The sequence below is a fragment of the Ipomoea nil genome, unplaced genomic scaffold (genome assembly GCF_001879475.1).
Source record: "Ipomoea nil cultivar Tokyo-kokei standard unplaced genomic scaffold, Asagao_1.1 scaffold3415, whole genome shotgun sequence".
Taxonomy (NCBI): domain Eukaryota; kingdom Viridiplantae; phylum Streptophyta; class Magnoliopsida; order Solanales; family Convolvulaceae; genus Ipomoea; species Ipomoea nil.
Window position 1 is genome coordinate 281,010 of NW_017619843.1, and position 144,179 is coordinate 425,188.

Consider the following 144,179-nt stretch of genomic DNA (forward strand, 5'->3'; position numbering starts at 1 on the left):
ATAAAACCAGCCGAGGGGCAGTTGTTTGCAACATTAGAGGACGATATTAACTTTTACAAAAAGTACGCTTCTATCGCTGGCTTTGATGTGCGTTGAAGTTCAGATAAAAAGAACAAGTACAGAGTTATCTTGAAAAAGAAATTGGTTTGTTCTCGTGAATGTTTTAAGGAAACAAAAAATACAGAAACCTATGTTCCGGAACCAGCCACAAAGACCAAGTGTCGGCGCACCTCCAACAGAGTTGGGTACATGGCTAAGATTGTATTCAAAAGAGACAGTGCGTGGAGGTATGAAGTGAAGACATTTGAAGAGGCGCACATACACTGTTTGTGCGAGGAGAGCTACAAACCTTTCTTGAAAGTGAATAGGAAATTAGATATTGGTCATCAACAATTCATAACAAATTGCGCAAAAGCTAATATTGGGGCAAGTAAGAGTTTTGACCTATACGCAGAGATGGTGGGGGGAGTTGAGAACGTGGGAGCTACGCAATTAGATTTCAAGAATTATAGAAGGAAGATTTTGGCATACATGAAAAGAGGAGATGCACAAATGGTAATATCCAACTACCTTGATAAGAAAGCTGACTACAGTGATATGTACTTTGAATACGAGGCAAATGAGAACGACCAATTGGCTCGTGTTTTCTAGGCGGATGGTGTGGCACGAAAGCAATACAGTGCATTCGGAGATGTTGTGTCGTTCGATGCTACGTACCAAACTAACAGGTATGATAGTTGAGTTACTAAAGTTTCAGAATGCAATTATAGTATATGTGTAAACATAGAGTGGGTGAATGGTTGTGTCTGCGTATTAGTTGTATGCCGGTGCATGGTAGGGGATAATTACGTTCTGCTGTGCCTACGTGTGTTATAGCGTGTGCATTGTACAGATATATAATTATAGCTTACGTAAAGTGAAAATATGGCTCGTGTTTTCTGGGTGGATGGTGTGGCACGAAAGCAATATAGTGCATTCGGAGATGTTTTGTCGTTCGATGCCACGTACCAAACTAACATGTATGATAGTTGAGTTACTAAAGTTTCAGAATGCAATTGTAGTATATGTGTAAACATAGAGTGGGTGAATGGTTGTGTGTGCGTATTAGTTGTATGCTGGTGCATGGTAGGGGATAATTACATTCTGCTGTGCGTACGTGTGATGTAGCGTGTGCATTGTACATCCATATAATTATAGCTTACGTAAAGTGAAAATATAGGTGATCTAAATAGGTGATGTATGCATAAATGTGATATGGCGTGTGCAAATGTGAAATCTTTTTCTATCAATGTTGGTGCGCAGCAGTGTGATGTCGTGCACATGGTATGAGTGTAAAATAGTCCCGGTAGGTGCATTACTGTGCAATCGCGTGTGCAAAAATGGCATGGTCCTTGTTATTATAAAATATGTGTCATGCATTACGTAATGTGTAGGGATGCTTCAAATATTTGGTGTATAGAGAATGTGCGTTTTAAACGTACGAATTAACTAGTTCCCTGGTGTCGTAGGTACAGCCTCGTGTTTGTCCCATTCACCGGCGTAGACAACCATAAGAAATGCGTGACATTCGCAGCAGCTGTAACACCCCGTGTTACGACCCCTAAACCAAACTAATTATTTAATTACTTACTAAAAAGAGAACTAAAATCCATTAATTAACTAAAATGGGGTCCACCATAGTCCATGGACCCTTATCCCTAAAACCAACCCCTTAGTCCTGTAAGGAATAGAATTAGCAAGCCCATACCATTTAGACCCTAATTAGGACTCTTAGATATATAAATAGGGGCATAGGAGGCACCTAGAACCCACACCACAATAACTTTCACCACACAAGAATTCCCAAGAATTCCCATAGGAGAAATCAAGAAAGAAGAGATCTTAAAGAAAGACCCTTCATAGCCAATGAACTTAATTAAGGCTAAGAGGTAACCCATGTCTCAACAAAACCTATTTCCTTTGCTATAATCTTCTTCTTGGATCCCTCTATATGCTTGTGTCTTGATGAAATCTTCTATGAAAATTATGATGTGATCTTGATGAATGATGTGATGATTTTATGTGTGATCTTGATGATCTTGATGGTGATAAGAGGATCTTGATGATATTCTTGATAAATCTTAATGTTTCTTGATATTAAAGATGAACTATGATTTGATGATTTAAATATGATTAGAGCCCTAGGATGAATCGTGAAATTCGTATTGTGATATTCTGGGTATATTTGGGTGGGAATTCACATGTTCGGGTGTTGATTATGTTTAGAAGCCATGATAAGATGTGTTCTATGTGATTCTTGCTTTTGATCTGTTAATTGTCTACGTGGTGTCATCAGTTGCGTTTAAAAGTGTCTAAGCATGGTTTCGGGTTCCACGAAGGATCCCGAGACGTATATTTTGAGAAGGAGTCAGTGGGGGGTAGGGGGACCCGCCACCTACCCGCGGCCAATTTTAATGCCGCCGGCAGCGGGCAGCCGGCGGGCAGACGTCTGCCCGCCGGGCACCCGCTGCCCGGAGGTCTATCGCCGGCGGGCAGCTGGCGGGTGGCCCTCCACCTGCCGGCCACCCGCTGGAATTTGCCCACTTTGGGACTTCGGCTTCCCCGTTTGATGTTCCCCAGCCCCCGTGGTGTCCCAACGGACTCCGTTTGTCGTGCATGAGTCTAGTTGATGTTTCGGGTACCGTTTGTAGGATAAAAGAGTCTTGTATATTGCATGCAAGTTGAATCGGTAACCCGTTGACCTAGGAGGAAGATGTATGAACCCCTTAGGTCTAATCTTAGTATGTGGATAAACACGCATAAGTTTATTTATACGCTTTCCCCCCTTCCCTATGTGCTAATATGTGTTGCTATGTGTTATGTGAGCATGATACCCCAATTTGGTTGCGATCAAATTGGTTATACACGAGCTGCGGTTCGTTATCTTGGCTGCGGTCAAACTGGTTACTCATGAGCTGCGGTTCATTCTCCTGGCTGCGGTCAGTGACTCACTTCTTGGGTTGCGGTCCACATGGGCCTCGTGTGCTATGACCGACTGGACGCGCCAGGCGGTGTGTAGGGCCACTAGCCCGAGGAAGGCCATAGTCCACCGAATGAGTGATCAGGTGGTGTGTAGGGCTATGGTCGGCTGTGATCCACCGAGTGTATGTGCCAGCGGTGTGTAGGGTCGTAGTCCCCAAAGATCATTGCCCACCGAATGAGTCTCTCAGGCGGTGTGTAGGGCTTTGATCAGCTACGACCCACCGACTGAGCTCGTCAAGCGATGTGTAGGGTCGTAGTCCCCAAAAGAGGATCACAGTCCACCGACTGAGCGCGTCAGCAGTGTGTAGGGCTGTGATCCGCCGTTGAAACTATCGACAGTCTATACAATTGGTTGCGATCAATTCCTTTATGCTGCGGTATGAGGTAGGGTGTTGCGGGGCCGTGTTAGTGCTATATGCACTAACCCTCATGTTTGGGGCATGTGATTGGTCTCGTGGCGCCACCAAAGCGTGCTTGTGTGACAAGGATGATTGATTGAATGATGATGTGAATGGTTTGAAAGAGAGCTGTAACCTTAAATACATGATCTTATGATGTTGTCTCTATATAATTGATTATCATTGTTTAATGTGTTCATACCTACCTCTCTAGTCTATTCCTGGTTTTAAAGCTAGAGTCTCCTAAGTATATATCTTCCTGCTTCAAAATGGTTTTCGTATATATATATATATATATATATATATATATATATATATATATATATATATATATATATATATATATATATATTTACCTATATTGTACTTCAACGCATTGGAGTGGGTTACCAGCATCATTCGCTGAACAGATATATTTGGCTTTCAGGCACAGATGATTAGCTTCCGGAGCGTGCAAGAAGAACTTGGATTAGATAGATAGTTTTTCCTTTCGGCATGCGTGCCATGACGTTGTATTGAGGATATTTAGTTAGTTTAGCCTGTGCATCTGAGTTCCCCAGCTCAGATGTGGCATAGCACCCCGCATGTTTTGTAATGATCTGTTTGGGATTTAATGAGAAATTACCTTTATTACATAAGTTTTAAAAGTTTCGAAATTTTGGGGGTGTTACAGATGGTATCAGAGCCTAAGTTTAATCCTAGGACAAGACTCTTAAGACCAGACTCTAGGACATTAGGCTTAAACTCTAGGTTTTCAAGAACATAGGATTTAGGAATCTTAGGACGCGCGGTGAGATTGTGAGCCCCCTAACCTTCCCCTCACCCTAATTCACACTTAATTTAAAGAACTCCCCCTTCGCTTATCACATCAAGGTAAGTGTGCAACACTCTAACTCGATATCACTATAAATATTGGCTCAGTAGATCAGCAGCATGACACCAAATAGAAGACAATCAAGGACTCCAGAACCCGCCACACACGATCCCCTGGCTCAAACTCTACAGCAACTAACCCAAGTCGCCCAAGCACTGAGCGACATAGCTCTCCACAACAACAGACCACCACCACCTCCACCAAACATAAACTCAGAAATCGCCCGACAAGTTTCAAATCATCGACCAGCCACTTTCTCGGGAGAAAAAGATCCTGCAATCCTTGAGGAATGGATTCGGACCTTCGACAAGATTCTGGGATTGGTAGAATGTCCAGAAGAACGTCGTGTAGAGATAGCCTCATTCTACTTCGGGCACGAGGCGGACCTTTGGTGGATCCACGAGGGACCCACTTACAGACAGGAACCAGGGTTCAACTGGGAAAACCTAAAAACATGACTGCGAGAACGATTCTACCCGGCACACATAAGAGCATCCATTCACGAAGAGTTCCTCCACCTGAAACAAGGAACGACTACCGTCATGGAATACCACAAACGGTTCCTCGAGTTGGCACGCTTCGCACCTGAACTAGTCCCCACAGAGGCAACCAAAATAGAAAGGTTTATATCAGGCCTCAACTTCGAAGCCTGGAAAGCACTAGTAGTAAGCGGACCCTTGACCCTCAATGAGGCTTACTCCAGTGCCGCCAATCTCTATCGAATCCAACTACTACAACGTGGGGCTCAGGAACAGATTCGAAAAAGGAACACAGGGGGTGGGGCACCACCTATGAAAAGGATGAGAAACGACGCTAACACAACACCAAGCAATCCAGCTGGCCAAAGGTCACCCCTAAGAAACAACGAAGCCAGTACAAGGAGCTTCCCTTGCCAAAGATGCAACAAAGACCATAGAGGCAAAGATTGCATGGGAAATCCCTGGCGATGCTTCAACTGTGGAGGAGAAGGACACAAGTCCTTCCAGTGCACTCAACCCTCGAACTCATGCCCTACAGTCATGGGCCAACGTGGAGGCACAAACAATCAAGGGAATTATGGTGCCCCCGGAAAGGTGTTCGTCATGAGCCGCACACAAACCGAACTCGAGAACGAGGGCAACCTCGACGAAGAAAACATGGCCCCAGGAGACGAAGATCCCGCAAACTAACCAGAAGAAAACCAAGGAGACGAGTTCTGCTTAGGGTAACTAGCAAATCCCCTGTAACCACCCTCGTAGTAGAATTACTTGTTTAGATTAGCTACTTCGGAATTATTATAAATAAAGAAGCAAAATCAAGATAATTAAGCATAAAGAAAAAGGACTAGACTACCCCAAAAACCCGCATCAACAACAAAGAAGGACCAACCAAATCTTCTACCACTAGAAGACAAAAGAAAGAACTAGCCAAGGAATACACAACAAAGAATATTAATGTCACCAAAGGGGATTGAACCCTAAACCTCCCACTTGTAAACCCAAATCCCTAACCACTAAGCCATGAGTGATTCTTGAATCTTTAAGGGAACACTCCCTTCTTAAACCCCTACAAACCCCTAAAACCCACAAAATCCCCAGATTAAAAACCCTTCTTCTTCCTCCACACTCCCTCATCCTCTCTCTCTCTCCTTCTCTCTCCCCACTTCACGCCGCCGTCAGTCACCCGAAACACCTCACCCCGCCAGCAACCGCTGTCAACAGCCGCCGCCTGCCACCCAGTCAGCACCACCACCCCGTGCGCCTGCCGTCGACGCCTCGCACGGCCACAACCCGTTGCCACGTAGCACCCATAGCTCGACCGGCCACGCCCCACTGCCACACACACCGCTGCTGCCCCGGCTCCGCCCAGGTCCACCGCCACCTCACCGTCAACCCGAGCCGTCGCCAAGGCCAAGCCACGCTGCCGCCCCTTTTTCCGTCGGAAAAGCCTCGTCGCCGGAATCCCACCGGAAGTTCGCCGGAGTCTCACCGGAAAAATATCACCACCTCGAGGGATTTCAAAATGCCGAAAAAGCCCGTTGGAATCCAGACCCCGGAATGGAACAACGCCGATTACACGGTAATCGGAGGTAAAGCTCTCGAACCCGACCAATTCTCTCCGGAGTTAGTTGATATGCTTAAATTTCAAGGACTCCTAGATACTTGTCTCGCAATCAAGGGGGACACATACCCGAATTGGTGAAAGAATTCTACCACCACTTAGTATCCGTCAAGCGGGGTGACAAATTGGAAATCACCGCTAAAGTCCGGGGCAAGGAGATAGTACTCTCCGAAGGCCGCTTGGCCGAACTCCTAAAAACTGACCACCACGGGTGTGTCTGACTACGACCGGAAGGGGTGGGTCGGTACCCAAGGCACGGGGTATATGGACTACCTCGGGTACCTACTAGGAAAGGAAGAAGGCTTCACCTTGGCCACCCGACCTAACAGGAAATGGCTAACCGCTGAACAAAAGATACTAGTCATGATTGTAACTGATAGCTTGTTGCCTACGAACAACAAGAGCAAGGATGTGGGAAGCCTGGAGTGTACCTTTGCCTACTTCCTACAGCACAAAATCAAGTTCAATCTACCGGCCCTTATGTTGAAACACATGGAGTTTTGCAAGACTAACAACCGGCTTAGTCTACCTTACGGGATGATCCTAAGTTGGATCATGGAGAAAAAGAGAGTGGACCTGAGCCACACAGAGATCAAGCCCGTAAGCGGTATGGTTTTCAATGCCCAGAACCTCCGCCGCAATGACATCTACTACACCGAAGGGGGACAATACATCACCCTCGAGGAGGTTTGCCTTAAACCCGAAGAGGAACGAAGGGAATTGGTTGATCAACAAGATATCTCCAACAAAAAGCTAAAACGGGCAATGCAAGAATGTGGGGGACTGGAAGGAAATGAGGAACAAGAGGAGGATAGCGAACCTAACCCACGACGCCCGCACAAGAAAGGGGAAACCTAGGGGGCCGAAATGAAGAATCCATCAACGAGCGCATCCTCGCGCAGCTCACTTGGCAAAACCAAATCATTGATGAAGGATTCTCGTCCCTAATCCACGCGACGCGTGCACTCGACCAGAGGGTGGCAGCAATCGAGACCATATTGGGCACTCGTAGGGCATCCAGCTCAGGAGCAGGAAACCAAGGTAGACCCGAACTTTCCAATCGCCACCTCACCAGAAATCCAATCTACCCCAGCAAAGACAACACGTGGAGCCACATTTCCTAACCAGGAGGCCAAAATACGTGACGTCCAGGGGTGAAAGAATGGATCCACGCACCGGCTTCGGGGATGAAGCCTCTTGTAAGGGGGGGGGGGGGGAAGAGTGTAACACCCCGTGTTATGACCCCTAAACCAAACTAATTATTTAATTACTTACCCTAAAAAGAGAATTAAAATCCATTAATTAACTAAAAAGGGGTCCACCATAGTCCATGGACCCTTATCCCTAAAACCAACCCCTTAGTCCTGTAAGGAATAGAATTAGCAAGCCCATACCATTTAAACCCTAATTAGGACTCTTAGATATATAAATAGGGGCATAGGAGGCACCTAGAACCCACACCACAATAACTTTCACCACACAAGAATTCCCAAGAATTCCCATAGAAGAAATCAAGAAAGAAGAGATCTTAAAGAAAGACCCTTCATAGCCAATGAACTTAATTAAGGCTAAGAGGTAACCCATGTCTCAACAAAACCTATTTTCTTTGCTATAATCTTCTTCTTTGGCTCCCTCTATATGCTTGTGTCTTGATGAAGTCTTCTATGAAAATTATGATGTGATCTTGATGAATGATGTGATGATTTTATGTGTGATCTTGATGATCTTGATGGTGATAAGATGATCTTGATGATATTCTTGATAAATCTTAATGTTTCTTGATATTAAAGATGAACTATGATTGATGATTTAAATATGATTAGAGCCCTAGGATGAATCGTGAAATTCGTATTGTGATAATCTTGGTATATTTGGGTGGGAATTCACATGTTCGGGTGTTGATTATGTTTAGAAGTCATGATAAGATGTGTTCTATGTGATTCTTGCTTTTGATCCGTTAATTGTCTACATGGTGTCATCAGTTGCGTTTAAAAGTGTCTAAGCATGGTTTCGGGTTCCACGAAGGATCTCGGGGCGTATATTTTGAAAAGCAGTCAGTGGGGGGTAGGCGTACCCGCCACCTACCCGTGGCGGTTATACACGAGCTGTGGTTCGTTATCTTGGCTGTGGTCAAACTGGTTACTCATGAGCTGCGGTTCATTCTCCTGGCTGCGGTCAGTGACTCACTTCTTGGGCTGCGGTCCACATGGGCCTCGTGTGCTATGGTCCACCGACTGGACGCGCCAGGCGGTGTGTAGGGCCACTAGCCCGAGGAAGGCCATAGTCCACCGAATGAGTGATCAGGCGGTGTGTAGGGCTATGGTCGGCTGCGATCCACCGAGTGTATGTGCCAGCGGTGTGTAGGGACGTAGTCCCAAAAGATCATTGCCCACCGAATGAGTCTCTCAGGCGGTGTGTAGGGCTTTGATCAGCTATGACCCACCGACTGAGCTTGTCAAGCGGTGTGTAGGGTCGTAGTCCCCAAAAGAGGATCACAGTCCACCGACTGAGCGCGTCAGCGGTGTGTAGGGCTGTAATCCGCCGTTGAAACTATCGACGGGCTATACAATTGGCTGCGGTCAATTCCTTCATGCTGCGGTATGAGGTAGGGTGCTGCGGAGCCGTGTTTGTGCTATATGCACTAACCCTCTTGTTTGGGGCATGCGATTGGTCCCGTGGCGCCACCAAAGTGTGCTTGTGTGACAAGGATGATTGATTGAATGATGATGTGAATGGTTTGAAAGAGAGCTGTGACCTTAGATACATGATCTTATGATGTTGTCTCTATATAATTGATTATCATTGTTTAATGTGTTCATCCCTACCTGTCGAGTCTATTTCTGGTTTTAAAGCTAGAGTCTCCTAAGTATATATCTTCCTGGTTCAAAATGGTTTTCATATATATATATATATATATATATATATTTACCTATATTGTACTTCAACGCTTTGGAGTGGGTTACCAGCATCATTCGCTGAACAGATATATTTGGCTTTCAGGCACAGATGATTAGCTTCCGGAGCGCGCTAGAAGAACTTGGATTAGATAGATAGTTTTTCCTTTCGGCCTGCGTGCCATGACGTTGTATTGAGGATATTTAGTTAGTTTAGCCTGTGCATCTGAGTTCTCCAGCTCAGATGTGGCATAGCACCTCGCACACTTATGTTTAGTAATGCTCTGTTTGGGATTTAATGAGAAATTACCTTTATTACATAAGTTTTAAAAGTTTCGAAAATTTGGGGGTGTTACAGCAGCACTGATTGCTAGGGAAGATGTGGACTCGTATTGTTGGGTCCTAAGGAACTTCAAGAACGTAATGGGTAGCACATTGTCTATCACAATAACCGATCAAGACCCAGCGATGAAGGTCGTGATTGCGAAAGAATTTCCGGAGTCTCGCCATCGTTACTGCATGTGGCATATAATGACAAAGGTCGGTGATTGTAACACCCCCAATTTTTACCACATTTTTAAAACTTAAATTCAAAGGTAAACATCTAATCATAAAGATAAACAATAGCGGAAATTTAATTAAAATCGGAGAGATGTTATGCTACACCCATAAACCATGGGTGCACAGGCTAGTCAATAACAATCTAACAAAACAGCAACGATTCTAAGGCACACAGGCCAACAAAGGATAAACGTATAGCATGGGATCTATACTATCTAGAGTCCACATCTAGCGCGCTCGGCATCTACTCAAAACCTGTAAAAATAAGGGACAACACCCGGTCAGCGAATAATGCTGGTAACCCATCAATACGCGTTAAGTATCATAATATAGATAGATATAATCAAAACCATTTGAAACGGGGAATACAATATATATCATTTCAAAACCAAGGAAAAGAAGTCAACATCAAGGACCATCACACAACAAAAACGAGGATCATCACCCTCACAACAAAGACAAGACCACAACCAACATAGACAACACAACTCAGGATGTAACATACCCATCACAAGGTAGAGTACATCAAGACATGCTCATAAGCAAGGAATTCAAATCCACCAATGACAACTTCATGTCATCAGTTTCATAGTTTCAAGTTCAACTTCCAAGTTCCAAGTCCACCTAGGACATAATTGCACCAAGTCATATACCGTGGAGTCAGCACTACGACTCGATTCATAGTGGATCAGTGTGGAGGGCTCCAAATCATCAATCATGTATCACGTTGTCATCGCAACGACCCGGATTACATGCTAGTGTCATCGCAATGACAAGGACCGCAGCCCAATCCAGAGCTTTAAACCCACTACCGGATGCATTCACACATAAGTCCCACACTGTCCACTTTACCAGCTCAATCATCTCATCACATCAACCCATCATCTCAACAAGAGTCAATAGACACGGAATCTAGAGATACAAAAACACCTAGTATAGATTCCACACAAAGTGTGTACAACAAAGGATAAGCTCAACAATAGCTTAATAAAGGAATAATCATACACACAGGATCACATCAAGGGATCCGAGCAAGGGGTTTCAATGAAGGACATGAAACGATACTCAACAAAAACAATGGACCTCAATCCAATATCAACATGGTTGGCAACACGAGTTGCCAATCCTCAATAGAAAGGGACAAACAATACATATTAGCATCAATGACACCAAAACTAGCATGCATATCAAACGGGTAAACCAAAATGGTTCCAATGAACCGCAAAGACTCACAATAGTCCAACGAATCACAAAGTTGGACCACAAGCACGATTCAAGACACCAAGTCCTAACATCAAGAAGACTCACAAAAGCTCAATAATTCAACAACGGGAGGTCAAAACATCAAATACCAAGAAGAAAGGATCACGGGGAACAAACCCCCGCAATCCCCACATATGTTCCCCGCGGGTGGGGCCACGGGTAGGGCTCCACTCGTGGTAGTACCCGCGGGGTACATCAGGGCCTAAAAATCAGCATTCGCGAAAATTCACTTTCAAGGCCAAGTTCAAGTCCAAATGACCCCAAATCTTCCACACAACAAAGATATGACTTGAACCTATGAATAGCTCATACAATAGAATTCAAGAACCCTAAAATACAAGCTCTAAACATGCATTATCACAAGATCATGCATCAATCACTCAAACACATCAAGAATATCACATAGAAGCCAATAATCATTATTATCAAGTGAAAATAGGTTTTGTGTAGCATGGGTTACCTCATTCGCTTAACCATCCAAAAAAATGCTAACTTAGGCTCAACTGATAAAGCCATGCTACCGGGAACCTGTGGATTAAACCGGATCTTCACTAGTTAACAAATAAGCTAATTAAAACTAGCTAAACTCATAAGGGGATTTAAACCCTAGTTCTTACCTAATTTACCCACAAACACAACCATCTAAGCCAAGCATCCTATTAATAAATTAATCACAACACTAATACACTAGTAGTTAAGCTAACAACCAAGCTTACTTAATAAAACTATTAATTAAATAGAGGTAGGATTCAAACCCTAGCTTCTCCCATCACCAAATACCTTCCTTACCACTACACTAAAACATTTCTTAATAATCTTTACTTAACAAAAACTAATTAACACAACTAAGCAACAACACCCAAAATGAAACCAGAAGCTCACCATCTTAATCTTTTTCCAACCGCCAAAGCCGCGGGTGGAACAATGGTAGCACCTCCACCCGCGCCACTGCTGTAACACCCCCATTTTCCATTAACCAAAATAACTTATAAAAATGAATTTATTTTATTAAAAACCATTTTTAGTTGCGGAAGCTAAACAAAACAAAAGGAAAAAAGGGATGCTACGCCACGTTTAGATAACCTATATCCAAACGCACAGGCTAAAACAACACTATTGAAAACAATCCATAATTTGTTCTATTACAATGCATTGAATACAATTGTCTAAGAATTCACTTCTAGATTTTTCTAAAATAATATAAAATTTCAAAGTTCTAAAAGAAGAGCAGCTGCCGGTTGCTTCGCAAACTCCGCCACTCCGCCGCTGCTTTCCTACCGTCGACAAGAAAGAGAAGAGCTCGCTGAGCATTGCTGCTGCCTAGACCAGACCAAGAGATCAACTTCGCCGTCCAAGCTCTGTTGTTGCTGTCCATTGTTGACGCCAGAGGAAGGGAGGTTTCCATCTATTGCCCAGCTCGGCGGAACAGAGGTGTAACACCCCCGATTTTTACCACATTTTTTAAAACTTAAAAGGTAAGAGATAAGCAATCTAATCATCCATTAAACATTAAGCGGAAGCAAGTCTAAATGGGGGTATTATGCCATATCTTAAAGTACTAAAGATGCACAAGCGGGAAAACTAAACAGTTTAAACAAATCAATCAGAGTCAAGGCACACAGGCCGCTCAAAAGGCTCACAGGCCATCAAAACAAAACGTCTAGACAAGGTGACTAAGCTATCTAACGCTCCAAGTCTAGCGCTATTGGGCATCTACTCAAAACCTATAGAACAAGGAAAACATAACATGGGGATGACACCCGGTCAGCGAATATTGCTGGTAACCCATCAATACGCGTTAAATAGCATATATAGATAAGTATAAGTCAAAACCATTTTGAAACGGAATACAGTATATATCATTTCAAAAGCCATAGAGAGAAGTTAACTTCAAGGACTCATTAACACTCTCAAAAGGAAAAGGAATCACCATCCTTACGACAATAACAAGACAAGAATCATGAAAGACAATACAACTCAATATGCATTCTACTAACCACAAAGTAGAATACATCAAGACATGCTCATTAGCAAGAATACACATTCACAATATGGCAACTACATGTCACAAGTTTCATAGTTCCAACCTTATGCCCTGTTCCAACCTTATAGCTACCCCCGACCTTATTTCAGTTCCAACCATTACCTCCTAGTGCCACCCTGTACTTCTGAGTCCAACCTTATACCGCCAGGGACCGTGGTCCCCCCTCTAATAATCTCCAACATACCACCTACATTTCAGTACACGGGGTACTATTCATTTCATTCACACAACCACCTACATGTGAGCAAAGCTCAAGTAACAACCACCCACATTCAATCATAGTCACACAAGTCATCATCATTACAAAGAAGACTAAGGTTCCACAATAACCTTAATCAAGTATCAATCAAAAGGGTACAACGATTACATACGTTCACATCATAGGAATCAATCAATGGATCACAACAAAGACATGAAACCATACTCAACAGCGAAGGATCACAATCCGACACCAAACGATGGTCAACACAAGTTGCCAATCCCAATAAGAAAGAACAAACTGCACATACTAGCATTTCAACATCAAACTAGCATGCTTATCAAACGGGTAAACCAAAAGTAGTTCTATAGAAAATTCAAAACTCACAATGGTCCAACGAATCAAAAAGTCGGACCCTTAGCACGATTCAAGACACCAAATCCTACATGGATTCCTAACATATCGTTCTAGACATACGAAACATCAAGAAGACTCACAAATAGCCCAATAAAACAACATTGGGAGGTCAAAACATCAATACCGAGTCAAAAGAATCACGGGGAACAAATCCCCGCCATCGTCCAACAGTGTTCCCCGCGGGTGGGGCCACGGGTGGACCTCTGCCCGCGGGTACATACCCATGAGCCTTTCGTTCCCCGCGGATAGGCCTCTGCCCACCGTTCCGCCCGCAGGTACACCCTGTACACCAAAATAATCCCTTCGGGGAATTTCAACAACATGTCCAAAACACCCAAAATCTCACACAAAATAACAATATGACTTGAACCCAAGAAATAGCCAAGAAATGGCATTCAAGAACCCTAAGAACAAGCTCTAAACATGCATCACCACAAGACAATGCATCAAATCTCATATTTCAACACAAGAATCACAAGTAGAAGCCAAGAATCATCATATAAGTAAGAAAATAGGTTTTGTAAGGCATGGGTTACTTTTGTAGCCTAATAACTTCTTCTTTTCACCCCTAGAAAGCCTTTCCTAAAGCCCCTCTTCTACACCAACTTCATACACAAACCAAAAGACAACAAAGATTCTATCTTTTAGAAAAAGACACCTAAAAGGAGGTTAAAAACACAAAAGACCAAGGATCTTACCCTCCCCTATGCTCAAGATGAAGAAGTAGGAATCTTGGAATCCAACTTGCAAGATTTGGGATGCTCAAATCCTAGCTTGGAGAAGAAGCTACACCTTTTTAGAGAGAAGCTAGAGATTTTTGTGTTTAGATTGTAGGGTGAATGAAATGAAGAAGTGTAGCTAGGTTAGCTTGGACCACAAACCTTAGGTAGAAAGACATCCCTACCCTTACTAGAATTGGAAATACAAGGGAACAAGGGCACAACTCAAGAAGCACAAGGTACAACCCTTTGACTTTAGTGACTAGTCAAAATCTAGTCCCTCGACTATCGAATTTCATGATTTTTAGGAATAAATTAACAAAGAGGCTAGGATTAATTCTCTAATTAATCTTTGATTAGAGTTTGGATTTACGGGGTGTCACAGGAGGGGAAAAGAGGAGTTGCCAGAGATCGAATGTGACACCCCATAATCCAAATAAGGATGTTCTTGACACTCTTGTCACATTGTTGTTTCATTTCATCGTTTGTACCCAAGCTTCGGGGACGAAGCTTCTTTGAAGGGGGAGAGGATGTGACACCCCGTAATCCAAATTCAATTAAGGGATTAATTAAGTAACTAATCCTAATCCAATTGATAGATTAATTCCTTAAATTCCTGAAAATTCAATAGTCGGGGACTAGTAATTGACAAGTCAACCCAAAGTCAAGTGATGTACCTTAAGTTTTGTGAGTAGTTCCCTTGTTCCCATACACCTCTTCATTTTAGTAAGGGTAATCAAGACATTTCACCTTATGTTAGTAATGCAAGCTAACCTAGAAGACACCCTTCATTCTTTCCCTTACACTTTCTAAACTTGAGCTCCTCCTTCTCTCTAAAAGTTAGATAGCTTTTCTTCCAAGCCAAGTTGTAGCTTTACCAAATCTTCAAAGTTTGTCTTCAAGATTCCACCTTTCCTATACCTTTGAGCATCTAGGAGGGTAAGATCTATGTTTATCTTGTGTTTTTAGTGTTTTCTAAGGTGTCTTTCCTTAAAGATAGAATCTTTATGATCTTTTGGTGTGTTCTTGAAGTGGGTGTGGAAGGTGAACCTTATTAGGAGCTTTGTGAAGTGTTAAGGGAAGGTTTTTGTCTACAAGAGGTAACCCATGCTCTAAAAAATCTATTTTGCTTACCTATATGATGATTTATTGGATTCTACATGTGATTTTGCTATGAAATGTGAGTGTTGATGCATTGTCTTGTGAAAATGCATATCTAGAGCTTGTTATTAGGGTTCTTGTATGCCATTGCTTGGCTATTCCTTTGAATCAAGTCATTTTGTTGTATTTGGTGAGATTTGGCATGTTTTGGACTTGAATTTGAGCTTGGTGTTGAAAATCCCCGAAGGGATTATTTGGTACAGGGTTGTGTACCCGCGGGCGGAACGGCGGGCAGAGCTCCACCCGCCGCCCCACCCGCGGGGTACATGGCTGGTGGGAGTAGGTTCCCGCGGGTGGAACCACGGGTGGGGGTCCACCTGTGGCCCCACCCGCGGGTACGTATTTTGATGATGGTTGGGGATTTGTTCCCCGTGATTCTTTTGACTCGGTATGTGGTCTTTTAACTTCCCGATGTTCTTTTGTGGTACTATTTGAGCGTCTTCTTGATGTTTCGTATGTCTATAACTTTATGGTAGGAATCCATGTAGGTTTTGGTGTCTTGAATCGTGCTAAGTGTTCAACATTGTGATTCGTTGAACCATGGTGAGTCTTGCGTGTTCTTCGAAACTATGTTTGGTTTACCCGTTTGATAAGCATGCTAGTTTGGTATTTAAATTCTAGCGTGTGTGTTGTTTGTCCTTTCCTTTTATGGATGATGACTTGTGTTAATCATCGTTGGAGAAGGATTGTGATCCTTTCCTTGTTGAGTATGGTTTCATATCTTCGTTGTGATCCGTTGATTGATTCTTGTGATGGTGTGGCGTGTGTGGCTGTACCTGGATTGCAAGACTAATGGTATGGGACATTAGTCACCAAGGTACGGCAGTGGTCCTCGTGGTGGCCATGACGCGATTATGGAGTTTGTGACCTTTGTGTAAGGTTCACGTATTTGTTAAAGGGTAAAATGTGTTAGCAAAGGCATGTGTTGCCATGTGTGATCGGTACCCTCGTGTACTATGAAATTGGTGGTATTGTTGGAGATTGTCGGAGAGGGGACGATGGTCCTCGGGGGAATAAGGTTGGACTTGGTGTACAGGGGTCCTGGAGGTAAAGGTTGGAACTAGATATAAGGTTGGGGTAGCTATAAGGTTGGAACCGGGCATAAGGAAGACATCTCAATTCGTGATGGGTGATGTCATGAAGGCTTGTGTAGCCTTTGTTGTGTATTTCTCTATTTGTGACATGTGTTGTCACAAAGGCATGTGTTGCCAATGGTTGTGTCCTTATTCTATTGCGTTATGCATGTCAGGTGATAATCTACTGTACGATGGTAGATTACGCCTTGAGCCGTTCTTGAGTGTCGTTGTACTTCTTGATGTCTTGGGATGTGTTCCATTATCTTTATTGTGAGTGCATAGAGTCTTGTGTTGATCTCTATCTTGGCTTTTGAAATTGATATATATTATATCCTGTCTCGCAAATGATTATATATATATAAATTATCTACATATGATATTTCACATGTAATGGTGGGTTACCAACATCTTTCATTGACCGGGCGTCGTCCCATATATATCTGTGTTCTTTCAGGTGCTGAGTAGATGAGAGCACGGTCTAGAGGTAGTTAGAGTAGATCCTCTTTTCCTTATGATGGTTTGGGCCTGCGTGCCTTTGTTTAGACTTTAGACTTATGTTGTTGACTATGTTTTTGGGATTGATAGATTATGTTGCAGATGTTTATGCCTGTGCGTTCACCGTTGTGTGAGCGTGGCATAACACTCTACGTTTTCCATCTATTTCACGCTTAAGTCTTTCGCTGTGTATGCTTTTATGGTTAGAATTATCTGCATGTTTATGGTTTAATTTGGTATGGAAATCGGGGGTGTTACATTTGGTATCAGAGCCTAGGTTTGAGCCTAGGATGTTAGGGTCTAGACTTTTAAGCAGTTAAGTGTGGTTTGAGACCCTAAGCGACCTTAAGAATCTAAGTGTTTAGGACTTAGGACTTTAAGACGCGCGGTGAGGTTGTGAGTTCATGTGTCGTTTTCTGTTGTGTTTTCTGTGCTTTGTTTTCCTGTTAGCTTTGGTTCTCTTTAGTTAAGGCACCAGGTAAAGGTGCGGGTCCTAAGTTTCCTCCCGTTATCGTGTTGTTGCTGTAGAAGTCGAGGATGGCACCATCAAGACGTCGTGCAAGGTCTTCAGAAGAAGTTAGCTCAAAGCTTTCATCAATTGACGCAAATCACCCAGACGCTAAGCAACGCCCTCCTCAACAACCACCCTCTTCAGATTGGGAATCGTGACGTAGTACGCCAAGTCTCAAGTCTCTGTCCCCCGATCTTCGCCGGTGAAAAAGATTCCACAATGCTGGACGAGTGGATCCGAATGTTTGACAAGATCTTCGAAGCGGTGGTATGCCCAGAGGATTGCCAGGTGGAGTTAGCTACGTTCTACCTTAGGTAAGAAGCGGATTCGTGGTGGATGCTTGAAAGACCAGCTTGTAGACAAGATCCGGAGTTCAGTTGGGAAGACCTGAAGGTTAAGTTATGCGAGCGGTTCTATCCTGCTCAAGCCAAGGAAGCCTACTGTTGTGTCGCTGACCTTTACCGAGTACAACAAGTTCAGAAAGGAATCCGGGAAAACCATATGAGGAAGCTAGAAGAAAGTGTTTCACCTGTGGTTAGGGGTTTAATGCCTACCGATGCCGAATCAACAAGAAGTTTTCAAAGAGATGGTTTTAAAATAGGTAACGCTCCCCAGCCAATCCGGAAGATCAAGGCTAAGGGAAGGCGCTCCGTTTGCAAGAAGTGTGGAAGTGACCACCCCGACATGGACTGTCTTGGGAAACCGATAGAGTGCTTTGCTTGTGGCAAGAAGGGTCATCGGTCCTTTGAGTGCAGAGTTAAGAAGAAGACTTTAGCGAACTCAAAACTAGTTGGTAGTGTAAGGCCTGGGTCGGGAAGTAAGCATCGAAGTGGAAGCAACAATGGGCTAAGTGGAAGTAGCAACCAGGACCTATGTACGAAGTCGGGACCTCGGCAAAACATGATCCACAGTCGTGAAGCAAATGCAAGTGGGAACCGTTGAAGTAAGCTCTTGTACCATTTTGTTGCACCTTCCTTCGTCTTTGTGCCTTTCCTGCGTGTTAGCTTCGGGCGTTAGCTTGTTTGAGTGTTACCCTTGAGCCTCGGAAATCTCTTTTTTCCTTTAGACAAACCCAATCACCGTTTTTGCCAAGCAATCATTTTCTTCCGGACCATCTTGTGCAAGGCGGCAATGTCATCAGCTTATGGAGGAATTTGGCAAGGTCTAAGAGTTAAGCCGCGTTGGAGTCGAGGTAGAGAGCCTTCAGTTCAACAAGCATAGTAATCAGCTCAAAGTCGAAGTTTTGTCGGAAGTCGCGAACCCTTTCACCTCCTGAAACCGATCTTCATCCCTTGCCCCTTTTCGAGAAATCCTTCCTATCTTTTCAAACCTCGTTCTTGTTCCTCTCTTGATTTGACTCTATTCAAGGTTACGACCTCATCTTTTCTAAGTTGTGACTTTGAAAATCTTGATCCCCTTCCTAATCAACTTTTTCCTTGAGTTTAAACCGAATACCCTCCGTGGAGAAATTCTTTTCAACTCCTTTAAACCCTGTTTGATTCTTACTCCCTAAGTTGTAACCTCGTTTACAATTCTCTTCTTCTTAATCAACATTTGAATTGTTGAACCTAAACTCTCACCTTGATCTTCCCCTTTGAATCGAACCTCGTTCTTGTATTCCCTGCTTCTAACGATTCCGTGCAAGGTGGCAACCTTATTTCCTAAGTTGCAACTTTGATGACTTTGATCCTACTCCTAAGTAACATGGTCCTTGAGTTTCTGAACCTTAAAACCCTTCACTCTAATCTTTTCCGTTGAACCGAATCGTTTCTTATAAGCCTTCTTTCCCCTGAGTTACCTTTCTCCTTTGTTACCGTTCTTGTTTTAAACCTTTCATCCGGACTAAAGTTTTGAAGTTTTCAAGCGCTGCTTTGTAGAGAGTTGTGGGCGGTGTGCTAATGCAAGTGTTAAGTTGGCAGCCTGCATCAAGTTAGCCCAAGAGCCGGAGAGAAGGACATCCTGCTCGTGTTTTGGATCTAGCAGTTGTAGCCTTGTCTGGAGGTGACGGATCAAGTTCAAGCGGTTACCGAGCTCAAGTTGTGTCGTGTGTGGACCTTTCTTCCTTTGGTTGAAGAAGTCAGCGGAGAGTAGTTGAAGATGCAACCCTGGTTTTGTCGTGTGTGGACCTTTCTGTTTGTGGCTTGTTCCTTAGCTGAGCCGTCCCGTTTTGAGTAGATCGTTGGCTAGTTTTGAGCCGGAGTTAGGCTCGGTGTGAAGTTAGCTTTCTTTTCCAGTAAATCTTTTATCTATCACCTCATCTTTCTTTCTTGTCTTACCTTTGTGAACCCTCAACCTATCTCTAAGTCTTGTCTCTCGATTTGTTAACCGACGGTTTTGGTGTTGAACTTCGTTGTGACCAAACCTATCTATCTTACCACCTTAATTTGAACCCTTGGTTTCTCTAACTTTGGTTAGTTGGCCAGCACCTTTGTTGCTTAAAACCTCGTTTGCAACCCATCTCTTAAGTTTTGTCATCCGTTTATCGTTTTCGTTGTGGAACCTTGTTGCATCCCTTGATTGTTTTGTTAGTAGGTTCGTTGGTAGTTGTTTGCTCAGTTGTGCGTTTAATTGTTCTCTCTTGTTTGCTGTGGTTGTTAGCTTGTAGTTTGGGTAGTTGGTTTAGTTTCTTTGCTTTTAGATGAGGCCGATTTGTGGTGGATACACGAGGGCCCAGCTTGCCTCGAGGAGCCTGAGTTTGATTGGTCTGCCCTTAAGGATCGGATGCGTGAGAGGTTCTACCCGGCGCATGTGCGAGCCGCGATGTACGAGGAATTCCTCCATCTTCAGCAAGGATCTTCATCAGTGTTTGAGTACCACAAGAAGTTTCTAGAGCTTGCGCACTTCGCCCGGATGCTTGTTCCTATCGAGCTCGCAAAGTTGAGAAGTTCGTAGCTAGCTTGAACTACGAGGCACGAAAGGCCTTAACCTTGAGTAGGTCGAGCTCTTTGAAGGATGCATATGTGAGTGCCGCGGATTTGTATCGTGTTCAGCAGCTACAGCGAGGGTCTTATGAGCTTGCAAGAAAGAGGATCGAGAGTGGAGGCTCTTCCAACTAAAAGAAGCAGCGACCGAGCTTTCAAGCCAAGAATGTGTCGTCTCCGACCCAGGGATCAAATCGAGCGGAGCATGGAAATCAAGCCAAGGCGTTCCCTTGCCGTAGATGTGGGAAGGTGCATGCAGGCCAGGATTGCAATGGCTTCGTGTCACGATGTTTCCGTTGTGGAGAGAAGGGACACAAGATCGCCGAGTGCCCTCAGCAAGTCAACCAAAGGGCGTTGCCACCACCTCCAGGATCCGGAGGAGCAGCAAGAGGTAGCTCGAGCCGTGGAGCAGCCGGGGCCAGACCATCGGGGAGAGTCTTTGTGATGGGGCGATCGCAGGCGGAGACCGAGGGCTTAGTTGAGGAGGAGTTAGCAGGTAATCTTTTTCTAGCCACCCTTGTCTTTAGAACGCATCTTGTTCTTTGTTATCTATGTGTGTTGCCTTGTTTTCCTTCGTTGTCTATTGGAATGTGACACCCCGTAATCCAAATTCAATTAAGGGATTAATTAAGTCACTAATCCTAATCCAATTGATAGATTAATTCCTTAAATTCCTGAAAATTCAATAGTCGGGGACTAGAAATTGACTAGTCAACCCAAAGTCAAGTGTTGTACCTTAAGCTTTGTTTGTGGTTCCCTTGTTCCCTTACACCTCTTCATTTTAGTAAGGGTAATCAAGACATTTCACCATATGTTAGCAATGCAAGCTAACCTTGAAGACACCCTTCATTCTTTCCCTTACACTTTCTAAACTTCAGCTCCTCCTTCTCTCTACAAGTTAGATAGCTTTTCTTCCAAGCCAAGTTGGAGCTTTACCAAATCTTCAAAGTTTGTGTTCAAGATTCCACCTTTCCTACCTTTGAGCATTTAGGAGGGTAAGATCTATGTTTATATTGTGTTTTTATTGTTTTCTAAGGTGTCTTTCCTTAAAGATAGAATCTTTATGATCTTTTGGTGTGTTCTTGAAGTGGGTGTGGAAGGTGAACCTTATTAGGAGCTTTGTGAAGTTTTTTGTCTACAAGAGGTAACCCATGCTCTACAAAAATCTATTTTACTTACCTATATGATGATTTATTGGATTCTACATGTGATTTTGCTATGAAATTTGAGTGTTGATGCATTGTCTTGTGAAAATGCATATCTAGAGCTTGTTATTAGGGTTCATGTATGCCATTGCTTGGCTATTCCTTTGAATCAAGTCATTTTGTTGTATTTGGTGAGATTTGGCATGTTTTGGACTTGAATTTGAGCTTGGTGTTGAAAATCCCCGAAGGGATTATTTGGTACAGAGTTTTGTACCCGCGGGCGGAACGGCGGGCAGAGCTCCACCCGCCGCCCCACCCGCGGGGTACATGGCTGGTGGGAGTAGGTTCCCGCGGGCGGAACCACGGGTGGGAGTCCACCCGTGGCCCCACCCGCGGGTACGTATTTTGATGATGGTTGGGGATTTGTTCCCCGTGATTCTTTTGACTCGGTATTTGGTCTTTTGACTTCTCGATGTTCTTTTGTGGAACTATTTGAGTGTCTTCTTGATGTTTCGTATGTCTATAACTATATGGTAGGATTCCATGTAGGTTTTGGTGTCTTGAATCGTGCTAAGTGTTCAACATTGTGATTCGTTGAACCATGGTGAGTCTTGCGTGTTCTTCGGAACTATGTTTGGTTTACCCGTTTGATAAGCATGCTAGTTTGGTGTTTCAATGCTAGCGTGTGTGTTGTTTGTCCTTTCCTTTTATGGATGATGACTTGTGTTAATCATCGTTGGAGTCGAATTGTGATCCATTCCTTGTTGATTGATTCCCATTGTGGTGTGGTGTGTGTGGCTGTACCTAGATTACACGATTAATGGTATGGGACATTAGTCACTAAGGTACGGCAGTGGTCCTCGTGGTGGCCATGACGCAATTAGGGAGTTTGTGACCTATGTGTAAGGTTCACGTATTTGTTAAAGGGTAACATGTGTTACCAAGGCATGTGTTGCCATGTGTGATTGGTACCCTCGTGTACTATGAAATCGGTGGTATTGTTGGATCGGAGATTGTCAGAGTGGGGACGACGGTCCTCGGGGGAATAAGGTTGGACTTGGTGTACAGGGGTCCTGGAGGTACAGGTTGGAACTAGCTATAAGGTTGGGTGTAGCCATAAGGTTGGAACCGGGCATAAGGAAGGCATATCAATTCGTGATGGGTGATGTCACGAAGGCTTGTGTAGCCGTTGTTGTTTATTTCTCTATTTGTGACCTGTGTTGTCACAAAGACATGTATTGCCAATGGTTGTGTCCTTATTCTATTGCGTTATGCATGTCGGGTGATAATCTACTGTGTGATGGTAGTTTACGCCTTGAGCCATTCTTGAGTGTCATTGTACTTCTTGATGTCTTGGGATGTGTTCCCTTATCTTTATTGTGAGTGCATAGAGTCTTGTGTTGATCTCTACTTTTGAAATTGATATATATTATATCCTGTTTCGCAAATGATTTTATATATATAAACTATCTACATATGATATTTCACATGTATTGGTGGGTTACCAGCATCATTCGCTGACCGGGCGTCGTCCCATATATATCTGTGTTCTTTCAGGTGCTGAGTAGATGAGAGCGCGGTTTAGAGGCAGATAGAGTAGATCCCCTTTTCCTTATGATGGTTTGGGCCTGCGTACCTTTGTTTAGAATCTAGGCTTATGTTGTGACTTTGTTTTTGGGATTGATAGATTATGTTGCAGATGTTTATGCCTGTGCGTTCACCGTTGTGTGAGCGTGGCATAGCACTCTACGTTTTCCATCTATTTCATGCTTAAGTCTTCCGCTGTGTATGCTTTTATGGTTAGAATTATCTGCATGTTTAAGGTTTAATTTGGTATTGAAATCGGGGGTGTTACAGTTGGTATCAGAGCCTAGGATGTTAGGGTCTAGACTTTTAAGCAGTTAAGTGTGGTTTGAGACCCTAAGCGGCCTTAAGAGTCTAAGTGTTTAGGACTTAGGACTTTAGGACGCGCGGTGAGGTTGTGAGTTCTTGTGTCATTTTCTGTTGTGTTTTCTGTGCTTTGTTTTCCTATTATCTTTGGTTCTCTATTGTTAAGGCACCAGGTAAGGGTGCGCGTCCTAAGTTTCCTCCCGTTATCGTGCTGTTGCTGTGGAAGTCAAGGATGACACCATCGAGACGTCGTGCAAGGTTTTCAGAAGCAGTCACCAACGAGCAGTTAGCTCAAAGCCTTCATCAACTGACGCAGATCACCCAGACGCTAAGCAACGCCCTCCTCAACAACCACCCTCTTCAGATTGGGAATCGTGACGTAGTACGCCAAGTCTCAAGTCTCCGTCCCCCGATCTTCGCCGGTGAAAAAGATTCCGTAGTGCTGGACGAGTGGATCCGGATGTTTGACAAGATCTTCGAAGCGGTGGTCTGCCCAGAGGATCGCCATGTGGAGTTAACTACGTTCTACCTTAGGCAAGAAGCGGATTCGTGGTGGATGCTTGAAAGACCAGCTTGTAGACAAGATCCGGAGTTCAGTTGGGAAGACCTGAAGGTTAAGTTACGCGAGCGGTTCTATCCTGCTCAAACCAAGGAAGCCTACCGTTGTGTCGCTGACCTTTACCGAGTACAACAAGTTCAGAAAGGAATCCGGGAAAACCGTATGAGGAAGCTAGAAGAAAGTGTTTCACCTGTGGTTAGGGGTTTGATGCCTACCGATGCCAAATCAACAAGAAGTTTTCAAAGAGATGGTTCTAAAAGAGGAAAGGCTCCCTAGTCAATTCGGAAGATCAAGGCTAAGGGAAGGCGCTTCGTTTGCAAGAAGTGTGGAAGTGACCACCCCGGCGTGGACTGTCTTGGGAAACCGATAGAGTGCTTTGCTTGTGGCAAGAAGGGTCATCGGTCCTTTGAGTGCAGAGTTAAGAAGAAGACTTCAGTGGACTCAAAACCAGTTGGTAGTGTAAGGCCCCGGTCGGGAAGTAAGCATCAAAGTGGAAGCAACAATAGGCTAAGTGGAAGTAGCAACCAGGACCTGTGTACGAAGTCGGGACCTCGGCAAAACAAGATCCACAGTCGTGAAGCAGATGCAAGTGGGAACCGTTGAAGTAAGCTCTTGTACCCTTTTGTTGCACCTTCCTTCGTCTTTGTGCCTTTCCTGCGTGTTAGCTTCGGGCGTTAACTTGTTTGAGTGTTACCCTTGACCCTCGTAAATCTCTTCTTTCCTTTAGAGAAACCCAATCACCCTTTTTGCCAAGCGATCCTTTTCTTCCGAACCTTGTTCTTGTTTTCTTTCCGAACCATCTTGTGCAACGCGGCAGTGTCATCAGCTTATGGAGGAATCTGGCAAGGTCTAAGAGTTAAGCCGCGTTCGAGTCGAGGTAGATGTCCTTTTGTTCAACAACCGTTGTAATCAGCTCCAAGTCAAAGTTTCGTCGGAAGTCGCGAACCCTTTCATCTCCTGAAACCGATCTTCATCCCTTGCCCCTTTTCGAGAAATCCTTCCTATCTTTTCAAACCTCGTTCTTGTTCCTCTCTTGATTTGACTCTGTTCAAGGTTACGACCTCATCTTTGCTAAGTTGTGACTTTGAAAATCTTGATCCCCTTCCTAATCAACTTTTTCCTTGAGTTTAAACCGGATATCCTCCTTGGGGAAATTCTTTTCAACTCCTTTAAACCCCGTTTGATCCCTTACTCCCTAAGTTGTAACTACATTTACAATTCTCTTCTTCTTAATCAACATGGTCCTTGAATTTTTGAACATAAATTCTCACCTTGTTCTTCCCCTTTGAATCGAACCTCGTTCTTGTATTCCTCGCTTCTAACGATTCCGTGGAAGGTGGCAACCTTATTTCCTAAGTTGCAACTTTGATGACTTTGATCCTACTCCTAAGTAACGTGGTCCTTGAGTTTCTGAACCCTAAAACCCTTCACTCTAATCTTTTCCGTCGAACCGAATCGTTTCTTGTAAGCCTTCTTTCCCCTGAGTTACATTTCTCCTTTGTTACCGTTCTTGTTTTGAACCTTTCATCCAAACCAAAGTTTTGAAGTTTTCAAGCGCTGCTTTGTAGAGAATTGTGGGCGGTGTGCTAATGCAAGTGTTAAGTTGGTAGCCTACATCAAGTTAGCCCAAGAGCCGGAGAGAAGGACATCTTGCTAGTGTTTTGGATCTAGCAGTTGTAGCCTTCTCTGGAGGTGACGGATCAAGTTCAAGCGGTTGCCGAGCTCAAGTTGTGTCGTGTGTGGACCTTGTTTCCTTTGGTTGAAGAAGTCAGCGGAGAGCAGTTGAAGATGCAACCCTGGTTCTGTGATCCCGAGTGGTCTAGTTTAGGGTTCTTGTGGTGCCAGTTTATGTTTGTGGCTTGTTCCTTAGCTGACCGTCTCATTTTGAGTAGATCGTTGGCTAGTTTTGAGCAGGAGTTAGGCTCGGTGTGAAGTTAGCTTTCCTTTCCGGTAAATCTTTTATCTATCACCTTATCTTTCTTTCTTGTCTTACCTTTGTGAACCCTCAACCTATCTCTAAGTCTTGTCTCTCGTTTTGTTAACCGACGGTTTTTGTGTTGAACTTCGCTGTGACCAAACATATCTATCTTACCACCTTAATTTGAACCCTTGGTTTCTCTAACTTTGGTTAGTTGGCAAGCACCTTTGTTGCTTAAAACCTCTTTTGCAACCCATCTCTTAAGTTTTGTCATCCGTTTCGCAAGCCGACCATTTTCATTGTGGAACCTTGTTGCGTCCCTTGCTTGTTTTGTTAGTAGGTTCGTTGGTAGTTGTTTGCTCAGTTGTGCGTTTAGTTGTTCTCTCTTGTTTGCCGTCGTTGTTAGCTTGTAGTTTGGGTAGTTGGTTTAGTTGCTTTGCTTTTATGAAGACGCGGTTCGTCGCAGTTAACCAGAGGTTGGACCAGCTTGAGGCCAGTTCTAGCCGAGGAAGAGCTGACGAAGAGTGTGATGAAGACACCGACGGATCTGAGAGCGAGTCGTTCTAGCTCAGTGTTGTGGTAACCCCGTCCACCCTTTTTCCTTAGCTTGTGTTATCTTTTAGTTGTTGCTACCGTTGCTAGTTGTTGTGGTTTGCTTTGTGTGTTTGCTTTGCTTGCTTGTTTGGTTGGTTTGTTGGTTTAGTGGTTTGTGTTAGGAGTTTGAGGGTTAGAACTTTGGTGGTTGAATAGAAGTTGGTGGTGGTTGTGTGTGGTTTAGAGTTTGTTATGCTCATTATCCCCGTTGATTATTTCTTTCCAACTCTTGAATAACACGACTTCTTGCTTATGGTTGGTACCTTTTTGAATCCTTTGAGTTTTGACCAAATAAGGATGTTCTTGACACTCTTGTCACATTGTTGTTTCATTTCATCGTTTGGTCTAATTCGTCGTACCAAAGCTTCGGGGATGAAGCTTCTTTGAATGGGGAGAAGATGTGACACCCCGTAATCCAAATTCAATTAAGGGATTAATTAAGTAACTAATCCTAATCCAATTGATAGATTAATTCCTTAATGACCCGTTTGGTTCACGGAATATGCCGGGAATGGCATAGCATTCTCAATAATAGGCCTATTCCTTTGTTTGGTAACCATTTCTATTACCATGAATAATATTCCTGGTAATAGCCTATTACCTCAAATAAGGTAATAGCTATTACTAGGGGCCCCCCCTGGTATTAGCCTATTACTGAACGCTCAGGAATAGATTTTACAATCTATTTCCTTTTTTACCCCTTTCTTTAACCTAATTTTTTTATTTTATATATAAATTTATCCTATTTCACCATCGTCGTCGCCACCACCACCATCACCGCCGCCGCCGCCGCCACCACCACCATCGCCGCCCCCACCACCGTCGCCCCCACCACTGCCACCGCCACCACCGCCACCACCACCATCGTCGTCGTCGCCACCACCACCACCATCACCACCACCACCATTGCCACCGCCGCCGCCACCACCACCACCGCCACCAGAACCACCAGAACCACCACCCAGGAGTACCACCGCCACCACCACCATCACCACCACCACCACAACCGTCGCCGCCCCCACCACCACAGCACCATCACCGCCGCCACCACCACCACCACCACCATCGCCACAACCGTCGCCGCCCCCACCACTGCCACCGCCACCACCACCACCGCCACCACAACCACCACTACCACCCCAGCACCACCACCACCGCCACCACCACCACCACCATCACCACCACCGCCACCACCACCGCCACTACCACCACCACCATCACCACCATCACATATTTTTATAAGGGTATTTATGTCTTTTAAAACATATTTCATTTCTATTCCTTAAATCAACCAAACACTGTAATATAATTCCTAAAGTCTATTCCTTATGCGAACCAAACAATAGAATACAATTCTTATTCTATTCCTTGCCTATTCCATTCCTTATGGAATAACATTCCTATTACCTCAAAATTCATTCCGTGAACCAAACGTGCTGTAAATTCCTGAAAATTCAATAGTCGGGGACTAGTAATTGACTAGTCAACCCAAAGTCAAGTGTTGTACCTTAAGCTTTGTGAGTAGTTCCCTTGTTCCCTTACACCTCTTCATTTTAGTAAGGGTAATCAAGACATTTCACCTTATGTTAGTAATGCAAGCTAACCTAGAAGACACCCTTCATTCTTTCCCTTACACTTTCTAAACTTCAGCTCCTCCTTCTCTCTAAAAGTTAGATAGTTTTTCTTCCAAGCCAAGTTGGAGCTTTACCAAATCTTCAAAGTTTGTCGTCAAGATTCCACCTTTCATACCTTTGAGCATCTAGGAGGGTAAGATCTATGTTTATCTTGTGTTTTTAGTGTTTTCTAAGGTGTCTTTCCTTAAAGATAGAATCTTTATGATCTTTTGGTGTGTTCTTGAAGTGGGTGTGTAAGGTGAACCTTATTAGGTGCTTTGTGAAGTGTTAAGTGAAGGTTTTTGTCTACAAGAGGTAACCCATGCTCTACAAAAATCTATTTTGCTTACCTATATGATGATTTATTGGATTCAACATGTGATTTTGCTATAAAATGTGAGTGTTGATGCATTGTCCTGTGAAAATGCATATCTAGTGCTTGTTATTAGGGTTCATGTATGCCATTGCTTGACTATTCCTTTGATTCAAGTCGTTTTGTTGTATTTGGTGAGATTTGGCATGTTTTGGACTAGAATTTGAGCTTGGTGTTAAAAATCCCCGAAGGGATTATTTGGTACAGGGTTGTGTACCCGCGGGCGGAACGGCGGGCAGAGCTCCACCCGCCGCCCCTGTGACACCCCAAAAATCAACATTTCAATCCATGGATTAATTGAGTAATTAATCCTATTTCATTTGAAGAGTTAATTCCTAAAATCCTGATTTTTAATACTCAACGACTAGTATTTGACTAGTCAACCTTTAAGTTGTCTTGTACCTTTTGCTTTAAGGGGAGTTCCCTTGTTCCTTACACTTTCTAAAGGTTAGTAAGGGTATTCTTGTCTTTTCACCAAGAGTTAGTATTGTAACCTAACCTAGAAGACTTCTTCATTTCATTCCCTACAATTCTTAGAAATTAGTTCTACCTTCTCTCTAGAAAAGAAGTGTAGCTTATTCTCCAAGCCAAGTTAAGACCCTTGTCAAGATTTCAAGTTTTGCTTCCAAGATTCAACCTTTCACCTATTTGGGCATCTAGGAGGGTAAGATCTAAGTTTATCTTGTCTTTTTGGTTCCATCTTAGTTGTCCTTTTCTTAAAGGTAGGATCTTTATGATCTTTTGGTTTAATCTTGAAGTGGGTTTGGAAAGTAAGCCTTGGAGAGCTTGTTGTGGTGTAAAGTGAAGTCTTTTGGTCTTCAAGAGGTAACCCATGCTCTACAAAACCTATTTTGCTTACCTATATGTGATTTCTTGGATTTTACATATGTTTTGCTATGAAATGTGAGGGTTTATGCATTTGTCTTGTGATATTGCATATCTAGAGCTTGTGTTTAGGGTTCCTTTGTGCCATTGCTTGGCATTTTCCATGGTTCAAGTCATTTTGTTGTGTTGGGTGAGATTTGGCATGTTTTGGACTTGAATTTGTGTTTGGAGAAGAAAATCCCCGAAGGGATTTGTTGTGGAACAGGAATGTTCCCGCGGGCGGAACGGCGGGCGGGGCACCACCCGCCGGCCTACCCGCGGGTACAAAGCCCTGTGGGAATGTGTTCCCGCGGGCGGGACCACGGGTGGGGCACTACCCGTGGGTCCACCCGCGGGGAACACTGTGGTGTTTGTTCGGGATTTGTTCCCCGTGATCCGTTTGACTCGGTATTTGGTCTTTTGACTTCCCGTTGTTCTTTTGTGGAACTATTTGAGCGTCTTCTTGATGTTTCGTATGTCTAGAACTATATGGTAGGTATCCATGTAGGACTTTGGTGTCTTGAATCATGCTAAGTGTTCAACATTGTGCTTCGTTGGACCGAGAGGTGTCTTGTGTGTTCCTCGGAACTATCTTGAGTTTCTCCATTGTTAAGCATGCTAGTTTATTGTCTTAATGCTAGCGTGTGTGTTGTTTGTACCTTCCGTTTGGTGGATGATAACTTGCGTTATTCATCGTTGTTGTCGTCGGGTTGTGACCCATTCCTTGATTGAGTATGGTTTCATACCTTCGTTGTAATCCGTTGTTTGACTCGTGTGAGTGGTGGTGCGTGTGTGGCTTTACCTGGATTGCATGATTAGTGGTATGGGACACTAGTCACCAAGGTATTACAGCGGTCCTCGTGGTGGCCGTGACGTGATTATGGAGATATGTTCCTTCGAGTAAGGTTCACGTGATTGGGGGATAACATGTGTTATCCGGGCATGTATTTCGCCGTGTACGGTACCTTGTGTACTATGAATTGGTGGTCTTGTTGGTGGATTGTTGGTGGGGGACGACGGTCCCAGGAGGGAAAAGGTTGGACTAAGAAGTACAGGGGTCCTGGAGGTAATGGTTGGCATGAAGGTACAAGGTCGGGGGTAGCCATAAGGTTGGAACAGGGCATAAGGAAGGCATATCAACTCGTGATGGGTGATGTCACGAGGGCTTGTGTAGCCGTTGTGGTGAGTTCTCTTTCTTGTGACGTATGTAGTCACAAGGGCATGTGTTGCCATGGGTGAGTCTTATTCCTTTGTGTCGCGGTTAACCTTTGTGGTTTGAGATGTGTTCCCGTGTTATCTTTGAGAGTGATGAGTCTTGTGTTGACTGTTGATCTTGGCTTTTGACTTATATACTTATGTATTCCGTTTCGAAAATGGTTTTATGGCTTATATCTATCTATATATGATACTTAACAGTATTGGTGGGTTACCAGCATTATCGCTGACCGGGCGTCGTCCCAATGTTTATCTTTGTATCTTTCAGGTGATGTTTAGACGAGCGCGATGTCTAGTGCCTGGTAGCTTAGCACCTTTATCCTTGCTTTTGTGGCCTGTGCGCCAATGTAGTTAGACTGATGTTTTGGGATAGATGTATACACTTGCAGATTGTTTGCCGTAGCGTTTACCGTGTTTGGTAGACGTGGCGTGACACCCCGTTGGATTTCTTTTATCCAGTTTCGTTTTATCTTCCGTTGTGCTAGTTTTGTTGTTTAATATGCATGTGTTAAGGCTTTTATATAGGTATTGTTTGGGGGGGGTGTTACAGCCCCACCCGCGGGGTACATGACTGGTGGGAGTAGGTTCCCGCGGGTACGTATTTTGATGATGGTTGGGGATTTGTTCCCCGTGATTCTTTTGACTCGGTATTTGGTCTTTTGACTTTTCAATGTTCTTTTGTGGAACTATTTGAGTGACTTCTTGATGTTTCGTATGTCTAGAACTATATGGTAGGATTCCATGTAGGTTTTGGTGTCTTGAATCGTGCTAAGTGTTCAACCTTGTGATTCGTTGAACCGTGATGAGTCTTGTGTGTTCTTCGGAACTATGTTTGGTTTACCCGTTTGATAAGCATGCTAGTTCGGTGTTTAAATGCTAGCGTGTGCGTTGTTTGTCCTTTCATATTGAGAATGATGACTTGTGTAACACCCCGTGTTACGGTCCTTAATCCTGAATTAATTATTTAATTAATTCCATTAATAATAATTAAAAAGGATTTAATTTGATAATAAATCCCTTTAATTAATTAATGTGGTCCACCACGGATCTTGGACCCTTGCCTAAAATAGAGTCATAAGCCTATTAGAAATAAAGAAATACCTTTACTATTCAGATTATGATTAGGATTCTCTTTAATTAATTAATATGGTCCACCATGGACCATGGACCCTTATCCCTAAAAGAAGCTCTTAATCCTATAAGGAATAGAATTAGTAAACCCATACCATTCAGACACTAATTAGGACTCCTAAATATATATATAAGGACATAGGAGGCACCTAGAAGTCACACCACAATAATTATCACCACACAAGAATTCCCAAGGGACTCCCCACCACCAAGCCTAGGGAGATCAAAACGGATGGAAATCTTAGGGAAGAACCTTAATAGCCAAGGGATGATTAATTAAGGCTAAGAGGTATCCCATGTCTCAACAAAACCTATTTTCTTCGCTAAATTCTCCTTCCTTGGCCTCCCTCTATATTCTTGTGTCTTGATTGAATTCTTCTATGATAATTGTGTTATGTTCTTGATGCATGATTGATAGGATGATTTATATGCTTTCTTGATAATCTTGATGATCTTGATGTTAAAAAGAAGTTCTTGATTATGATATGATGATTCTTGACGAATCTTGATATTTCTTGATAATAAAATATGTTCTTGATAATTTGGGTGGGATTAGAGCCCTAGGTTGGATTGGGAATTTGTATTGTGATGTTCTTGATTTATATTTGGGTGGGAATTCGCATGTTCGGGTGTTGTTTATATTTAGAAGTCGTAATAGGATAAGTCCTACATGATTCTTGCTTTCGATCCGTTAATTGCTTACGTGATGTCGTTATTTGCGTTTAAAAGTGTCTAAGCATGGTTTCGGGTTCCACAAAGGTTCCCGGGACGAGTATATGAGTAAAGAGTTAGTGGGGGGTAGGTGGGGGTGGGGGAACCCACCACCTACCCGCTGCCCAAAGGGGCATTGCCCGGCAGCGGGCAGCCACCGGGCAGCCGACTGCCCGCCGGCAACCCGCTGCCCGGAACAGTGCCCTCCAGCGGGCAGCCGGCGGGTGACCCCCACCCACCGGCTACCCGCTGGTCCGTACCCCACCCCGGGTCCCCGGCTTCCCCGTTTGATGTTCCCCATTCCCCGTGGTGTCCCAACGGACCCCGTTTGTCGTGCTTGAGTCTAGTTTGATGTTTCGGGTTCCACTCGTAGGCTAGGTGAGTCTTAGGGATTGCATGCTAGTTGAATTGGTAATCCGTTGACCTAGGTGGAAGTTGTATGAACCCTTAGGACTATTCGTAGTATGTGAATGATCACACGTAAGTTTATTTATATGTCTTTCCCCTCCCGATATGCTATTACGTGCTCCTATGTGTTATGTGTTGCATGATCCCCCATTTTGGTTATAGGCCAATTGGGTGGTTCCCGGACTAAGGTTCGGAAGTCAGTTGAAGACCGAATGGATTGTTCCCAGACTAAGGTTCGGAAGTCGGTGTAAGACCGAATGGATTGTTTCCGGACTAAAGGTTCGGAAGTGGCTGAAGGCCATATGGATTGTTCCTGAGCTAAGGCTTAGAAGTGGCTAAGGCCAAATTGATTCACTTCTTGGGCTACAGGTCCAATTATGGGCCTCGGTGCTATGACCCACCGGACCTGAACGCGCCAAGACGGTGTGTAGGGCCAATAAGCCGAGGAAGGCTGTAGTCCACCGACCTGAGTAATCAGGCGGTGTGTAGGGCTACGGCTGGCTGCGATCCACCGAATGATGGGACAGCGGTGTGTATGGCCATAGTCTCCGAGGATCTTCGCCCACCGACTGAGTATAGCTCAGCGGTAAGCCGGGCTTGATCCACTATGGTCCACCGACTGTGCGCATCGACGGTGTGTAGGGTCGTAAGTCCCCCCTTGTAAAGGGGATCGCGGTCCACCGACTGGGTGCGTCAGCGGTGTGTCGGATCGTGATCCGACATTGAGTTCGTCAGCGGTTCTCAAAGGGTTGGTTGCGATCAACTCCCCTCATATCGCGGTACTGAGGTAGGGTGCTGCGGGGCCGTGTTAATGCTATAAGCATTAACCCTCATGTTCGGGGCATGCGATTGGTCCCGTGGCGCCATCAACGATTATGTGATATGAATGATGATTGAATGATGATGTGTTTGAATTGAAAAGTGAACTGTGACCTTAGATGAGTATTCCTTATGATGTTATCTCTACTTAACTGTTTATTACTGTTTGATGTGATTATCCCTACTTGTCGAGTCTATTCCCGGTTTTAAAAGCTAGAGTCTCCTAAGTATATATCTTCTTGCTTCAAAATGGTTTTCCTATATCTATATCTATATATATACCTATATTGTATTTCAACGCGTTGGAGTGGGTTACCGGCATCTCTCGCTGAACTGATATATTTGGCTTTCAGGCATAGATGAGTAGACACCGGAGCGCGCTAGAGATCTGGAGCGTAGAGTAGCTAGTTTCCCTTTTTGGCCTGCGTGCCATGCTTATGTATTGACATCATTGAGGATTTTAGTTAATTATCCTGTGCACCTGAGTTCTCTAGCTCAGGTGTGGCATAGCACCCCATACTTTTATGTTGGATTTCGGGATTTAATGAGGAATTACCTTTATTATATAAGTTTTAAAAGTTTCAAAATTTCGGGGTGTTACAACTTGTGTTAATCATCGTTGGAGTCGGATTGTGATCCTTTCCTTGTTGAGTATGGTTTCATATCTTCGTTGTGATCCGTTGTTTGATTCCTATGATGGTGTTGTGTGTGTGGCTGTACCTGGATTGCACGATTAATGGTATGGGACATTAGTCACCATGGTACGGCAGTGGTCCTCGTGGTGGCCATGATGCGATTATGGAGTTTGTGAACTTTGTGTAAGGTTCACGTATTTGTTTAGGGTAACATTTGTTACCAAGGCATGTGTTGCCATGTGTGATCGGTACCCTCGTGTACTATGAAATCGGTGGTTTTGTTGGAGACTGTCGGAGAGGTGACGACGGTCCTCGGAGGAATAAGGTTGGACTTGGTGTACAGGGGTCCTGGAGGTACAGGTTGGAACTAGCTATAAGGTTGGGGGTAGCCATAAGGTTGGAACCGGGCATAAGGAAGGCATATCAATTCGTGATGGGTGATGTCACGAAGGCATGTGTTGCCATTGTTGTGTGTTTCTTTATTTGTGACATGTGTTGTCACAAAGGCATGTGTTGCCAACAGTAGTGTCTTTATTCTCTTGTGTTGTGCATGTCGGGTGTTATTCTACTAAGTGATGGTAGAATACGCCTTGAGCCGTTCTTGTGTGTCGTTGTACTTCTTGTTGTCTTGGGATGTGTTCCCTTATCTTTGCTGTGAGTGCATAGAGTCTTGTGTTTGACTTCTACTCTTGGATTTGAACTTATATATACTATATCCCGTTTCAGAAATGATTTTGTATATATATGTTATCTATGTATGATACTTCACATGTATTGGTGGGTTACCAGCATCATTCGCTGACCAGGCGTTGTCCCATATATTTATGTGTTTCTTTCAGGTGCTGAGTAGATGACAGCGTGGTCTATAGACAGTATAGATCCCTTGAACCTTGTGATGGTTTGGGCCTGCGTGCCTTTGTTAGACTCTAGACTTATTGTTGTTGGCTTTGTCTTTGGATAGAAAGATTATGTTGCAGATGTTTACGCTTGTGCGTCCACCGTTGGGTGGGCGTGGCATAGCACTCTATGTTTTCCATATATTCCATATTTAGTCTTCTATTGTGTATGTTTTTATGGCTAGTTATCTTCATGATTAAGGTTTAAATTAGTATGGAAATCGGGGGGTGTTACATATAGCTCAAAGGGCATTTTATTCATGTTTTGTTCTTGCAACTCTAGAGAGAGTGGAGAGAGTGGAAGGCCCTAATAATGAGAGCTAGGGGCCCTTTTATAGGCTCACGGAGGTGGCGGGTTTGACCCGCTGACTGGGTCCCGAACTGCTTGACCTCTACCCGACTATAGGCGGGAACACAGACCCAGGTCGGGGTATATATCCTATCATACATCTTAACAAGATTTTCCAACCCTAGACTCTAAATCTAATTGGCAAGATTTTCGAACCCTAGACTCTAAATCTAATTGGCACTAGGACCTCCAGGTATAATTGTGCAAGGATTTTTTACCTCAAAATTCGGCTCGAATAATGCAATGAGTTATAGACCGCAAGTATCATTTAGTCAAAGGCAAAGAATCATATAAAAAACTCAAGGAAGTAAACCATAAATAAACCATCAATGTCATGGACCAAAAAAAGTAATTCGTACATGGAAGAAATAGTTTGTGCAACATGATAAGTAACAAACACAATGTGTTCAGCGTGCACAATCAAAAGGAAGCAAAACATGATAAGTAACAAACACAATGTGTTCAGCGTGCACAATCAAAAGGAAGCAAGGAAAAACTAAAAGCTACTAAGTCTCGCGGGTGAGCCTGCATCTCTCCCCTCCCCGGTCGCCTGAGCGAGGTCATCTATGGTGTCCAGGATATGGATCTAGTCCAAAGGGGTCGATTCGGGAGCCGTGTTAAAGGTTGCAAAGCAAGTCTGCGAAGAGAGGATGACCGGTGGCCGAGTGCAAGGTGAGGTCGAACAAGTCCTGGCATCAATTGCGTCAATGAGCTCGATAGGAAACTCGGGGTTTGCAAACTCGGCAGGGAGACCCCATGCCTTGGGGTCGAAGGTCTCATCCCTCTGGCGAAGAACCGAGTAGATCCTTTGTTGCATAGTATACTCCCCCACATCATGCATCATCATCCCCTCCATGGTTACAAGCTCCCTCCCAGCTGTGATGCTCATCAAATTCTCGAAGACCTCATTCACATGTTTAGTGATGTAAGTCTTCACATCCTCCCTGAAGGCCTTGGAGCTCCGGTAGCGCGACAACATCGTGGTAAGGGCCTCCTTATGTGCCTTTTGTTTCCGGACACGCCAAGCAACTAACCAGGCACACTTGTCCTCTAAATCCATAAGTTTCACCTTCAACTCCTTTAGCTTGGACTCCACTTCCAGGCGAGCTCTCATCTCAATCGCCAAACGGGCCTGAATGAACCCCAAAACCTCATCATTGGCAACATAGCGAACGAGGGCCTGCATAAAGTCATAAGGTGAGAAACATGGTTAAGTAATGATTGCAAACCACAAGCAAACACATACCTCTCGCATGGGGGGTACTGGAGCATAAATCATAGGGTCAACCGAGTGAGTCGTGGAAAGAGTCAAGCTCGAGCTCGTATCCTGGTTGCGCAAGGAAGGAACCTGAGTTGCTGGAGGAGCTAGGCTACTCTCGCCCATCATTTGTCTCTTGGCAGCATCGCGACCATTCAAGCGACGAACGAGGTCTGCACGTGACTCATGGGACTCCGCCATATCTGTTACAAATAAGAGTTAAGCATCAAATATAAAGCTACTAGTATTTTCACCCGTGCATCATTGTTGTAATATATTAAGAATATTTAAATCAATATATAATTATTTAAGAGTTAATTTCACCAGAGGTCGCTTATCTTTCCTGACAATTCCAAATTTAATCCTAGACTATAGTTATTAATTATTGCGATTTATTCTATGATATAATTCTTACGTTAATATTCTTACTATTATTATTAACACATAATTACTTTTAGATATTATTATTACCACTTATATTATTATTATTATTATTATATTATTGTTATTATTAGTTTCTTTTCAAGTTCTGTTAGTATATAATGGCCGTGAGGCACAATAATAATATAACCATAATTAAATATTCTTGTATTGTATTCCGTGAGACATAATAATAATATAACAATAATTAAATATTCTTCAATTCTATATTCTTCTAGGATTTCTATTACCATCATTAATTATTCCCTAATTTATTACAATTAAATAATTTGACCAATTATAAAGAAAGATTATTAAATAATGCACGGGACAATTTTTTAATTAAAAATTTTAAAAATTCATAAATAAAACATAAGGTTCTCATAGGTTCCTCGAAAAAATACGTGATTTCAAAAAAATATTTGTCCAAAACGGACAATCGAGTCAAAAGTTAGGCTATCCTTATCCCAAAAATTTCTCTCACTTTCTAAAATGGGTCCCACTTCCACATCATCAATTTTGTATATAATAAAATAATATTAAAAGAAATAATAAAAATAAAAAAGACATAAAAAGTTGTGCAGTTGTCCTTTTGCAGCTTTTTCTTTCATTAGCAAATTCTCTCTCCTATTTCTATTTTAGCAATTCTCTCTCCAATTTCAATACACATCAGCATAAAAAAAGAATAAAAAAATGTATTCTCTCTCTTCCATGTCATTTAGAAAGGGGTAAAATTTTTGGGATGGGGTTAGCCTTATGCTTTTCCGAACTTTTGACACTTTACAACTTTAAAAAAATAATAGCAATAATCGCCGGCGAGGCGGCCGCGGAGGAGGCCGATTCCGGCCTTTCTCATCGCGGCCAGCGGCGCGATTTTTGCAACATTGATATATAGTATAGATATAGATTAGAATAGGAATAGTATTACACAATTTTATAATATTAGAATAGAACTTTAACGCAGAATTATTGTATGAATGAGAAAGTAGAAATCAATATATTTTATTAGGAAGAGAGATTTTTTAGGAATTGGGCGGGAAGTTAAAATTTCAGGATTTTATTTTTATATATAGTATAGATAGTATAGATAACAATAGGAATTGTATTACACTGTTTTATAATATTATAATAGAATTTTAACGCAGAATTATTGTACGAATGGGAAAGTAGAAATCAATATATTTGATTAGGAAGAGAGATTTTTTAGAAATTGGGCAGGAAGTTAAAATTTCAGGATTTTGTTTTTATATATAGTATAGATAACAATAGGAATTCTATTACACTATTTTATAATATTAGAATAGAATTTTAACGCAGAATTATTGTATGAATGGGAAAGTAGAAATCAATATATTTTATTACGAAGGGAGATTTTTTAGGAATTGGGCGGGAAGTTAAAATTTCAGGATTTTGTTTTTATATATAGTATAGAGTATAGATAACAATAGGAATTGTATTACACTATTTTATAATATTAGAATAGAATTTTAACGCAGAATTATTGTACGAATGAGAAAGTAGAAATCAATATATTTTATTAGGAAGAGAGATTTTTTAGGAATTGGGCGGGAAATTACAATTTCATAATTTTGTTTTTATATATAGTATAGATAACAATAGGAATTGTATTACACAATTTTATAATATTAGAATAGAATTTTAACGCAGAATTATTGTACGAATGGGAAAGTAGAAATCAATATATTTTATTAGGAAGAGAGATTTTTTAAGAATTGAGAGGGAAGTTAAAATTTCATGATTTTGTTTTTATATATAGTATAGATAATTCAAAGATGTTCTAATGTTGAAAGCAATGGTACGTTGTGTGTTTATTTATAATTTATGATTTGATATATGATATTTATATATCAATCCCGTCACGTCGCAATCTTCAACAATCTAAACTAAAGACATGTTTTTAGAGTTAGTGCCCGCATGGGTAGCTCAACTGGTCATAGATGTGAAATTTTGGAAGAATGACCAGGGATCGAGTCTCACCAACGGTAGTGAGGGGGGCTCCTTGTGCGCAGTGCGCACTGGTCTAGCCTCTGTGGTTCATGTTCAGTTGAGTCACCATGATTTACATCCTCCTAAATGCTCTGTCGGGTCGGGGTGTGGGGGCCCTTATTGTTGGAGTTCAGCCTTTGGAAGGATGTTTTTAGAGTTAGTTCACTTTCAAAATCTCAAAAAATTATCATTTGTCTTGATCATTGTATTATAGATGTAAAATATGGCTCAATATTATTAAAATATAATAATTTAACGTATTTTTAAAGTTATTTTCAAACACCATTTGATTCTAACTTGCGAATCATTCATGAATTAGTACTTTAAAAAAAAAAAATAGCTTTCACAACTAATAAGAATCGCAAGTTCAAACCTACCAAACTTGAGATACACATATATACCTCAAAACAAGCACTTCAATGGTGCATGTTTTTCGGTAAAAAAAATGTGGGAAGACATAAGAAAAAAGGAAGTTCATGGCATCATGTGACGGCAAGGAGCCATTAATATTTGGTGACTTTATTTTAATGTTTTGTGTGTTGTCATCATCGTTTCTATCTTGAAGATGAGTGAATGCGATAAATTACTTTATTTTAATGTTTTGTGTGTTGTCATCATCGTTTCTATCTTGAAGATGAGTGAATGAGATAAATTATTGTGATCTAGGAGCCATTAATATGTGGTGACTTTATTTTTATATTTTTTTGTGTCATCAACGTTTCTATCTTGAAAATGAGTGAATGAGATAAATGATGAGATATAGGGTATTTCTTAGCAGATTAACAAGTTCGTTATCAAAAGTTGAGTGAATGAGATAAATTATGAGATATAAAGTACGGATAGGCATGACCATGGTTCGGTTCGAACCGAACCGTGCACTGTTGAACTGAAACCGAAATAGAACCGTCCGCACGATTCCGGTTAAGGTTCGAGATGAAATGGAACCAGAACCATCGATTCTGGTTCCAAACTGAAAAATTTTAAAAATTTATAGTTTTTTTTATAATTTTTTTAATAAATCTGATTAGAACCGACAGTTCCAACCGAAACCGCCGGTTCTGAACCGAAACAGGAACCAGAACCTTACTTTAAGGTTCCAGTTTCGGTTTGGCCATTTGCGAAATCAGAACCGGAACCGCGATCACCCCTAAGTACGGAGTTGTAACACCCCGTGTTACGACCCCTAAAACCAAATTAATTAATTAATTACCATTAATTAACTAAAAGGGGTCCACCATAGTCCATGGACCCTTATCCCTAAAACCAACCCCTTAGTCCTATAAGGAATGGAATAGGCAAGCTCATACCATTTAGACCCTAATTAGGATTCTTAGGGGGACCCGCCACCTACCTGCTGCCCGAGAATCACTGCAAGGCAGCGGGCAGACGTCTGCCCGCCGACCACCCGTTGCCCAGAAGATCGTCGCCGGCGGGTGGCTCTCCACCCACCGGCTACCCACTGGTCTGTTACCCACCCCGGGTCCTCGGTTTCCCCGTTTGATGTTCCCCATTCCCCGTGGTGTCCCAACGGACCCCGTTTATCGTGCTTGAGTCTAGTTTGATGTTTCGGGTGCCATTCGTAGGATAGAAGAGTCTTAGGAATTGCATGCTAGTGAATCGGTAACCCGTTGGCCTAGGTGGAAGCTGCATGAACCCCTTATGACTATTTTTAGTATGTGAATGATCACACGTAAGTTTATTTATGCGTCTCCCCTCTTCCCAATGTGCTATTACGTGCTACAATGTGTTATGTGATGCATGATTCCCCAATTTGTTTGCGATCAAATTGGGTGTTCCTGAGTTGCGGTTCAGAAGTTGGCTGTGGTCAAATTGGTTACTTATGAGCTGCGGTTCATCTTCCTGGCTGCGATCAGTGATTCACTCCTTGGGCTACAGCCCACATGGGCCTCGTGTGCGGATGGTCCACCGACTGGACGCGCCAGCGGTGTGTAGGGCCACCAGCCTGAGGAAGGCCATAGCCCACCGAATGAGTGATCAGGCGGTGTGAATGGCTATGGTCGGCTACGATCCACCGAGTGAAGGGCCAGCAGTGTGTAGGGTCGTAGTCTCCGAGGATCATCGCCCACCGACTGAGTCCCTCAGCGGTGTGTAGGGCTTGATCCGCTACGATCCACCAACTGTGCTCGTCAACGGTGTGTAGGGTCGTAGTCCCCAAAAGAGGATCGCAGTCCACCGACTGAGCGCGTCAGCGGTGTGTAGGGCTGTGATCCGCCGTCAAAATATCGGCGATCTATACGGTTGGTTGCGATCAACCCCTTCATGCTGCGGTATGAGGTAGGGTGCTGCAGGGCCGTGTTAGTGCTATATGCACTAACCCTCATGTTCGGGGCATGCGATTGGTCCTGTGGCGCCACCAAAGTGTGCTTGTGTGACTTGAATGATGATTGAGTGATGATGTGAATGAATTGAAAGTGAACTGCGACCTTAAATATATGCTCTTTATTATACTATCTCTATATAACTGATTATCCTTGTTTAATGTGCTTATCCTTATCTGTTGAGTCTATCCCTTTATCCCTATCTGTTGAGTCTATCCCTGATTTTAAAGCTAGAGTTTCCTAAGTTTATATCTTCCTGCTTCAAAGTGGTTTTCGTATATCTATATATATCTACCTATATTGTATTTCAACGCGTTGGAGTGGGTTACCAGCATCATTCGCTGAACAGATATATTTGGCTTTCAGGCACAGATGAGTAGACACCGGAGCGCGCTGGAGATCCTAAGCGTAGATTAGTTAGTTTCCCTTTCGGCCTGCGTGCCATGATTATGTAATGATATTGCTTTGAGGATATTTAGTTAGTATAGCCTGTGCATCTGAGTTTTCCAGCTCAGATGTGGCATAGCACCCCGCACTCTTATGTTAATTTTGGGATTTAATGAGAATTCACCTTTCTATATAAGTTTTAAAAGTTTCAAAATTTTGGGGTATTACAGGAGTATTAGCATACAGCCTACTAGCGAAATAAAACTTATCGACTTATTTTGAATTGATTGACAAGTTAAAATATACAAAGTAGGACATTAAATCTATTTATCTTGCGCCAAGTACTTTGTACTCAGATAGCATGTGGTGTCTCTCCCATATAGGATATAGGAGGTCATGAGATTGAACCTCAGTGGAGGCGGCGGTATTGATTTTTCACTCTTTGTGCTTCAACAGGTTGAGAAAGTGTAGATGAACAAATACTACAATGTAATAAAGTCAATAATCTATTTATGCTAGTATAGTATATAAAAATGGGAGGTCATTGTTAGTAGTGTTACATTATTGGTACAATTATATGTAACATTATTCTTGTACATGTAGAGTTGATTTAGTCCTGTAACCATTAGCTATTATGTAGGGTTAGTTAGATAAGCTTTCTATCTCTTTTGTATCTCTGTAACAGTCTGAGTTTGAATCAACGTAAATCATTCACTCATCTGGTATCAGTTAGCTAGGTCATCCTCTCTCTCTCCTCCCCGAACTATTTCGACGAATTCTAGCGAAAGAACTATCACCGCCGCCACCATACCTTCTCCGGCCACCCCAAATAATTTGTCCATGGCATATCATTTTGTGTCGATGAAGCTCATCACCTAAAATTATCTTTTCTGGCGTACCCAGTTAGTACATTTTCTTCGAGGGCAGGGTTTGCTCGGGTTCGTTACCGACGATACCCCGTGTCCTCCGGCCACGGTGACTACCCCGGCCACCAGTGAGGCCGGCTCTGGAGGCACGACGTCCACCACCACGGAAAATCCGGCGCACGCTTTGTGGGAGCAGCAGGATCAGTCGATCCTGTCGCTGTTGATATCCTCCATGTCCGATGAAGTCCTCTATCTTGCCGTCGGTCGTGGCACTTCGCATGAGGTATGATCCTCCATCACGACTGCTCTAGGTTCATCCACACGGGCGAGATGCCTGAACCTTCTTGCACAATTCCAGTCTTTGCGGCAAGGTGATAGCTCTCTGGGAAAATATCTCGACAGAGCTCAATTGTTGGTTGAGGATTTGGCCCTCGCCGGCCGGCCCATGTCCTTGGATGAACAGAATTTGTATGTTTTCCGAGGACTCAAGCTGGAGTTTCGGTCAATTGCTTCATCGGTTGCTGCATCGGGCGCGCCAGTCTCAATTCCCTAGCTATCGAATATCCTTCAAGCCCAAGAATTCATCTGGGCGGATGAATTTTCTGCATCTGCTGGTGTTCCAGCTGGCGGGTCTCGCACGGCGTTGGCGGCCGGCCGTGGACATAATCATCAGACTGGTGGTCCTCGACATGCGGGTTCCGGTCAAGGGCGAGGCCGCGGCGGTGGACGCAGTCACGGCGACAACGACAGAAGCCGTGGTGGTGTTCCCCGCTGCCAAATACGCCGTTCCCAGGGGCATACGGCAATGTATTGCAACAGGCGTTACTCCGGCCAGCCGCCAGCGCAAGTGCATGCTGCGATTTCCGCCGATGAAGGCGCGGTGACGGTCGACGCATGGTTCCCGGATACCAGGGCCTCTTCGCACGCCACGCCCGATCCAACGATGATGACCCATTCCAAGCCAAATTCAGGCAGTGATGTGCTATGTGTGGGCAACGGTTCAGTTTGGGTATTTCTAATATTGGCCATGCAACGTTAAATTATGTGTCTAGACCGTTACAATTACACAATATCCTACATGTGCCTGATTTGTCTTTACAGTTATTGTCTGTTAACTGGTTCACTATTGACAATAATGTATTCTTTGAATTTCATCGTGATCATTTTCTTGTGAAGGACTATCAAACCAAGACGGTGCTCCTTAGGGGTCCTACCACGAGGGGTCTATATCGACGGTCATTGCCTCGGTCACATGTTGCGTTAATAACCGCTCGTGCTACGTCAGATGTTTGGCATCGCAGGCTTGGACATCCACATGAACGAGCCCAACTCCGTGTCTTACAAAAGTGTCCGGTCACTCCAACAAAATCAAGTGTGTTGCGGTTGTGTTCATCATGTCAACTCAGGAAATCGTCTCGTTTCCCGTTAGATAGAGTTATTTCCCGTAGTAATCAATGTACTCGACTTATTATACACTGATATTTGGTGGCTGGCACCCGTTATTTCTGCCGGGGGTTTTAGATATTTTGTTTTGTTTGTAGACAATCATTCACGGTTTTGTTGGTTTTACCCTTTGCGGTTAAAATTAGACATTTATAAAACTTTTGAGTCTTTTTGAGTCATGGTAGAACGCCAATTCTCGCGTTCTATCAAGTCTATCCAGTCCGATCTGGGGGGCGAGGGGGGGGGGGGGGGGGGAATACCACCGTTTACATACAATTTTTCAGTCCCTTTGCATCGTGCATATGCAGTCTTGTGCCTATACACATGAGCAGAATGGGCGAGTAGAGCGTCGAAACAGACATGTGGTTGAAACCGGGCTAGCCCTACTCGCAGAAATCTCAGTACCTTTGAAATACTAGGACTACGCTTTTGAAACTGCTTCCTATCTCATTAATTGTCTACCCTCGTCTGCACTAAATTACGTCAGTCCCTATGAGTCTGTCTACAACAAAACTCCACCATACCCCTATCTACGGCCCTACAATCGCCACAAGATAAAATACCGCTCTACACCCTGCATCTTCCTAGGTTATCCTGCGTCATATAGGAGTTATCGATGCATGGACCTAATAACTGGAAAGACCTTCATCTGTCGTTATGTCTGGTTTGATGAAAGTATTTTTCCCTATGCAACAGGTACACAAGGCGAGATGGTATCTAGTGCCTCGTGTAATACCGCACCATGGGCATCTGGTCCCTTAATACCATTCGAGCAGTCCACGGTGCTTCTTAATGAACCACCTTTGGCAGTTCATGTGCCGCCTTTATCAATCCAAGATCAACCAGGGGCTGCTACTGTCCCAGGTCGTGGACCCCGGGCTAGGTCACGGGTTCGGGCACAACTCCAAGAACGGGGTCATGTTATGCGTCTACGTCATATGACACGGGAAACTGACGAGCCCTTTCATGCTCTCACGGCCTCCGCGGACCCAACGTGCTACAGTCAGGCAGTTGGTCATCCTCAATGGAGAGATGCCATGAATCAAGAGTTCAATGCACTCCTACATAACAATACCTGGTGTAAAAGCAAGACTGGCATGAATATTGTTGGGTGTAAATGGGTATACCGCACTAAACAGAAGACCGATGGTACGATTGAACGACACAAGGCTCGCTTGGTTGCCAAGGGGTTCAATCAAGTAGCCGGCGAGGACTTCTTTAAGACTTTTAGTCCGATTGTCAAGCCGACCACGGTCCGCATCTTGCTCTCTCTTGCCGTGTCCCGTGGGTGGACTCTGCGGCAGCTTGATGTCTACAACGCCTTCTTAAATGGGCATCTTACAGAAACCGTATATATGCGTCAACCTCCCGATTATGAAGATCCCGTACATCCTGGTTATGTATGTTATCTACAGCGGTCCTTGTATGGTCTCAACCAGGCCCCGCGGGCCTGGTTTCAACGGCTCCATGAGATTCTCCTGACAACGGATTTTGTGGCCTCTAAAACTGATGTGTCCCTTTTTTATTACACATTAAGGCTCCGTTTGGAAAGCTGTAAAATGACTTTTGGAAAATGTTTTCAGGAAAATGAGTCATTTTCCTGAAAACATTTCCTTTTTCGGTGTTTGGCAACCCAACGTAAAACTATCTTTGTGTGTTTGGTTCATTTTCCAGAAAAATGAAAAGAATTGAATACTTCAAAATTTTAATTGTTTAATATTTTTGATAAAATCCTTCGGTGTATAAGCCTTGTAGATAATTTTGAACGTATATATATATATATATATATATATATATATATATATATATATATATATGTGTGTGTGTGTGTGTGTGTGTGTGTGTGTGTGTACTTTATATATATATATATATATATATATATATATATATATATATATATATATATATATATATATGTGTGTGTGTGTGTGTGTGTGTGTGTGTACTTTATAGTGTATATATATATATCATAAGTTAGGCATATATAATATTTAGTAATGTTCAACGAACTTCTTGCTTCTGCGCGTTTCAACTCTTTGAGGGACAAACTCAATGTTGTGTCTCCACCACCTTCAGCTTGAGGGGGTGTGTTAGTAGTGTTACATTATTGGTACACTTATATGTAACATTATTCTTGTACATGTAGAGTTGATTTAGTCCTGTAACCTTTAGCTATTATGTAGGGTTAGTTAGATAAGCCTTCTATCTCTTTTGTATCTCCGTAACAGTCTGAGTTTGAATCAACGTAAATCATTCACTCATCGTCATGAGTTCAAGCCTCTAGACGATTGACATGTAAAAATGGGAGGTCATTAGTTCAAGCCTCTGGACGATTGGGAGGTCATGAGTTATTGAGTTCAAGCTTCTGAACGATATTTTCAGTAGGTTAAGAAATTATATAAATACCATTTAATTGCCAAAGATTTTGTCCCATTTGGGAGGTCATGAATTCAAGCGTCAAGCCTCTAGAGTGGGAAGTCATGAGTTCAAGTCTCTAGACGATATTTCCAGTATGTTAAGAAATTTTATATGAACAAATATTACATTTAATAGGGTCAATAGTATTCAAAAAATAATAATAATAAGATTTAATTAAAATTAATTTTAAAATAATTAAATAATTTAAATAAACATTAATACAAAGTTTTAAAGTTAATAATTAGTTTGAATAATTAAAAACAAAATTATTATAAGTTTAAAAACTCAAAAATGATAAAAACTGCTACTTCTAAGCTACTGACAGGTCTCTAAATCTTCGAATGAGTAAAAATGTGTAAATTATATTTAGTACCTTGACTATGCAATTTTTATCAATTTTGGTCACTCTGATCAAATTGCTAACCAAATTTCACCGGAAAAACTTAATTCATCAATTAGGGTATAATCTGAGGAATAAAATCGTCTTTTAAAATGTGGTACGAATTAAGCAAATTTCGGTTGACCCAATTCAACGAGAATTGGCCAACTAGATGCATAATCGACCCAAGACTCGCCCGGCCAGTACTCCGTTAAGGGAGCAAAGAAAATGGCGCTCTTAGCATTACAATGCGTCAGCTCCAATGCAAAGGACATACCCAAAATGCCGGCCATTATTGACTCTGGTGAGCCTTCAACACCTAAGCGATATGGCTGTTGCGTGTGGACAGTGGTCACCGCCGTCTCCAGAATCCGCCAAAGGCGCTGTTTTTTCTCCCAAAGGGAAAAAGGACATGAACGGAAACCGCGATTTCAAGAACTCATCCCTCGCCCCAAAACCAAAACCAATTAATTTAAGTCATATAATTTCCAAATAAGTATTTGTCATATATATTGAGTGTATATGTAAATATATATCCAGTTTGGTCAATTCTCCCTGAAATTGGTCAATTGAAATTTGTTTAATTCAGAATACAGTTCAAAAGACAATTTTACTCGTATTATACACTAATTGATGAATTAAGTTTTTTTCGCGAAATTTGGTCGATAATTTGGCCGAAATAACCGAAATTAATAAAAATTGAATAGTTAAGTTACTAAATTAATACTTTTAAAAGTCGTGGACAGCAATTAACATGACCCATATAATCACAGAACCAAAATTGAAATTTACTCATCTTCGAATGGTCTCTACCCCATTTGGTGGTGGGAACTAGGCAGGGGTAACCTAGCATGTTAATCCTATTTAATAACTTTACATGTGCGTACATACATAAAGTTCTCAGAGGACAATGGGATAAAATTAGGGAAGTTCTCACAGGACAATGGGATAAAATTAGGGATGGCAATATGCTGTTCCCGTTGGGGATCCCCGGCCCCGTAGGGGACAAGGACGGGGACGGGAAAAAATTTTGGAGATTGGGAACGGGAATGGGGAATTTTTAAAACTCCCCAGCGGGAACGGGGATACCCTCCCCGTCCCGCCTCGTCCCCGAATAATTATTATAACTAAATTTTTTTTAAATTAGGACTTATGTTTTTATTTTTTAAAATTAAAAATTACATTAATTTTAGATTTTGACTAAGAGTTGATCGGGGACGGGGATGGGGACTATTTTTAATTCCCCGTCGGAGATGGGGAGGGACGGAGTCGGGGTTTCGGGGACGAGGACGGGGAGTATACTCCCTACCCCCGCCTCACCTCGCCCCGTTGTCATCCCTAGATAAAATAAAGAAGCAATTGAGGGGCAAGTTGGTTTGCTAGATATGGAGTATCCACCAAATGGGATTGACCACTTTTAGCAACTAATTATATGGATTCAATGTGACTCGGTCACACACTTTTTAAATAATACAACATTTGGTGGTGAGAATTATGAAGGGGCAACCTAGCATGTTAAGCGTATTTGATAACTAATACTTAAGTAGTTCAATTACCATATTATCTTTAAACAAGAAGCACCAAGAACAAAATCAAAATAGAGATTACCTTTGCAGCCAAAAGGTCCTGCTCTGCCAGTCCAATGGCCATATTGCACAGGAAGATCACAATTAACCAAATTGACCTAAAAAAAACAATTTAAACTGGTTAGGTTTGTGATGGCATCAAATGATAGAGATGAGAGTACTGAGAAAGAAGGCTATACATGTGATTGGTCACATCCCCGAGCAAGAAGATCCGTTGATATAAGAACTTGTGTAAGATCTTCCTTCAACTCGTTGATAATTTTATCTCTGTCTTCTTGCTTCAGAGCACCTTGAATTGTTGAAACCTAATAGCCATAGCCAAGAGATTTAAACAACATATGAGAACTGTTTCTGGTACGAAAATAGATAATTGTCTGCCCCACCTTTCGCGCCAATTCAAGTATTTTATCCTTAATCACCATGACCTCTGAAAGTTCATCAGGGCATTGTCCCTTATTCTGCTTCACAGACTCCAGTGAAAGTTCTTCCTTCTTTACAACAAGATGATTGTAATCTTTTACAAAGAGGTCTTTAACAATTTTCGGCACAAAACCCTCGACAGTTCCATTTAAGGTTGCGGAAAACAGGAGCACCTGGTATTATATTACCATAATATAAAGTTATCCGTGTAAGACTGTAAGTTATAATAAAAGCAAAAGTTTTATAGAGGTACAATATCACATTAGAATTATTTGTTGATTAAAAAAAGAAAAAAATAAGTTTATACAGCTCTTTTACCTGTAAAATATTATACCTATAAGATATCTTTCTTTTTTTTTTTTTTTTTTTTTTTTTTTTTTGAAACACACAAGTGGAAATAACTATAGGGTATCTAAAAGAAAACAAGTACGTACTCCAGTCTCAACTTCTCTAAAATACATAATATGCATTCTCAAGGTCTAGCTCTACCACCAATGAAGCAAAAAAGCAACACATCATACACAACTTGTAGGCCAACAAGACGTCATATTTGTTTAGTTGATAGCCAAACTAAGACGATCGGTACTAAAGCTTGGTTGAGTCACTAGTAGCATGCAAAAGACATCTTGTGGTGTGGGGGGTGCTTAACTGCTTACTAATCAATAATTGAATAAACAAAAAACAGAACTATCAAATAATAACTATATGGAAGACGTGATTCTTAACACATTAGAAATTAAACTTCATGTTAGAATAATCTGATCACTAACCTGGCAATTGGCTTTGCCTCTGACAATAGCCTTCATTATTTTTATGGAGTCATCCTGAAAGCCACTCTGCATTGTTGGGGAGATATCAAGATGTTAGTTGTTAGGTGGAAAAATCTCAAAAAAATAATCCTACGAAAAGATTATTATTATATGGGAAAACAGAAAAAATTGAGAAGGAAAAAGTAGAAAAATCCCAAAATAATAATCCTACGGAAAGATTATTATTATATAGGAAAGCAGAAAAAACTGGGAAGGAAAATGTGGAAAATTTGGGTAAAGGTTAGCACGAGTTTGAACGCAATGTTCTTTTCCTTAAAACCTTGGCCTAGGTTTTACGTTCCCGATGTTCCCGGCAAACAAAGCAAAGCTATAGGGTTGTTGGAATTTGATTTGCACCCCGTAAGAGAGCCTCTATGCTATACAATTCTACAAGCTGCAAAAGAGCTCTTGTATAAAAGGGGGGCAAATCCTCTTTCCAAACCAATGTGGGACAAAGCTCACTTTTCCCCTTCATTTTCCAACTCAAATGGGTCTACTTTGAGAATCAATATTTCATTCACTCATTATCCGTTTTGAGCGTACAAATATATCAATCTCTTCGTCTCACTAAGAAGAACCTGAATCCACTTTGACTCGACCCAAATCGGAAGTGGACCCCACTGATAATTGTACCCCCAAATAACCACTTAATATGTCATTTTATGTCATTTTAAGCTATTTTTTCCAACATTAGTTGCCATTGTTTTGGAGACCAATCATTGGTGAACACATTCAACACATTGAAATCATCAACAAGAACTCAATTTGCACTCCAGCTAAATCAATTTAATCACCCGAGTAGAAGCAATCCATGCATGCCAGGCATTGCCAGCTTTTATCATTTTGGTTGGTAATTCTGGTAATTCAAAAATTCAATTTACTAAATCAAGAAATTGGCTCCTCAGACATCTGGCCATCTGGGGTCTCTTACCCTTCTAGAATGCAATGATCAAATGAACAACTTCACCAAAACTTTTGCCGGCATAGAACTTAAGTACAAAGTATAAACTAAAAGCACTTTCTGCGGATGTTTCTCACAGAAAATACATTTACCTCTGCTAACATGTTGTCTGCCTCATCAAACACAAGAATCTTCATACAACTTGTGCCCAGCTTCTTTGCTACGACCCACTTATGTATGGTTCCAGGGGTACCAATTATAACTTGAGCTGTAACAGGAGGTCGTTTATTTATTGGAATATAGTTGGCAGGATCTGCTGGTATTGCCAATTCTGATGTTATACCAGTATACTTCCCCATCTTCAACATAACTTCTATATTCTGCAACCAAAGTCTAAATCAATTGCCAACTTCTTATATAGTAATAAACTATCTGAGCATTAGTGAGTTAATTTTCATTCCAATAATCTACTATATAAACATTAGTCCATAACAAGTCAATCTCAAAAAGCTTGGATCTTGGAATGCTAACAAGGCTTGCAAACAGTCACACATGACCCACCTGAATGGCACGTTCTCTAGTGGGACAAATACAGAGAGCCTGAGGGGCAGCGAGCTTGGGATCAACTCGGCTCAACATTCCAAGCACAAAGCACGTCGTCTTACCGGATCCATTGTGAGCCTGGGCAATAAGATTCTTGTTCGGCGGAGTGAGTATCATAGGCAGACAGATTCCCTGAATTTTACTCAGCCTCTCAAACTTCATCTCCACATATAATCCCTTCAGCAACTCCGGAGTCAAGTTCAAGTCTTCGAACCTTTTGGCGGATTTATACAAAGTATCGCCAGATGTAACCTAATGTGCAGAGAAAAGCTAATTAAATCCTAGCTTAGCCAGCCTTGAGGTCAGAACCGCAAACAAACTTACTCGCAATTAAGCATAAACACTAGTAGAGAAAGAGGGAAAGAGTGCTTACAGCTTCGATACTGGCGTCGTCAGGGTCAGAGAGGGTTTTGTAGACACTTTTGGACTCATCCATGGCTAGAGAGTCCATACTGGAGGTCGATGATGCCTCCGCTTCCTCCGTCTCGTCTGCTACGTCGGCCAAACACTTACTCAGCTGAGGTTTCGTCTCATCCTCCATCGCCAAGGCGGCGGCGGCGGCGCAAGTACTGTTGTCGGCCATTGGAACTCGAGATAGTCTCCTTTATATAATGTAAGCATGGCAACTCTTGTTGACTTGTTCAAGGTAAACGTAGAACTCAAGAAAGATAATATTGAAAAGAGTTTATTACGAAAATCATCCCTCCACAGTTGTGAAATTATTAACTTAGTCCTTAATAATTTTTTGTGCTCAATTAAATTTTCAATTTTGTAAATATTAATCAATTTGATCCTTCGTTTATTTTGTCGTGTAAAATATTCGTTAATTTGATATTAAATTGATAATTTTTGTTATAGTCAATGGACCATTTTAATTATTAACTTTCAGAAAAAAATAGTGTATGTTATGATCGAAATGGTCTTTTGACCATAGCAAAATTACCAATTTCGACCGGAGTCAACAAATGTCTAACGGCAAAATAAATGAATGGCCAAATTAGTTAACATTTTCAAAATTGATGACATAATTATACACGAAAAATTATATATATATATATATATAAATATATATATATCTACTAAACTAATAAGAGTCCAAGAGAGTTAGGCCTATAATAGGAAGAAAAATGGCGGTCAAATTTTTCAATCAAATGAATGGCTCAGATTGATCAGATTTTAATTTTTCCCTAAGATTTTCTAATTTATCATCAATGAATATGATTATCCGTTAACTTTTCCGTTAAATATGATCTTTTTCGTTAATTTTTGTTAGTTCACCGTTAACTTACACATTGATTTCAATAAGAAATGTCTTAGGCTCAAACTCCATCCCAATCAAAGTTGGCATAATTAGTACTCTATTTTACTCTTATTAAATTTGGTACTCTATTTTACTCTTATTAAATTAAATAATAATTTAGTAGCTACAACAAAAAATCATATATATGCATTTCTTTAATTTAGAATTATGTGTCTACAATGTCTTTATAAAAAAAAATTATTCATTATCAATAAATTAAATAAGAGAAATAATTTCATTAGTTATTAGGGCTGTGCATAACCGAAGGAATCCGACAAACCCGCCCGGTCCGAAATCCGCAACACAGCATCTGACCCGATCTGTATCCGAAGAAGCGTTACCCGAACCGAAGGCTTAAACGACGTCGGATTAGAGGGTTCGGGATAGGGTAGTGTAAAATCGCATCCGACCCGCCCGAAATATATTAGGATTTTCACACCCCTAGTACTACACGACGTCGTATTAGCTAAGTATATAAGCGTATGTTGATCAACTCATTTACCCTAGCTCTTCATTTGCGCAGTCGCAGACCTGAGACCTCAGCTTCTCTACTCTCTACTCTCTAGACTCTTCGTCTCTTCTCTAAGACTCTGAGTTCTCTGGTCTGATCTTCTCACTTCTTACTTCTTAGTTCTCTAATTCTCTCAGTTTATGGGACTCTAACTCAGAGTTTGATCTCTTCTCCTCTCTTGTTCTCCGATGGTCTCTCTCTGAGTCTCTGTTACTTTAGAACCCTAGTTCTAAAGTCTAAATCTCTCGAATCTCAGACATCTTCGAGACTACGATAGTCCGATTGTCCAGTTCTCCGGTGGACGGTGGTGGAAGCCCTTCTCGTGGTGATTACAGAGTAGAGACCCTTGTTTTCCGGGGAATATTCAGGGGAAATCAAGTAAAGCTGAAACCCTAGTTTTTATATTTATGATTTGTTGATTTTATTCACTGCATGTTGAGTTGTTTGTGTTGTATTGTGAATATGTTATATTTTTTTTTGTGGAAGTTATTGTAACCGCAAACCCTAGTTTTTTTTTTTTTTAATGTATGATTTATTGATTTTAGTCACTGGCTCATTGAATGTTGATTTGTTTGTGTTGTATTATGAATATCAGAATATGTTATATTATAATGGTGGAAGCCCTTAACTATGACTTGTGATATATTCTGATTATCTTATGTTTTGAATCTTCTGATGGTGGAAGCCCTTAACTGAAAAGTGTTGTGATTATCCGATGTTTTGTGATGTACTGATGTTATATTGTTATGTGATCTATTCTGAAATCTGAATTGTGATGTCCCTTAAAAAGTTAAAGGCTTAAATCTGAAATGGTGGAAGCCCTTAACTGAAATCCAGATAATGATGAACTGGATAAAGTTCCTGAATCTAGATTTCTTTGTGAATATGTTTATGGATGTATGACCCTTAAATGTTCTTAACTGTTTGTGCATAATGTAAATATGTAAATGTAATATTATGAAATCTGGATAGATGATGACACAAATAAGTGTCTGAATCTGGATTTCTTTCAATTGTTTGTATGCTTGATTGCTTTATCTGTTATTCTGTATGACAAACAATTGTTTGAAATCTGAATGTTGATGCCCATCTTTTTAGATGGAGAGCATCAGTCAACCTAGTTCTGGACCACAACCTTCAACTCAGGAGGGAAAAGGACAACCCCAAGGCACTGAGATACCTCAGCAGCCTCAGGTGACTCCTGTTGTTCCACATAAAAAGAGAAAAGAGGTTGAGTCCAGATCCAGGGTGTGGGAGCACTTTGTAAATATACATGATAAAGAGAACAATCTGATTGAGGGGAGGTGCATATATTGTTCTAAGATATTTTGTTGTCAGCCAAAAAAACATGGCACTTCCTCTTTAAGAAATCATATGGTGGTTTATCTTAAAAATCCTCACTCGAACGATACAAGGCAATCACTTCTGACTTTCAATGCTGTCTCATCCTCTGTACCAAGGGGTTCTGAAGGGGTAATGGGGGAATTAGGCACATGGGTGTTTAACCAGGAAGCCATTAGGAGGGCTTTGTGTGAGATGATTATAATAGATATGTTGCCCTTTAGGTTTGTTGATGGGATAGGGTTTAGGCGATTTATTCTAGTTGCCTGCCCAAGGTTCCAAATCCCTTCTAGGTGGACAGTTTCAAGGGATATTTTCCAAAGATACCTAGATGAGAGATCAGTCCTTAAACAAATTTTTAAGGATTGTTCCCAAAGAGTCATCTTAACCACTGACACATGGACCTCTGTACAGAGGATAAACTACATGTGCATTACTGCACATTTCATTGATGATCAGTGGAAGCTCAACAAAAAAAATCATAGCCTTTGTCCCTGTTTCATCTCATAGGGGAGAGTATATAGCCAAGGCCTTGGAGACTTGTTTGGTTGAGTGGGGTATTAAGAATGTTTTTACTATCACAGTTGACAATGCCTCTTCCAATGATACTGCCATGGGATTTTTTAAGAGTAAGTTGATGTCTTGGGGTACCACTTCTGTAAGGTCTAAGTACATTCACATGAGGTGTATAGCCCACATTCTGAATCTGATGGTGCAAGATGGGTTGAAGTTTGCTGATATTTCAGTTAAGAGGGTTAGGGAAGTAGTTAGATGGGTTAGGAACTCCCCTGCAAGGCTAAAAAAAATTAGAGATCTTGCTGAACTTATTGGGGTGGAAGCCAAATCAGCTTTGCAGCTGGATGTTCCTACAAAATGGAATAGCACATTTATGATGTTGAACACTGCAATCCAGTACCAGGCAGTCTTTGATGCCTATTTGGGAAATGATCCCTCATTTTCTGATGACCTTGGTACCTCTGTGCCTACTTTTATGGATTGGTTTGATGTGAAAGTTTGGTAACTCTGCTAAAAACTTTCTATGACATGACTGTGAGAATTTCTGGTTCTCTTTATGTGACATCTAACACTTTCTTCAGTGAGACTCTGTTAGTTGCATGTTAGTTGACATGACTGGTGGTGAATCTGGATCTGAAAAGGTAAATTCCATTCCTGTTAAAGTGTTAACTGTTTAACAAATCTTTCTATTTAACTGTTAATTCTTTGCTTTTTTTTTTTACAGGAAATGGGCACCTAAATAAAAACTAAGTTTCTGAAATATTGGGGGGACCCTGAAAAAATGAACTGTGTGATCTTCTTTGGCACTATTTTGGATCCTAGAAATAAGGTTGAGTACATGCCTGCCCAGTTAACTCAACTTTATGGTGATGATAAAGGCAAAGCCTATTTTGAGAAGGTCCAATCTGCACTTCTTGAGCTGTACAATGATTATGCTGCCACTTACTCTGTGGATGTGAACACTGAACCAGCTGCCGTTGCCCAACCTTCTCAAACTGTGAGTGTGCAGCCTAGTGCTGTAACTGTTGGTAGGCCACAAGGTAAGTTGAAAAGTCAATTGAAAAGGCAAAGGATGGAGAGTGGTGGAAGCCTTAAACAGACTGACTTGCAAATATATTTGAGTGAGGCCATTGTGGAAGATAAGGTTGATTTTGATATCCTAAAATGGTGGAAGGTGAACTCTGAAAGACTGCCAATTCTCTCTAAAATGGCAAGGGATATTCTTGCAGTTCCAATATCCACTGTGGCTTCTGAAAGTGCTTTTTCAACCAGTGGTAGAGTGTTGGATCCATTTAGGAGTTCCTTAACTCCTAAGATTGTGGTAGCTTTAATTTGTACACATTATTGGTTGAGATTACCAAATCAACCTATACAAATTGAAGAAAATATTGATGATTGTGAAAGGCTTGAAAAAGGTAATTAACTACTACTTAAATACTTTCATTATTATGTATTTTTTTTATGATACTTAATATGTGTTTTTTATGTGCAGAGTTGCCAACTGGAGTTAGGACTACTGGAACTTCCCTACCAACCATTGCAGTAATGTTCATTCATTCTACTCTCAGTTTTATATTTAGCTGTTATTCTGTTCTCTTAGAAAATTAGATTATCATTCTGTTATGAGTTATGGCTTATGAATTCAATTATGGAAGTGTTTTTTACTGCCTCAGCCCCTTCCACAGTTCCACTTGATTGAACATTTGAACATCAGGTTACAGGCTTACAGCTTGACAGGTATGTGCAGTAGTATGGGCTATGATGATGCTTCCACCTTTGTCTGAATCAAAGGACTTGGGGTTGGTATGTTGCTCAAGTTTTGGATTTTGTTCCAAAACTTTAGAAGCAATTTCCCTCAAATCTTAATGATATGAAAACACAGCAATCTGAGCCTGTTTTGGATTTTTGAGCCAAAAATGTTAAACTGTTATTTTTTCAGTTTTTTTCTTTTTGTTATTTGTTATTTAAGTTTGCACCTTAAGCAGGAAGATGAGGAATGCTGAGTGCCTGAGTTGTTGGTTTGCTGAGTTGCTGTTGCTGCATTTAGTTTTTGAATGGTGCCTTAACAACTGATTTTTTGAGAATTTGAATCTGTAAACTGTTTTTGAATTGTAACTTGTAAGTTGTAAGCTGTAAAGTTGTTAGCTTCATTAACTTGTAACAAGTTACTTGTTAGCTGTTAGCCTGTTAGGGGCATTAGGCATAGCCGAATATGGCTAACTTTTAAGTTGTGAACTTGTGATTTTGAAGTTGTAAATTGTTAACTACTAGTAGTTACTACTTACTACTTAGAAGTTAACAAGTTACAACTTAATTAGTGTTGATTTACTTATTTAGTAGTTAATTTGTAGTTTTTATGAATTTTTTATTCATATCCGATTTAGTCCGAAATCCGATGTAAACTGTCCGTAATCCGAGTTTTACATATCCGATAAGTTTACACTTAGAAAATAAACGGATAGGGTTTAATAGTTGTAATCTGAAAACCGAACGGATTCTCATTCCCGAAAACCGAACCTGCCTGATCCGTCCAATGCACAGCCCAATTAGTTATATTTTCTTTATTTTTCTCGAATATAAAAATTCTTTACATTCAAATTCATCAATTGATTATATTCACTACATGGTCCCTACAATGCCTTTATTAAAAAAATAATAAATTATTCATTATCAATAAATTAATTAAGAGAAATAATTTTATTAGTTATATTGTCTTTATTTTTCTCCAATTAAAAATTCTTTACATTCAAATTCATCAATTGATTATATTCACTACATTGTCTATTATATATTTTGTGCACTATTTTTTTAAAATAAATATCAAAGTTATAATACAAAATAATGCTATATATTTATTTACCAAGTATTTTATTAATACCATGAAAAAATTTTAAAAAATATAATTAATAAAGCCAATCATATTAACCACTTAAGGGATTTGTTGACAAAGAGAGTATTCAAATCACACAACAAATTGAAGTGAGAACTATCTCACAATGTCTTTGTTTGACCAGCCCTATATGGATTATAGTTCCAAACATGATAATAACAAATTAAACATTCTTCCAAAAGGCTGAACCCCAACCCTAAGGGCCCCCCACACTCCGACCCGACAGAGCATTTGGGAGGATGTAAATCATGGTAACTCAACTGAACATGAACCACAGAGGCTAGACCGATGCTCACTGCGCGCAAGGAACCCCCTTACTTTGAGAGGTAGCTCCCACACTGCCGCTGGTGAGACTCGATCCCTGATCATTCTTACAAATTAAACATTAATAGTACATTAAGTGGGAGCTAAAAATTTTAAAAGAAATAGAAAGTTTTAAAAAATAATTTTGCAAAGTTCCATTGATATGATAGATTGAAGGGGTACATAAATACCTAGATTAAGTAATGCCAGAAAAAGACGGTGCATATTTACTTCCACAGGAATAAATTAGTTGTGAAGTAAGAGACAACATTTAATTGTTTTATAATTCATAGAATACATATCAATGTAATGAAGCTCTTATATATATTCTGCAACTGAGATAGGACTCCCTCTGAACTGAAAAGCTCACTAGCCCAAGATACTCAGATACAAATATTAACAAATTAGTGCCTGCAAAACACTTAATCACTTATAGTCACATATACAAATGAAAATTGAAAAGAATGTAAAATCTTGATAATGCTCTTTATATGCTTAACAAGCTCAGAATCAGAAGACTATTCATGCGAATGCTCTGCAATTTACAAGCAATCAAGCACAACCCAAGTCCACAAATATCCAGTACTCATACGACTAAAACTAAGAAATCAAAAATTGAAAATGACGGGATGAAGCAATTACCAGGAACATTGTATAAGCCAGAGATTATGATATAAGGTTCTATATACATATATTACAAAATCACACAGAATCTGCAACCAGATGATAATATAAGGATCTATAAAAATACATATATTACAAGCAAAAATAAAAATTAAAAAAAAAACTTTAAAAAAAAATAAAAAAGGAGTGCATCTCTTGGATTCCTTGGACGAAATTCTGAATTGAATTATGCAAAATATCAACACCACATAAAGGAGCTGTAGACATCACTAAATTTAATATCTTTTCTTGTAGTCAACAGCAAATAATTTCACTTCCGCTTTAGATTTCATCAAAGCAAACTACCAAAAAAAAAAAAAAAAAAAAAAGAGGGAGGAATACGTAAAACAGTAACTTCTCCGTTTTTCTTCTACACCGAAAAATTACAGGAAGATAAAACTCACGAGTCGAGGAAATAATATATAAATTGATGCGAAAATGGTGAGGATCATGTTCCAACAGGCTGTGCATCTCGTCTGTGAAATGAAGCAAATAGCACTAAATTTCGGGCTCAACTCATTTGAAGAAGACGGCTATTCCGCAAAGCTACTGGGAAACGAAACCGTAGAAGATGGCGATTCTGAGCTCGACTCATTTGCTACTTCCATTGAAAAAACTCATAACCAATCAACAAAACCCTACAACTTGCTATCACTGAGAGATAGAGAGCTCCTGTGAGCAGATGAGATAAAAAGAAGGGATGGAGTGGTTGCTAACTTTTCCCTAAATGGCGATATGAATAGTTGGAGAAAGAAGAAGACCACGGGGAAGAATTGAAGAAAACAATCATAATGGCAAAGTTGTAAATTTATAAAAAGTGGGGTGCCATTTTTCAAGGACAAATTGCAATTCTCAATTATAACTATAGGGGCGATAATAATAATAATAATAATAATAATAATAATAATAATAATAAATTAATAATAATAATAATTTTTTTTTTTTGAAAGTTACTGGTTCTATTACATTGTAGAATCTGTTCATATACTTTCTCAACCTACTGAAACACAAAGAACCAATAACGCCTCCACTGAGGCCCGAACTCATAATCTTCCAAATGGAAGTCCAACCCGGGTACCATTATAATAATAATAATAATTGTTTTAAAAAATAAAAAATATATATAATTAAGTCAATCATATTAACTACTTGGGCGCTTTATTGACAAAAAGGGTATTCAAATCACACAACAAATTGAAGTGGGAAACTATCTCGCAATGTTCTTGTTTGGCAATTAGCAGTGAGCTCTTCAATATTAGTATATATTTAATATTTTATGCCCTAATTTTTATTTGCACTCCCTTATGTCTCGTATTTGATTTCAATCATACCTATACAATTATTTTATTGACAATTATAATCAATATTGACTATATTATCTTGCATTTGTAAACTTAGAATTACCTATTTAAATACGCAAATTTAACATTCAATTATCTATGCATGAACAATTCTAATATAATCTTGCCTTGATATACTTTAAAGTACTTATTAAAAAACACATTGGGCATTATCCCAATCGCGCAATGCGCATAAAAAAACTAGTATATACATATATAGGGAAGGGATCATGTGTGGGTGGTACTTCCCGTGCGGTTGTGCGGGTGGACTCACATTAAGCATTACACTCGCGCACTTTAAGTACACAACAGACGCACATTAAACACCCAAACAAAATACATTCAGAACACAAACTCATGCACCTTAAGCACAACCCTCACGCACCTTAAGCACAGCCCTCACGCACCTTAAGTTTTACAACAACTCACATTAAGTACACACTCACGCACATTAAGTACAAAATCACGCACCTTAAACACAAGACTAACGCACCTTAAGCACAAAACTCATGCAATTTAAAGTTTCAACAACAAATCACATTAAGTACACACGCACGCACATTAAGCACACAACTCAGGCACCTTAGGTACAAGACTCACGCACCTTAAGTACAAAACCCACGCACATTAAGCACTACACACTCACACACATTAAGCAAAAATCTCACGCATCTTAAACACAAGACTCACGTACATTAAGTACAAAACTCATGCACATTAATCACTTGCACAACCGCACGGGAAGCATTCACCCGCACTAGAACTTAAACATATATATATATATATATATATATATATATATATATATATATATATATATATATATTTTTTTTTTTGGGGTACCCAGGCCAAAGCCATTTGCACCAAGCTCGGTTTCTCAGACTGGGTCCGGGGTTGAGGCAGTTGGCTTTAGTGGCGGAATTTGGGTTTTTTGGAAAGCCCCGCTGCAAATATCAATCTTATTTACTCACACCCAATTCATCTTAATGCAGTTCCAGAAATCGGACCATCCACCGTGGATTTTAGCATCAGTTTACGGAAGCTCGGCCCACCACCTCCGCCGCCGACTTTGGCGTGATCTCAGACAATCGATGGGGCGGTGCCACCGGGCCCTGGCTAGTCGCTGGGGATTTTAACTCTGTCCTAACTAGGAAGGAAACTTATAATTACAATTCTTATTCTACACACAGAAGCTCTGACTTTGTAAACTGGTTGCAGGATGAAGGGCTTATTGACTTGGGTTTCTCCGGCCCAAGACTCACCTGGTCAAAGACGGATCACAGGAAACCGTCAAGGGGCCCTGGATCGTGCCGTGTGCAACGCTGAATGGCGTACCAGATTCCCAGGTGCGTGTGTCACTCACTTGGCCCGGATTGCTTCTGACCATGCACCACTATTGAGCCAGGTTGAGGGAGAACGCCAGGCTAACCCTTCTACACACTTCGTTTTCCAGGCAGCTTGGCTTTCCCATGCTGATGTGCATGAAGTGACCAAGCAAACTTGGCGGACTGATCGCAGCATCACGGAGAACACCCATTGCCTTGCTAATAGCCCTGCTAAGTGGAATAAAACGAATTTCGGTAATGTTTTCAAAAGCAAAAGGGTCTTGATGGCTCGATTGGGTGGGATCCAAAAAGCTTTGGCGGTGAGCTATCACAGAGGCCTTGTCAGGCTTGAAGCAAAGCTAAGAGAAAACCTGGAAGAAATTCTGCAATAGGAGGAGCTAATCTGGTTTAAGAGATCCAGGGAAGAGTGGATCAATTCGGGGGATAGAAATACTGCCTTCTATCACGCCGCAGCTACGATCCGAACGTCAAGAAATTTTGTTTCAAGGCTCATGGACGAGAATGGGGTCTGGCTGACAAGTGATCACCAGCTCTAAAATTACATCAGGAGCTACTATATCCAGCTATTCTCAGCAGACACCTAGAATTCAAGCTTAACATCTTAAAGACTTATCCTAAAGGCATTAACCTAGGGTCGAACTTAGGCTATGATACCAACTGTAACACCCCCGATTTTCAGGCATATTTTAAAACAATTAAACCTTACGAAATAAGAACAAATCTATCATTAATACCAAAATAAGAGGAAGGTAAACAAGATAGTTGGGGGTGCTATGCCACATCTAAGCTTGAGAACCTAGATGCACAAACTACAAACTAACTAATCAAGATCCATAATCATCCGAATACAAAATGGCTCACATGCCGTCCGACTAAAGCTAACTACTAACTAAACTAGGAACCACAGCTCCGTCTAGCGCGCTCACGAGCCAACTAATCTGTACCTAAAAAACATATGGTGTACCAACCGTTAGCGAATAATGCTAAGTAACACATGCCCACGTGTTGAGTACAATATATATAGATATAAGAAAACGATTTTGAGACTTGAGAATACATAGATATAGTCCTAACAATTCTACCTTTAAAACCAAGACATTGACTCATTAGAGGATGCACACATCAACATACTCAAACTCGTGACATACCAGTAAAACTAACACCATAAGACAACATTAAGGCACATGAATAACAAACCATGACCACAGGACACGTCCATGTTCCAACCTTATACCAAGTTCCAACCTTTACACCCTCCATCCTTATAACAGTTCCAACATGTACCTCCGAGACCACCCTGTACGCCAGTCCAACCTTATCCCTCCAGAGCAATGCTCTCCACCTACTTTTCCACTCATCAATTTTTACCACCAATCTTAGCACACCCAGTGCCATAAACCTGATTGTACCGCAGTGCAATAATCTAAGCACACGCATTGCCATAAACCTGATTGTACGCATCACAAAAATCTAAGCACACGCAGTGCCATAAACCTGATTGCACCACAACACAATAATCTAAGCACACGCAGTGCCATAACATAGGTACCGCAGCACCATAACATAAGATAAATGCACTGCAGCGCAATGTCGTAAGCATACGCAGTGTAGTATACCACCAATCTTATATCTTTTATTCAACCAATCTTAAATCTTTTATCAATCATGGACATCAATACAACATTCAGGACTCAACAATGACTTCAACAATGAGATAACCGGGGAAGGGTACAACATACGTGCAAACTCACAATGACAAGTGCCATCAAGACAACCATAAAACTCAGCATAGACCATACTTTAAACCAACGAGGTACAAGTTTAGACCACGTGCTTAATTCAAGACTCACAAATCCTATTATGGTACTTAGGACATCCTTCTAGACTTACAAACATCAAGGATGACACTTCGGGGCACGCGGATCGACCAAATAGAGCCCAACCAATCACCGTGTTGCACGTACCAGCGGGTGGACAGCCACCCGCTGGCGGACCACCTTGTTCCAGCGGGTGGTCCGGCGGGTGGTTGTCCACTCGCCAGCCACTCGCTGGAACTTCACTCCCCGTCTGGCGGGTGGTCAGGTGGGGGTTTGTCCCCACTACCGACTACCCGCTGGAACAACCCTTCTTGGCAATTTTTCCACTTCGGGGATTCACCAATTTTTCCCAAAATCAATTTCAAACACACCAAAACTCACATCAACAATTATAGGGACTTGAATACATAGAACAACCCAAAGAATAACATTATTGAACCCTAAACACAAGCTCTAAACGTGCCTTAACACAAGAGTATGCATACAGTTACCGCAAGATCATCAAGAACATCAAGACTATCAAGAAGCCACAATATGAACCCTAATTACAAGTTCTAAATATGCATAGACACAAGAATATGCATACAATTACCCCAAGATCATCAAGAACATCAAGAATATAAAGAGATCCCAATATAAACCCTAAATACAAGCTCTAACAAGGCAAAATCGCAAGATAACGCATTCCATCATTCAAGGATTCAAATAAATCATAACATAGCAAGGAAAATAGGTTTTGTAAGACATGTTTTACCTTTTAGCTTAATTAAACCTCTCACGATTCTTAAGATCCTTCTTCAAGGTCCTTTTCCAATTGATCTTTCCTAAGCTTGGTGATGGAAAATTCTTTGACTATATTTTGGGGAAGGATTTTCGAGAGATAGAGAGAGAGAGATTAGTGAAAAAGGGTTCTAAATTCTTTCTAATTCCTTTTAAATAGATTTAGGATTCCCTATTAGAGTCTGAGAGGTAGATGGGCCCTCCCTGTTTATTCTAACGGACTCAAAGGTTCTATTATAGACAAGGGTCCACGGTCCACCGTGGACCATATCAATAATTTAAGGGGTTCTAGGCCAAATTAATTCCTTTAAATTGCTTTTAATGGACATCATTAAAATGATGATGAGGCGACTCAAGAATTAATTAAATAATTAATTCGGGTTTGAAGGGTAAAATTACGGGGTGTTACACTAGAGGAAAAATATCTTCATCAATTGTTGGTTCTTTGCAAAATTTGGTTGTAAAAGAAAAATAAACGACGTAGCAATTGACCATGTGATTGATAAACTTGGTGATGAGTTTGCAAAAGCTATTCAATCTTTAAATAATTACATCAATAGAAATGACCTTTATGAACAAGTGATGACTATTGGTCATGGATTTGATGAAGAAGATTTGGGTAAAGTATTTAAATATTTGATATAAAAAAAAAAAAAAAAAAAAAAAAAAAAAAAAAAAAAAAAGGTAGAAACTAGAATTTTCAAAGCTAAAAGTGGCAAGATGAAGAATATATGGATTGACGATTTTCTAATGTAGGCTATTACTACTCAATTATTTTTAAGTTGATTAGAGTATGTGACTTTATTAATTTACTAGTTTTTTTACACGTATTGCGCGATTGAGATAATGCCCAATATTTTTTTTTTAAATAAGTACTATAAAATATATCAATGCAAGATTATATTGGAATTGTTCATGCATAGATGATTGAATGTTGAATATGCATATTTAAATAGGTAATTCTAAGTTTACAAATGCAAGATAATATAGTCAAGATTGATTGTAATTGTCAATAAAATAATTATATGGGTATGGTTGAAACCAAATACGGGAAATAAGGGAGAGCAAATAAAAATTAGGGCATAAAATATTAAATATACATTAATATTGAAGAGCTAACTGCTGGTTGCCAAACAAGGACATTGCGAGATAGTTTCCCACTTCAATTTGTTGTGTGATTTGAATACTCTTTTTTGTCAATAAATCTCTCAATTAAGTAGTTAATATGATTGGCTTAATTATATATATTTTTATTTTTTTATAACAATTATAATAATAATAATAATAATAATAATAATAATAATAATAATAATAATAATAATAATAATAATTATTATTATTATTATTATTATTATTATTATTATTATTATTATTATTATTATTATTATTATTATATGTATACCCTTAAGTCATTTTACATGTTAATCTAAATGGCTAATTTTTTTAAATATCTTTTTTCCAAACGTTGATATAATTCGCTGGTCAAATCCGCTAACACTAACTGCTGATTATCAAACAAGGACATTGCTATGTAGTTCTCACTTCAATTTGTTGTGTGATTTGAATATTCTCTTTGTTAACAAATCCCTCAAGTAGTTAATATGACTGACTTTATTAATATGATTTTTTTTTAATTTTTAATTTTTTCATGCTATTAATAAAATACTTGGTAAATAAATATATAGCATTATTCTATATTATAACTTTGATATTTAATTAAAAAATAGTGCACAAAAAATATTCTGCATTTTTTGTAGCTACTAAATTATAAATTAATTAATTTAATAAGAGTAAAATAGAGTACTAATTATGCCAACTTTAATTTGATTGGAATGAGGTTCGAACCTGAGACCTTTCTTATTAAAATCAATGAGTAAGTTAACGGTGAACTAACAGAAACTAACGAAAAAAATAATATTTAACGGAAAAGTTAACAGATAATCATATTCATTAAGGATAAATTAGGAAATCTCAAGGAAAAATTAAAATCTGATCAATCTGAGCCATTCATTTGATTAAAAAAATTGACCGCCATTTTTTCTACCCATTATAGCCCTAACTCTCTTGGGCTCTTATTAGTATAGTAGATAGATTATAGTTATTTTAAGACTAATTTTTGTTGGTCGGAGTAAAAAAAAAAACATTATTGAATATGTTGGATCATGTAGTAAACTCTAACTACTATTATTATTATTATTATTATTATTATTATTATTATTATTACTAGTTTTTTGCGCGCATTGCGCGATTGGGATAATGCCCAATGTTTTTTTTTTTATTTTAAATAAGTACTTTAAAGTATATTAAGGCAAGATTATATTGAAATTGTTCATGCATAGATAATTGAAGGTTGAATTTGCGTATTTAAATAGGTAATTCTTCTACCAAAGGTTGAGTCCCCAACCCCAAGGGCCCCTCACACTCTGACCCGACAGAGCATTGTGGGAAGTTGTAAATCACGGTGACTCAATGGTTTAGCAGACAGGACCAAATGCCGGTGCGAACAAAGAATCTGCCCACTTTGGACATAATTCCCGCACTGCCGCCGCCGAGGTTCAAACATTGGTCTCTTCTCCCAAATACTGCCCACTAAACCATTGAGCTAAGCCCGTGTGGGTTAAATAGGTAATTCTAAGTTTACAAATGCAAGATAATATAGTCAAGATTGATTATAATTGTCAATAAAATAATTGTATAGGTATGGTTGAAACCAAATACGGGACATAAGGGACAACAAATAAAAATTAGAGCATAAAATATTAAATATATACTAATATTGTTTGAGGAGATTTCGACATTAGAATTTGTGGTTAAGTTCTATTAAGACTTTAATAATAGAATTAGATTAATGGTGTAATTATAATTCTATATTAGACGTTAATATTAGAATTAGACTAACGGTGAATTAACGGTATTTAACAGAAAAAGTTAAATGGATAATCATATAATTAAGGATAAATTAGAAAAACTTTTAAAAAAAATTAAAACCTGAACAATTTGAATCATTCATTTGATTTAATAATTTGGCGGTCATTTTTTCTACCCAATGTTAATAATTAAATAAATTCGTTGGTCAAATCCGCTAACTGCTGATTGTCAAACAAGGACATTGCAAGGTAGTTCTCACTTCAATTTGTTGTGTGATTTGAATACTCTCTTTGTCACAAAACTCTCAAGTAGTTAATATGGTTGGCTTTATTAATTATATTTTTTTAAATTTTTTCATGGTATTAATAAAATACTTGGTAAATAAATATATAGCATTATTTTGTATTATAACTTTGATATTTAATTAGAAAAATAGTGCACAAAAAAGATAATAGACAATGTAGTGAATATAATCAATTGATGAATTTGAATGTAAAAAATTTTACATTTGAGAAAAATAAAGACAATATAACTAATGAAAATATTTCTCTTAATTAATTTATTGATAATGAATAATTTTTTTTTACTGAATTAAGACATTGTAAGGACAATGTAGCGAATATAATCAATTAATAAATTTGAATATAAATAATTTTTATATTGTAAAAAAATAAAGACAATATAACTAATACAATTATTTCTCTTATTTAATTTATTGATAATGAATAATTTTTTTTGAATAAAGGCATTGTGGATACATAATTCTAAATTAAAGAAATGCATATCTATAATTTTTTGTTGTAGCTACTAAATTATTATTTATATAATTTAATAAAAGTAAAATAGAGTACTAATTATGCCAACTTTGATTGGGATGAGGTTCGAACCTAAGACCTTTTTTTTTATTATTGAAATTAATGAGTAAGTTAACGGTGAACTAACGGCAATTCTTAAAATTTTAACGGAATTAGTAACGGTGTGTGGGTATTTTAGGAAATTTTTGTGTAAAATTTAAATCTTATCAATCTGAGCCATTCATTTGATTAAAATCTGTGACCGCCATTTTTTCTACCCATTATAGGTCTAACTCTCTTGGGCTCTTATTAGTATATATATATATATACTAGTTTTTTACGCGCATTGCGCAATTGGGATAATGCCCAATGCTTTTTTTTTTTTTTAAATAAGTACTTTAAAATATATTAAGGCAAAATTATATTGAAATTGTTCATGCATAGATAATTGAAGGTTGAATTTGCGTATTTAAATAGGTAATTCTTCTTCCAAAGGTTGAGTTCCCAACCCCAAGGGCCCTAGTTCAGCAGACAGGGCCAAATGCTGATATGCAAAAGGAATCTGCCCACTTTGGACATAATTCCCGCATTGCCGCCGCCGAGGTTCAAACCTTGGTCTCTTCTCCCAAATACTACCCACTAAACCATTGAGCTAAGCCCGTGCGGGTTAAATAGGTAATTCTAAGTTTACAAATGCAAGATAATATAGTCAATATTGATTATAATTGTCAATAAAATAATCGTATAGGTATGGTTGAAACCAAATAGGGACATAAGGGAGAACAAATAAAAATTAGGACATAAAATATTAAATATATACTAATATTGTTTGAGGAGATTCTGACATTAGGATTTGTGGTTAAGTTCTATTAAGACTTTAATATTAGAATTAGATTAATGGTGTAGTTATAATTCTATATTAGACTTTAATATTAGAATTATACTAACGGTGAATTAACGGAAAAGTTAAATGGATAATCATATAATTAAGGATAAATTAGAAAATCTTAAAAGAAAAAAATTAAAACCTGAACAATATGAACCATTCATTTGATTTAATAATTTGGCGGTCATTTTTTCTACCCAATGTTAATAATTAAATAAATTCGCTGGTCAAATCCGCTAGTATAATCCGCTAACGCTAACCGCTAACTGCTGATTGTCAAACAAGGACATTGCGAGGTAGTTCTCACTTCAATTTGTTGTGTGATTTGAATACTCTCTTTATCACAAAATCTCTCAAGTAGTTAATATGGTTGGCTTTATTAATTATATTTTTTAAATTTTTTCATGGTATTAATAAAATACTTGGTAAATAAATACATAGCATTATTTTATGTTATAACTTTGATATTTAATTAGAAAAATAGTGCACAAAAAATATAATAGATAATGTAGTGAATATAATCAATTGATGAATTTGAATGTAAAAGTTTTTACATTTGAGAAAAATAAAGACAATATAACTAATGAAAATATTTCTTTTAATTAATTTTTTGATAATTAATAATTTGTTTTTCACGGAATAAAGACATTGTAAGGACAATGTAGCGAATATAATCAATTAATAAATTTGAATATAAAGAATTTTTATATTGAAGAAAAATAAAGACAATATAACTAATAAAATTATTTATCTTATTTAATTTATTGATAATGAATAATTTTTTTTTTTGAATAAAGACATTGTGGACACATAATTCTAAATTAAAGAAATGCATATGTATTATTTTTTGTTGTAATTACTAAATTATTATTTCTATAATTTAATAAGAGTAAAATAAAGTACTAATTATGCCAACTTTAATTGGGATGAGGTACGAACCTAAGACCTTTTCTTTTTTATAACGGTAAACTAACGGCAATTCTCACTTCAATTTTTTGTGTGATTTGAATACTCTATTTGTCTCAAAATCTCTCAAGTAGTTAATATGGTTGGCTTTATTAATTATATATTTTTTTTAATTTTTTCATGGTATTAATAAAATACTTGGTAAATAAATACATAGCATTATTTTATGTTATAACTTTGATATTTAATTAGAAAAATAGTGCACAAAAAAGATAATAGATAATGTAGTGAATATAATCAATTGATGAATTTGAATGTAAAAATTTTTACATTTGAGAAAAATAAAGACAATATAACTAATGAAAATATTTCTTTTAATTAATTTATTGATAATTAATAATTTGTTTTTCACTGAATAAAGACATTGTAAGGACAATGTAGCGAATATAATCAATTAATAAATTTGAATATAAAGAATTTTTATATTGAAAAAAAATAAAGACAATATAACTAATAAAATTATTTATCTTATTTAATTTATTGATAATGAATAATTTTTTTTTTAATAAAGACATTGTGGACACATAATTCTAAATTAAAGAAATGCATATATATTATTTTTTGTTGTAACTACTAAATTATTATTTATATATATAATTTAATAAGAGTAAAATAGAGTACTAATTATGCCAACTTTGATTGGGATGAGGTTCGAACCTAAGACTTTTTTTTATTGAAATCAATGAGTAAGTTAACGGTGAACTAACGGCAATTCTTAAAATTTTAACGGAATTAGTAACGGTGTGTGGGTATTTTAGGAAATTTTAGTGTAAAATTCAATCTGATCAATCTTTTAATTAATCTAAGCCATTCATTTGATTAAAATCTGTGACCGCCATTTTTTCTACCCATTATAGGCCTAACTCTCTTGGACTCTTATTAGTATAATAAATAATAATAGATATATATATATATATATATATATATATATATATATATATATATATATATATATATAGTAGATAGTATATTATTATTATTATTATTATTATTATTATTATTATTATTATTATTATTTTGATAACAAATAACTTTATAAATTATAATAAATTTATGTTCATTTTTTAAAAAAATGAAATTTTCTAATTTTTAACAAAAAAGATCATTTTTCGACGTTTAGCTAAATACCAGAAAATTAAAATATTTGTCAAAAAAAAGTCATGTTTCATAAATTATTTTTCGAAAAATATTTTATGGGTTTCCAAATAGACCAAGTTTTACAGAGTAATTAAAACGTATTACACGCTACACATGAGACGAACTTACATAAGACTTACCCTTCAGAAATAATATAATTTGGATCTTGAACTTAAAATTTTTTTTTTAAAAAAAAAAATCTTGGTTATTGCCACTTAGATGAGGTCTAATCTGAAGTAATAATTTGATCACAATTTGTTCATGAGGTTTAGAAACCTTGCTCGACTTTGCTCATTCATTCAAATAATGAAATCAAATTATTAATTTCGTAATATTATAAAATTGGTCATTAAAGAAATGGAATTAAGAAGAGAATTGAAGAATATATATGACAAATTTGATTTGGCTATAATGCATGGGAATTGAAGGCCTTCTTGCTTCTATTCCTAGGGAAGAAGAGAGGATGGTGGTTGCCTATTCCTCGGATTCCTAATGGATTGTCGATCCATTCTCAACGCTTTGCTTTCTACCACGGATGTAACACCAGATTTTCCTGCCAACAATATAATATAATAATGTTTCTCTATTTACTTATTTTAAATGAAAATTAAATAACATTACTGCATATATGCCATGTTATATCTAGTACAATTACACAATTAATTAATAAAAGAGTTAATTCTATTTCTGGTCCCAGATTTATAGGTGATAGTCCACTTTTAATCTTTTTTATCAGAACATTCACATTTGGTCCTAGTATTATTGTGGTATGTATGACCATTTTTAGTCCTCTGTTAACAAAATTGTTGAAATATTGTTAAATACAAAGACATTTCGATTATTTTTATACAAAGTAGGTTAACCCCGTTATATATTTATGTTTATTTTTTTTAAAAAAAATATGTAATTGAAGACCAAAATGACTTTGTATTTAACGGCATTAAAACTGTTTTGTTGATAGAGGACCAAAAATGATCATGTCACATTAATACTAGAACTAAATGTGAATATTCTAATAAAAAAGGGATTAAATGTGAACGTATTGTCAGTCTGTCGCCTATAAATCTAGAAAAAAAAAATAGAATTATGAACTCTTAATAAAATGTGACTCACTTACCGGAGAGAAGAGAAGCTTGGTGTGGTGTAAGGGTAGCTGAAAACCCTCCAATAACTTCATAAACATATCCCATTGCCTTCTTTGCTGCCTTCTCACTTTTATTTACGATAATCAAAATAAACACAATATTTTATAATTAAAAACTAACACATCAAAAACCATTATCTACTCATTTCTATAAGGAAATATTGAAAATCGATTTAGTAAAAATATTTTTTTAGGGGGTCTCTAAAGATCGAGTCAATAACAAGTAGATCGACTTGTTTTCTCGTTATTAAGCAAATGCAAATATAAACTCTTGTTCCACGTGGTTGCCAAATTGATCCTCCAATATTGCCTATTTGTTATCTCACTTCTCAACATATTAAGCTAATTATGTTATCAAATATGGCCATAATGTTTATGCCCACGAGATAGCAAGAGACTAGAGCGGCTATTTAGCCTTCAATAATCGAAGGACAAAAAAAAAAACTTTTTTACCAAAATCAAAAAGAAAAAGAAATTATATGAACCTGCCCAATGCAGAAGTTAAGAGGTGAATGTAATAGGCCTTTGCATCTACGAACGAAGGGACGTCGGCATAAACTATGTACACTTTTGTTGGTGTAGAAGACAATCCCATTTTGACGACAGAAAAGAAGAATAGTGTGAAAGTGATGAAGTAGAAACTTTTGAGCACTCCTTTCATGGCAATATTCTATTCTAATTAATATGAGGCAAGCAAAACTAAGCTATAGCTAGATGGACATGCAAGGAGAGGATTATTAAAGCTGTTTTTTTAAAATTATTATATTTATATTTATTTATTATAATACTAAGTTTCTGTGATATTACTTAGGTGCATTATATTAATAAGAGGTTTATGCATGCTCTAGTTAAAAGTTGAAACGGCTGAACAAGAGAAAATGAATGATAGGTTCATGATCATTAATTAATTAATAGTATGTATGCATTGTAATTAAGTTGTAAAACGTTATTTTAGTTTAATAGTGAGCATTTAGTGCAACTCAAGGTTCATGCCATTCCGCCCATTGGATGTAATGCCAATTGGCTTGGTATACTAGTAACCGTCAGCAATACAATTAAATTTTTTTTTACAGGTCGGTAACTCCAGTCAAGTTGATTAGACTGTTAGTTTAGTAACTATAATGTTCTAAATTTGACTTTCAATAAGAGCGGCCTATTAGCATTCTTGATTTGAGACGGTCACCTATGAAAGCATAGACTTATTTTCCTCCTTGTGATCATTTGCCGGCTAGAGTCACAAGGCGGGGTTTACTTCATGCATAATACACTCACTGTGGAATTTCTTAATCACTCAAAAAATATATTGTTTTATAGCTATTACACAGGGGTCTCACTCAATCGTTATGCTGTGCATCTGTATGCACCATGCATGGTGCATCGCATGGTGCATACGGATGCAAAAACGACGTCGTTTTGACGTCTAACTTTAAAAAAAAAAAAAATCAGAATTGCATAACTACACATACATAATTTCATCACCTCCATAATTTCATAACTATACATCCAGAATTACATAGCTACACATCTATAATTTCATAACTATAAATCTAGAATTGCATAACTACACATCCATAATTTCATAACTATACATCCAGAATTGCATAACTACACATTCATAACTTCATAACTATAAATCTAGAATTGCATAACTACACATCCATAACTTCATAACTATACATCCAGAATTGCATAACTACACATCCATAACTTCATAACTATAAATCTAGAATTGCATAACTACACATTCATGACTTCATAACTACACATCCAGAATTACATAACTACACATCCGTAATTTCATAACTATAAATCTAGAATTGCATAACTACACATTCATGACTTCATAACTACACATCCAGAATTACATAACTACACATCCGTAATTTCATAACTATAAATCCAGAATTGCATAACTACACATCCATAACTTCATAACTATACATCCAGAATTACATAACTACACATCCATAATTTCATAACTATAAATCCAGAATTGCATAACTACACATCCACAACTTCATAACTATACATCCAGAATTGCATAACTACACATCCATAACTTCATAACTATAAATCTAGAATTGCATTACACATCCATAATTTCATAACTACACATCCAGAATTGTATAACTATACATCCAGAATTACATAACTATAATCCAAAATTTCATAACTGAAAATTCAGAATGAATGAACTAAAAAATAAATAACATAATGTTGTTGTTGGGAATCGATACTGATTTTTTTAAATAGGACGCACGTTTTGATGCAAAACGCTGTCGTTTTGCATCTGTACGAATGCACAGCATAATTTGCCGGTCTCACTAGGGTGGGTGATTTATATTTCCTGTGTTGTTAGGGGGCTATTACACATAAGTGGTCGAAAGTAAATTAATTGTTGGGGTAACACTTTCACGTACCCATCAAGACCCAATTAATAAATTTCAAAGTTCAAAAGATTTATTAGCTCATAAACATTGACCCAAGATGATAGATTCCAATCATTATTGTGTGGATCATGTCAACACAAATTGTGTGGATCATATTTTGTTTACTGTAAAATAATGTACATTCAGTACACAAATAAAGTACATTATATTTAGGAGATGTACATTATTTTTGTTATGAGTGTATATTATATTGTATAATGTACATTCAGTACAAAAATAATGTACATTTAGTATATTAAAAATATTTTTTTTATTACCCACGTAACATTGTGTGGACCATGATCCACACAATAATTTGTCGATAGATTCTACCATATAAATTAAATAAATCCCTTTTAAAGTTCAAGTAGTAATTTTCATATTTTACCCTCTAACCTTCATATATATATATATATATATATATATATATATATATATATATATATATATATATATATATCTATATAAAAAGAATGATACAAATGAAAAAGGGACTTGCCACATACACCCAAAGTTCCTTCTCACTCTCAAGAAATAACCCTTGTAGCCTACCTTTTCTAGTTTTATTCCCCTCTATTTGTTTTTTATATAGCAATATATAAAGCTTCATTAACGGCTTCTAAATGTATATGTACTAGCTACAATAATAATATAGTAGAGTGAATTTTTGTTTGACTAAGTAAAAGAAACAAAAAAACTTATACTTTTTCCTTCCAATTTTCCATATTAAAATCAGTCTTTTTTACTTATTTCCTTTACAGTGTGTATATATATATATATATATATATATATATATATATATATATATATATATATATATAAAAGAATCCTCCCCGTGAAAACTTGCGAACTTATACATGAATGTACACAATATAATATTTCAGACACACCTACAGTCAGGGACGGAGTCAGAAATTTGGTTGAGGGGGGAGGGGGGCGAAGTAGGGACGGATTTAGAAAATTTTTTCAGTAAAGGCAAAACATTAAAACAAAAGAAATAATTAAAGAAAAATTACCTAAGAAATATAGTTGTAAATATTGTTGGATATGAGCGAAAAATAAAACACATCAAAACTTTATAAAAATATTCATAACAAAATATGAAACATAATTAATTTGAATAGAAAACACATTATAAATTACACATCTCATTATTAATACAAAAGAATGTTATATATATATATATATATATATATATATATATATATATATATATATATATATATATGTGTGTGTGTGTGTGTGTGTGTGTATGTGTGTGTATGTGTGTGTATGTGTGTGTGTGTGTAAAATTATGTGATGTTAAAGATTTGAACCCTTAACTTTTACAATTACCAAACATATGCTTTGCCAACTAATTTAACTCATTTTTTGTTGACATTAATAGTTTTTTTATACTAATACTACATCATGTACTATATATACATATATACATACAAAGATTATATATGGGATGAGGGTGGAGGTGGGGTGAGGGGGCAACTGCCCCTCTTGCCCCCCCTTTGGCTCCGTCCTTGCCTACAATGTACACAGTCTACCATGGAAAATTGTAGTTAATTCTTTCCTGGGCACCCGTTCTCACCTGAGCGCGCTCATATATATATATATATATATATATATATATATATATATATATATATATATATATATATATATATATATATATATATATATATATATATATATGGTCAGGTTCCTGTGGCTCTGTGAGGACATGATTTCTCGTGCGGTCGGTGCGGTTTGCACCATTAGGTTCGCATAAATGCACAATAAAGTGTATGAAAATACACCATTAAATGTGTGATACGTGTATTTTTTTGGTGTGTGGTGCATTTTGTGACATTTCATTCTGGTGCATTTTCAAACACTGTGTGGTGCATTTATACATATCTAATGGTACAAACCGCATCCCCTGTTCTCACACACACACACACACACAATATATATATATATATATATATATATATATATATATATATATATATATATATATATATATATATATATATATATATGTGTGTGTGTGTGTGTGTGTGTGTGTGTGTGTATGTATTCCATGTTTGATTATTATACAATAGATCAAAGAGTACTCTTTTTTTTTTTTTAATTGTTAGTGTGAAAATGTGATAGCTAAATATATAATAAGTAGTTAGTGAATTAAAAATTAAAACTATTGTAAATTGATTCCAGCATTAACGATCAACTATGGAATGAGGTGTTAAGCAATAACTTGGATTGATTCATATGAAATTAGTTCAATTGTAACATAATTAATGAAAGTAATAAGAAAAATAAATATAAACAAAATTTAACTAAGAGAGATATTGAAGTGGAGCAAAGGTAAAGGACAACGACTGAACTAATGTCAATCTTGAGGAAAATCGAGGTACAAATGTAATTTTATTCTTCGTGAAAGGAGAAATTGCACTAAAGTTTCTGGTGTGAATCTCATAATCTATCCAAGTATATTAACCCACAAGATTCACTACTCTAGTTCACTACTCTACTACATGTACTCCAAAATTCTACTCTATCACTTTTACTCCATGACATAACAAACAAAGATGGGTTATTTTAATCATATGGGTCTCCGTGAATGTGACTACATCAAGAATTTGTGAGAGGGAGTAAAAGTTGAAAGTAAGAAATGGGAGTACATCTAGTATTTTCCTCAGTATACCCATGAAGTCATTGTTCAGAAGCCCAATGATCTTAGTCTCCGTTGAGAAATCATATCATTCTTAAGCCCCGAGGGCACTCAAGAACTTTCTTAGCCAACCAATTTACCACTGTGTTCTACTCACCACGATATACATGCACAACTTGAACATCCCAATCTTTTCGAATCCATGACTTACACTTGCTAATGATATTTGCCACGTTAACATTAGGTAGGACACTACCATCATCCTTTATATAATAAAGCTATATGGTTTGGGAAATAATTAATGCTACAATTAATGCCACAACATCTTTTATTATAAAAAGGGAAAATGGCACTTTTTACCCCTGAGTTATATACTTATAGCACTTTTCCCCCCTCAATTATTTAGGTAAGCGCATTAGCCCCCCCAGTTATTCTAAAAGTGGTGCTTTTTCCCCCTTGATATATTCAATTGACATTTATACCCTTAAAGTAAATATTTTATTTATTTTATTTATTTTACTTCTCCAACAAATTATTGCGTATATGTAGGGATGACCACGGTTCGGTTTGAATTGAACCGGATACTATAGCAATCGAATTAATTGTTTTCGGTTATAATTCAGATCTAGAATCCAATATTTAAATGTCAATTTATTAAAATTATGTATCAAAAAAATTGAATCTTGAACCGTGAACCGGCGGTTCTGGATCCGATTCGCGATTTTGAACCGTCTTTATTTTAAAATTTTATTTTTATTTTAAAATAGTATAAATTCAACAATATATGTATTTTATTTTTTCAGTTCGGAACATGAACCGTCCGTTCTGGTTCACGATTTTAATAAACTCTAAATATCGGATTTCGATTCTAAATTGTAATTGGAATATTTCGGTTTGGTTGCTATAGTGTTTGTTTGGTTTGAACCAAATTATCGTCGTAATTTATTGGAGAAAAAAAATAAATTAAATATTTAGTTTAAGGATAAATATGTCCATTTAACATTTCAGGGGGAAAACAGCCACTTCAATAATTTAGGGAGAAAAAATGCTATAGGTATATAACTCAGGGGGAAAAAATGCCATTTTCCCTTATAAAAAAAAAAAACACAACATTTAAAAAATAAAATAGCTATATATTATATAATCATATAAAAAACATACTTTTGAAAAATAAAATAGCTATATATTATATAATCATATAAAAAATGTGTTCAATTAGAGTTTAAATTTACACATACAAAATTTGAAATTTGCTTTCTAAATGTAATTATCTTAGTTATTATTCGTATTGTGAAAATTATAATATAGATGAAATACAATTAAGAATAAATCAATGTAATTATGCAAATTCTCTTTATAAGTTTATTTGAATATGCACATAATTAGAGATTATATTAACCATACAAAATTATAATTTTAATTTTAATTGTAATTTTGTATTCTATAAAAATAATAAATACTTGACCAATGGAAGCTCAAAAATATTATTATATTAAATAATTTAAAATATTTTAATTTTTCTATTTTTTATTTATATTTATAATAACATAATTTTTTCCCGTGCATCGCGCGGGTGAATTACTAGTTAATAATAATCCAATCCACCACCTTCTTGGCATCACTTTCCGGTAGCCATGATCCCAGATTAACTTAAGGCCTTTGGGAATTCCCCAAGCCTCAACTTCCGCAGCCGAATTGAACCCTCACCAATATTATAGATGAACCCCCATTTCTATCTCGCAACAGTCCCCCACAGCCAACCTTCCCCGTATGCACATCCTGCTTCCAACAATATTAAGTTTTAACCAGCCATCTGTCGACTTATTCCAACGAAAGAGGCTCCTTGTAGTATTATTTGCACAGCTAACATGTTTCATCTTCCTATAAAAAGCCCTATCCAGTCACTTCAACAACATGCGTTCTAATCCAGTTTGTCTTGTGAACACTATTAGCCACTCCCTTAAAGATATCTTCATTTCTCCACTTTTATATCCACCATATTGTAACCCCAAATAAGGATGAGCATTCTCCACGTACGCCTATGCCTCGTAAAAGATATTCATCCCATCTAGCCTCAGTGTTCAAGTAGCCAGCCACCCTAGCCTCACGTTCCTCTTCTGGCACATCCACATTCGCATACCATTCCAAGCTATCTCCCATGAGCCAATGTTCCGTCCAGAATAAAGTGTTATTCCCACTTCTGCAAAGAAAAGATGAGAGATAATTGGCCCTGATCATCTAGACAATCTAATTCCCCTCTATCTGTCTTCGCTAACTGCATCATTAATTAAATGGCTTAACATTTTCATGGAGAGTAGAAAAATATAAGGGGACATGGGATCGGATCCCCTAGTCGGATGCCTCTACCAAGAGAAAAGTACTCGGTCTGGTCTCCATTCCAAATAAAAGACAACCTAGTGGACTCGATACATTGCATAATGGTTCCTCACTCAAGTGCTCTTGAGACTGACCTCACTACTGGAAATTCTGAAATATCCGACCACCTTAAAATGATCTTAAATTAAGTTGATACCAAAAAGTGGTCGGAAATAGCAACAAAGGTTTTTCCGGATATCAAAAGTGGTCGGAACAAGACTTTCAACTTGATTTAAGATCACTTTCAGGTGGTCGGAAATTTCAGAATTTCCAGTAGTGCCTCCTGATCGTATAAAATCTCATGAGAGCGGATCGTAAGCTTTTTCTAAATCAATCTTTATTATTACCATCACTACTACAAAACACACTTACCACGGCGGTTATTTTTATAAATACAAAGCGGTTCTTGAAGTGCCGTGTAAGTGACCGCCTTTGTAAATAAAAACTTTCTACGGCGGTTATTTGAACCGCCGTGTATAGTTCTAAAACACGACGGTTGCTAAATGTCGTCTAATCTCACGATGTATGTCGTGTAATCTCAACAATTATATGTATAAACGGCGCTTTTCTTGAGGAACCGCCGTCTATTCATATGTATAAACAGCGGTTCAATATAAGAACCGCCGTCTATACATATGAATAGATGGCGATTCAATATAAGAACCACCGTCTATACATATGAATAGATGGCGATTCAATGTAAGAACCGCCGTCAATACATATGTATTGACGGCGGTTCAAACATTGAACCGCCGTCTATACATATGTATAGACGACGGTTGTCTTGAGGAACCGCTGTCTATACATATATTTTTCACCTTAAAAGAAAATAAAATAAAATCACATTTTATAATTCTGCTATGTATTTTTGCCTCCACAAAGGCTCGATCATTTTTATGAGCAAAAATTTCAACCCACGCTTGGGATGGGAATCGATCCTGAGCTTGCCTTTTTGAAGATCCATACCGGATACCATCAGACCACAAAAGAAATAGTTAATTATGCTATGTAGGAACATAATATACGTGCACATGTATATAATTAGAAAATACTAGGTTTTCTTGGATTAAGAAACTATTAAGCTTAATGAATAATATTGATTTAGGAAAATTTAATAAAATTAGTCATATGCACATACGGTCCTCATACAATGCCCAAAAAAATATGGAGTATCACACCTTTACACGGCGACCGCCGTCTATTAAGTGACGTAAATATATATTAGAAGGCGGTTATTTAAGAACCGCCGTCTATTAAGTGACGTAAATATATATTAGAAGGCGGTTATTTAAAACCGCTGTCTATTAAGTGACGTAAATATATATTAGAAGGCGGTTATTTAACCCCGCCATCTATTAAGTGACGTAAATATAAATTAGACGGCGGTTATTTAAGAACCGCCGTCTATTAATTGACGTAAATACATATTAGATGGCGGTTATTTAAAACTACCGTCTATTAAGTGGCGTAAATATATATTAGAAGGCGGTTATTTAAAACCGCCGTCTATTAAGTGACGTAAATATATATTAGACGGCGGTTATTTAAGAACCGCCGTCTATTAATTGACGTAAATATATATTAGACGGCGGTTATTTAAAACCGCCGTCTATTAAGTGGCGTAAATATATATTAGAAGGCGGTTATTTAAAACCGCCGTCTATTAAGTGACGTAAATATATATTAGAAGGCAATTATTTAACAACCGCCGTCTATTAAGTGACGCCGTATATAATAGACGGCGGTTATTTAAAGACCGCCGTCTATTAAGTGTCGTAGTATATAATAGAAGACGGTTATTTAAAGACCGCCGTCTATTATGTCCGTAGTATATAATAGAAGGTGGTTATTTAGAAAACCGACGTCTATTATGTGTCGTAGTATAACAAAATATAATAGAAGGCGGTTATTTAAGAAACCACCTTCTATTAAGCGACGTAGTATATCATTTCTGTAGTAGTGCATATTTCGTTGAGCACCTTTCTTTTGTCTGAGGGTGTGAATGACTTCCTGAAAAATCACCACATTGTCATAGATCTGCCTTGCAGGAACAAAACTGTACTACTCTGAAAGGCCTCAACAACTTTTCTCATGATACGCTTAAGACGATTAGTCATAGCTTTCGTAATCAATTTATACGAAACGTTACAGAGACTAATAGGCCCATATTGTTTACATCTCATTGTTCCTTCATGTTTGACCATATCTAAAGACGATTTTAGTAAAAGTAAATATATACCGCGTATTTATCACAATGTGGTCAAGCAACATAGGTGTATAGAAGAATGATATAAATCTGGAAAACAAGGGGTGGTGGCGCCCGGGTTGGACTTCCATTTGGAAGGTTATGAGTTCGAGCCTCAGTGGAGGCGTTATTGGTTCTTTGTGTTTCAGTAAGTTGAGAAAGTATATGAACAGATACTACAATATAATAGGGCCAGTAATATTCAAAAAAAAAAAAAAAAAGGGGGTGGTGGCACAGTTTGCTAGCGCATAGGTCTCATAGCATCTGTGTTATCCTGAGTTTGAGCCTCTCTCACCCCACAATTAGTTATCATCTTTTTCGGATCTTCCACTTGTACAAACCAATTTATAGAAGAACGATCTAAAATTTAAGTACAAGGGGTGGTGGTGTAGTTGGCTAGTACATAGGTCTCATAGCCTCTGAGTTATCCTAAGGTTGAAAGTTCGAGCCTCTCTCACCCCACTATTACCTGTCACCATTTTTCAACGGGTCGACACGAACACGATTTGTTAACGGGTTAAAGGAATTGACACAATAGACACGTTTTGTTAACATGTTTTAAGTCGTGTCAACACGAAATCCGTTTAAACCCGCAATTTCTATTAATATATTTTAAAAAAAAAAAACTAAAATTTAAAGTTATGTTATATAAACAAAAAAAAAAAAAAAAAAAAAAAAACCTACAATTCAATCCATTAAACAAACTAAAAAATATTCAATTCACAACATTCATAAAATGATAAAATAACATCAATAAAGCATAATTAAAGGAGTACATACTAGTTTTTAGAATAAAATTGAACACAAAAAAAAAAAAATTCAAATTTCAAATTGTTAAGCATCAACAATTCGTGTAGGATCTTGGTCTAATGTAGTAAATTCATCCTTAGTCATGTTCATAATATCTTTTGTAATCTCATTCATGAGAATGGTTCTTACCTAAATGACAATGGTTCTTAACGAGTTATAAACATGTTCGTGTAAACGGGTTAACACGATAATATTAACGGATTAAACGGGTTCTTAATAGGTTTAACGGGTCGACCCGTTAAGACATGAAACATAATGGGTTCTTAACGAGTCGACCCGTTAACAACCCGGGACACGTTAAGGCTAAGCACTAACCTATTATTTTCGTGTCCTGTTAACGGATCGTGTCTATAATTGCCAGGTCTAATTTTATCCATTCGTCGTGTATTTAACATTTTTTGCCCATATTAGTTGTGTTTACATAATTTTTTAAATATTCATATTAGTTGTGTCTATACCACATAACTAATTATCATCATTTTCCACCTGTCATGGCGAACATCGTTGAGTAAATCATATTTTTATCCATTCGTTGTGTATTTAACATTTTTTCCCATATTAGTTCGGTACATAATTAATAAAATATTCATATTAGTTGTGTCCACAAAAATAAGGTAAATGATGTTCAAATTTTTAGCAAAAAATGACATTTAAGTGGCTATTTTATGGTACAAATATATTTGGGTCAACTTCTGATTTGAGTTGAGTTAAAGTGTATGCAAGTTCTTCCTAGTGGGAATTAATTCTAATATGCAGGAATTAATTCTAATTTTTTTTAAAAAGAATTAGCAATTGTAACAGTACAGTTATGTTAAACTCCAGATTAAGTTGTCAGTTATGAAGGTTACAAATATGAATTTATTTTGGATGTTAATGTCATTATTGAATAGTATTAATTTATAGTTCTCCTATAAAAAGCTTGGTGTTGGGCAGATTGTTTGAGTTGAATTTTTTAACACTTCAAAACTTTTGTTTGATTTTCTTCTCTTCTATATTGCGAAAATCAATATTTTCTTACGATATTCTGCCAACACTTCTGAAAAAGTCAAAGTGCTCTCCTTGTGTTTTAGTTTCGCCAGACTTATTTATTTGAGTGCTCAAACATTAAGTTATCAATCATTTTATCCTAGCAGACTAATACTGCAACGCTCATAACACCCTAGGGACGTAGCGAATTGGTTTTAAGGAAAATGTGTGTTACATGCGACTTTAAATTATTCCTTGTGTTTATTCTTTTGTTTCGGGATTATTTTTCTAAAATTATAAATCCCTATTTTGTTATTTTATATATATATATATATATATATATATATATATATATATATATATATATATATATATATATATATATATATATATAGAGAGAGAGAGAGAGAGAGAGAGAGAGAGAGAACAAATCGTGTGCATCTATCTAATATTTTTTAATGGTCTAGATTAGATTAAGTGTGTGCGAACGCGAATTAAATGTATGCACACATTTAATTCGCGTTCGCACACATTTAATTCGTGTTCAATATAATCTAGACCATTAAAAAATATTAGATGGATGCACACGGTTTGATCTCACGGGTTAAACGGATTGACACGATAAACACGTTTTGTTAACATGTTTTAAGTCGTGTCAACAAGAAACCCGTTTAAACCCGTAATTTCTATTAATATATTTAAAAAAATTAAAATTTAAAGTTAAGTTATATATATATATATATATATATATATATATATATATGTATATATATATATATATATATATATATATATATATATATATATATATATATATATAAAACCTACAATTCAATCCATCAAACAAACTTAAAAATATTCAATTCATAACATTCATAAAATGATAAAATAACATCAAAAAAGCATAATTAAAGGAGTACATACTAGTTCTTAGAATAAAATTGAACATAAAAAAAAAAAAATCAAATTTCAAATTGTTACGCATCAACAATTCGTGTAGGATCTTGTTCTAATGTAGTAAATCCATCCTTAGTCATGTTCATAATATCTTTTGTAATCTCATTCATGAGAATAGTTCTTACCTAAATGACAATGGTTCTTAGCGGGTTATAAACATGTTCGTGTAAACGGGTTCGTGTTAACGGGTTAACACGATAATATTAACGGGTTCTTAATAGGTTTAACGGGTCAACCCGTTAAGACACGAAACATAATGGGTTTTTAACGGGTCAACCCGTTAACAATCCAGGACACATTAAGGCTAAACACTAACCCGTTATTTTCGTGTCGTGTCTATAATTGTCAGGTCTAATTTTATCCATTCGTCGTGTATTTAACATTTTTTGCCCATATTAGTTGTGTACATAATTTTTTAAATATTCATATTAGTTGTGTCTATACCACATAACTAATTATCATCATTTTCCACCTGTCATGGCGAACATCGTTGAGTAAATCAAATTTTTATCCATTCGTTGTGTATTTAACATTTTTTTCCCATATTAGTTCTGTACATAATTAATAAAATATTCATATTAGTTGTGTCTATACCACAAAAATAAGGTAAATGATGTTTAAATTTTTAGCAAAAAATTACATTTAAGTGGCTATTTTATGGTACAAATATATTTGGGTTCACTTCTGATTTGAGTCGGGTTAAAGTGTATTCAAGTTCTTCCTAGTAGGAATTAATTCTGATATGTAGGAATTAATTCTAATTTTTTTTAAAATAATTAACAGTTGTAACAGTTATGTTAAACTCCAGATTAAGTTGTCAGTTATGAAGGTTACAAATATGAATTTATTTCGGATGTTAATGTCATTATTGAATGGTAATTAATTTATAGTTCTCCTATAAAAAGCTTGGTGTTGGGCAGATTGTTTGAGTTGAATTTTTTAACACTTCAAAACTTTTGTTTGATTTTCTTCTCTTCTATATTGCGAAAATCAATATTTTCTTATGATATTCTGCCAACACTTCCGAAAAAGTCAAAGTGCTCTCCTTGTGTTTTAGTTTCGCCAGACTTATTTATTTGAGTGCTCAAACATTAAGTTATCAATCATTTTATCCTAGCAGACTAATACTGCAACGCTCATAACACCCTCAGGACGTAGCGAATTGGTTTTAAGGAAAATGTGTGTTACATGCGACTTTAAATTATTCCTTGTGTTTATTCTTTTGTTTCGGGATTATTTTTCTAAAATTATAAATCCCTATTTTATTATTATTATTATTATTATTATTATTATTATTATTATTTTATATATATATATATATATAGAGAGAGAACAAATCGTGTGCATCCATCTAATATTTTTTAATGGTTTAGATTAGATTAAGTGTGTGCGAACGCGAATTAAATGTATGCCAACACATTTAATTCGCGTTCGCACACATTTAATTTGCGTTCGCACATACTTAATCTAATCTAGACCATTAAAAATATTAGATGGATGCACACGGTTTGCTCTCACGTTCTCACCTAAGCAAGTGCTCTCATATGATCCTAAATCTATATATATATATATATATATATATATATATATATATATATATATATATATATATATATATATATATATATATATATAGTCAGGTTCTAGTGAGAACAGGTTTTCCCGTGCGGTCTGTGCTATTTACACTATTAGGTATGCATAAATGCAACACACAGTTTTCGAAAATACATCATTATTTGTTGTGCATTTTTTTGGTATGTGGTGCATTTTGTGACATTTCATTCTGGTGCATTTTCAAACACTGTGTGGTATATTATGCATACCTAACGGTGCAAATCGCACCGACCGCAAGGAAAAACCTGTTCTTATTTGAACCAATATATATATATATATATATATATATATATATATATATATATATATATATATATATATATATATATATATATATATATATATATATATATAGAGAGAGAGAGAGAGAGAGAGAGAGTTAGGTTCCGGTGCGGCGATGTCCCACTACAAGAAAAATGCACATAGACAACGGTTAATAACCGTTGTCGTAGGGGTATAATTTCTGTTGTTGAAGCCGGTGTTGTTGTAAGTCCCGCACATAGGCAACGGTTTTTTAACCGTTGTCTTTTCTAGAAACAACAACGGTTTTTAACCGTTGTCTATTAAGTGTTGTTGAAGCCGGTGTTGTTGTAAGTCACGCACATAGACAATGGTTAATAACCGTTGTCTTTTCTAGAAACGACAACGGTTTTTTAACTGTTGTCTATTAAGTGTTGTTGAAATCGGTGTTGTTAAAAGTCACGCACATAGACAACGGTTTTAAACCGTTGTCTTTTCTAGAAACGACAACGGTTTTTTAACCGTTGTTTATTAAGTGTTGCTGAAACCGGTGTTGTTAAAAGTCACGCACATAGACAACGGTTTTTAACCGTTGTCTTTTCTATAAACTACAACGGTGTTTTAACCGTTGTCTATTAAGTGTTGTTGAAACCGGTGTTGTTAAAAGTCACGCACATAGACAACGGTTTTTAACCGTTGTCTTTTCTATAAATGACAACGGTGTTTTAACCATTGTCTATTAAGTGTTGTTGAAACCGGTGTTGTTAAAAGTCACGAACATAGACAACGGTTTTAAACCCTTGTTGTTTCTTTCAAAGACAACGGTTTTTGACCCGTTGTTTATTCAATGTTGTTAAAATCGGTGTTGTTAAAAGTGATGCACATAGACAACAATTTTTAACTGTTGTCTCTTTTTTAAAAGACAACAGTTATAAACTATTGTCTATTGTGTGTTGTTGAAACCGTTGTTGTCACGCCCATAAACTGTTGTTTTTGTAAAAAATACAACAGTTTCAAATTGTTGTCTATTGTAAAATAGACAACGGTTTTTAAACGTTGTCTCAACGGTTTTTAACCTGCTTAAATTTTAATCATATAAAAAATCAATTTATCCATTCACCATGGCTAAGTGTAGTTGCATAATTTTGCACAAGCTAAGGTTCAAAATACAAAAAAATTAATTAACAAGTCTAAATACTTCCATGACCAATTCAAATCGAATCGTATATCATCCAAGTCATAATACTACAAAAAACAATTCCACGAACCAAATCTAAATGATCACAACGTTCTAATGATCAAATCATACCTACTCCCTATTGATGCATTAAAAATGGATGCAATGCAGCAATTTGACCTGGTGGAATGAAGGTTGCCATCCCAAGTAAAGATGAAGGAGCAAGTGAAACGCCATGGAGATCACTCTAGCATTTAAAAGAAAAGATATAGTTATGCAAGCACTTTCAAGTAAAATATACACACCATGCCCACTAAATTTTTATAATAAACTTGCACATTTTTCCCTCAAATGCTTTCAATAATTTTAAGTGTTAAATTTTCAAGTGAAAATTAATAAAATATATGGTAATAAGCAATTTATAAACAATAATCTTATAAGTAAAACACTTCTCGTATTACCCATTAAAATAAATTATTAAAGGGAATTGTAGAAATAGTTGGGAAATACGTACCAAAGCGTCCCTTGTAGATATATTTGTCTCTGGTGTTCCATAGTTGCACTTCTGGTACCTCTCTAATGTCTTGATCATGCTGGAGAAATATGAGGTATTAATATATTTATATTTTTCACAAATCTTAAGGAAAAAAACAAAAAAGAAAAAACCAAATTCAATGAAATGCTTAAATACTACTCTGTATTTAGCTGGTAAATTTAGCTGTAACTATTACAATGCTCAACTATGTTGAAAGCTCATCTACTCTCAACATTCAGACTCTAATTCAATGAAATGCTTAAATACTACTCTGTATATAATATCAATACGCTACATATATATATATATATATATATATATATATATATATATATATATATATATTACTATTGAACTACAGATGAAGTCTGATTGCAGCAATGAAACCAGAATGTACAGGAAAAAGGTAATGCAGTAGTCATGTTATTAAGAGTTTATGTCTCTATGCTTTAAGGGAACAAAAGCATTAGAACATGCTTTCCCCCAAAAGCATTAGAACATGCTTTCACATCTTACTGACATGTCTACCAAACAACGAATGCCGGCCCTCAGCAATAAGTTCCCCAGTCAACTTGTTCCTCACCAGCACACTCGTTCCGGAGTACCCTCCTCTTTTACCTAAGCATCGTCCAACGATCTCCAATTCGTCCTGTCAGTAAGCCATAAGAAGAGGTAGACGTAAAATTAGTAATCCAACAAGTACGATTTACTTTCAAAACCAGCCCATGATGGAAAGCTAAACAGGTAAAACAACACTTAGTAATCAATCAAACAAAACCAGACCATGGTGGAAAGCTAAACAAGAAAAAGAGGAATTCAAACACATAAGCAAATGCCAGCTTTAAGTTCAAATTGTGAAGCCTAGGAAAGAACATTGTATCATAGAGTTTTCCCTTCCTAGTTCCAGGATCAATGTTGTTTCTGTTTATTTTCTTCTCCCCCCTCCCCCTCATCTTTTTTCTATCGCAACAGGGATGATTGCAGCTTTAACGATTCTAACACTACATTATCAGCCTTACTTAAGATGGAATGCATTTTATCCCTTTCTTTCATCTTAATTAGATAATAATAGTATTTTCCAGTGGCATTGCATCTCCAACAACAACATGATATGGCTTGAGAAAACCCCGATTCTCTTCTTTCTATAAAACTGAAGAGAATTCTACTTAGATTGCTTCTAAACCTTAATAAAAAAAAGTAAAAATACATTTTTCCAATTTGTAGCCTATAGACTATATATACACCGGGTGAAATGATGCAATTCCTGGGACTAAAATTCAGAAGTTGCAGTTCAAGTGTGAAATCAATCAGGAATGGGTCTTCAGATCAATGTGAAACACTTACCCAAAATCCAAATAGCTCAAAGTAACAAATTAAAGATGATAACATAATTATAGAGATAAAGGATGAAGAAATAAAGGTAAATCAGAAGAAATTCATAAACTGTTGAGAAAGGTAAGAGATTGACATGTCCACAGAAACATTCATGGGGAGACCCTCCACGTGTACAACCGCACCTCCCACTTCATCAACCAGGTTCGCAATCGCACCCGATGCTAATTTCCCTTCTCTGTCCTACAAAAATTGAATTAAAATTTAAATATTTCTCCAATTATCGACAACTCAGAAACATCAAAAACAAAGAAGAAATATTTGAAGAAAATGGAAGAGGATTGTTTTCACGGTGAGGCGATGAGGAACTCTGAAAGTGCAGGAAACGAAGCCGAGTTCGACTCCGTCAACTCGGATGCCTCTTATGGCGTAGTACTCGTAGAATAATAATAATAATAATCCACAACATAATATACACCGTATACAGGTCTTGTCTCATAAACTAACCTAATAATCCACAACTAACCTAGGGTTTAAGAACATTCATAGCTTTCAAATATGGAAATTCAACAATACAATTAAGAAATTAGGGATTAGGGTTTAAAAAAAAAAAAAAAATAGATGACTAGCCTGTAGCGACGCCGACGGCGGTGGCCGGCCGACGAGGGAGAAACAGCGTCGGTGTTTTTCGCTAGTGCGGTGATGGCCCCGGCGGTTACCACTTTGTTGGCGAGAGATTGAAGTCCGCCGACGATTACCACTGTGTTCTCGCCCTGTTTTTCGCTGTGTGTTTTGCATAGGGCCGCTACTGAGTTTTGTTTTTGCAAAGGACCGCCGTGTGAGTTTCAAGCTGTTTGCGAAGGAACTGAATCTTTTTTTCGCGCTAAGTGTTAGGAATTTTTATTTGGGAGGGAATTGAATTTTTTTCACTAAAAGTGTACTGTGTGAGTTTTTTTTTTTTGGGAGGGAAACAAAAAACTTAAAATGAAGGAAGATATATATAATAGTATTTTATCCGTATGACGCACGGTATGGAAAAATTTAAGTATAAATGTTATGGTCGCATATCAACCATTATTTTGACTATAAAAAGTTAATCAGTAATAATAGAAAAAAAAAAAACTAATCAAAATTAAAAATTATAAAAAATTTCTTTGTAAATTATTAAAAAACTAATCAAAATTACAAACTATTAAAAATGTAGTACGTATCTTATTTGTTTTGTTGATTCATAATTTATAAACTATATAGTTATCAACACTTGAGAATATGAACATTGCAAATTATAAACATAAAGTTCTGTAATTGTGAATATATATCAGAGTTATTCAATCATTATGAATATGCATTTCAATTCAAAAATTATGAATATATAGTTTGGTAATTATGAACATAGAGCTAATTAAGATCTCGGCAAAAGAAATGTGATATAGCTAAATGTACGGCATCGATCAACTACTCTTTCATATCCATTCTCAACGTTTCCCAGGCATGCCGGGAGGGTCGATTACCAACATATAGCTAACCTTGTTAGTCATGAGCTAGCCGGAAGGGTCGATTACCAACATAGCTAACCGTGTTAGTCATGCGCTAGCCGGAAGGGTCGATTACCAACATATAGCTAACCTTGTCAGTCATGCGCTAGCCGGAAGGGTCGATTACCAACATATAGCTAACCTTGTTAGTCATGCGCTAGCCGAAAGAGTCGATTACCAACCCCGGCCCCTATCATACCGCCCTTAACCCCTACACATCATACCGCACCATTATGAACACCACCCCATATTGTTTTTTATACTTGATAATTATTATTATTTTTTTGAATTCATAGATTGGTCTTAATTGTAATATAATTGAAAATAAAACTTTAATAAATTTACTTTGAAATTTTGGTGAATAATTTTATATTTAAATATGAACGAAAATAAAACTATTAAATTAACTTTTGAATTGTATTCTTTCTTTGTTAAAGTATACTAAAAGATAAGGTCTAACTCTTTAATATACAAGAGTTGGTGTGGCTGGGTGGATTTAGCTTTGTTTGTTATGTTAAAGGTTTTGGGTTCTATCCTCTGTGGTGGCATTCTTAACGTATTTTATATAATCATTGTCTTGGTTCTCAAAGACAACACATAAGCAAACTGGTAATATACTAAATATTGCGCTTAAATAAACAAGTGTTGGTGTGGTTTGGTGGGTTTAGCTTAGTTTATTATGTCAAAGGTCTTAGGTTCTATTCTTCTTGTGGGGAATTCTTTAACTATTTTCTAAATTTGTTGTCTTGGTTTTCACAAAGAACACAGAAGCAACCCAGTTATATACCAGATGTTGCACCTTTAAACATAAGAGTTTGTGTTGCTTAGTTGGTTATATTACTTTCTTGTTAAGTTTTAGGTCATAGGTTCAACTCTTGTTGTTAACATCCTAGTAAAAAATTATTTTATATTTTAAAATCGTTGTCTTTTAAAGACAACTTACCAAAGACAACGGTTAAATAAAACCGTTGTCTTAAACAAATAAAGAACGTGCAACGACAACGGTTATATAAAATCGTTGTCGTTTTAGTGTTGTGTATTCGAGTTCGCTTAACGACAACACACTAACGACAACAGTTAAATAAAACCGTTGTCTTTTTTTTTTTTTAAAGCGCACAAAGACAACGGTTTTTAACAACCGTTGTCTTTCTAGTGTTGTGTATTCCAGTGCGCTTAAAGACAACACACCAACGACAACAGTTAAAAAAACCGTTGTCTTATTTAAAAAAAAAACGCACATAGACAACGGTTTTAAAAAACCGTTGTCGTTGTGGTGTTGTCTTTTCACAAAATGCACAAAGGCAACACACTTATAACAACGGTTAAGTAAAAACCGTTGTCTTTGACAAAAGTGTTGCATCAAAGATAACGGTTTTGGACCAAACTGTTGTCTTTTATACAAAAGACATCACTTTTCTTAAAAACTGTTGTCTTTCTAGTGTTGTCTATGTGCATTTTTCTTGTAGTGTCCTTAGGTACGACGGTGCGGCGTCACCAATAGTTCAACAAATATACACCATCAACGTTAGGAAAATACATTACAAAAATACACACAAATTAGGTACGCATCACCAAAAACACACCATTAGGCGTGAGTAAATACACCTACAGTGTTCGAAAATACGCCATTAGGGTGTGGTGAGTTATATGGTGTATTTTTTGGGTCTGTTGTGTATCCTGTGATATTTTTTTTTTGCATTTCATTGTGGTGCGTTTCCCTTACACTGTTGGTGCATGTTGATAACACTGTTGGTGTATTCTGTAACCTCGCTGCACTGGAAGTGTCTGCCGCATGGGAACTTTTTCCAAAGGATGGTTCAAGTGCGGCGGTGTGGCGTCACCAATAGTTCATCAAATACACCATCAACGTTAGAAAAATACACCACAAAAACACACAAATTAGGTATCCATCACCAAAAAACACACCATTAGGTATGAGTAAAAACACCATACAGTGTTTGGAAATACACCACTAGGGGTGATGAGTTATATGGTGTATTTTTTGGGTCTGTTGTGTATTTTTTGATGTTTTTTTGAATTTCATTGTGGTGTGTTTCTCTTACACTGTTGGTGTATTTAGAAATTCTGCCGCACCACCGCACGGGAAGACCCCAACGCATTTGAACTTTCTTTATATATATATATATATATATATATATATATATATATATATATATATATATATATATATATATATATATATATATATATATATATATATATATATATATATATAGGGAAGGGATTAGGTGCGGGTGGTGCTTCCCGTGCGGTTGTGCGGGTAGACGCACATTAAGTATTACATTGGCGCACTTTAAGTACACAACACATGCACATTAAACACACAAACAAAATACATTCAGAACACAAACTCACGCATCTTAAGTACAAAAGTCACGCATCTTAAGCACAATACTCACGCACCTTAAGTACAAAAGCACAAGCACCTTAAGTTTTAACAACAACTCACATTAAGTACACACTCACGCACATTAAGTACAAAACTCACGCACCTTAAGCACAAGACTCACGCACCTTAAGCACAAAACTCACGCACATTAAGCACAAAACTCATGCACTTTAAAGTTTCAACAACAACTCACATTAAGTATACACTCATGCACATTAGGCACAAAACTCACGCACATTAGGCACAAGATTCACGCACCTTAAGTACAAAACTCACGCGCATTAAGTATTACACACTCACGCACATTAAGCACAAACTTCATGCATCTTAAGCACAATAATCACGCACATTAATCACCCGCACAACCGCACAGGAAACCTTCACCCGCACAACCGCTATATATATATATATATATATATATATATATATATATATATATATATATATATATATATATATATATATATATATATATATATATATATATATATATATATAGAGAGAGAGAGAGAGAGAGTAAATACCAGCCAAGGTCCCTCGAGTTTGGTGGTTTCACCACCTATAGTCCCAAACTTCCGTAATTACCATCTGTGATCCTTCGAGTTGCAAAAACTGACCTACAGCCGTCCTTCCGTTAATTGCTACTGTCTAAACTATCAAAAGTAGGGGTAAATATGTCATTTTCCATATAATAAAACATGCATTCACAAATTAAAAATCACAAAATACCTTCCGCCGATCTTATTTTTCGTTTGACCACAACATTCAATCGGTTTGACGAGGGCACATTGAATATAGTTCAAATCAGGCCATTTTTCTCGACGCCGGACATGTAACTCCTCACCGTCTCTTTCGTAGTCATGTCGAGTTTTTTATCTTTTTTTTTTTTATTTCTCGAACCCTCACCGCCAGCCAGCCCCCTGGGTAAAAACTCGATAATTTCTTAATAATCTGAGGCGGCGGCGTGGGTAAAAACTCGAACCCCATTCCCCCCAGCCAGCGCTCATATATGTCTTCATCTTACACAATGTCCACTTAATTATTCGTGTTGATATTCTTTCTAATTTCAAGAAATTGATTGCAAAACCTCTAAGCCACCAGGGGTTTTTTTTTGTGGGTTCCCTTTCTGGTGGTAAATAAATGGCTTCTTCAATGCTAAGTGGAATGCGCCAACTGGGTTTCATTTTCTTGGCTTAGATTTCCACCCCAAACCCTTTACACACAAGGGTCTTGTGAGCTTAACCCACAGAGCCGTGAGGGGGTAAAGAAGGGAGTGGTGGCGGCGATGGTTAACAAAAGGCAAAAATTCCGTTTAGATTGAATGTTGACTTAGATCTTTGATAGCAGCCTCGCCTGCGGGTTGTTTATTGTTGCCTGTGGATGGAGACGCGACAACGGCCGCTAAGTTGGATTCGGCAATGTCCAAAGCGCCGGGCTGCCTTTTCTCGACGGCGGTTCGGCGCGGGCGACGGAGGACGGATTGGCGGTGATTGACACTATGGAAGCAGACATTGATTAAATCCTTTCTAAAGAAACTTTTTCTTGAAAAAATTCCTAAAATTTACTTTGCAATAATTACTGAGAAATAAATTAAAAAAAAAAAAAAAAACTAAGCTATGACAAGAAGAAGAAGAAGGAGAAGGCAAAATCGAATTCGGCATGAGCGTGAGATTGTGGAGATTGAAGAAACGACAAAGACAAAAGTTGTGAACCTAGTGACAAAGAAGACTGTGGACCCTCTGTTTCCGATGAGATTCCGGGCGTAGATGGGCTAGGGAGGGTGGATGTTACGTTGACTTTGCCAAATGACATTTCTACCCCTATTTTTTGACGGCTTAGACAGTAGGAACTAACGGAAGGACGGTGGCACGTCAGTTTTTGCAACTCGGAGGACAACGGATGGTAATTACGGAAGTTAGGGACTATAGGTGGTGAAACCACCAAACTCGAGGGACCTTGGCTGGTATTTACTCTCTCTCTCTCTCTCTCTCTCTCTCTCTATATATATATATATATATATATATATATATATATATATATATATATATATATATATATATATATATATATATATATATATATATATATATATATATATATATATATATATATAGTCAAGATCACATGAGAACCAGGCTGTTTGTGTGAATATGTAAAGAGCTTCTGGAAGAAGAAGTGTGGGCTGCTAATAATGAAAGGGCAGAGACGGAGTCAAAGGGGGGCAGCTGCCCCCCTCACCTCACCCCCACCCCATATAACCTTTGTATGTATATATGTATATATGTATATATATTACAAGTTTTAGTATTAGTATAAAAAATAACTAAAAATCAACAAGAAATGAGTTAGATTAGTTGGTAAAGTACATGTTTAGTTATAATAATAAAGGTTAGGGGTTTTGAATTTTTTGGCTTCAACACAGTCAAGTTTTTAATAGTTTATTTAATATTTAACACACACACACACACACACACACACACACATATATATATATATATATATATATATATATATATATATATATATATATATATATATATATATATATATATATATATATATATATATATATATATATAATAATAATAATAAAATTCTTTTATATTTATAATGAGATGTGTAATTTATAATGTATTTTCTATTCAAATTATTTTTATCAAATTAATTATGTTTCATATTTTGTTATGAATAAAGTTTCGATGTGTTTTACTTTTTGCTCATATATCTAACAATATTTACAATTATATTTCTTAGGTAATTTATTTATTTATTTTTAAATTATCTCTTTTGTTTTAATATTTCGCCTTGGAAAAAATTTCTGAATCTATCCCTACTTTTACGCCCCACCTCCCCCTTCAACATAATTTCTGGCTCCGTCCCTGTGAAATAGAACTCTCACCATCAAAGATGACGAGGCTGAAAATTATCTTCGTCTTTGTCCTTTTATTTTACTACACGGAGATTTCAGGTGGCTCCGATAGTGGTTCTAAGAACGCCTGGGCAGGAATGGAGCTTTATCCTCGAGAGTCTTTATCTCGTTGCCTTCTTCTACTCACAAAATGGTTCTGTGGTTACGCGGTTTGTTCCTCGCCGGCGGAATCTTCGACGATACTCTTATCTTCAAATTGCCATTAATAATAAATTCTATGAAACAAAGTTCAAGCTTTACCATGGAGATTGAAGGCTGAAGCTTTTTTTTTTCTTTTTTTTTTTTAATTTTAATTTTAAAATCTTTGAGGAAGGTAAGATAAAATTATTATTTGGAAGCTGAAGATGAATTGTGGTTTGCTATCGAGGAGGAAGAAAACACACAAAAAAATAGAATGACAAATTTATCCCTAACTTTGATGTTCAAATAACGTCCAGTTGATGAGGATACGATATATCTGAATGAATAATAATGAGTCTGTACAAGAGTATATATAGTAGTGAATAGTAAACCTATTACAAGACAAATACTAATAATAATAGGTAACGAATACTAATGATGATAGAGTCCTAATACTCCCCCTCAAGCACAAGGTGGACTAGCAACAACATTGAGCTTGCCACATAGAGTAGAGAAACGCGGACCAGGGAGAGCTTTAGTGAACACATCAGCAGCTGATCCTTTGTGGAAATGAAGCTAACCTGCAACTCCTTCGCCACTTTGTCACGAACAAAGTGGTAATCAATTTCCACATGCTTCGTACGAGCATGGAACACCGGGTTGGAACAGAGATAAGTCGCACCCAAATTATCACACCAGAGAGTGGGAGGAGCAGCCAATGACACTCCAAGCTCGTGCAACAGAGAAACCAACCAGGTGACCTCCGCAGACACATCAGCCAGAGCCTTGTATTTAGCCTCTGTAGACGAACGAGCAACCGTGCGTTGCTTCCGACAAGACCAGGAAATCAGATTGCCACCAAGAAAAACCGCAAAACCACTAGTAGACTTCCTGTCAGCTGGATCACCAGCCCAGTCCGAATCCTAAAAGGCATGAACCGCAACAGAGGAGGAAGGACGAATAAAACGACCAAAGTGCAGAGTTCCTTTTACATACCGCAGAACACGCTTGAGCATAGCCCAATGCTCAGTGGTTGGAGAGTGCATATGCTGACAGACCCGATTCACGGCAAAGGAGATATCCGGACGAGTAACAGTAAGATACTGTAGAGCCCCAGCAAGACTGCGATACTGCGTGGGATCCGCATAGGGAACCACAGAATCAGAAGAAGGTCGGGACACAGGAACCGGAGTAGCCAACGGTTTATAGTCCACCATACCTGCACGGCTCAAAATATCTCGCATGTATCGCTGCTGAGAAAGAAACAAACCACCATCCTGGGAGACCGTCTCAATGCCAAGAAAAAAAGACGGAGCACCCATGTCACGAATCTTAAACTCCGAGGCTAAGTCAGTAAGAAGCCGAGTAACACACGAAGCATCAGACCCCATAACAAGGATATCATTTACATAGACAAGCAAATATAAACAGACAGAGGCACGAGTATAGATGAATAAAGAAACATCAGTCTTGGAGGGTGAAAAACCAACCGACACCAAGAAAGCATGCAACCTATTGAACCACGCTCGAGGAGCCTTCTTAAGACCATAGAGTGACCTCTGTAACAAACACACATCATCCGGCCGTGACTGGTCTTCATAACCGGGCGACTGTCTCATGTAAACTGTCTCTGCAAGATTACCATTGAGGAAGGCGTTGTGAACATCCAACTGCCGAATGACCCAACCGCGAGAAACGGCTAAAGAGAGAAGAAGCCGCACGGTGGTGGGTTTGACAACAGGACTGAAAGTCTCAAAAAAGTCCTGCCCAACGACTTGATTGAAACCCTTTGCGACCAATCAAGCCTTGTGCCGCTCAATCGTGCCATCGGCCTTGCGCTTCGTTCTGAACACCCATTTGCACCCCACAACATTCATGCCAGGTGTGCGACTAACCAGACGCCAAGTGTGGTTCTGGAGCAAGGCATTAAACTCAAGATCCATGGCCTCACGCCACTCCGGATACCGAACTGCCTGAGAATAACAAGTCGGTTCAGGAACAGTCATAAGAGCCACATGCTGCGTTGGTCCTTGAGAACGGGTTGCCATGACATGAGACCGAGGCTGAACAGGCTTCGCCGTACGGCGGCCTCGCTTGGGCGCAGTAGGAGCACCCGAGACCGCCCCTTCCGAAGCCGTGGCAGTCACGGTGTGAGAATCTGAACCAGCTGCGGCAGCCCCGGAATCCGCGTCCAACTCCGGATGAGGATCAGGTCCAGTGGGACAAACATCGGAGCCAACACCAACCCGAACGGCACCAACACCCCACGGCTCAACCGGGCGAGAGCTAGAGACCTGAGAAGGCATAGAAGAAGCAAACGGATATATGGTCTCATCAAAACGTACATGACGACAAATGAATACCTTGTTAGTAGCAGGATCTAAACAACGATAACCACGAAACGAAGACGGATAACCAAGAAACACACACGGGGATGACCGATACTGCAACTTGTTACGATTGTACGGGCGCAACAGAGGATAACAGAGACAACCAAACACACGCAAGAAGGAATAAGAAAGATTAGAATGATGCAAACGATAATGAGGACTGACATTGTCTAGAACTCGAATAGGCATTTTATTGATGAGATAAACTGCAGTCTCAAAGGCATAATCCCAATATCGCTGTGGAACCGAATCCTGAGCCAAGAGAGCCAGACCCGTTTCCACAACGTGACGATGCTGACGCTCAACTCTACCATTCTGCTCATGGGTATAGGCACAAGATTGCCTATGATTGATACCCAAAGAGACAAAAGTACGGTGCAATCGTTTATACTCTCCCCCTAAATCAGATTGTATAGAGACAATCTTACGACCATATGAACGCTCAACTAGTGACCGAAACTGCTCGAAGATAGCATACACATCAGTTTTCAATCGCATAGGATAAAACCATACATAGCGTGTGTAGTCATCAACAAACAAAACAAAATAACGAAAACCATTGATAGAAAGAGAAGGCGCTGGGCCCCAAATATCAGTATAAATAAGCTCTAAAACATGCGACGTAGTAGTATTGACACGAGGCAAGGGAAACCGAGATGATTTCCCAAGCATACAAGCACGACACGACACCGAACTATTACTAAAACTAGAATCAATGGAACACGAATTCAAAATCTGCCGCAAGACACGAGGATGAGGGTGACCCAACCGACCATGCCAAACGTCAGAGGAGACACGCGAAGCCACTAACGCAGCGGGACTGGAACGAGAAACAGGCCAAGAATAGAGACCCCCCGAAGCCTGCCCTCTATACAGAACTTCCCTGGTTGAACGATCCTTCACAAAGAAACAATCAGGGTGAAATTCAAAGAAGACATTATTATAACGGGCAAACCGTTGCACAGATAATAAAGACGCACAAAGCCCAGGAACAAAAAGAACATCAGACAACCGAAATAGTGTTTTAGAAGAGGCTACCGAAGACGAACCAGTACCAACAATAGGTAAACACTTACCATCACCAACACGAAGATGATCCGGACCGTTATAAGAGACCGTCGAGGACATCAAAGACGGATCTGGGGTGGCATGGTTCGACGCACCAGTGTCGGGAAACCATTGCTGAGTGCTAACCGAAGCCGCATCGTCCACAAGATACGTAACATGCGCTCTCGGCCCCGGAGCTCCATCGTACCGGCGAAAGCACGAAGCGGCCGAATGGCCCTCGCCGGAGCAGATATGGCACTGGACAGCCCTGGCACCGCCACGCCCTTTGCCGCGACCACGGCCGCGGTTGCCGCCTCCACGCTACTGCCCGCCCGAACGGCCTCCACCTCGCTGAGCCGCCATGGCGACCGGAGCAGCAGCAACATCACCAGCATCATCGACACATATAAAAGCCTGCGAAACAAGAAAATCGGATAGCTCGGGCAGAGAACCAGAGCACCCCTTGTGAGCGACGCCACCAAAGGACGATATTCGGACCGCAAGCCTCGGAATATATACATATTCTGATCCTCTAGCGTCACCGGACGGCCGGCAAGCGCTAAATCCTCGATAAGCACCTGCGCACGGCCAAGATAGTCCGGGATCGAAGCATCCCCCTGCCGCAATCCTTGCAACTCGCCCACCAACCGGAGGGCACGAGCCCGTGTAGTCGAACCAAGAACCTGTTCGATTGCCAACCACAAATGCCGAGAAGTGGACTTACCGATTGCGATGTGCATCATCTCGTCGGACAAGGATGAGATTAATAAGGAGAGCACGACCTTATCTTGACGGAGCCATGCACTCCGAGCAGCGGAAGACGAAGCCGACGAAGGCACGGCTCCCTCGGCAGGCGGCACGGCAAGCGCGGTGATCGGCGGACATACCGAAGTACCATCGACAAAACCCAACAACCCTTGGCCATCCAGGAACGGAAGAAGCTGAGTACGCCAAAACAAAAAATTGCGGGATGTCAACTTGATGGAGACGAAGTGATGCGCCGAGAGAAAGACACCCCCGACTGCAACGGTGCAACAAGCGCGGCCTCGGAAACGGTCCGTTCAGAACTACCAACAGAGCCGTCATCAGATTCGAGGTGCGCCATTAGAGAGAGGAGAGAGAAACCTGCTGATACCAGATGAGGATACGATATATCTGAATGAATAATAATGAGTCTGTACAAGAGTATATATAGTAGTGAATAGTAAACCTATTACAAGACGAATACTAATAATAATAGGTAACGAATACTAATGATGATAGAGTCCTAATACAGTTGACGAAAGGACCATTGGTGGAACCATTTTGATAGTCAAAAGTTTAATTTGTCCAAATTAAATGAAGAGAACTAAATTTGAAAAATCACTATAATCAGACGACCTTTGCTGAAATTAACTCTTTTAATTTGTCAACTTGACCAATTTTTTTTTTATTTTTTTTTAAAATTGAACTTATCATGCGTTTTTAAAATTTTTATTGATTATGAAATGAAACTATATGAACATGTTTCTGATTTTTATTTTTTATTTTTTTACGATTACTAATTTTATTAGATTGTAAACACAAAGAGTTAATACTACCTCGACTGAAGTTCGACTACCTCGACTGAAGTTCGATCTCATGACCTCCTATATGGGAGAGTCACTACATGCTATCTGAGCACAACGTGCTTGGCATGTTTATCTAAGATTTAGTATAGGTTACGTTGACAAACCTAATGAAACAAGGTAAATCAACATTTTGATCTCTCAATTATTTTTCAACTGTCAATGCAGTCTCTAGTTTTCAATTTCAACCAATTTAATCATCAAATTGTTTAAAATTTCGTCAATTAAACCCTTTTAGGGACCAAATTGACGAAATTTAAAAATATAGAAATCACCATTTGGTCCCTGAAAGGGTTTTGTTGACAAAATTTTAAATAATTTAAGTATCAAATTGATTGGAATTGAAAATTAGAGATTATATTAACAATTGGAAAACAATTGAGTAACGAAAATGGTGATTAGCTCAAAACTAAAGAAGAAGTAATGTTGATGCAGGGCCGCGGGGAAATTATTGTGTAGACCACGATCTAAAATATCGTCGTGAATATTATGAGTAAAAAAATAATGTACATTATGTGTTAAAATAATGTACATTATATTCTAAAATAATATACATTACATGTTAAAATAATGTATATTATGTGTTAAAATAATGTACATTACGTGTTAGAATAATAAAACATTGGATAATATAATGTACATTATGTTTTAAAATAATGTACATTATGTTTTAAAATAATGTACATTATAATTTAATTAATATACATTATGAGTTATAAAAATATATATTGTAATTAGGTGTGCAAAAATATAAAATTAAACAAAACGACGTCGTTTTTTAATCGTGGTCCGCACAATTGTGTGGACCACGTTGCACGCAATAACTATTGTGTTTACGTGTGTAACGCGTAGCGTCGACTACGAGTAATTGCAGCCCGTTGTTGGGAATAAAGACAAAATGAGCAGACGGATAAGTATATGGACCCTTCGCCCTTAAGAATTTTACACAAATATCTTCGGTTCTAAATTCTATAAATACGATCATAGCGAAATGCCGAAAACCCAAAATCTTCTCACCCTTGTACCTTCGATTCTGCTACTGTCCTTCTTGTTCGTCGCTGCGATGGCCGATTCCCAACCCCAATCAACGTCCGACGCGAAGGTCTACATCGTTTACACCCACAAACCCGACGAGGGCGTAGAACACGAGGATTTTCATCTCAAAACCCTCGCTTCTGTCGTTGGCAGGTACCCTTTTACCTTTCTTTTCTCTTCTCTTTTCTATTTTGTACATATGGAAGGAACGTTTTGGTTTATGGACTAATTTCGTGTATGATTGTGTTGGAAAAGTGAGGATGCCGCGAAGGAGGCGATACTGTACACCTACAAGCACGCTGCGAGTGGATTCTCTGCCAAGTTGACTCCTGCGCAGGTCGATGAGCTTTCCAGTAAGTTCCTTTCTATTTTCTACTTTCGTTTCCTGGTGTTGCTGGCTGTTTTCTGTGTGAATATGGGATCATATTAGATGGGATGAATTGATTATTGCTGCCTGCTTATTTGGATGTAGAAAGTGGACTTGTGATTGGGTCAATTTGCAAATTTACTTTCCTAGTTAGTAAAGGGCCAAGGTCATCAATTGGTGGCTAGGATATTGTTGGGCTGGTTGCTAGGATATTGTTGGGAGGAGGCCAAGTTCATCAATCGGGGGCTAGGGGATTGTTGGGCGGGGCTGGTGAAGGGCTAATTTCATCAATTGGGGGCTAGGGGATTGGTAGCCGGTGAAGGGCCAAGTCCAGCACCCTGCGCGGTTTATAAGAAAATAAAGTTGCCTTTGCTACTAGTTATAACTTTTGGCGTAGTAATAAACACTTGATCTTGATATTAGAGCTAGGTCATGGGTGTAGTTAAAACTGGCAGGTGCTGGGAGGGGAATTGTTGGGCAGAGGCACCTGCCTCTCTGAAATGTGAGAAAATGTCATTTCTTGATATGAATTATGAATAATTTGCTGTGATTGTGATACGGCTATGATACCCTCTGCCATTAGGGTGATTGTATAATTCCTAAGTCCAATGCTATGGGGCAGATTAAAGGTAGCTTGGCTTCCCCAGATATTATAGAAGTCTGCTATGGGAATTTATGAAATTAAATGTATACAGTAGAAAGGTCTTTTATCTGTGACATTACTCGTACTTTCTTCATCACACTTTGATTACCAGTGATCACATATGTGTGTCTGACTGTCTGTGGAAGTCAAGATGGTGGAATGAAAAAGTACATATTGGGGAAATCTTTAGGAACTGCCATCTAATTAGGGCACCCAGTATGATATTTCAAAAGAAATTCGTGAAGTATTGAAAGATCTATTGCTTCTGCAGAGTTCATTTCTTTAATAAGAACTGTAATGGATCATTGTCCCCTTGCTTCTGCAGAGTTCATTTCTTTAATAAGAACTGTAATGGATCATTGTCCCCTCAAAATGTTGATCGTGAATTCATGGGTAGGGGTGTTATTACCGATAGTATTTTTGTTGGCAACATTGGTTGTGATATGTCCACTGTCCTTGACTCCTAGATGAGTCAAACTGCACTAAAAGATTGAATATAATTAATTAACTAATCTAACCCGCCTTATAAATGCATATATTCTTTCTTATTTTATCAATGTGGGACTTTTAACATCCACAATGCATATGGCTTCTTGTGCTCAGTCTAAGACGGAAAGAAACATCATTGGGACTTCCATTTATACCAATATATGGGTTGTTTTTCTGGTTTTTGTGTCCTGTTAGCGTTCTTTAGCACATTTCAGTTCAGAAGGCTGAACGATAACCGATTTTTTGCTTTTGCAGAAAAGCCTGGTGTGCTGCAAGTTGTCCGAAGTCAAACAGTGCAGTTACATTCATCACACACTGGACTTGCATGAGACAAGAATCACAACCCATATATCGTACTAAGGATATCTGCTGCTTATGTTTGTATAGACTCCTGGCCCATCGTTTCTCTTCAATGTATGAAATGTTATAAGATAATGTCATCGCTTTTCGTTTGTACTATGTAATGACTAGAACATCAATTGTCTTACGCATGTACGGAGTATAAAATAAGAAGGGAATGGATGGGACTATCCATTAGGAGAGTGTTAATGAATTTTATATATAGAGTTTTATCAATGTTATTTTATCTTCCCAAAAGGTTAAATCCTAACTTCATGGGTCCTTCACATCTTGACCCGATAGTGTAGTTGGGATAATGTAATTCATGGTAAATCAGTAACTAAACAGGAAAGGCCAAATGTTAATGTGTACAAAGATTTTGTCCACTTTATGTTGATGTGTAGGGATGACAATTTGTCCCACTCCTGAAAGGGTTCCCCGTTCTCTGCCCCAACGAGGACAGGATTGGAAAAAGGTTTCAGAGAATAGTGACGGAGATGGAAAACGTATGTAATTCTTTGTTGGGACGGGACGGGGATACCTTGCCCTGTTCCTTGAATAATTATTATAATAAAAAATAAATAAAATAATAATAATAATAATAATAATAATAATAATAATAATATTTTTTTAAAAATTAAGACTTAGGTTTTTAGTTTTTAAAATTAAAAATTACACTAATTTAAAATTTTGACTCAGAGTTGATCGAGATTAGGAAGTCCCTGTCTTCGCCTAATATTCTCCGCGGGGACGGGAAAAGGACTAATTTTAATTCTTTGCCGGGGAGTGCGATGGGGACAGGGACGGGGTTTTGGGGATGGGGAGTATACTCCACGCCACAGTCCCGTCTCGTTGATATCCCTACTAATAACTAATGTGTATAGTGCATAAGGAAATATGTTCATTTTGAACATAATTCTTGTACTGTTGCTGTTGTATTTTGAATTTTAGTCTCTTTTCAAATATTGTCTACTAAATCAGTGAGTTATGCTCGTTATAAAGATGGCGATGTGGATTAGGCTTACATGGTAGACTGGTAGTGTTGGGTTACCCTCTCTCTATTTAATGTGTGGTGTTTTGTTTTTATTTTTAATTTGTAGCTTAGAAATATTGATTTAATTTTTTTTTAATTTTTTTTTTGCATATAAGGTAAAATTTATCATGCAATTTTTTTTTTTATAGAGATTTGTCACTTGTACAAGAATTTTATGTATTAGTTTAAATTTATTTATTGTAACATGTAAATTTTGTAATATTACATTTGTAATTTGTATTAACTTTATAAATAATAAATGTATAAATAATATATATACTTTTAACAATTATACAACTATGTAACATAATTAAAATTTAAAAATGGTAAGTTATAGATAATTTATTAAAATTCTATTAATTTAAATATTATTAGATTAGATATTAAAGTTAGTTGGGTGGAGTGCACGAGGCCAGGAGTCACATTAGAGTGTGAAACTCTGGCTGTAAGGCTAATATGACTTATTTACAGGTGCGGGTAATGCTAACTCTGGAACTACCTCTGTATCGTTTATACCATGCTCAACAAATAAATCAACTTAACCCCATAGACATGCAAAATGAATAAAGTCAAGTGTACTTCTGTCGTTATTGAGTATATGTAGATTCTCCATACGCTCATGAGGTAATTATACGACAGAGATTGAATTTTACCATACCTGTTCTCTTTAATATAATTCAGCAAATGAGGATACGATAAATAATCTGGGTCCATTATAACCTCTTCAACCTCACCATTTACATAGTTCATAACAGGGTGTTGGACAAAACTACCACCATGATGAATTCGTATACGTATAGTGGAATGCATTCTAAAAAAAGAAAACAAACAAACAAACATTTCAATTTAAAATCAATAATCCTAAGTACATCAGAAAGAAAAATATATTATAGATTTAAGCAATACAGACACCTATATGAATTTAAGCAATACAAATTCCAGATTTTAAAACCAATAATCCTAAGTACATCAGAAAGAAAAATCAATTCAAAATGCTTCTATTACAATACAATGTTAGTACTCTATAAAGTTAACATACACTTAAACAAACACCATGTGTAGGGGGGGCCACAACAAATCAAAAAAATCTGCTGCCAAACATTAAAGAAAAATATAGGACTACAACCACCCAAGTTTGTCTCAATTATTAACTGCATTTTAAGGGACCCATATCACAAAGCAATTCAAATTCACACAAGTCAAAAGAAAAAAAAAAAAAAAAACCACTGCCAAAACTATTTAATATACAAATACCCATATATATATGCCTGCAAAGTGCAAATATACAAAACCCATATTTTTGCCTTCAAATATACAAAGGATAGGTTTATTACCTCTCATCAGACTCGTCCGACTGCTCGCTGTCCGTAGATGAAGAAAAACCGACTGCTACAACCTCGTCTTCAAGCTCCAACTATTACAGACTCGTCCGATTGCTCGTTTACTGCCAATAGCTTCGTCTTCAAGCTCCAATCAACAATAATAGGCTTTGTTAAGCTGTTAGCCTGCGATATTCCTTCGTAAATTTCAATTCTAGGTGAATGAAGTTGGAGACTGAAGAGAGAATTGATTTTGATAGGGTCTTAGGGTTCTGGAGTTCCGTTTCTTCTTTCCCAATTTGAATATCAATTTTAATTTACCCATTTTCCCGTTACTATTCTTATTTCGTATTTCTATTTTTAATATTTTGTTTTTTTTTTCCCATTTTGTTTCTTTATTTTTCTATTTTTTTTTATTTTATTTTATTTTTTTTTGCTGAGTGGCAAGCCAAATGTGTAAAGATTGTGCCTAGTCAGCATCTACAGAGCATTTTACCGGGGATTGCAGGTAGTTACTCGGTCAGTGGGTCTTCTTGCATCAAGTTTAAGAGTTCGTGTATCTAATTGCAACTTTAGAAAGTTGGAGAGCCTTGAAGTGGATTAAAGATCGCCATGTGGACAATCTCCAAGTTGAAAGTGACTGCCAACTTGCTGTAAATGGCATTCTCCACTCTCATTATTCTATTTCATATTTTGATCTCATACTTGATGATATTAGATTCATAGCTTCTAGTTTCACTAACTTAAGCTTTTTGTTTGCTAAAAGGTCTGCGAACAAGGTTGCCCATTGCTTAGCTCGGGAAGCACTACTGGAAATCTCGCGTTTTCCGTCCAACGAATGTTGGACGGAAAACGCGATATATTGGTCGGAAACGTGGTTTCCGTCCAACATACCGACCAAAAGGAACGTTCGGAAAAACCTTTGTCGCAAATTCCGTCCAATTATGATTTTTGGTCGGAAATAGCGTCCAACGAACAAAAATTGGACGGAAATTCCGGAGAATAACCCACCATTCTTAAAACGTGGGAATTTCCGTCCAACTACGTGCATTGGTCAGAAATTCCGTCCAACTACGTGTGTTGGTCGAAAATTCCGACGCAACGTTGGACGGAAAACTCGCATATTATATTTTGTTATTTTCCTTCCAACTGTTGGTAGGAAAATCCTAAATCATATGAAATTTTTTTATTATTTTTATATTACCATAAATTTATTTATACATGTTGTTAATAAATTATATGTCTTGAACAAATTAATGGACACACTAAATTTCAAATTGAAAATATATTTAAACATCAAAATTATGTACAACAAAATTTATGGTCATGTCTATAGTACTTCCAACAACGAACTATTACCATAAGCCAAAAAAAATCAAAAATATATACTACTTAATTATCCTCACTACACCCAAATAAGCCTTCAAATTCAGCACTGCTTCAATGGCTTTGATCAATGCAGCATCCACAGCTTTCTATTTCAATGACTTTGATCAGTGCATGGTGACTCAAGAACTGCATAGAGAAACCACATCGTTCATTGTTTCCACATTTTCTGTTCATGTCCCGACAACAAGCTGAGAACAAACAAACAAGGTAAAAGTTACTAATAAAGCTAGCTATTGAGAATACTTCAGTCCTACTGTCAGGTAAAAGCAAAAACATAAGAAAATTGGGAACATTAAAAAATAATGAAGTTTCAGGAGGAGAACACAGTAAAAAATATACCTGAATTTTGCACCATTCTTTGTGGTGGAAGGTAGCCTTGTCAGTCTTTTAGAAGAAACAGATTCTTTAATGTTGAGATTCAAGTGGTGCATCTCATTATCAGAAATGCCTGCAATAATTCATTTTCTCTTATATATGTGTAAGAAGATAGAGAGAAACCATTGCAGCTATGAAAACATAGCAGTTGATTTGAATGTCTGTTTTACCATTGCCATAACAAGTTATAGCTATTCACTTTAGATAAAGAGTCACTGGCATTATTGGCAAAAGAGCAATAGATCAGTTTATAAATTACTTTCAAACTACAAAAAGTGCAGGAACATACGATTGATGAGAATAGCAATGTTAAGGTAATTTTGATGCAAATAAAATTGATAAGAAAAGGATTAATAAAAAGAAACCCTCACCTTATCCCCTGGCCTTAGGAAAGCAAACAAAGCACAAGTGATAGCATGAGTACCTGAGAAGATAGGGCAATCACATTTATAATTAAAGATCACAGTAGTTGTCAAGCTTGATATATGTTGGTCTAATATATATAATCAAATCACTACTTTCATATCATTAATTTACTATCCTTTCACGTTGTAACATGATCCTCTTTCACAATTAGCAATGAATCAAAGATATTATAAAATGTCCAACTATCATATTTAGCAGAAACAGTATAATAGAATAAACAACAACTAACTTCATTTTAGATCATTCATTAGTATGCTTGTAGTATTGCCTTGCGGCAATTTCCGTTATAAACAATTTTCAATCTATAAATTACCTGTAAAGTAAAGACTGTGATAATTATAGACAAAGTAAGAGTGCTCTCCATGGTGTTGAAAGCAACATCCATCTTTATTCCAATGATCCATGCCACAATTACAGTTAAGGGAATCAGCAGATTGAACATTAGACGCAAAATTAATTTTTATTTATAAATTAAAACATTCTCTAATTCATGTTCATATTTTTTGTTTAAAATAAGATGAAACTCACAGAAATCCCCCAAGACCCTGATGCAGCCTGTCCAAAATACAAACAAAAGAATTCAGAAAATATCTAAATCCACAAACAAAAGATTTGATTACTTCATTTCGTTCAACTTCCAATACCTCATCACTGGCTTGTTCATTCACCTACATAGCAATTGCTCTTTAAGCTTCACCAACATCTTATCAAGAAGTTGCAACTTGCCAGAAGATTCAAATAGCTGCTTGTTATACAAATACAAGTGACAGAAAGATAAATTAAGTTGAATAGAAAAAAACATGGCAATCTTAAGGTTAATCATTGGTGTATTAACCTGTACGTCCAAACTTTAAGTGCCACAATATAAATTTATAATACATGGAGATGCAGAGACAAACTAATCAGCCAACCACAGGATTAATGAGCTCAAACATTGCAATAATGAGTACAATACATTACAACAACTTATTATAATTCATATGATATATATTTAGGAATTTAGGGCTTAATAAAATTAGGATTTAGGGATAAATGGAATTAAGAATTCAGGGATTAGGGTTAAGGATTTAGAGAAATAGAACTAACCTATATTAGAGACGGCGGCGACGTACGAAGTAGCTGCGGCGGTTAAGACCGATAAAAAAATTCATCGACGAAACAACCGGCGTGCACTTCTGCTGGCGGGAAGATGTTGCAGCGATCGATTTGAGGTGCGGCATGAGGAGCTGAGTGGGAACGGTGCGGCAACGGCGATGAGCGACGGGCGAGGGCAACGACGAAAGGCGAAGAGCGACGGCGGTTAGTGACGATGGAGAAGGTGGAGGGATTTTGAATTTTGATGGAGAGGGTTGCTCTGTTTGCTGCTGTGGAAAAGTAGAGGAGATGCCAAATATTTTAACTTCCCGCTCCTTAGGTTATTTTTTGTATCGAAATATTTTAATTTTAATTTTCAGTCCAACATTTTGTTGGACAGAAATTAAAATACCTAACATTTTCACACTTTACCTGTTAGTCCATTCAAATTTACCGACCTATATTATAGGTTGGATAGAATTTACTTCCAACAATCGATGTTGGACGGAATTTCAGTCCAACATTATTGCGTTGGACGGAAGTTCTGATCAATTTTTCGTCCAATCATCTTTAACGATGGAAAGTTGAGATTTTTATTAAATTACCGACCAACATTATATTGGACGGAAATGTTGGTCGGAAATGGCGAGAATTCCAGCAGTGAAGCCTTGTCGATGTCTGATTGTATGGATTGTTCTTCTGTTCCGTTTCCTTTCATTGCTCACGTTTTGAGCTTGGATCTTATTTAATGTTATATCGCTCTTGTTTTTCAAAAAAAAAAAAAAAGAAAGTTGAAGAGCCTAATTGACTCCTTATGAAAAATTTAAGCGCCTATTTGACCCATTTCTCTTAAAAATATATATATATTGTTCTCTTTGTTTGAACATATTTGGTACTCTATCTGTGGCTTCTTTTCCCAATGATATAGTTTTACAAGTATACAATAAAATAAATATACCATAAATTAATAAAAGATATGTCATTTTGACCCTGAACAGTACATAAATTAGATTTGGCTATTGATGATCAAGAAAGTGCAGTGCTCTTTGGTTTGTCAACTCTGTAACTCTTTCCATCACCTTAAATTATCTTTTGTAAAGCGAATCGGGTTGCTTAACCTTTAGTTAGGCATGTAGTTTCTATGTCTGATTATAGAGACTGGTTTTTCATTCCCCCTTTGTTGTTCTCAGATGTTCTTCGTTCACATATGAATTAATGAATTGTCTTTATTTCAATATAGGTAAAACATGTCGATAAATTTGAGCTGTTGATATGTCCAGATCAATGGCTCAAAAAAAAATTACCCTTCTAATATACTGTCTTTGCGTTATGTTCAAATCCATAAGGCTCAATAATGTGCACTAGAAGACACAATAATGTACACTAAAAGACATAAAATTATGCACAGAAGGCCCAAAACGTTCATTAATCTTCACGGGATTATTAAACCTGTTTCCTTCTCTCTTTCATCAATCGTTATGCTGTGCAACCATGTGCACCATGCATGGTGCACACGGTTTCAAAACGACGCCGTTTCATTTAAAAAAAAATCCCGTTCGAATTGTCGTTAACGGCGTTAGGCGGTTTCCTTTTGTATTTAAACAGTAGGATATATCCATAATTTCATAACTATATATCCAGAATTACATAACTATATATCCAGAATTACATAACTATATATTCATAATTTGGCAACAGCACATTCAGAAATAATAACTACACATTCATAATTTCATATCCATATATTCATAATTTCACAACTAGACATTCATAATTACAAAACTCCATATTCAGAATTCTTAAAGTGCTTGTTCACAGAGAACTATATCCATAATTGCATAACTACACATCCATAACTTCATAACTATATATCCATAACTTCATAACTGTATATCCACAACTTCATAACTATATATATATATATATATATATATATATATATATATATATATATATATATATATATATATATATATTCATAATTACACGTCGATTGTAGTTTTTGTAAAAAAAAATAAAAATTATTTGATTAGTGGAGTTAAACGGTGCCAAATGGCACCGTTACTCCATTATAGTAAAACGGTGTTGTTTTGCAACCGTGTGCACCATGCATGGTGCACACGGTTGCACAGCATAATTTGTGCTCTTTCATGGGACTTAGCAACGGGGCTATTGAACCTGTTAAACCAACTTGTTAACAATATGCACTGGAAGATACAAAAATTCGCACTACAAGCCACAATAATGTGCACTCGAATGCAAAAGTATTGCACCCAAAGACAAAAACATGCACTTAGCAAGGGTCTATTGAACCAGCCTGTTAAAAATGTGTACTGTAATGCACAACAATATGCACTCGAAGGCAAAAACCAATGCACCCAAAGACAAAAAATATGCACTTACGTACAAAAATTATCAAATTCTCACCGCATTTTTTTAAAAAATTTTCTTTCATTCTGGACAATTGATGATCTAGATTAATCAATGGCTGAGATTTAACCATATTTTTTTTTACCTGGGGACTCCTTCGCATCTGATACGTTAAAAACGGATAAAAATCTTTTTCTAATTTTGGCCTCATGACTATTGGATCATTTCTACATTTGGTTCCCGACTATTAATTATTTCACATTTGGTCCCACAATTTTTTAATCATTTCTACATTTGGTCCTGACTATTAATTTTTCCAAATTTTGTCCCACGACTTTTAAAACCTTGTCACATTTGATCATCCAGCCTATTTTTCGGTCATCGGTAACCAAATTTGTTTCTATGTTAATGAGTGCATAATAGTTAAGTGACTTATCTTGAAGGACAAAATTTTCATTTTCTATTATATTTTCAACAAAAAATTTTGGTCACTGGTAACCAGAAATTAGGCCGAAAGACCAAATGTGCAAGATTTAAAAGTCATGGGTCAAATGTGAACAAGTTAATAGTCAGGGACAAAATGTGAAAATGATCGATCCAATAGTCGTTGGATCAAAAATGAAAAAATAGTTAATTCTCAAAATGGTACTCCGACTATGGCCTTTTCTCAAATTGGTTCCTTGACTTTTAATTGCACCCAAAGTGGTCCTCCGACTATTGAATTATAAGTCAAAATAGTCCTCCGTTAGTTTTGGTGTTAAGTAGGTGTTAAAATGAGGGGTAAAACTGGTAATTTAGGGCTTTCACTATAGTCAAAAGGACTACTTTGAATGCAATTAAAAGTCAAAGGACCAATTTGAGAAAAAAGACCATAGTCGGAGGACCATTTTATGAATTTCTCTTTATAGTTCAAACATGATCTGTACTCATTTTGATTAAAAGGGGTTGATCTTGTACTTATTTTGATTTTCTAAATAAATAATATTTTTACTTTAATTGTTAACTAGAAAATTATTTTTTTTAAAAAAATAACTTAGAATAATAATTTTGATTATTAGCCTAGTACTTTTATGTAGTTGTACAAGCTAACATTAACATTAGATTAACTATTTATTATTCAGGAATGCTTGACATTATGTATTTGGATTTTGATTTTCTATGATCATAAATAGACATACATATAATGACAAAACTATTGTGAAAAATTACAACCAAATGGACAACAGACATAAACCATTGCTTATTAAAAAAAAAAAGGAAAAAAAAAGACAACAGTTAAATACAAACAGATAAGAAAGATAATAAAAAAAATAATAATTGTCTATTACAAAAATACAATATTGATATATAGGGGCAGAACAAAAAAATGTTGGTTAGTAGAGGCGAAAAAAAAAAAACTTCAAAACGTGATAAAAGAATATTTATAATAAAATATTAAATGGTTGGAATAAATTGTATTTCATTGCTATTAATATTATATTTATAATACTTTTTAATTTAATTAGATCAACTCTAAGTATTTTATATTAATTTAAATACGATAATACACAATTGAAACTTTTAGATTATATTAACTAGATAGTTCATAAAAATGAAATTTTCTTTTAAAATATTAATTAGATAGTTCAAATTGGTCCTTTGACTTTTAATTGTACTCAAAGTAGTCATCTGACTATAGTAAAACACTGAATTATCAGTTTTATCCCTCATTTAAACATCTACTTAACACCAAAACTAACAAAGAACTATTTTGGTTTAAAATTCAATAGTCGGAGGACCACTTTGAGTGCAATTAAAAGTCAAGGAACCAATTTGAGAAAAGACCATAGTCGAAGGATCATTTTGAGAATTAACGTAACTCAATTAAAAAATTAATAGTCGGGGATCAAATGTGAAAATGATTCAATAGTCGTGGGACCAAAAATAAGAAAAATTCTATGCATAAATATTAATTACTTCACAATTATGAATATTACACTAATAAATAAATAAATAAATAAAATACACCAAATCACTACTTAATACTTAAATAGTAAAACCAAATAGTAGAAAGTTTCAAGTATATTGGAAGAAAATTTTTGTTGTATATGTAAAATGAAGAACACGGCTCGCTTTCTTTATTCAAACCTTCAAGGAGATATGTTAAAAGTGAAGCTTGGAATGTTTGAGAATGCGAGGAGATCCTCTCTCATCTTCTCAAGTCATTAGAGAAAAGATATTGACAGGGTGGAGAACAACGGCTAGAAAACAATTAGTTTTTAAAAATAAATAGTGATAATGGGTTGTGTATGTGTAGGAATGTGAAGATACCGTGAATAATCTGTTAATTTTTTAAGCATTATATCTTGAGATCCCACTAACATTATGTTGCTTTGTCATCTCTATGTGGTGGCTTATTGGTGGGTTCTAGAGATCCCACTAACGTCTTATTACTTTGTTCATATCTATAGTAGTGTATTGGCGATTCTAGATGGGTTCTTAAGATCCTACTAACATACTATTAGACTAAAAACTTAAACAACTTTGAAAGAGTTTTGAAGATAATTTTTACCTAAGGCTTTGACAATATTTTAGTTTCCAAAAATAATTTAGAAGAGCTTAAAAAAAAAAAGGATTTACACACACCAAAATCTTGTATTCTTCCCACAACGAACATTTTTACACACACCATCATTAAGAACGGGTTTAGCCCTTGCGTTTGATGGAAGCCAAAATTTATATTTCTACGTTGCATATATTTGTTGCAAAGAACCTTAACCAAAAGAGTGTATTTGTCTCTAAGAATCCTCTAGCTCATTTTGGTTAGGAATGCCTTATTCATTTCTTGCAGCTTACGAATCCCAAGACCTCCTTCGCTTCTAGATTTAGTGATAGTTTTCCAATTGATAAGATGTTGGTTGTTGCCCCATAAAAATTTTTTAATTCTCGTCTGAATGTCAGAACATATTCCCACATGGACGCTCGTTGATTGCATGACATAGAACGGAATGGTACTTTAAACGCTTTGGGCAAGAACACGTCTACCAACAAGGGATATGCGCTTGTTTCTCCACCCCTCAAGCCTGATTTCGATTCGGTCCAACACAAAAGATCCAGGCGTTAATTGGGTCTAGGGGTAATCGAAATTCATGGACAATATTTTTGGGGCTAAAGGTTCAAACAATATTGTAATTCTTACTTCTTTGAGCATATTGTATGATATGAATGCATAACACCATTAAAGGCAATTATGTCAGTTTGATCGAGAGAAGTATACTTTTTTGTTTTTTAAATAAAAAAAGTATACTTAGTCATAAGGAAATTCTATCTTTTACTAAAATTTAGCAATGAAAATTAAGGGGCAACATTTACATCACTAATAATTAAGGAGTGACATTGATAATGAGCATATTATGGAGGGACCTAAATTAAATTTTAGTAAATATCTACTCTATATTTGTCACAATGTGGTAAAGCAAAGCTTTATACTATAATGAGATTAAATTGTACATCAAGGGGTGGTGGCGCAGTTGGCTAGCGCGTAGGTCTCATAGCATCTGAGTTATCCTGAGGTCGAGAGTTTAAGCCTCTCTCACCCCATAATTAGTTGTCATTATTTTCCACCTGTCCTGACCATTTTATCCATTCGTCGTGTATTTAACATTTTTTGCCCATATTTGTTGTGTACATAATATTTTAAATATTCATATTAGTTGTGTACATAATATTTTAAATATTCATATTAGTTGTGTCTATACCACATAAGTAATTATCATCATTTTCCACCTGACGTGGCCATATTAGTTGAGTAAATCACATTTTTATCCATTCGTTGTGTATTTGACATTTTTTTCCCATATTAATTGTGTACATAATTTTTTAAATATTCATATTAGTTGTGTTTATACCACAAAAATAAGGTAAATGTTGTTGAAAATTTTAGCAAAAAATGACATTTAAGTAGTTATTTTATGGTACAAATACAATCGTTATACCCTGCACCACGGCGCGCACAGCACTGTGCGCCCCGCGCCTCCCAAAACGACGTTGTTTTGTTAAGTTGTGTAGGAAGTTGACGTGATTATGTACATTATGGTATACAATTATGTACATTTTTTATACAATTATGTACTTTTTTTATACAATTATGTACATCCGAAGAAAGGAATTTATGTGTATTATGTTAATAATTTATGTGAATTATGTTAATAATTTATGTGAATTATGTTAAAAGTTTATGTGTATTATGTATTATGTATTATGTATTATGTATTACGTATTATGTATTATGCTAGATTATGTGTATTATCTTTTCAAAAAAAACATGTGTATTTTCTTATACAATTATGTACATTTTAATATACAATTATGTGTATTTTAATATATAATTATGTACATTTTTGAAACATGAGATTTTTTTTTAAAAGAAAACTAACAATCGAAAATATGAATTTATTTTAGATGTGAATGCCATTATTGATTGCTATTAATTTATACTTCTCCTATAAAAAATTTGGTGTTGGGCAAATTGTTTGAACTGGATTTTTGAACACTTCACAACTTTTGTTTGATTTTCTTCCCTTCTCTCTTGCGAAAATCAATCTTTTCAAACGATAGTCTGCCCAACACTTTAGAAAAAGTCAAAGTGCTCTCCCTGTGTTTTGATAATTCTGTAATAAATGTTATTGAATTTATTGAAAGTAAAAAATTTTGTTGGTTATCCATAGGGGTGGGCGTTTCAAGTTTTGATTTCGGTTTTTCGATTTCAAAAAAATAATAAAATTAAACCATTTGGTTTAACATTAGAGTTCGGTTCGATTTGAAACGGTTCGGTTTCAGTTTGGTATTCGGTTCGGTTTAAGATCCCCAAATTTCAACATTTTCTAATTTTCCGAATATACTATCAAACAATACATATTCACATAATCCATATCCAAAATGTAACACCCCGTGTTACGACCTTCAAATTCGGATTAATTATGAAATTAATTCCGTTAACAAATAGTTAAAAAGAATTTAAGTTAGTTAGAATTCCTTTGATTAATTAATGTGGTCCACAATGGACCATGGACCCTTATCTCTAATTAAGCCTTTAATCCTGTTAGGAATAAAGAAAATAGACATTTTACTATTCAGATTCTAATTAGGAATCCTAAACCTATATATCTGTTAGGAATACAGAAAGAGGGCCCATTATTAATCAGATTCTAATTAGGAATCTTAAACCTCTTACCTAGTTAGATTTGTATTAGGGATCCTAACCTATATAAAGGGGGGATTAGAAGGCATTAGAACCCTATCACCCATACCTCCCCCTCCCCACACGAAATCCTCTCCAAGCCAAGGAATTCCCCATTACCAGGTTTAGGGAGGATCGATTGAGGAAAGATCTTAGGAAGTTGTAAGGAGTTTTAATTAAAACTAACAAGTAACCCATGTCTTACAAAACATATTTTTCTTGTTATATCTTATTTATTGGCTCCTTTGATAATTGTATGTGTGATTCTGTGATTGAGTCTTGATAGAGCCTTGCCTAGGGTTTATATTGTGTTAATTTGATAATCTTGATGATCTTGATGTTGTGATTGATTATGTGTAATCTTGTATTTAATTATGTCTAGAGCTTGCCCCTAGGGTTTATATCATGAATCTCGTGTTGTACGTGATGTTCTTGGTATTTTCGGGTGGGTTTATGCATGCTCGGGTGTTAATTCTAGCCTAGGACTTGTCTTTAGGACTTTGCATATAGATATCTTGATGTTCTTGGGGTTCCGAATGCTCCCGAACCGTTATGTGGTTGATGTCGAGTCTTGGCATGTTTAGGAAACGTGTTAGAATGTAATTGGAACGATTCTTGGTTTAATCTTTGTTAATTGAATCCGTGATGTTGTCGTTACGTGTTGGAATGTGTTTGGACATGGTTTTGGGTTCCACGGACGAACCCCGAACCGAATTTCTACCTTCGTACCAGTGGGGGTAGGTGGGGGGAACGAGTCCCCACCACCTACCCACTACCTGGCTTGCCCGTTTCCAGCGGGCAGCCCTCTGCCCGCCGGCCACCAGCTGGAATGTGACTGCCCCACCGGCGGGTGGTCCTCCACCCACCGCCCACCCGCTGGAACGAGGTGGTGCGGCAGGATGTTTTCCCCCGTTTGTTGTTTTCCCGTGTCCCGTTATGCCCCGTTGTACCCCATTTGATGTTTATGAGTCTCGTATGATGTTTTGAGTACCGTTCTAGGAATTTATGTGTAGTGTGTATCCTTGCTATTATACTTTGATTGCTATTGTTGGTTATATGTTGATTGACTGAATGATGATGAGTGTTGTGATCATTGCGCAATGATGGTTGAGACTGATGATGAGGAGATTGTGATTGGTGGAAATGAATTGTTGGCGGATAGCACAACGAGTGCTTGGTTATCGTGCTAAAGGCACGGACCACCCCTTAGACTTGCTTGCTAAAGGCTTGGGTCAGGGTATAAGCACCGCAGTGTCATGTCAGAGCTATATGCACTGACCCCTTGGTAGTGGTGCTAGAGGCACGGATCATGTGAATGACACTTCGGTGCTACCATGTTAGTGGACTTGTTGGTGATTACGGAGTGGGGCATGTAGTTGTTCCGGAGGAATAAGGGAGGCGATATAAGGGTGGCCTGGAGGTACAGGTTGGAACTGATATAAGGATGGAGAGGAGTAAAGGTTGGAATTTGGTATAAGATTGGGAGATGGATTGTGTGCTTTGGTGATTACTTGCTAATTGATTGTCATTGGATTCCATTGTTGTCTTTAATTGCTATTATGAACTTACTTGTCTATTATGCCTTGCAAACGTAGGATGCATGTTATTATCTTTATGATTGTTTATAGTGTCAAGTCTGTTATCGTGTCATGAGTCTTGATCCTGGTTTTAAAGCTACAGTTTCTTTAGGATTATATATGTATTCCAGTTTCAAAATGATTTTCTTATATCTACCTATATTGTACTTAATGCATTGGAGTGGGTTACCAGCATTATTCGCTGACGGTTGTTACACCGTATGTTTTTCAGGTGCAGATTAGTAGCTTCGGAGCGCGTTAGATGAACTCGTGGATTTAGCTTAGTATTAGTTAGATGGCCTGTGAGCCTTGAATTGTATTATGAATATTAATTATAGTTTATGCCTTGTTCAGTTAGTTTAGCCTATGCATTTAGGTTCTCAAACCTAGATGTGGCATAGCACCCCGACTCTTATGGATAGTTTATGCTCTGTTTGGATGATTATCGTTAGATTGCATTTATTATATAAGCTTTAAATGTTTTAAAAATTAGGGGTGTTACAGTTGGTATCAGAGCCTAAGTTCGACCCTAGGATAAGACCTTTAAGACAAAACTTTAGGACATTAAGCTTGAACTCTAGGTGTTTAAGTTCTTAGGATATAAGAATCTTAGGAGACGCGGTGAGACTGTGAGTTTATTTATCGCTTTCTGTTAAGTTCTCTATACTTGTTCCTTGTTCCCTACGATTGCTCTAAAGTTGTGATATCCTTGCATACTTTTACATGCTTTGTCACATATCATTCTTTGATTATTGATGATTTACCTTGACATGCTATCGATTCTGTTTCTTATTAAATGTTGGACTTGGTTATTTGCTTAAGCATGAAAGTTGGATTATTTTCCTAATTAATTCATTCATATATCGGCTAAGGAGTTGCATATTATTGCTTAATTATTTGGTCAATATGCATTATTTGGATATTTGTTATTTGATGGAATATTTTGGAACTTGCAAATGAACGACTTTATTTGATCGATAATTGCTCACATTTCTTAATTGTGATTGTTCGATTATTTTGATAGTTAACTTACTTATAGTTTGATAGGTACTTGCATGAGTCTGCATGAAAGTTGTGGGAACGTAGCTTTATTTCTTAGGAGGGGGGGGGGGGGGGGGGAATGTGATGTGTGATCCTTATGATGTATTGAACTTTTGTTTAAGTCTCCCGTATTCCTTGTTGATATCATAATTATGTTATTCCTTGATGTTTACCATGTATTCAAGTCCTTTTTGTTGTTCATATGAGTGTGGAGTTGTTCGGACTTGAATTTGTGCATTCTTGGGGCTTTTCCCGAAATGATTCCTTCTTCACAGTCACGTTCCAGTGGGACCCTGGTAGGAGGTCGACCTCCCACCACGTACCCACTGGTACGGTGTGTTGATTTCTTGACTTCTCGTTTTATTTATCCATTGTGCACTTGTATGTCTTCCTTGATGATTCCTTATGCATTTAATGTGTGAATAACAATCTATACTTGAACATGAAGGTTGGATTATTTCTTAATTATATATATGTAATTAATAGATAAATGCATAGGTACGTAGGAGCATATATATGTATGGTACGCAGTAATCCTTGTTCCCTAACTCAATTACCTAACATCGTCAGAAACCCTATTACATGTTGGTGTTCCTATATGTTGGAAAAAAATATATTACTTTTGAAAGGTTCTTAAAATATCTATTGTGAGAAATATTGATTTGGTAATAAAAATTATGAGTATTGTTGGGAAATTATGGTTGTTGGAAATTTTGAGTATTTTATATTTGAGTTATGTTTCTATATCATTATGCTTTATTGATAAGAAAAGATTTAAATGTTTAAAGGGTATATATTTGATAGTATTAATTGCCATGTAATGCGATAACTAAATAAACACGAGACCAATTAAAGCAATTAAATAACTCTTATTGATCACAGTGAAGGCCCTAAGTACAATCTAAATGGTTGCTCTGAGTACCGACTGACTGCGGTCGGGATTCTCTAATAACAACCTATCGATCGTCCAAAAGTCTCTCACACTGTCGCTATCGCGGGTATTTATAGCCGCGGAGCCGGAGACACAAATCCGGCCGTCCGGCATGCCTCCCACGTAGCAACCACGTGTCGCCTTCCTGGGTGCCCTGCCTGTCAACGCGTAGAGTCGCCACGTGTTTCTCACCAGCTCTCTCGCCAAAGGGCTACCGCTCGGTGGTTGGCAACGCCAATCGGGTTCTTCACAAGCAACCCAACCTGTAACCTGCAAAGACAAGAAGAAAAGAACGAAGGCACTGGGGTCGGGGTAACAGTATGTCGGTCGGGGTATTCCCTACCAAGAGCCCCCCAGCCCGGGCCTTTTTGACCGTCCGGGAAAAAACGGGACGGGATGAAGAAGCCCAACCGTCAGCCACCAAACCGACCGGCCAGCTGTCATTCCCTCCCTTGCCACGTGTCGACGACTGCCGGCCTTTGCGACTGCAACGGTCGCCTCGGAATCAGCACTGGTCGCGTCACGCAAGTGGGCTGCTTTCCCGCCCAAACGCTCTCCTATAAATAGGCCCTTGAGACCCTCATTTGAACTTTCCTCAATCTTCTGAATCGATCGGCATACTCAGAGAGTCCCGAGCGAAGCACTTCAGCAGATCAATCGAGCAAACCAACTTCGAGCTTCTCAAAGTCTCCTCGATCGGTAACCTTTCTCATCTTTTGCTTTGTTAGTTACTTTACGTTTTCGCGTAGCGGTAGGGTAAGACCAACCTCGACCCAAACGTCCCGAGCCTCATACTAATCCCGACCGACCTTTAGGTAGAGAGAATGTCGGACACGGACAGCCAGAAAGTGTCGGTCGCAGACTATGATGACGAGGTCGAGCAAATTAGCGAGGACGTGGACATAATGTCCTACTCGCCGGAGGTCGTTCAACGACCACAACAAACTCCCGAGCGAGCACCCGAGCAACAGCGGTCATCAAGCTCGTCTGGGACGTCGGGATCGAGCTCCAACGGATCAGGGAGCTCGAGCGATGAGAGCGGGGAAACGTCCACGAGCGGACGAAATTCCCCGACCGAAGGCGTTCGGGAAACGCCTACGAGGGTAATTGGGGATTACCTCAGGCCGAGCCCCAAGAGGGCGGTCGAGCAAACGACGCGGAACCGGTCGAGGAAGACCTGGCCGAGCCGGCGGCGCCGGGCGGGGACGGCTTCGAGTTCCTCAACAGCGAGAGCGTCGAAAACCAGATGAGCAAGCTGAGTAAAGGCGAAGCAGCCTAAATCGCTGCAACACTCGCTGGTCGGGTCGAGTTCGACACCAGCCGTAAGCTCGGGAACATAATCGATCGGCATCGAGGAAAGTGGATCGGGATGCACTACGACTCCCTGATGGCCCCGATTACTTTCCCCTTCCCGGGCCTTCTCACCGCGTTCCTGGGCTACTACCAGGTCGTGCCCGAATAGATCTGCCCGAACGCGCACCAAATGATCGCGTGCTTCTCCCAGATTTGCAGTCGGCACAACTTGGCCTGCACCATGGAGTTGTTCAACTTTGTCTACCAAGTGAAGGTGTTGGCGGCCACGTATGGGGGCGGGTTCTTAATGACCCAATCCCGAGCAGACATGTGCTCGATCGAGGGCCTGCCCGGGAATAACCGGGGGTGGAAAAACTGGATATTCTCGGTCAAATACGACCCGTGGATCCTCCCGGTCGAGAGGGTCTGGAGCCAGCGCTTCCGGAAGCAAGTCATTCCAGTCGAGACGCAAGCCCTCAAGGACGTTGTCACAAAGATATCGGGCGAGATCTACGAGTACCGGATCTTCAAGACGCCCGAGATCTACAAGGCGGCCCAACTACCCGAGCCGGTCTACGATCTGACCGAGAAATACAAGCCCGAGCCAGCGGGCGTAACAATTGCAAGGATGCCCGCTCGGGGCAAGCGGAAGGGAAAATGTCTAATACTAACCAATTCTCCCCGACCTTAACACCCCGAACGCCCTTTAAACCCGATCTAACCCTCTTCTTCTTTTGTTTGCAGATATGGCAGGTTTCGGAGATGACGATGCCCCCCCGGCCCCAGTCGCCAAGATAGTTCTTGGGAAGAAAAAGCCCAAGACCAAAGCAACCGGGGAAAAGGAAATCCCGATCGCCCGACCAATGGGCGCCTCGACCGTCACCACGCCCGAAGGCTATGTGGTGGATGCGTCCGAAGTCCTGGTCGCCCGGGTGGCAGTCGGCAAAGGCAAGGAGAAGGTGTCCGAGAAGGGCGTGACTGAGAGCGGGGCCCTGAAGCGCCGTCGTGAGCAGCGCAGCCCGAGCCCCTCGAGCGGGGGCAGCAAAGGCGGATCGTCTATCCTTACCCGGATCGGCAACGCCGGGCCAGCTAAGGAAGACGTGACCAAGCTGACCCCGAGCCAAGTGGCCGAGAAGATCGGCTACGACTTGGCCGAGGTAAGACTTTATTCCTTTCGTCTTTATACGCAAGTAACTCCACTCGGGCTAACTCCAGTCGTTTCCGTATTGCAGATCTCCCGAGCGACCCAATTTCTTCAGCAGCGGGCTCTGCAGGCCAATGAGGCCGAAGCCCTGAAGAAGGTGGCCAACCGGCGATTGCAAGAAATCCGGGACCTCCAAGCGGAGCTCAAGAAGGCCAAGGAGGAGCGGGATCTCTCCGAGAAGGTCGCCCAACAAGCGGTCGGGGAGGTTGCGGAGCTAAAGGCCCGACTGAACGACCCGAACGAGCTGGCTCGATTCCTCTTCCGGGATAACGAGTCGGGCACTCGATTCCTCCGGTCCGTTCGGGACACCAAGGTCGGGGAGGAGCTGGTATGGACGTTTGGCCGGTGGGCGTACAAAGCTGGCCAGAGGAAGATGCGTGAAAAAATGCAGAAGATCATGGAGCAGGCGCTCGAAGGGGATGATCTTCAGCTGGTTTTGACCACGCCCCCTCAGGACATTCCCGACCCGGGGCCTCCGCCGTTCGACCCAAAGGAGAAAACGGCCGAGACGAGCGGAGCCGCAGCCACCCCGAGCGAAGCGGAGCCTTCGAAGAAGGGCGAGGCAGAGCATGCAAAGAAGTAGAAGTAGGTTTTACTTCTTTTTGTAAGTGATCCTGATCGGGAGCCCGGTCCAGAGTTGTACCGGGCACGTTTTATGTTAATAAAATTAACTTTTTGTTCAACTTGTACCACTCGTCTTTGTTGCACTTTTACTTTCAATTACACATGCGCCGAACACCTAATGCTCGACCTCACAGCCTTATGGCCTGGTCATGCATTTTTCGACCCACTCAATGCCCGGCCTCGCGGCCTCATGGCCCGGTCGTGCATCTTTTGATCGGAACATTGACATTCTGATGGCCTACCCGATCAGGTTTACCCGATCTCCTGGCCTTGTCGATTTTTGAAAACCTATTAAGCCTCTTCGATCGGGGTGTTCCCGAACGATGGACCTATAGCACTTCCTTCATCCTAGCCCCCACACTATTGTGCGCTCGAGACACGAGTGGGTGCAATAGTGGAAAGAAGTTGGACGGATCGGGGAATTATGCTGGAGCTCTGGCTTTCCCGATCGGTGGCGTGACCTAGATGTCCGCCGAAGAGGAGCGCATTGGACCGGTAGAGGTACTCGCCCGGTCGAGACAGCGTGGTGATGACTTGACCTGCGTGTAACGAAGGTAATGGAAAAACCGATCGGGCCGCCGTATGCAAACGGTCGAGCAATCACCGATCGTATATACATTGAACCTTCTCGCTCCCAGGCGGTTGAAAAAATATTTACAACAATAATTTTCAAACAAACGACGAACGGGACCAACTCGTAGGTCGAGCCCCCACTTCGTCTAAAATTACAAAAAATAGGCTAATGCCTAAACATAATGAGGTGCTCGGAATTCCAAGTCCCCTCGATTACCTGACTAGTTGTTGTCTCCAGTCGGTATGTCCCCGGCTGTACCACAGCGCTGATGATGTACGACCCTTCCCAATTCTGAGTTAGCTTTCCCCCTTCCAAAGGTTGACTGGCCTCCCGTCGTCGTAGAACGTTATCTCCCACCTGAAAATAACGAGGGTTGACCCGGACGTCCTTTGAACTCTTGACTCTCTTCTGATACTCGGCCATACGCCGAGCGGCTAGCTCTCTCTTTTCCTCGATCCCATCAAGATCCATGACCATCGAGTGTTCATTCTCCTCTACATTGTAAGTTCGCTCTCGGTCGGTCGGGATCCATGCCTCGATCGGAAGTCGGGCTTCTGCTCCGTAGACAAGGGCGAAAGGAGTCTCCAAAGTCGCTTCTCTCGGGGTCATCCGATAAGTCCACAAAACATATGGCAACTCATCGGCCCAACTACGACCAGCCGAGTGTAGCTTCTTTTTCACACCCTCTAGAATTGTTCGATTGGCGTTCTCCACTTGTCCATTTCCCTGCGGGTAAGCCACCGACGACCGGACGTGAGTCGTCCCAATCGTGGCCAAGAAATTCTGGAAATACTGGCTTACGAATTGGCGGCCGTTGTCGCTGATGAGATACACGGGCACACCAAAGCGGGAAATCACATTGCGCCATAAGAACCGAGCACACTGCTGAGAGGTGATCGTGGCCAACGGCTCGGCTTCAATCCATTTGGAGAAGTAATCAATGGCGACAATAACGAACTTTCTCCGACCGGAGAGCTGAGGGAATGGTCCCAAAATGTCCACCCCCCCCCCCACCTTGCGAAGGGAATTGCAGTCGTGACCGGTTGGTAGAAGGTAGCCGGTCGTCCAGGCATCCGGGCAAACAATTGGCACGTCTCACATTCCCGAGCGAGCTTTTCACAGTCTAGCTGGAGGGACGACCAATATACCCGATCAGCATGATTCGACGAGCTAAGGATCGGCCTCCTTGATGTGACGAGCAAATGCCCGAGTGCAACTCTTTCATTACCAGATCGGCCTCAAATGCGGTCAAGCAGCGCATAAGAGGGCCTCCATACGATCGCCTGTAGAGACGACCATCCAAGACTTGGAACCTCGGGGCTCTAAGCTTGGCCTTCCGAGCACGCTGGGGGTCGTCTGGGAGTCGATCGTGCTCGAGGAAGTCCTTCAGATCGGTGATCCAATTATTTTCTACCGATTGGATTGGTTTGACCGGTAAGCGGTGGATGCTGTGTCTCGGGATCACCAGAATCCGAGCAATCTTCGACATGTGCTTCAGGGCGTCTTGGGCCAATTTGGACAAGATGTCCGCATCGGCATTATCCAACCGGGGTATGTGCCGGACGGTATACCCCCGGAACTGGGCAAGCTTCTCCATGGCCAGGTCTCGGTATAGCTGTAGTCGTTCTCCGTTCACTCCATAATCCCCGAGAACCTGCCCGACCACGAGCGCGGAATCCGTTTGAGCCTGAATATATTCAGCCCCCAAGTCACGAGCACACTGTAGGCCATTAACAAAGGCTTTGTACTCGGCTTCATTGTTGGTCGGATGGAACTGATACATAAGGGCGAAGTAGACCTTGAATCCCTCCGGGCTCGAGATAACCACTCCTCCTCCTGCCCCTTTCTTGCTGCTCGACCCATCAGTAACTAACGACCACCACTCAGCCTCGGGATCCGCGACCTCAAGGGGTCGGGTATCTCGGGCGGTGCATTCGACTAAGAAATCTGCAAGGGCTTGACCTTTGATGGCTGGTCTTGGTCGGTATTCGATCGCATACTGGGTCAGCATTAACGCCCACTTGACTAGGCGATCGGATGATGAAGCAGTTCGGAGGACTGGACAGATCGGCTGATCGGTCAAAACGCGAATTGCTTGACCCTGGAAGTAAGGAGCTAACTTCTTCGCGGCAATATACAGGGCATAGACGACCTTCTCTAGCCGGGAGTACCGGAGCTCGGGACCATGTAGCGCGTGGCTTACATAGTACACCGGTCGCTGGACCCCTTCCGGATCGGTTCGGCACAATACTGCGCTTACTGCTCGATCGGATACTGCGAGGTACACGTCTAGCTCTTCCCCGAGCTCAGGCTTCGACAACACGATTGGTGACAAAAGATACTCCTTCAGCTCGTCGAAAGCCGCTCGGCACTCGTCGTCCCAGACGAACCCATTGATTTTACGCAATACCTTGAAGAAAGGTAAAGCGCGCTCGGCTAGTTTGGAGAGGAAACGGCTAAGAGCTGCCAACCGACCGGTCAATTGCTGGACTTCCCGAACGGTAGAAGGTGGTTGCATGTCCAGAATTGCTTTTACCTTGGCCGGATTGGGCTCGATCCCCCTCTTGGTCATCATGTGGCTGAGGAATTTCCCGGTCTGAACCGCAAATGTACACTTGGTCGGGTTCAGCCGCAACTGGTACTTCCTCATGATCTGGAAGCACTCCCGGAGATCTCGAGTGTGGTCGGATCGGTCCCGACTCTTGACTAGCATATCATCAATATACGCCTCCATCGTTCGGCCTAACAGATCGGCGAAGAGCATATTGACCATCCTCTGATAGGTCGCTCCCGCGTTGCGGAGGCCGAACGGCATCACTCGATAGCAATACAGCCCGTCTGGGGTCACGAAGGCTGTTTTGCTTTCATCTTCATGGTGCATCATTATTTGATGATATCCCTTGAATGCATCCATGAAGCTCATCAACTCGGCCCCGGCCGTCTCGTCGACCATCTGGTGAATGCTTGGTAACGGATACGGGTCGAGCGGACAGGCCTTATTGAGGTCGGTGAAGTCAATACACATCCTCCAAGCTGGGGGCTTCGGAACAAGGACAATGGGGGCTTCGATCGCCGCCATCTTCTTAACCTCTTCTCTGACGAATTCGCGGCGATCGGATGAAAGGTGCCGGGTCTTCTACACGACCGGCTTTACTGCAGGATCGACGGCTAACTTGTGACAGATTACCGATCGGTCGATCCCGGACATATCTTCGGGCCCCATGCAAAGATATCGGCATACTCCCGGAGTATTGCCAAAACTTCCACTCGGAGCTCGGGGGTGAGGGCCCAGCCAATCTTTATCTTCCTATCCGGTCGGTCCTCGGACAGGGGAACTTCTTCTATTTCCTCGGAAGGCTCGGGATGTTCCTTCCGGTCTTTGGATTCCTCCTTGGCAATCGTGTTCACCCGGGAAGACGGACCGGAGTCACGTCTATTGACCGCTCGGGTGTAACACTTCCGGGCGGATTGGACATCGCCACGGACCACACCGACCCCATTGGGGGTGGGGAATTTCATGCACAGGTGGGGCATTGAAATTATCCCACCAATCTTCATAATCGCGGGTCGGCCCAAGATTATGTTGTGGACACAGTGCAAGTTGACCACAACAAACTCCAACTCCATCTTGATCGACTTCGGAGAAGTGCCGATCTCTACTAGGAGCATTATTTTCCCTCGGGGTAGATAAGAGCCCCGGTAAATCCCGACAGTGGTACACCGACCGGAGTCAGCTCCTTCCTGTCGAGCCTAAGCTTCTCAAACACGTCCAGATAAAGGACGTTGACACTGCTCCAGTGTCCACCATAACCCTCTGGACGTCCGTCCCTTTCACATCAATCGTGACCACGAGTGCCTCCATGCCGTGGTCACCGCTGCCAGGTTGATCTTCGAGGGTGAAGGTTATGGGTTCCATCTTTTGCCTCTTCCCGGTGTCTCGGGAATCCACTATGGCGACCGGGCAATTATCACTCGGTCGGGAAGCGTCATCCAATCCACCAAAAATAACGTGGATGGTCGGCTTTCCTGCCGGTCGGCTGCTAGATGGAAGGTCAGGGTCCCGTCGGTCATCTCGACGATCGTCTCTTCGATCATCTCTTTGGTCCTGACCCGACCGATCGGAGCGTCCATCACGATCAGAACGATCGCTACGATGATGGGAGCGCTGGTGATCTCTCCGATCGGTATTCTTCTTTGCATCTTCTCTCTTCCCCACACACTTGTCCAACTTCCCAAGATTGAGCAGATCCTCCAGCAGTTGGCGCAAGTGGGTACACTCTCGGTGTCATGCCCGGCACATCGGTGGCAAGCACAATGCTTACTCTTGTCAGGGCCATCTTGATCGGGATGGGGGAGTTTGATGAGATTGCAGGACTGGGCGTACTGCATGGCCTCTGCCGCGGATCGGTTTAGGGCCGTAAACTCACCAGGCCTGGTGCGGGATCGGGGATGGTCGTCACCCGATCGATGTTCCGCCCGACCGGCCGGTTTACGGGACAAGGACCCGACCTCCTGCGAGCGTTTCACAGCGCCTCACCGGCGTTGGCATAATCTGTGACCCTTCGAAGGGCCTCTTCATACGTAGCTGGGGGTGTAGAATGAAATCTTAATAGAGATATCCCGCCCCGAGAGAAATGTGGAGCATGTGGGTAGCGGTCGCATCGTCCATGGGCTCGACTTCCCCGACCGCTGCCTTCCACTTGATGAGGAAATCGGTCAAGCTCTCCCCTTCGAGCTGCTTGGCCTTTTCCAAGTACATGTAGGACTTCCTCAACACCTTGGAGGTAATGAATTTCCTCACGAACTTGATCGCCAGGGAATTAAAATCTGCAATTGAACCCGGCTGCAAAGTTTGGAACCATTCCGCCGCCCGACCGGTGAGCGTGGAATAAAAAGCCCTGCACATAACGGCGTCTGATACGCCCTTCAACATCATGTTGCCGTAGAAATCGTTGATGTGGACCTCAGGGTCCGTACGGCCATCATAACTTTTCTCCCTGGAGACTTTCAAATCGAGCGGGTATGGCTGAGCCATTACCTTCGCAATGAAGGGCGTTCTCAGCAAAGATGACTGGTCGACCGGGGGTGTCACGGGGTGCTCGTTCCTGAACCGAGCAAACTCCGACTGGAGGTTATAGAGCACTCCTAGGGTCTCGTTGAGCTCGACCGTCTGGGCGGCTTGGGCTGACTCCCGAGCGCGTCGCCGAGGGTGAGATCTCCACCCGCTATGCCCGGATGAAGCCTCCTGGCTAGCCCCCTGCATTTGTACGTCTTCCGGCTGCCGGCCCGGGTCTTGGGGTCCCAAGCGTTGTCGCATCGCCGGTCGAAGACGGTCAAAAGCTACCGCCCGGGTAACTTCTTCGGGGTCCTCCGCTCGGGTCGGAACCTCCGGTGCTTGAGGGACCTGCCGTGGTCCCTCCATCGCATCAGCACCCCCTGACCCCAACCGCGAACGAGCCGAGCGTCGAGCCCGGGAAGTGGGCTGATGCTGCGGCTCTACATGTGCGGCCGGGTAAATGGAGGGGCGGCGGCTGGAGCCGTGTACGCAGGCGTGTATGGTGGATAGCCAACCGGTGGTGTATAGTACATTGGTTGACCGGGCCAGTACCCGTACGGTTGAGGTGGAGCCGGGTATGCATACTGGCAGGGGTACTGCATCTGTGGCTGCTGGTATTGCTGACCGGGTGTTGGGTATCCCGGTTGGATGTAGTTTACCGGCTGTTGGGCAGCCGGGTATGTGTTAGACAGATGAGGCGGTGAGAGGTTGAGGTTGAGGTCCATTGTCTGACCTTGTTGCTGGCTCGGCTGGTGGTCGGATGAACTTGCTGCATCCGCTTGATCTTCGGCGAAGAGGTTTTGTGCCCACGGATACATATTTGCGAAGAAACCGGGTGCTCGTCAAACGTTGGCTTGCTTGCACGGGTCCCCACAGACGACGCCAAAATGATAGTATTAATTGCCACACAATGCGGTAACTAAATAAACACGAGACCAATTAAAGCAATTAAATAACTCTTATTGATCACAGTGAAGGCCCTAAGTACAATCTAAATGGTTGCTCTGAGTACCGACTGACTGCGGTCGGGATTCTCTAATAACAACCTATCGATCGTCCAAAAGTCTCTCACACTGTCGCTATCGCGGGTATTTATAGCCGCGGAGCCGGAGACATAAATCCGGCCGTCCGGCATGCCTCCCACGTAGCAACCACGTGTCGCCTTCCCGGGTGCCCTGCCTGTCAATGCGTAGAGTCACCACGTGTTTCTCACCAGCTCTCTCGCCAAAGGGCTACCGCTCGGTGGTTGGCAACGCCAATCGGGCACTACCCGGTCGGGAACCGACCGGGTTCTTCACAAGCAACCCAACCTGTAACCTGCAAAGACAAGAAGAAAAGAACGAAGACACTGGGGTCGGGGTAACAGTATGTCGGTCGGGGTATTCCCTACCAATATTAAATGCCAATTATCTGCTCCTATGTGCTATGTGCAAAAATGTTTTACGGGGTGAAGTAGATGTTACAAGCTTTATGCTGAATTTGTGTGTTTTCTTGTGCTCTGTTCTTTAACTCTGGTTGCAGGTGTCTTACATGAGCATTGGACAAGAGAGCGACCGAACCACCTAGAGATATCATTTATTAGTTAGTTAGTTTGATTGTTAGTTGTTTTCTTGTACTAGTACGTACCTTGAGTTGTATCAGTTAGTTGTTTTTAGCCTTAGTGTTTGGATATAGAGAAATACTTGAGCGTGGCGGTAACACCCATTTCTGTTTCCTTTAGTTTTATATTCGCTTCCGCAATTGGATTCGTTTAAAAAAAAAATGTATGTATTTTTAAGAGTTTCTCTAGTTTGGAAATAGGGTGTTACACTACAACACTATAACAAGGTCATAGCTCAAAATATATACACAACAAAACATCATCTACCAATAATTGTATAAACCCAAAAGAAGTGTACATACATTTAGCAAACAACACATCAAAATGGAGCAAGATAGATAGGTTTTGACAGTCATGATCCTTACCTCAAGTTGGTAGCATTAACCACAAGAATCCCCCCTTTAAATCCTCAAGATTGGTCTCCTTCACCACCTTCTAAGATCCCAAAACCAAACAACAGCAACAACATTAACACATGCATATATACCGTAGCAGAAGAAAGAAAGAAGAAAGAAAGAGGAAGAAGCTTACTACTTGGTGACCTTCAAGCTAGTTTGTCTCAACCCACTATAGAAATGAAGAAGAAAAAAATGGAGAAGGAGAATGGAGGGATTGAGGAGGCAAATGTATTCATGTTGTTTATATAAGCGCAAAGCCCTAGCGGAGAAGAGGTAAACGTCCAGGCCCGGCCCTTGCCCAGGGCCCACACTTGGAAGGGGCCCACCACCCTAGCTATCAAATTACCTTTTATATATACTGTAAATGTTTCCTATAATAACTTATTACAAATTTTTGTTATTGAATTGAAAGCTAGTTGAGTTAGTAGGGTTTGTGGTTTTTATATATAAGGTCAAGGGTTCGAACCCATATGTGTCTAACTTTGCATTAAGATTTCCTTCCTTACTCTTTAGTAGATAAATTTTGGGATATTATTGATATTATTATATAGTATTAAAATTCAATTTGGGATATTATTATATATATATAATAAATTTTGGGATATTATTATATAGTATTAAATTTCAATTTGGGATATGATTATATATATAGTTTTAAAATTATAACTTATGAAATTTTTGAAGTACTCATAATTTTTATATGGTAGTATTTGTCAACCAAAAGAATTTAAGCTCCCACCACCAAGGTTTGAACCTACGACCATCTATAAATTATAATAAACAACATGTTATCACACTACATGATAACTTATGAAATTTATTTATATTTTAAATTTGTATTTTATTTAATTTAATTTGTTTGTGATTTTTTGTTTTACCTTTCTATAATTATAGAGAGATTTGTGATTAATATCAAATTTTGAATCAATTTCTATTTGAGTAATTTTCTACTTATATTTTAAAAATGTGTTATTTTGTGAACTTTATAATGAGTTATTTTTATTTCTAATTTGTATTTTCCAATTTAATTTGTAACTATGTAATTTTTTTTTTTACCTTTCTATAATTATATATATTGAGATTTATAATATAGATTGATTTGTGATTAATATTAAAATTTGAATCTATTTCCATTCGAGTAATTTACTACTTATATTTAAAAAATGTGTTATTTTGTGAACTTTATAATGAGTTATTTATATGTAATATATTTTGTGATTTAGTTATGAAAAATATTTTAAAAGATAATTTAGTTTTTGAAAAAAAAAAAAAATTCATGAATTATCTAGTCAATGTCCTTTAAAAAAAAATCTAGTCAATGTAGTTTAGAAGTCCTATTGTGCGTCATCGTATTCAGATTAATATAGAAAAATTTGAAATTAATTTAACTAAAAGAAAAAAGTATTTATAAAGTTTATATCAATGAAGAAGATGTGCGATTTATTATGTCTTTTTTATCCGAACTATTTTATCCAATTCATTATGTTTCATATTTTATTATGAATATTTATCTTTTATCACGTACGTTTCGAGTATTTTGATTTATTGCTCCCAATAACTAAGATTTATTTTTTATAAGCTCATTTGGTTTTAAATTATTTATTCGTTTTTATAAAGTATAATTCTTTATTTATGAAAGCAATGTGGTTATTGATTATTTTGGATTTAAAAATGCATCTAGAATTGTTTTCACGTGTATGTATAATTGTTAAAAACTTAGAATTTTTGCCTAGATAACTGTCCCTATATGAATTATTTGACATTAGCATTTTTTCCTTATTTAATTTAAATTTTAGTTATAAAAATATATATTAATTTAATATATGGCCCATTTTTGTTGATACACCCTGGTCCTATAAAATGATAGGATCAGGCCTGTGAACGTCCGTAAATTATGCCGTGGAGACGTGTTCACCATGCGCATAGTGAACACAGGGGTACGTAGATCCATAATTTCTATACTGTAGATTCATAATATATATATATATATATATATATATATATATATATATATATATATATATATATATATATATATATTTTAAAAATGTAGATTCATAATTTTGTTTTCCATTTGTTTGTTACATATATTATGAATCTACAGTACAGAAATTATACGTAGATTCATAATTTTGTTTCCCATTTGTTGTTACAGATATTATGAATCTACAGTACAGAAATTATACGCAGATTCATAATTTTGTTTTTCATTTGTTGTTATAGAAATTATGAGTCTACAGTATAGAAATTATGAATCTACAGTATAGAAATTATGAATCTACAGTATAGAAATTATGAATCTACAGTACAGAAATTATGAATCTACTGTATAGATGTTATGAATCTACAGTATAGAAATTATAAATCTACAGCTTAGAAATTATGGATCTATCCTGTTAACAACAAATGAAAAAATAAAATTATGAATACGTTTTCAAAAAAAAAAAATTATAAATCTACAATATAGAAATTATGAATCTACGTCTGTATTCACCATGCGCATGGTGAACACGTTTCCACATCATAACAATTGGTGAACGTCTGCTACACTTCAAAAGGGAGATTTTTGGGCTTAAAGCCTGGGCTGAAATTTTGGGTCAATTGTTGGGCTAGGTTTAGGAGAAAATCTTATTTTCTAGTGTAAAATCAATCGTTATATCCTACACCACGGCGCACATAGTACTGTGCGCCGCGCGCCTCCCAAAACGATGTCGTTTTGGGGTAGTGTTGGGAGGCGCGGTAGAAAGTTGCTGAGATTATGTGTATTTGTTCACAACGTTATGTGTATTTGTTCACAACGTTATGTGTATTGGTTCATACAGTTGTGTGTATTTTTTATACAATTATGTACATTCTTTTTATACAATTATGTACATCCGAATCAGAAAATTTGTGTGTATTATGTTAAGAGTTGATGTGTATTATGTTAAAAGTTTATGTTTATTATGTATTATGTTAGATTATGTGTATTATCTTTTTAAAAAGAGTATGTATATTTTTTTATATAATTATGTACATTCATGTATAACATTATGTGTATTCTAGTATAACATTATGTATATTCTTGAACAGCGGGTTTTTTTTTTAAAGAAAAAACTACTGCCATTTACTGGGGCGGAAAATTTAAAAAAAAAAAATAATTAAAACGACGTCGTTTTGCATCTGGGCGCATAGTGCAACGCGCGCCGTGGTGTAGGATATAAATTGCCGTGTAAAATAGGTTAGGTTGAGTTTGGGCTCAAATCTTAGGCTCATAATAAAGAGTATAAGGATCACATGTTCGTCTAAGATAAATTTTGAGTTAAATTTTTTTAATATAAAATATATAATATGAATGAGGTTTGAAAAACCATAAATACCCTTATAAATATTTTATACTAAAACATCTTGTTTTAAATAAAATTACAATTGTAGTAATACTCGTAGTAATCAAAATAATTTTATTTCAATGGTCCTTATTGGAAAAATAATTTATTTAAAAATTATGGGGTATCACATGAGGTCTTCGTTAAGATGGTGACGAAGAAAAATCAATGCTTTTGCTTAGATAACTGTCCCAAAAGGATCAAATATGCCCTTAAACTTTATTAGAAAAGTCAATTATGCCCCTAAATTCTTGAAAGATGCAATTAAACCCATAAACATGTCATTGTAATGCGTTAAAGTCCAAAACCCGGTTCATGACCTATAATAGCAGGTCATTAGTGTTCCGATGACCCTCCGACCAACTCTGGCGACTTTCCGACCAAACTCCGGCGATAATCCACCAAAGTCCGACGAACCAGCAACAAGGCGACGACCAAAAAGAGATCACGTCTTTTGCTCTGGGAGAAGGCGAGCCTTCTGGTCTTCCAGAGATGGCAACCATATGGTCGCTTTCTGGTCTGTCAGAGAAAATGGTCGCCTTCGCGCTGGTTCACCGGATTTTTTGTCGGTTGTCGCCGGAGTTTGGTCGGAAATCCACCGGAGTTGGTCTGAAAGTCACCAAAACTCTAATGACATGCTATTATAGGTCATGAATCGGTTTTTGGACTTCATGCACTAAAATAACATGTTTATGAGTTTAATTACACTTTCAAAAGTTTAGGAGCCTAATTGACTTTTCTTGTAAAGTTTATGGCCTATTTAACCCTTTTCCCTATTTTTTTATAATGATTTTGAAGTAAAAAGGATGCAAAACATTAACTTATGAAATACATACATAAACGTATACACATACAAAAGACACTTGATTTCTTTCTCTTTTTAAATGATTGGTCCAATGGTGTTCTAGCAAACAAAATCTATTATTTAACAATTACATTGTATTCTAATTAATCTCTATCAGTGTTGCAAAAATTCCGCTTAAACATCGATTAATCGGCGACTAGGTGCTAGGCGCTGGCCGACCACCAAGTGTATCACCATAATCGGTGGTCTAGGCGGCTGACCGGCTAGGCAGCCGACTAGGCCTCTTAGGCGCTGATTAGGCCGCCTAATCGGCCGATTAGCTATTGTTCCCCTTTTTAAAATGAGTTATTTCACTCAAAACGACATCGTTTTGAGCGAAATAATCTTAAATTGTTTAAACTCTAAATGTTTTTTAGGTTAATATTTCATATTTTAGTATTAACTATTAAAGTATTAAATAGTTTATAATTATCAAGTTTTAAAAAATTTAAACAAATTTTTAAAAATAAAAAATGCACGAACACCTAAACGTCAATTAATCGTCACTTAAGTGCCCCGAGCGCACGAAGAGTGCGTATAGATTTCTTCAAGTATGGTCTTTGTGAAAGGATACGGTGAATTGCATGGCTTGGATACGTGTAACTATTTTTTTTTTTTTTCCTTTGTACATAAGAAACTATATTAATGCAATTGCAAAACTCAAATTCAATATATTACTCAAATAACAAATTTAATATCATCCACTCGTACACATGTTATTGGTGGATTTGTTAATTCTAGTAAATCTCCTTAACTAACGTTAAGTTTGCCCCTTAGACTCGACGTACTTGGTTGGTCGCCTGACTTAGGTCATGATTGATAGCGATAATATGTGCGTTCAAATAACACTGGAAGCATGCATGGAAAAGGTCTAATGATGCATGAGAAAAAAAGTCTAAAGATGTTGAAAGATCTGTATTGGATCCCTTGTGTGAAGACTAAAATATAATCAATGATGAGCTGATTGCGCTGCTCGCGATTTACCTCTATAATGGTTCTAGAGATTAAGTCTTATGGATTTAGGATTACTCTAGCGAAATTGACAAATTATGTTGTGCATCCGTGTGCACCATGCATGGTGCACACGGATGCAAAAACGGCGTTGTTTTACTTAAATAAAAAAAATCATTTTTGATTGCCATTAGTTACGTAAACATATGTTCATAATTTTATAATCTCACATTCTGGATTTATAGTTATGAAATTATGGATGTATAGTTATGCAATTCTGGATTTATAGTTATGAAGTTATGGATGTGTAATTATGTATGCAATTATGAATGTATAGTTATGAAGTTATAATTTCACATTCTGAATGAATAGTTATAAAGTTATGGATGTGTAGTTATGCAATTCTAAATGTGAGTTATGAAGTTATGGATGTGTAGCTATGCATGCAATTCTGAATGTATAGTTATGAAGTTATGGATGTGTAGTTATGCAATTTTGGATTTATAGTTATGGAGTTATGGATGTGAAGTTATGCAATTCTGAATGTATAATTATGAAGTTATGGATGTGTTGTTATGCAATTTTGGATTTATTGTTATGAAGTTATGGATCTGTAGTTATGCAATTCTGGATGTATAGTTATGAAATTATAGATGTGTAATTATGCAATTCTGGATTTATAATTATGAAGTTATGAATGTGTAGTTATGCAATTCTGGATGTATAGTTATGAAGTTATGGATTTGTAGTTATGCAATTTTGAATTTTTTTTTTTTAAGTCGGACGTCAAAACGACGTCGTTTTTGCAACAGTGTGCACCATGCACAGCATAACACTCCAGCGAAATTAGGATCACTTACGTTATTAAAAAAAAAGGGAGAAATGTCAAATAGGCCCATGTGCTATTGTCAAGTGCTCAATTCCCAGCTAATTAACCACACTTATCTACTAAATTTGTTCAATTAACCTTTTTTGTAGGTAATTGACTTTTTTTTTTGCAGGTTACCAATTCAATTATTAAAAAAATAATTTCAAAATAATTTAAAAATTATTATATATATAAAAAAAAATTACAGCCACCGGCTGTCCTCGCGGCTGCCATTTCAAAGATAGCCGTGGCTGTCCGGCGAGGACAGCCGGTGGCTGTATTCTTTTTTATTTTATTTTAATAATTAAATAGGTAACATGTTATTAACCTGTAAAAAAAGTCAATTGAACAAATTTAACTCGTAGATGGACCTATTTGACACTTAGTTTAGTTCGTGGTGGAAATTGAGCATTTCGCAGTAATAGATGGGCCTATATGACACTTGTGCCAAAAAAAAAAAAAAAAAAAAAAAGAAAGAAAGTTATCCAAACGTTAGTTAGTTAGTTAGTATTTTGATGTTTGTAAAATTGAGCTGCACAAGAAAAATAGTGACCAACTCCAACCCAACTGGTGTCCACATTACATTCCCCGCCAAACAACGTATCAAAGGTATTGCCTTTCCACCATCAATCTCGATCGATCCACTATCCCATACCCATTTTCCGTTTCACAAAGTACAATTGGGAAACACAGATCCAGTTTTTCTCGCAATCCCAAAATCGCTTCATCATCAATACACAAAAACAAAAACAAAAAGAATCAGGGGATTTGAGAAAAGACAGAAATTAAAAAATCGAAAATGGCAGATGATAGAGCAAAGGTGTTGAGAGCTGCATCGTCAAAGCCTACCTTAAACGTGCTACCTTATGGCACCCAGAAGCTAAGGGACCTTTACACCCTGGGGAAGAAGCTGGGTCAGGGGCAATTTGGGACGACATATCTGTGCACGGAGAAATCCACATTGGTTGAATACGCGTGCAAATCGATCCCGAAGAGGAAGCTTTTGTGCAAGGAGGATTACGAGGATGTGTGGAGGGAAATCCAGATAATGCATCATCTGTCGGAGAATCCGCACGTTGTTAGGATCAAAGGGACATATGAGGACGATGCGTTCGTGCATCTGGTGATGGAGGTTTGTAGAGGCGGAGAGCTGTTCGATAGGATTGTTTCTAAGGGGCATTTTAGCGAACGGAAAGCTGCGGAATTGATGAAGACCATTGCTGGGGTTGTGGAAGGTTGTCATTCTCTTGGGGTGATGCACAGGGATCTTAAGCCTGAGAATTTCTTGTTCGATACCGCTGATGAGGATGCCAAGCTCAAAGCCACCGATTTCGGCTTGTCTGTCTTCTACAAGCCCGGTTTGTTATTGCTTTCTTTCATTCATTCATTTTGCCTTTAAAAAATGTCTAATTTAATCCTTTCACTATCATTTCTTTAATCAATTTGGTCCTCCAATGCATGAGACAACATATTTTGAGGGATAATCAACACGAACTTAACTCAATGGTTCAGCGGACACTATTTGGGGAAGAGACAAGGATGGAACCTCAGCGGCCGCAGGGCAGATCTCTTATGCACACCGACATTTAGCCTGATGTGCTGAGTCATTGAGTCACATTTACATCCTCTTAAATGCTTTGTCAGGCCGAAGTGTGGGGCCCTTAAGGATTGGAGATTCAACCTTTTGGGAGAATAACTTATTTTGAGGGATATAATGTCCACATCACTATTGAACCATTCGACTATCATTTATTTAACTAATTTGATCCTCATATATTGACAATATGAGGACCAAATTGGTTAAACAAATGATAGTCAAAGGACTAAATTAGTCAAATCGATATAGGTAAGAGACCATTTTTATAATTTACTCGTAGGAAAAGTATGAGTAAATGACCATATTAACCTTATGTTCATCGGAGATTTGACGGGTTGGGTGCCAGAGGACCAAATTGGTTAAAGAAAATAAAGTCGAAGGACTTAATTAGACAGTTTTGAAAAGAAAGGACCAAATCTGTCAAATCGATATAGTCAAGGAACAATTTTAGTAATTTATTCTAATTTATTCCTATAACAATATGAAATGCAATAATTGTGAATCCAACACATAATACTCTTGAGTTATTATTATTACTTTTTTAACTTTTACACTACTGAAACAGCTCTTCTTGACTTGAATTTTTGGTTTTCAGGTCAATATCTTTCTGATGTTGTAGGCAGCCCATACTATGTTGCCCCTGAAGTGTTACACAAATTTTATGGACCTGAAATTGATGTATGGAGTGCTGGTGTTATCCTTTACATCTTATTATGTGGGGTTCCTCCTTTTTGGGCTGGTAACTAACTCTCTCTTTTCATAATTACCTACAAATTCTCTGCCTCTTTATCCTCCACTTCTCTAGCTAAGATCAAGGCTTGGTTGCCTTTTTGTTTTGCTCCTTTTAATTTTTCCAAATTTTCAATGTGCAGAATCAGACAATGGGATCTTTAAGCAGATTATGAAAGGAAAAATCGATTTTGAATCTGAACCTTGGCCTTCCATTTCGGATAGTGCAAAGGATTTGATAAAAAAGATGCTTCAAAGGGATCCCAGGCAGCGAATAAGTGCACATCAAGTCTTATGTAAGCCACATTTTGCATTGTACTAAAACTAGGAGGCCAAGACTTCTTTATGGATGGTTTTTTTTTTTTTTTTTTTTTTTTTTTTTTTTCCCTTTTACGTTTGATTGTCCGTACTTGTGAATTGAGGGATTGAATAATGTGGCGTTTGTATCGATCAGGTCATCCATGGATTGTCGACGACACAGTTGCACCAGATAGACCTTTGGGTTCAGCAGTTTTGGCACGCCTAAAGAATTTCTCTGCTATGAACAAACTCAAAAAGATGGCATTGCGTGTACGTTTTCCATTTTTCTTCCTGCTCAAGAACTTACCTAAAAGTTATTTTGCTTCTTGTATCAGTAGATACTAATCATGCTAGTTTTGGTCATGCCTAGATATGTATTCTCAATTATGGGAGGTCTGAAAAGAAGAAATCGTGATATCCTGTAAAGATTGTCTGTAGCATTGGAGCCACCACCATAGTCCCATTGGTTTATAAGGCCATGAGTTAGACTAGCTAATTGATTGGATTCAATCTTTAACTGGATTTGAATGGAAATCTCAGTTAGTCCTGAGAATTCCATGACAATCTTCAATCATGAAGTGTTGTTAAATTATTACAATTTATCCTCCAATTGATTTGTTATGCTTGAAATGGTGGCCATAGGTGATAGCAGAAAGACTATCAGAAGAAGAGATAGGAGGGCTAAGACAACTGTTCAAAATGATTGACGCAGATGGGAGTGGAACCATTACATTTGAGGAACTCAAGCAGAGCTTGAAAAGAGTAGGGTCTGAGCTAATGGAATCTGAAATTCAGGATCTGATGAATGCGGTACTAACTTGGAATTTAATTTTTTTTCCCTAAATTTGGATTGGATTACAAGTTACTCCATATCTATCTACTTCATTTATGTTGGGCGGAGGCCAGTAAAGGGCCAAGTTCAGTATCCTACTCTAGAAAATGTGTGGCTGTATAAGAAAATAAAATTGCGTCTTCGTTGCTAGTTATAGCTTTTGGCGTAGTGGTAAGCACTTGATCTAATGTGGTCTTGAAATGTGTGTGTCAGGCTGACATTGACAACAATGGCACTATTGACTATGGTGAGTTTCTTGCTGCCACTTTGCACTTGAACAAGATGGAAAGAGAAGAGAATTTGGTTGCGGCTTTCGCATACTTTGACAAGGATGGAAGTGGGTATATAACCATTGATGAGCTTCAACAGGCATGCGCAGACTTTGGTTTGGTTGACAGTTCTTTGGAGGAAACAATCAGAGAAATTGATACAGACCATGTAAGCATGCATCATCTCATCTTTAAGTGCCCATATATACTTCTTGCACTTACACTACTAACTTTTAATATTTTCCTTCATTTCTGATTTTGGTGCCCACTCTGGCTTTTGCCAAAATATTTTATGAATGCTCTTGAAAATGCATGAAATGATGAAACCATAGAAGACTTGTATACACCCTCACACCATAGACTTCTGAAAGTGTTTTATGAATGCAAGGAATTCTACCCACTATTAAATCACCACCATATGCAGGCGTTGGGCTTGGCCCTTTACCGGCCTCTGCCCAACAATCTCCCTAGCAACATGGTGCCCACAATCCCCTCCCAGCACCAGCCAGCCTTAAATGGCTCTTGCTGAGACTCGAACCCAGTTGTTAGGATCAAGCGATTACCACTATGCCAAAAGCTATACCTAGTAGCGAAGGCGCAATTTTATTTCCTTATACCGCCACACATTTTCCCGAGTCAGGGTGCTGGATTTGACCCTTTATTTATCACTACAACTAACACTGTGTGGCATGAGATTGATTATGATTGGTTTGAGATGAATGTGAAGTTGGATTTTGATTGTATAGGATGGGCGAATTGACTATGGGGAATTTGCAACAATGATGAGGAAGGGAAACATGGGAATTGGTGGAATAAGAGGCAATTTGACTTTCAATGTGGTTGATTCCTTAGCATGCAGCAGTGAGGACAATGAGAAAGATCAATAGAAGGGTTGCTTTAATTTAATTGATTAATGTTTGTTTGTTTGTATAGTTGATGAGGAGTTTGCTTTTTGCTCTCTCTCTCTCTCTCTCTCTCTCTTGTTTTTCATACTTAGCTACACTTGAAAATGATTATTTTTTGTTTTAACTTTTAGGACAATTCAATTTACCAAGTTGAGGCTTCAATGTAATATGAAGACTGATATTATTCTCTTATTATATAAATGAAATAAATAGCTAAAAAGTTGTATACTTTGTTTAATTTCTGCTTTCTTTCTTCATTTGAGATGAGAATTCATGTTCATTTATTTCTTTATTTGTCTATAAATATTAACACAAAGAACAGAGATAATATTTTACATGACAGGATAAACTTTTAAACTTTTAAGGAGTAGTTGCAAAAAGGAATCTTCTTCCTCTCAATAACGCTATCTCAGCACTGTCAGGATTTCACCTTATGAGTGTGCTACATTTGATGTAGGACTTTGATGTATATGATTTTGTTAGTAATAAAGTGTAATGGTTTTGATATGTCAAATTTGTATTTGTAGAACCCCCAATTTTATTTGTTTAGGGCTAGTTGAGTCTTAGACCATGAACGAGAAATTATTAAAAGAGAAAAACAGAGGAAGATGCATGAAAATAGAAGAAGAAGATATCAAGCCTAAAATTAAGAATTTGTCGCCTAAAATCAAGAATTTGTCTGGTGAAAATGACAAATCAAAGAAGAAGATGTAATCTATGAACTTCACGTCTATACCTTACTTAGAAAGAATTTTCAGAAGAATTTTCGTTAAAGAAAATCAAGATTTGAAGTTTGCATGAATTTGACTTGAAGATCAAGCATCTACGGAAAGAAAGGAGTATACATCAAAGAAGATTGAAAATATAACCAAATGAGTGTATGGACGAGTTGGAAGATGCTTGATATATTATAACTAATGGCTTAAGTTTGAATCTCACCAAACTTACAGCTTATATCGTCTTTAGTTCTATTGTTCTGAATAGATCAAAGAGAGCTATATTTGAAAATCTTCAAGTGAAAAAAAGAATATAACTAATGGCTCAAGTTTGAATCTCACCAAACTTACAGCTTAGATAAGGAACAAGAGAGCTAAGAGCTAAACAGAGCAAAAAGTCAAGTGTTATACTGGCAAAAAGTCAAGTAACACTCAGAGATACAAGAGCTAAACAGAGCAAAAAGTCAAGTGTTATACTGGCAAAAAGTCAAGTATTATACTTGATACATTCAAAGAGAGAAAAACACTCAGAGATACAGAGCTAAACAGAGCAAAAAGTCAAGTGTTATACTGGCAAAAAGTCAAGTATTATACTTGATACATTCAAAGAGAGAAAAACACTCAGAGATACAGAGCTAGCAAGAGAAATCACCCAAGAGTGTTAAGTCAAGTGCTATACTTGATACATCCATCCAAGAGTGTTAAGTCAAGTGCTATACTTGATACATTCAAAGAGAGAAAAACACTCAGAGATACAAAGCTAGAGACTTGCAATACATTGAAGATCATCTACAGAGTCTCGAAAGTTGGAAGCAAGAAGAAACTTATTTTTGTGAAAACAAGTGACATC

The 144,179-nt window shown here is 38.5% G+C and overlaps 3 protein-coding genes and 4 long non-coding RNA genes across 7 annotated transcripts; 3 read left to right on the forward strand and 4 right to left on the reverse strand.

Annotated features, from left to right (window-relative positions):
* Nucleotides 1–11,575: 11,575 nt before the first annotated feature.
* LOC109171328 lies at nucleotides 11,576–18,242 on the reverse strand. The gene is made up of 3 exons (XR_002052576.1): nucleotides 18,232–18,242; nucleotides 17,851–17,853; nucleotides 11,576–11,692 (listed from the first exon to the last, which is right to left on the reverse strand). It is a non-coding gene; the product is annotated as an uncharacterized LOC109171328 (long non-coding RNA).
* Nucleotides 18,243–36,063: 17,821 nt separating this feature from the next.
* Nucleotides 36,064–52,213, reverse strand: LOC109171313 (DEAD-box ATP-dependent RNA helicase 38-like). The gene is made up of 9 exons (XM_019320389.1): nucleotides 51,984–52,213; nucleotides 51,569–51,862; nucleotides 51,160–51,387; nucleotides 50,068–50,133; nucleotides 49,261–49,470; nucleotides 49,057–49,182; nucleotides 48,900–48,975; nucleotides 37,021–37,235; nucleotides 36,064–36,954 (listed from the first exon to the last, which is right to left on the reverse strand). The coding sequence occupies exons 1-9, from the start codon at nucleotides 52,191–52,193 to the stop codon at nucleotides 36,361–36,363; spliced, it is 2,019 nt and encodes a 672-aa protein (XP_019175934.1). The 5' UTR covers nucleotides 52,194–52,213; the 3' UTR covers nucleotides 36,064–36,360.
* Nucleotides 52,214–58,992: 6,779 nt separating this feature from the next.
* LOC109171326 lies at nucleotides 58,993–59,868 on the reverse strand. The gene is made up of 2 exons (XR_002052574.1): nucleotides 59,539–59,868; nucleotides 58,993–59,436 (listed from the first exon to the last, which is right to left on the reverse strand). It is a non-coding gene; the product is annotated as an uncharacterized LOC109171326 (long non-coding RNA).
* Nucleotides 59,869–102,493: 42,625 nt separating this feature from the next.
* On the forward strand, nucleotides 102,494–104,709 carry LOC109171335 (subtilisin-like protease SBT3.12). Its single transcript, XM_019320416.1, has 3 exons — nucleotides 102,494–102,766; nucleotides 102,869–102,966; nucleotides 104,368–104,709. The coding sequence occupies exons 1-3, from the start codon at nucleotides 102,570–102,572 to the stop codon at nucleotides 104,439–104,441; spliced, it is 369 nt and encodes a 122-aa protein (XP_019175961.1). The 5' UTR covers nucleotides 102,494–102,569; the 3' UTR covers nucleotides 104,442–104,709.
* A 3,356-nt stretch (nucleotides 104,710–108,065) lies between these two features.
* On the reverse strand, nucleotides 108,066–110,346 carry LOC109171318. The gene is made up of 7 exons (XR_002052565.1): nucleotides 110,080–110,346; nucleotides 109,638–109,735; nucleotides 109,522–109,548; nucleotides 109,307–109,378; nucleotides 108,939–108,991; nucleotides 108,532–108,640; nucleotides 108,066–108,380 (listed from the first exon to the last, which is right to left on the reverse strand). It is a non-coding gene; the product is annotated as an uncharacterized LOC109171318 (long non-coding RNA).
* Nucleotides 110,347–115,531: 5,185 nt separating this feature from the next.
* On the forward strand, nucleotides 115,532–135,587 carry LOC109171319. Its single transcript, XR_002052566.1, has 3 exons — nucleotides 115,532–115,687; nucleotides 128,802–128,808; nucleotides 135,577–135,587. It is a non-coding gene; the product is annotated as an uncharacterized LOC109171319 (long non-coding RNA).
* A 3,060-nt stretch (nucleotides 135,588–138,647) lies between these two features.
* Nucleotides 138,648–142,792, forward strand: LOC109171317 (calcium-dependent protein kinase 11-like). The gene is made up of 7 exons (XM_019320392.1): nucleotides 138,648–139,339; nucleotides 140,174–140,317; nucleotides 140,451–140,603; nucleotides 140,762–140,877; nucleotides 141,250–141,417; nucleotides 141,653–141,877; nucleotides 142,455–142,792. The coding sequence occupies exons 1-7, from the start codon at nucleotides 138,781–138,783 to the stop codon at nucleotides 142,593–142,595; spliced, it is 1,506 nt and encodes a 501-aa protein (XP_019175937.1). The 5' UTR covers nucleotides 138,648–138,780; the 3' UTR covers nucleotides 142,596–142,792.
* The last annotated feature ends 1,387 nt before the right edge of the window (nucleotides 142,793–144,179 follow it).

Bases quoted from the DNA above. Each gene is read 5' to 3' on its own strand.
- LOC109171335 (XM_019320416.1), top strand. From the start codon at position 102,570: ATGCCGAAAACCCAAAATCTTCTCACCCTTGTACCTTCGATTCTGCTA. The intron at 102,767-102,868 runs GTACCCTTTTAC...GTGTTGGAAAAG, and splicing joins CTCGCTTCTGTCGTTGGCAG to TGAGGATGCCGCGAAGGAGG. The intron at 102,967-104,367 runs GTAAGTTCCTTT...TTGCTTTTGCAG, and splicing joins GCAGGTCGATGAGCTTTCCA to AAAAGCCTGGTGTGCTGCAA.
- LOC109171317 (XM_019320392.1), top strand. From the start codon at position 138,781: ATGGCAGATGATAGAGCAAAGGTGTTGAGAGCTGCATCGTCAAAGCCT. The intron at 140,878-141,249 runs GTACGTTTTCCA...TGGTGGCCATAG, and splicing joins TCAAAAAGATGGCATTGCGT to GTGATAGCAGAAAGACTATC. The intron at 141,878-142,454 runs GTAAGCATGCAT...TTGATTGTATAG, and splicing joins GAGAAATTGATACAGACCAT to GATGGGCGAATTGACTATGG.
- LOC109171313 (XM_019320389.1), bottom strand. From the start codon at position 52,193: ATGGCCGACAACAGTACTTGCGCCGCCGCCGCCGCCTTGGCGATGGAG. The intron at 49,183-49,260 runs GTGGGGCAGACA...TATGGCTATTAG, and splicing joins TACTTGAATTGGCGCGAAAG to GTTTCAACAATTCAAGGTGC. The intron at 48,976-49,056 runs GTATAGCCTTCT...TGTTTTTTTTAG, and splicing joins GGGGATGTGACCAATCACAT to GTCAATTTGGTTAATTGTGA.